The 144,179-nt window shown below is 34.8% G+C and overlaps 7 protein-coding genes, 1 long non-coding RNA gene, 1 other non-coding gene and 1 pseudogene across 13 annotated transcripts; 8 read left to right on the forward strand and 2 right to left on the reverse strand.

The window, feature by feature from the left end:
- Nucleotides 1–8,283: 8,283 nt before the first annotated feature.
- On the forward strand, nt 8,284–9,329 carry LOC112032002 (hevamine-A). The gene has a single exon (XM_024064708.2). The coding sequence runs from the start codon at nt 8,308–8,310 to the stop codon at nt 9,199–9,201; it is 894 nt and encodes a 297-aa protein (XP_023920476.1). The 5' UTR covers nt 8,284–8,307; the 3' UTR covers nt 9,202–9,329.
- Nucleotides 9,330–18,813: 9,484 nt separating this feature from the next.
- On the forward strand, nt 18,814–19,443 carry LOC112032021 (acidic endochitinase-like; annotated as a pseudogene).
- Nucleotides 19,444–21,891: 2,448 nt separating this feature from the next.
- Nucleotides 21,892–28,637, reverse strand: LOC112032029 (plastidial pyruvate kinase 2). The gene is made up of 12 exons (XM_024064730.2): nt 28,194–28,637; nt 27,810–28,097; nt 26,908–27,073; nt 25,478–25,612; nt 25,228–25,338; nt 25,032–25,120; nt 24,757–24,819; nt 24,443–24,618; nt 23,883–23,985; nt 23,602–23,750; nt 22,986–23,094; nt 21,892–22,224 (listed from the first exon to the last, which is right to left on the reverse strand). Exons 1-12 carry the CDS (start codon nt 28,401–28,403, stop codon nt 22,117–22,119), a joined length of 1,707 nt encoding a protein of 568 aa, XP_023920498.1. The 5' UTR covers nt 28,404–28,637; the 3' UTR covers nt 21,892–22,116.
- A 16,937-nt stretch (nt 28,638–45,574) lies between these two features.
- On the forward strand, nt 45,575–47,119 carry LOC112015399 (receptor-like protein EIX2). Its single transcript, XM_024047804.1, has one exon. It carries the CDS (start codon nt 45,575–45,577, stop codon nt 47,117–47,119), a length of 1,545 nt encoding a protein of 514 aa, XP_023903572.1.
- A 902-nt stretch (nt 47,120–48,021) lies between these two features.
- LOC112032005 (uncharacterized) lies at nt 48,022–49,246 on the forward strand. The gene is made up of 2 exons (XR_010625931.1): nt 48,022–48,343; nt 48,701–49,246. It is a non-coding gene; the product is annotated as an uncharacterized LOC112032005 (transcript).
- A 7,420-nt stretch (nt 49,247–56,666) lies between these two features.
- LOC112015400 (uncharacterized) lies at nt 56,667–101,699 on the forward strand. Of its 4 annotated transcripts, none has more exons than XM_065765865.1 (20): nt 56,667–56,989; nt 57,503–57,655; nt 57,742–57,901; nt 58,840–59,158; nt 59,539–59,676; nt 59,752–59,944; nt 60,046–60,176; nt 61,052–61,261; nt 62,211–62,377; nt 63,335–63,413; nt 64,252–64,782; nt 65,617–65,987; nt 66,447–66,551; nt 66,753–66,980; nt 67,190–67,258; nt 67,419–67,646; nt 68,509–68,616; nt 69,903–70,019; nt 74,149–74,232; nt 101,277–101,699. In XM_065765865.1, the coding sequence occupies exons 1-20, from the start codon at nt 56,887–56,889 to the stop codon at nt 101,608–101,610; spliced, it is 3,828 nt and encodes a 1,275-aa protein (XP_065621937.1). In that variant the 5' UTR covers nt 56,667–56,886; the 3' UTR covers nt 101,611–101,699. The 4 variants fall into 4 exon arrangements, with proteins under 4 accessions (XP_065621937.1, XP_065621936.1, XP_065621935.1 ...); XM_065765864.1 differs by lacking the exon at nt 101,277–101,699 and adding an exon at nt 75,068–75,370 and having other exon boundaries at nt 56,682–56,989; nt 74,149–74,611; XM_065765863.1 differs by lacking the exon at nt 101,277–101,699 and adding an exon at nt 75,068–75,370 and having other exon boundaries at nt 56,683–56,989; nt 74,149–74,589.
- Nucleotides 93,648–101,350, forward strand: LOC136064293 (uncharacterized). 2 transcript variants are annotated; one of them, XM_065765867.1, is made up of 8 exons: nt 93,648–93,748; nt 96,239–96,466; nt 96,675–96,857; nt 97,069–97,137; nt 97,298–97,525; nt 98,386–98,493; nt 99,798–99,914; nt 101,279–101,350. In XM_065765867.1, the coding sequence occupies exons 1-8, from the start codon at nt 93,657–93,659 to the stop codon at nt 101,280–101,282; spliced, it is 1,029 nt and encodes a 342-aa protein (XP_065621939.1). In that variant the 5' UTR covers nt 93,648–93,656; the 3' UTR covers nt 101,283–101,350. The 2 variants fall into 2 exon arrangements, with proteins under 2 accessions (XP_065621939.1, XP_065621938.1); XM_065765866.1 differs by lacking the exon at nt 101,279–101,350 and adding an exon at nt 100,043–100,225.
- Nucleotides 101,700–123,773: 22,074 nt separating the features above from the next.
- LOC136064289 (uncharacterized) lies at nt 123,774–124,777 on the reverse strand. The gene is made up of 3 exons (XR_010625929.1): nt 124,442–124,777; nt 124,237–124,358; nt 123,774–124,001 (listed from the first exon to the last, which is right to left on the reverse strand). It is a non-coding gene; the product is annotated as an uncharacterized LOC136064289 (long non-coding RNA).
- Nucleotides 124,778–135,724: 10,947 nt separating this feature from the next.
- LOC112035345 (uncharacterized) lies at nt 135,725–136,312 on the forward strand. The gene has a single exon (XM_024068171.1). It carries the CDS (start codon nt 135,725–135,727, stop codon nt 136,310–136,312), a length of 588 nt encoding a protein of 195 aa, XP_023923939.1.
- Nucleotides 136,313–138,313: 2,001 nt separating this feature from the next.
- On the forward strand, nt 138,314–140,320 carry LOC111990881 (putative pentatricopeptide repeat-containing protein At1g12700, mitochondrial). The gene is made up of 2 exons (XM_065765858.1): nt 138,314–138,501; nt 138,602–140,320. Exon 2 carries the CDS (start codon nt 138,717–138,719, stop codon nt 140,193–140,195), a length of 1,479 nt encoding a protein of 492 aa, XP_065621930.1. The 5' UTR covers nt 138,314–138,501; nt 138,602–138,716; the 3' UTR covers nt 140,196–140,320.
- The last annotated feature ends 3,859 nt before the right edge of the window (nt 140,321–144,179 follow it).

The raw sequence follows: 144,179 nt of genomic DNA on the forward strand, positions 1-144,179 counted from the left end.
GTTCATTCCTTGCGTGAATGATCATTGTGGTCACTATTTATAGTGATTGTTCGTTTTTGGTCAAGCCATGCTTTATTGTTTCATTCATTTTTACTTGATCGCATTGTCCTTGCTCCATATGCATTTAAAGTTTTCTGCTTACAATGGTCGTATTGTATTGTTGTTTTCAAGAAATACTTGTTTATATAGTTCAAGAGCTTCACAGATTCTAGAGTTAGGTGTGAGTGAGTTTTGTTCAACTGTTCCTAACTCACATGTTAAGTTTAGAGTTTGTTTTAGGGTTTTGTCATGAAATAGCCAAAGAAGGAGATTGTAAGGTTGAATTTATTCAATCATTTTGTTGGCTTTATTCCGTGCCAAATTTGCTTGTAATTCAGCATTTAGAAACCCTGTATTTAGATGGAAATCATGTAAGGGTAGTGTGTGAGAGAGTGTAAAGAAAAGCTCAAGAGTGTGTACTCAAGAAGGGCCTCGTGACTGGCTCGCGACTAGCAAGCTGCTAGAATGGCACATGTGTGAAGCATGCAAGGGGAGCTGAAGGGTCACGCTAGCTGTTGCACTACAGGACAAAACTTCCAACTGGCCAGGAAGTTAGCTCACGACTCAAACTCGTGACTCATTCCAGTTGCGAGCTTAAGTCGCCAGAATGCCCTGTTTAGTTGTAACTGAGTCTTTGCATTCCATACACGCCCTACTATAAATACCCTTATACCCATGAAATGTATAGAACTTCCAGAGAGAATTTTGAGAGAGAAACCCTAGAGAAAAACAAGATTGACTCATCCACAATCTTCATCCTTTGATTCTCCAAATTCCTCTACTTTGACCATCTCTATTGTTACATCCTTAAGAGGTACATTAGCCAAATTCTTATCTCACCGTACCCATATCTGTGAGAAGGCTTTTTGGTGCTTGGGAAGCAGTTAGAAAGGGATCAATTCATTTTGGTTGATGCAATGGGCTATTGCAAGATCTAGTAAGCTAGAGAAGACAAGATTTGGCGTAACCCTGTTGGAGCAAGAAGCTTGGAGAGTTTAGGTGCACTGGATATATTAGGTTTGGAGGGTTTTTTGCTATTCATGTATACCAACTTTATTCTCTAATGGACTATTGGCTGCTTGGTGGGCGGCTAAAAGATTTTTCGCCGAGGGTTTCAGTTTCTTCTTCGATAACACATCGCTATGTTGTCTTTGTATTTGCATCTCTCTTCCTATAATCTTTGCCTTTTAATTACTGCTGTGGTTTCGATTAATTTCAGTTTAGATTATTTTACCAACTCTGTTCTAGCTTATTTTCATATTCTGCACATATATTGTTTAAGAATACGCTTGTATTGGTAATTTATAAATTAGAGGTCTAAACATTCATAGGTGTTTTACACACTAATTGAACATTCACATAAATTACCCATTACTTATAATTTGTGAATTTTGGCTTTTTCAAGTGCGCACACACGCACACACGCACGCACGCGCACACACACATATATATTTGAGATAGTTTCAACTTATGGCGTTAACTCTTAATAATAGCTCTTTCTTATTAGATCAAAGCACTAATTAGTTTTTGGTATAGATGAAGATTGAACCCTAGATTTCTAACTAGAACTCATATCTTTTTCGAGTATATATATTATGGTAATTGCTAGGGGCATAAAGTAGAAGTACATAGGGCATAAAAAATTGTGAAATACTTGGAGATTGTTATTTTAAATGTAATCCAATGACTAAAGTAAACCTTTATAATTTAGTAGGAAATATACTTCAAATGATATCAAAATTTCAAGTATATTCGTTATTATCTTCTTAATTAAACTAGTATGTAACCCCGTGCTACCGCACGGGACTGGTTAATTGTAATGATGCTATTGGCTAATTTTTTTGTTTTTGTTTTTTTGGGTTTATCATACGGATGATAGAATTAAATCAAACAATAAAAAATATATATTGCATTTTATTATTTAAGTAATGCTATTGGTCTTTTTTTTTTTTTTGGTTTATCATACATAGGATAGCATTAGATAAAACAACGAATAAAAAAAAGAGAATATTGCATTTTATTATTTAAGTGATGCTACAGTGAAAAAAAGAAGAAGAGAATATTGCATTTTATTATTTAAAATATATAAAGGGACATTAAAAAATAAAAACTGATAATTAAGCTTGGAAGCTTCTTAGAGGTGCCAATGAAGCGCTAATGTATAAGAGTGTGAAGTAAGGAAGAGTGAGATTGAACATTGTATTTGAACCCGGTCTTATTCTGAGAAATCCGTAAAGAGGAGGAGAGGGTAGTGTGTGGATCTAGTTGGTAGAGGTTGAGAGAGGAGGAGACATGGGATGACAATATGGAATTAGGAGGAGATGATGTTTTACTTTTATAGTCTTTCTCGTTGGACTCCTTGGTTCTGGTTGTGGGATTAGAAGAGCTACAGACTCTATTGAGATCATCCATAAAAGTGTACAGGTGAGATATTCTTGCTTAGGCCAATGAGTATTATCATTGTGGTTTTTTTGGCTTCTGTGTTAAATGTTAATGCATCATTAATTTGGGCACAAAAATTAGAAAATTTAGATAAGATACATGACACAAAATTGGAGTCCAATTTATAATCTCCATAAAAGTGTACAGGTAAAATGTTCTTGCTTATGCTAATTAGCATTATCATTGTGGTTTTCTTGGCTCTCGTGTTAAATGTTAATACATCATTTATTTGGGCACAAAAATTAGAAAATTTAGATAAGATACATGACACAAAATTGGAGTCAAATTTATAATCTAATTAGATTTTTTTTTTTTTTTTAGTTTTGGTTAGGACAAGTGGCGCAAAATTGAGAATCCAATTGAAATCTATTTGGATTTTCTCTCTGCTTCACCTATTATTATATATATAGATATATAGATATGTTAGGGTTCTAGACTCCAGTTTTCGCAGATTTAATAAAATTTTAAGAAAATAATTAATTAGATTAATTATGACCTTGATTAGAATGATGACCTAATAATTATTTGAAGGCGAAAAGCCACTTTTAGTCCCTACAGTTTCAGGCGATTCCCATTTTAGTCCCTACATTTTATTTTTACCGCTTTTAGTCCCTATCTTGAAAAACACTTCCTGTTTTGGTCCCTGCCGTTACATCAGAGACGGAAAAAACTGACGTGACAAACGGCAGGAATAAATAATAATAAATTAATGTCCACATGGCCTAAATTAATAATAAAAAATGCCACGTCAGTGTCTAAATTAAAAAAATTAATTTATTAATTTTAACTAATTAAAAAAAATTAAAAACTAAATCAAAAACTAAAAATATCATGAATTTAAACCCAGAAATTAAAAAAAAGAAAAAAGAAAAAAAGAACAAGCTGGACAAGATTGAACTAAGAAGATTAATAATAATCGATTAATTGCATGAATATTCAATAATTCTTATTTCCTCCCCACATTTTTCAATCAACCAATCAAACATCCATATCCAATTAAAACTCCTCAAGCACCATATAAACCCAACAGAATGAAAATAACATACAATTTGATCAGATCAAAACAATAATCATAATCGAATAACAAAGAGAGAGAGAAAAAAAAAAAAAAAAGGATCACTTTCTCAACATCATAAAGGTACATACAACCACAACCCCATATCATGAAAAAAATTGAAAATTGACAGACACCTAGTTGTTTTTACACGCTGAAAATCAAGGCAATAACCAAAAAAACACCCAGATCAAGAAAGAAGCATCAAAGTATAGGCATGGCTTTTTATCTATTTAGAAAAATAGAAAGGTAGATCCACCATTAACGTTAAAGGTTGGAAAGAAGGAAATTAAAATAGTTGAATGAAATTTCAAGTTAGAATCTCGTACTCTTGGGAATGTTGAAGACGATTCTGTGAGTCTCTTTTGGTTTTGCTGGCTCTGCAAAAATGAGAGCTCGTTAGCTACAGGACTCTCCTAGCGTGTGCTATATATTGCTATAATGTTTTTTCAATTTTTCCAAATGTTCTTTCAGATTTGTCCCCCCTTCTCCATTTCTCTCCTTTTTCTTTTTCCTTTTTTTTTTTTGTTCTATGCCTATACTACCGCAAGACGGGCATGGATCTCGCTCTCTGCAGCTTCGTGCGACCAACACAATTGCGGCAAGGGCCACGAGGCAGTGGAGGGCTGGGGTTGGGTTTGGATTGAAGTCTGAGACGGGGTCTGGGGCTGGGCCTAGATCTGGGCTGTGGGCGGAGCGGGCAGAGGGGGTGGGAGAGGGAAAGGGAGAGGCACGGCGGTGGGTGGGCTGGAAGGGATTGGCGGTGGGGTGGTGGCCTTGGTCTCGACAGGAGAAGAGGAAGAAGCAGCAGCAGCCATGACATTTGTTTAGTGATTGTGGGTAAAGAAGAAGAAGATCTCGCCCAACAACCCAGATCTTTCATCTTCTTCTTAATTCAATCTTGTCCAGCTCGTTCTTTTTTTTTTTTTTTTTTAATAATTTCTGGGTTTAAATTCATGATATTTTTAGTTTTTGATTGTTTTTAATTTTTTTAATTTAGACACTGACGTGGCATTTTTTTTATTAATTTAGGCACGTGGACATTAATTTTTATTATTTATTCCTGCCTTTGCCACGTAGCTTTTTTCCGTCTCTGATGTAACGGCAGGAACCAAAACAGGAAGGTTTTCAGGATAGGGACTAAAAGCGTAAAAATAAAATGTAGGGACTAAAATGGGAATCGCTGAAATGTAGACTAAAAGTGGCTTTTTGCAAAAATAAATCCATCATTTTGAATAATTATTCAAAAATCTGACAGCAACCACCACTTGATAACTTTGTAATCCTATATATATATATATATATACACAGTAGTCAAAATTTCTGTATTTCATTCACTTTTTATGGCTCTGTGGTTTTTTTTTTCATCATCACTGGCCCACTTGAAAATTGGTGATTGAGGTGTTATTGTAAGGCCCACTTAAAATTCATGACGGACAAGGAACTAAACAAGAACGAGGGGAATCCATCGAAGTCCTTCGTTTGTTGTTTGTCAGGTTGGGTTGCGAGTTGCTGTGAGACCAATCCTACCTAACCCAACCCAATATCACACTTACAAAGAGATAGGGAGGGGTGTCACTTAAAGATGAAGAATCATTTCTGGTACACAAAATGGCCCATATCTCAGCCTAATACCCGATTAGACTAGGCAAACTCAATGCTATATTAACCCCTAGGCCCAAAAGAGACCAGGAACCAAAGGTGCGCAAGTAAGCGTGGGTAATTGACGGGTCCATAAGTGAATTGAGTTGTTTAAGAATAACTCGACTTTGATTAAGATAAAGCTTGTTTATATTTGCCTGTCTAGCAAGCAACTCAATATCATGTCTAGGTTTAGACTCAACTCAACTATTAAACAGGTCAAACCTAAACATAATAATATATTTATAAAAAAAATTGTGAACATGTAGGCTCAATTTAGCTAATAATGTTATATTTAATATGTATATTTATCTTCCTTTCAAAAAAAAATGTATATTTATCTAAAAATATAGTTATATTTTAATTGAATTATTCCGGCCTCACATTGGGTAATATCATGTTAGGTCAAAATTGTAGAAAAATTTAGTAAAGATAACATATCCAAGAAAGCAAATTGATAAGGATGAAATAATTTGGTTGATTGTGATGAGGTTTTGGGTTTTTGTTGTTGTTGTTGTTGTTGTTGAAGGCTAATGAGGTTTTGGGTTTGCGTAACGAGATATGCATTATTAGATTAACCTAAGCTTGATGGAAGGATCCTCCCCACGAATTATGGCACAAAAATTGAAACTACATGCCTTGTGCACGAACTTAATTTTATTTATACATTTATTAAGCATTCAACAAAGAATGATAATAGAACTCATCCAAAAACAAAAAAAAAAACAAAAAATGATAATAGAATAAAGGACCAACTACGTTACATACAATGCAACAAAAGGAAAAAGGGAAGTATCTATCGAATACAAATGGCTGGCATGATCAAAGATAATTTTGGGTCCTTTTAAAAAAATATTGAGAAAGCGCTTGAAAATAATTTTTTTTAAGAGATAAAAAAATAAAAGATTAACTCTTGATTGGATCTTACAAATATAAATGCTTGTGAGGTATGAGGAAAATTAGGAGGAGGGGAGGGGGGAGGGACAGAGGCCGAGGTTTAAGTCTCTATAAATGAGCTTCACATACTTACACTTAAATTAAATTATAATAGAATTTTATATCAGACAAAAAAAAAAAAAAAAAAGGCTTATCCATGTGTCCTTTTGTAGGGTCAATGCAATGGTGAATCTGTACTTTTTTTTTTTTTTTTTTTTTTGATAATTCAATAGTAAAAAGAGAAGATATTTGAACCCTAAGCATCATGTTGAATATGTCACAACGTGCCAACAAACTTACAAAGCTCTTGTCTCGAACCAATGTTATGTAATAACGTAGCCATCAATAAATTTTAATTAACTAGAACTATATATAATTCAAGCTGCTACATTAATATCTTTTTTTATTCTAAATAATTATTTAAGTCTAAAGCCAAATTTATGCCTTCAAAAAATTAAGAAATTATCACTGCGCTCCTTGGTGTGATGGTCACTCCATAATATAATATACTTGTTGGAATATTGGAGGAGAGGGAGGAGAAAAGTCGAAGTTCAAGTATTCTAGAAAAGATTTCACAATATATTACTTAGATTAAACTAAAGTAGAGTTATATCAGTCAAAAAAAATTTTATACATGTTCCTTTTGTAGGTCAATGCAGTGGTGGATCCTTGACCATTTATTTATTTGTTTTTATTTATTTTTATTTTTTATAATTCAATAGTAAGAGAGAAGATTTGATCTCTAAGCTTATGTTGAAAACGTCAAAGGGTCAACAAACCTACAAAGCACTTGTAGAGATATGCATTATTAGTTTAACCTAAGCTTGATCGAAGGAGCCTCCCCATGAATTATGGTGCAAAAATGGATCCTGGACCATTTATTTATTTATTTTGATAATTCAATAGTTAGGAGAGGAGATTTGATCCCTAAGCATCATGTTGAAAATGCAGAAGGTGCCAACAAACCAACAAAGCTCTTGTCCCAAACCAATATTATGTAATAATTTAGTGATAAGGAAATTTTAATTAACTAATCGCTAATCCGTGTGATGCACGGAAAACTTTTAGATCAAATGTTAAAATGTTCTAGTTTAAATATTGTTATAATTTCAACTATTTGAAAGCTGAATAGTTACGTTTGGGATTTTTGGGTAGATGAGAGATTGGATTGGAGTGAGAGAGAAGGAAGGCGGCAATTGACGCTTAAGGTTTTACCGTGTGTTGAGTTTTCAAAAATTTGGACTCAGGTTCTTCAAAATAAATAGTAAAGATGGTTTTACAAATATAAAATCAGAATTTTGTTTCTTTTTATTTAAATAATGCTGAAAATTTGAGTGAGTATTAACGGTTTTGACCTTGGCAGGAGTTTATATTTGTTGAAATTTTGTTATAGAATTTTAGTTGAAGTAGAATTTTCAAGTTCTTGAAACATATATCTAATAGAGTTTTACTTAAAATAAAGAGAAATAATAAATATATAAGATATAAAACTTAAAAAAAAAAATCTAAAAAAAAAAATAGTGGTGACATGGAAAATTGTAGTAGTTTCAGAGGTTTCGGTTTTTATATATATATATATATATATTAGAACTATATATAATTCAGGCTGAGGAAATAATATACTCTTAATTTGCTAATAATTATCCATGATTTAAGTCTAAAAGCCCAAAATTTACGCTTTCAAAAAAATTAAGAAATTTTCAATGCGCTCCTTTGGTGTGATAGTCACTCCACAAATATAATTGCTTGTGAAATATGAGAAGGGGGATAAAGGTCGGGATTCAAGTTTCTAGAAATGAACTTCACAAGTATAAACTTAAATTAAACTAGAGCAGGTTAAAATATCAAGAAAAAAAATTGCTTATACATGTCTCCTTTTGTAGGTTCAATGTAACGATGGATCCTAGACCATCTATTTATTTGTTTTTTTTTAATTTATTATTTGATAATTCAATAGTTAAGAGAGAAAATATTTGATCCCTAAGCTTTATGTTGAAAACGTCAGAAGGGGTCAACAAACCTACAACTTTTAACTGAGACAGTGTACAGCCCTATTTTACTAAGTTTTGTATTAAAACTGAAACTATTGATCAAGTTTCCAAACTTAACTCTGAAATTTGAATTCTATAAAAGGAGCCTCTTATTGTCTTATGAAACCACATGAGACACAAGATTTTAGATTGAGACAAGCGGAAATGGCTAGAAATCTTCAACTTACACCTTTAGTCTTTTCCCTCTTATTCCTTATGACCCTAATCAAAACCTCTAATGCTGGTAGCATCGCTACCTACTGGGGTCTAAGTGTCAGTGAGGGAAACCTGTCAACTACCTGTGGCACTGGAATATATGCCTATGTAAACTTAGCCTTCCTAAACGTATTTGGCAATGGCCAAACCCCAGAAATCAACCTTAATGGTCATTGCAACCCAGCATCCAATGGGTGCACCTTTCTTAGTGAAGATATAAAGTTTTGCCAAAAATTTGGAGTTAAGGTCATGCTCTCAATTGGAGGTCTAGTTGGAAACTACTTTCTAGCTTCTCCCAATGATGCAGAAAATGTAGCAACATATTTATGGAACAATTTCTTGGGTGGCAACTCGTCTTCGCGTCCATTTGGGGATGCCATATTGGATGGCATAGACTTTGACATTCAGACTGGTTCAACACAATATTGGCAAGACCTAGCAAAGAACTTAAAGAGTCATTCCAATGTGTACTTATCCACGTCTCCACAATGTCCATTTCCTGATAACTTCATTGGTACTGCACTTAACAAAAATCTTTTTGACTATCTTTGGGTTCAATTCTATAACAATCCTCAATGCCAATATGATTTCAGTAACAGTAACACCACTAATCTTATAAGTTCTTGGAACCGATGGAGTAGCTCATTAAAGGTTGGGAAATTATTTTTAGGCATACCTGCGGCTCCTCAGGCTGCTGTAAGTGGATACGTTCCATCTGAAGTGTTGAATGCTGAAATTCTTCCTTTGTTTAGGAAGTCACCAAATTATGGAGGTGTGATGCTTTGGAATAGGTATTATGATGAGTTAACTCGATTTTTTGCCACCATTCTTGAAAGTGTATGATGAATTATGCTTTGGTTAGTTTGAGAATGATAATAAATTGGGTATCTTTATTACCAATTTAAGATTATGTACAATTGGTTATTACCCTCCAAAGAGAAAATAAATCACTATAATGATGATTGTGTTCTTTTTTTTTTCTTTTTTTTTTCTTTTTCTTATTTTTATTATTTTTATTAATTTTTTGTATTTTGGCCCAAAGTCAAAGTAATTTTTTGCATGCACATGGATGGAAACAAAGATAAAGTCCAGGGACAATATTATTTTTATTTAAAGTGATGGTTGTAGTTCCTTCATCAATTAAGAGGAGTGTCTGAAAGTACTAAATATGTCTCTACCCAAAAATTTTACACAATAGTGAATATTCTTTTCATTTTATTGTTTGACAGTATAGATGTGGATGTGGTCGAATAGCCACGGAGGGGAAAATAAATAAAATAAATTGGAAATTTTAAGCTAGTAAGGATTAATTATTTGGAATGATTCGATCTATATGTAGATTTGAATGTTGAGCTTGACTTTCTTGGCTTGGACTATTTTTTCAGTCACGGTGTTGTGATTTCATGTATGCCTTTTTTTTTCCTTTTTTTTTTTTTTTTTTTTTTGTAAAACAAGCACAAAGTACGGATGTGGTTGGGTATTTCCTTCAATTTGATACGTGCCCATCTGAAAACTTGGAACATTGTCAAGATCATAGTGGATATTGGATACTATATAGTACGTAGATGGAAATGGTGAATATTCTCTATTGTTTTTTTTTTCCCCCATAAAATAAGTTAGAGAGAATAAACTTTGAATTTTCAGATTCAAAAAGCCTAGCTATCAGTGAAATCTAGCACCCACACACAAGAGGAGATACGGGACCAAACATATGGCCATTAAGACACATGTTACGTCTAGTGCACAAGAGCATTTGATGTAAGCCAAACCCAAAGGTTATTATATAATATATATCCTATTTAAATATATGGATTGTTCCCAGGTTGAAGTTCTGACCCTGAAAGCCAGATGCACAACAACCCATCTATGTTTGGGTTTCAAAGAGAAACGCATTGAAGTTTGAACTTTATTATTCTATCGTACTATTTAATCCTGATCTTTGTTAGCTAAATTTGAGCAGACCAGTACATCTACGTTACCGCCCAAGTCAAAGGGTGCAAGTGAATCCACTTGTAAAAACCTTTACCTGTTGCAAAGCTAAGACATTTGAAAATGTTTTTCAGCATCTTCTGATAATTGCATGTAGATAGGAGTACACACTCCTGACTCCTTGATACAATGCCAGCCTCTGTTGTATAGTTTATTAGTTTTCCTGCATGGCCATCAAAGTTATGTGATCAACTACACTGTTAGATTTACATTCCTTGGCTTTTCTCCAAACTCTTAATTAACTCATCAAGCAGACAATAGACCTCATTCATGAACTTCCGACTCAACGATATTTAAACAAAATGTAAATTAATAGCAATAAACTCTCAAAAAGTAGCTGATCTCAGGGATTTAATTTGGTTTTCAAAGCTCCAGGTTAATTTTGGATTGCAGTAATTAATCCAGACACTAACGAACTTAGCAGTTCTATATTTCCAGCCACACGGTCAAAACTAAGACAAGACAGGACATTTATTATGCCAAATTTTGCATCACAATGACCAGCTAATTAAGAGTCTTTCAAGTGTAGAATTTATGCCTAAAGAAAAATCTAATAGAGACAGAAAAATCTACTAAAAGACTCAGATTCGTCCATCTATAAGAGGTGGAGCCGTGTAGGGGTCAAGCTATTGAAATTGAAATAATACAGTTTGACAAGGTGTACAGCTCAACGCTATCAGGGACAGTGTCTTTATTAGTGCTACATTAAGAACTTTTTTCTATATTAAGCACATTATTCCTATTAAGTCCTCCTTAAGTTTCATGTATATTACCACAACTGCCTTCATGTTAAGTTACATTTCACTTAATTTTGTATATATAATAATTCGATAGTTATAAGTTACAACATGACTACAAAGGATTAGTGCTTCTTTAAGATTAAGACTAGAATTGCATACAGGACGCTGTTAAACTTTTGGTATTTTATTCACTGTTCATGACCCTGTGGGTTTTTCTTTTCTACATCAACGGCCCACTTAAAAATTGGTGATTGGGGTGTTATTATAAGGCCCGCTTAAAATTTATGATGGACAAGAAACTAAACAAGAACAAGGAGAAATGAATAATCCATCTAAGTCCACTTGTTTTTTATTTTTATTTTTTGGGAACCCATTAAAGATAAAGAATCATTTCTAGTGCACAGAATAACTCATGTCTCAGCCTAATTCCCAATGGGACTAGGCTAACCCAACGCTATATTTAGGGGAGTCTACAGGTCGGTTTGGGTTAAGTTTGTGGTCAACTTGGACTCAATCCAATCACTTTAGGTAAGGAAGAATAGAACCTGCTGCCGCCATCAACCTTGAAGGAACGGTGGATTTGAGAGATACAGATCAACCCACCCAGGTTGACCTAGAACTTGGGAAGGCCAGAAAGACTTTTATCAATCAGCATTGCTAGTCATCTGCCCAAGATTTGATTCCAAATGAATATTTGGTAAGTATGTTATAATTGAATCATTCTGGCCTCACATTGAGTAATCATGTTGGGTCAATACTGTAGATAAATTGATAAGGATGAAACAACTTGGTTGATTGTGATGAGGTTTTGGCGTTGAGTACCGAGAGATGCACTATTGGTTTAGTCAAACCTAAGCTTTGATCAAAGGAGCCTCCCCATGAAGTATGGCGCAAAAGTTGAAACTCCATGCCTTGTGCACGAATTAATTTTTATATATTTATTTATTTAACTATTCAATAATAAAGAATCATAATTAGAATAAAGAAGCACAAATGGCCGGCATGATTAAAGATAATTATTGAGAGAGAGCGAGAGAGCTTGTAAATGATTATTTTTAAATATAAAATAAAAAGTCTAACTCTGGATCTTGCAAATTAACTAATTATTGTAGTACCTGGTGTGCTGATTCCATCATTTTGTAGGGTCAGGTCAATGCAATGGTGGATCCTGGACTACCTATTTATTTTTTTTATTTTTTAATATTTGTTAATTTAATAAGTTAGAGAGAAGAGATTTGAACCTTAAGCATTGTGTTTGAAACGTTAGAAAATTTCAGCTAACTTATAAAACTCTTGGCCCGAACCAATGTTATGTAATAATATAATGATCAAGAAATTTTAATTAATAGAATGATATATAATTCAGGCTGCAGCATTAATATCCATATTTTTTTTCCCGTAATAATTATTCATCATTGAAGTCTAAAAGCGCAAAGCTTAAACCTCCAAAAAATTAAGAAATTGCTTGTACATGTTGTGTCCTTTATTTTCTTCTTGTTTAATTCTTGTTGTCCATCTCCTTCTCAAAAAAATAAATTAATAAAAAATAATTCTTGTTGTCCATGAGAGGGACTATTGAATCCATATGGCCTAAGAGCGAAAACGGATCCCTTTCTCAATCACATACTCTTCAACCAAAATTTCAAAGAGAATATATAGGACTTAATTCATTACAATTCACAGATCTCTGGTATCAGCAGTATGCCATTAAGAGATATATTAAATTATTTGTATCCAATGGCAATGGTAACATGCCCATGGAAAATTCTTAGGTGCTTCGGAACACGGAGAAATATTATATACTTCATTTTCTCACATTCATAGTAGACCCTACTATAAATTTAATAAGTAGACTCTATCATAAATATGAGATGAATGAGCACCATTTTCATGCTTCAAGAGTACCTAAGATTTACTCCATGCCCATGCCTTTTTTAATAAATTAAACTGATTTTTTTTAAGAAGAATAATTAATTTCAGTTTTAATTATAGCTCCCAATAGAGCATTTCACCTTCTTGGAGCAAGNTATTTCCTTCAATTTGATACGTGCCCATCTGAAAACTTGGAACATTGTCAAGATCATAGTGGATATTGGATACTATATAGTACGTAGATGGAAATGGTGAATATTCTCTATTGTTTTTTTTTTCCCATAAAATAAGTTAGAGAGAATAAACTTTGAATTTTCAGATTCAAAAAGCCTAGCTATCAGTGAAATCTAGCACCCACACACAAGAGGAGATACGGGACCAAACATATGGCCATTAAGACACATGTTACGTCTAGTGCACAAGAGCATTTGATGTAAGCCAAACCCAAAGGTTATTATATAATATATATCCTATTTAAATATATGGATTGTTCCCAGGTTGAAGTTCTGACCCTGAAAGCCAGATGCACAACAACCCATCTATGTTTGGGTTTCAAAGAGAAACGCATTGAAGTTTGAACTTTATTATTCTATCGTACTATTTAATCCTGATCTTTGTTAGCTAAATTTGAGCAGACCAGTACATCTACGTTACCGCCCAAGTCAAAGGGTGCAAGTGAATCCACTTGTAAAAACCTTTACCTGTTGCAAAGCTAAGACATTTGAAAATGTTTTTCAGCATCTTCTGATAATTGCATGTAGATAGGAGTACACACTCCTGACTCCTTGATACAATGCCAGCCTCTGTTGTATAGTTTATTAGTTTTCCTGCATGGCCATCAAAGTTATGTGATCAACTACACTGTTAGATTTACATTCCTTGGCTTTTCTCCAAACTCTTAATTAACTCATCAAGCAGACAATAGACCTCATTCATGAACTTCCGACTCAACGATATTTAAACAAAATGTAAATTAATAGCAATAAACTCTCAAAAAGTAGCTGATCTTTTTTTTTTTTTTTTTTTTTTTTTTGTGTTTTGGCCCAAAGTCAATGCATTTTTGTGCAATGGGAATAACGACTAAGTCCATATTTTAAGGGACAACATTATTTTATTTGAAGTAGTGGTTGTAGCTTCACATAATAAGGTTATGATATTGGCAACTTGGAAGCTTCCTTTTTACTTTCTGTTTTTTTTTTTTTAATTTTGGTTGGTTCGGGGTTGAAGGTTTCTTTGGTGTAAGTAACAATTGGGGTGCAAAATGTTTAACCTTTCAAAATTGTGACATATTCACGGACGTGTGCAACCTTTTGTACTAATTCAAATCTTAATTTGTTTTCTTATTTCATAGTTGTAGATCCAAAAGAGAGGTCTTCATTTCTGCGGCTCCACTAGGTAGTGCCATAAAAAGTATTTCTTTGATTATGTTTAGGTGCAATCTACAACAAATAATTCATTATAGGAACAATAATGCTGCAAATCTTTTAAGGTCTTGAAACCAATGGACACTAATTTCAGTCGAAGATAAGTAGAAATTTTTGGGGATTCCTGCAGGCTGCTGCTCTTGATGGTACTGGCACGGCTATATACCGCCAGATGAACTAAAGGTTTAGGTTCTGCTAAGTGCTAACTATGGAAGGATCGATCATGCTATGAAATACACGGTTTGACAAAGCGTGTGTAGTTCAACTATTAAGGACAATATCGGTACCGCCATATTATGCACAATATGATCTATATAATAAGACATTCAATTTTGATATTCCTATAGTATAAGACATCTACTTAAAAAAATATATAATTTATAAATATCTAAAATCAGAAGCGTGGTGTTTATTGTTGCTAACTTGTTGTGCACCCAGTGGCAACTCCAGGAAATTTTTTGAAAGTGGTCATTAAGAAACTTAAATTATACAAAATCAAATAAAAAAGAAAACTTCATATATTGGCGACCAAAAAAAAAAAAAAAAAATACGCACAGACAAACACATAAAGTCTTACAATTTCCTTCTACGAATTTTCTTATTTTAAAATCGTTACATGATAGTCTCATTATTAATATTGCAAGTTACATCTCTTTCAAAATTTTAATCAAATAAAATTTTTCTTGAACTTTTTCTTTTTGTTTGTAAAGACGTAATATATTATTAAGGAAACCAAAGTATAAGGACAAACTTAGTTGTAGCCTAATGCTACAACTCTCATTAAACAAATTAACATTGTAACATATTTTGAAAATTTAACTGTTGAATTGCATGTTCTTTATGTGCTTAAAGGACATGTCAAATTTTATGCTAATCGGATATTATTTACTATTCAATCCATAAACTTATTTTTTATGTATAATTTTTTACTACAAAAACTCAAAATTTAAACATATGATTGATGACATAGTTATTAATTTTTAATCTTCTTAAAATTTTGCAATTATGGAGGATATAAAAAGAAAATGTAATTAAATGGTGGATTTGTCAAAATTCACATCTAATTAAAAAAATTAAATAAAGTTGTAGCAAATTTTGTCCAAATTTTAATTATGTTGGGCCTAAAAAAAATTAGGGTGGTCACAAAATTTTTTAAAATAAAAAAAAATTATAAATTTTTAAAATTTATACATAATAATTTTTATTTTTTTGAGGTCAGGGTGGTCTAGTGACCATCCTGGACTCTATGTGGAGCCGCCCATGTACGCTTCTATTAAGCAACATCAATTTAGCATTTCAGTTCACCTTGGTCTTTTTCGGTCTACTTTGGTCTATTTGGCCCATTTACTCTATTTCGGTCTAGTTCAGTCCATTTTGTCTATTTCGATCAATTCCACTTCATTGATGTTTTGGGAGGAAAGGTCTGTGCAGAAAAATGAGCCATTTCATTGATGTTTATAGGGTAAGTCCAAGAGAATAATGTTTATGTTATAGGGATTTATTCATTTGGATATCTGATATTAAAATTGTTGTTTTCTCGGGGGGATTAAAATTAAACATTGCCAAAGCCTATGTAACAGAGGATGATTGCTTTTCCTCTGAAACAGGTGTGGCACGTGTGCTGAAGTGACAGACAACTTGTTAAGAAGTTGAACGAAATTCATGACCTTTTGGAATCAACTGGGCATCTCTAAAAAATATTTTGACTCTTGAATGACTTGAATGATATGAGTGTCTAAATAATATTTTTAAAATGATATATACAAGAGCATTTAAAACACAGAAGGGCCTAATTTTCAATGGAAATACTCGGGAGGTGCGCTTGTTGATCTAGAGAGTAATATAAACCCAAACTCTCAAGTTCAATTAATCACACTATCAGTTCATGAGCTTTCTGAGATGTCTCGTGGTAGGGAATGGATCATCCTAACTAAAGACTGGGACTTTACTAAAGACTTGGTCAACTTAATGAGCAATATCTAAAAATTGTACATAAATTTTGAAAGTGCTACATAAAATAATTTGACGATCAATATTCAATAATTCTTATTAAAAAAATAGATATTTCATAATTTATTTACTCTATGTTTGAATGGAAGGAGATGAAGGGGGAGGAGAGGGAAGGTGGGGTAGATGGCACTTCTAATATGCTCAACATAAATATTTGGTACAATATTTTTTTTGTAAAGATCTTCTTTTTGGAGAAAATATAATAATATAAAAGATAAATTACAAATTGCACCCCTAAAGTTTAGAGGTGTTTGGATTTTATATCCTGAAATTTCAAACTTTGGATTTTAACCCCTGAAATTTGAGGTGTTCGGATTTTACATCTTAAAGTTTCAAACTTTGTATTTACCCCCTAAAGTTAGGGAATGTTTGGATTTCACACTCCCAAATTCTAAAACAGTAGAGTGTAAAATCCAAACACTCTCAAATTTTATGGGGTAAAATCCAATCACCCCTAAAATATAAGGGGTAAAATCCAAATTCTAAAATGTCAATGTAAAATCCAGACACTCCCAAACATGAGGGTGTAAAATTCAAATTCAAAAACTTCAAGGTGTAAAATCCAATCACTCTCAAACTTTAGGGGTATAATTTGCAATTTACCTAATATAAATGATAATGAGTTAATATGGCTGTACCAACGGATATATACGTGTCCGTAAAAAAGAAGAGGGACATGAACTGATGAAAGCTTTACAGAGTTACTTTCATTGCCACAACTCACAAGTAAATCTCCTTATAAGTCTTTTTAACCATACGGTATACGCACTCTCTCCTACCATATTTGAAAATTTTGGTATATATAATACAATACAGTTGCTGTCTTTTAGAGCAACTTCTCTTCTCAGCAGTTGTTCCATATTTTCTTTCTTTCTCTTCTCTTCAGCAGCCGCAATAAGTGTCTCCCTTTCTCTTTCTCAGTTTACTGTAACTGTAGATTTGTAATTACTATAATGTAATGAAGGATTTAGCTTCAGTAATATTATAGAAATGATAGGACGTGATGCATGACTAACACTCATTTCACAGCTAAGGCAACAAAACTATGGTTTGCATGTAGTCCTTCTAAGGTATCAATTGCTTTGCAATTCACGGTAAAATTAAAATAACAAACAAACAAGGAAAAAACTAACAACTAATCATAAGGCAATACACAAGCTCTCTCTCTACCTTCTTTGGAAAATCAAAGTTGCTAGTGTCTAAACAATTTATAATATGGATTTTGCACCCAAAAAAAAAAAAAAAAGAACCAAGAGATTTTGCAGTAGGATTATATATGATGTCAAAACTTGGCTTCCAAGAGATCACTTGCCAGTGCCACATTGATGCAAATATCAATTGACACGCTTTGAGACCCAACAAATAATATTGGAATAATTGCTCAAGAAAACAAAAATTTAGATTTTGACAAAACCCCGAGCCAACATTTATAAGTGAAATGCGAACCGAAAGTATAAATAACAAACCTTGATCCAATGATTATAATTGAATCACGAACCTAAAGTATAAAGTTTGAACGTCACAAAGAAAAATCCCTGATAAGTTCACAGTTCTTGAAGAACCAAAAAAAGAGCAAAACCTCACCTTTTTTTATTTTTATTCAATAATCCTCTATTACAACGAGTGCATGCTACTTATAAAACATGATTAAAAATAGAAAATATAAAAAACGTACTAAATAATAAAACTCTATATAAAAGTTGATTTGGTTTGAAATTAGTAAATCCAAAATACGAACATAGCTAAAAAAACGTTTTAAATAATAAAAGCCTAAAATTAAGGTAGATTTGATCTGAAATTAGAAGCTCTAGAATAGGAAAAATGTCTATTAACTAATATAGAGCTGGAAAGCCAATTAGCCATTAATCCACGCCATAAATCACACCAAATTAAACCAGATCAGCCCTCAATAGCTTGGATTAAATTTATTACGCCTTCATCTTCTTTTAGGCCAAGCTTGGAATGTCCTACGTTAGAATCAGCTCAAATCTCTTGAATCAGCCCATTAAGTACTTCTTTGATCTTCTTGGATCTTGCTCTAATAATAGGCCTATCTAGAACATGAAATGGATTCTTGAATGCTTATTGATTCTCATCACACATAAAAGATCTTATCCATAAAAATATTTAAAATTATAATTTTTTATATTTTAACATTTAGTAAACTACAAAAAATTGAATTAAATGGTAAACACACATCAAATTAACATGAAATGTACTTCAAATACCAAAACAGTAGGGGCATAATATATTATTTAGTAAAATGTTTTGAAATTTTGAAGCAAAACATGTCGTTGTCAAATTTTAAAAATGAGGTACGTATATCCTGATTCCTGAATCCTATAAAATGGAGCAACCCCCCATAGCATGGCAGCAACAAAAACCAAAGACATTTCCATATTGATAACTAGCAAAATTAAATGGCTAAAATTCCTCTGACTACAGCTCTACTCCTTCCTCTCCTCATCCTAGTCTTCATCAGAACCTCTCAAGCTGGTGGCATTGCCGTTTACTGGGGTCAGAGTGGCTATGAAGGAACTATAACTGAAACCTGTGCCACTGGAAAATATTCCCATGTAATCATATCTTTTCTGAACCATTTTGGCAATGGTCGAACTCCAGAAATCAGCCTCTTGCAGGTCATTGTAACCCAGCTTCCAATGGGTGCACCATGGTTAGCCCTTGCATAAGATATTGCCAAAGCCGAGGAATTAAGGTGATACTCTCAATTGGAGGTGGCATTGGAAGCTAGTCTCTAGCTTCTTCAATGGATGCCAAAAATGTAGCTGATTATGTATGGAACAATTTCTTCGATGGACAGTCACCTTCACGTCCACTAGGTGATGCAATATTAGGTGGCATAGATTTTGACATAGAGCGTGGCTCAACACTTCATTGGGATGATCTTGCTAGGTACCGAAAGGCATATAGTCAGTCAGGAAGAGTTGTGCACTTAAGTGCAGCTCCTCAATGTCCATTTCCCGATAGTTTTTATGGACTTATGTAATGAGTAATGACTTGTTATAAATCTTTTTACTGTTTGATGTTATATTGAGGTTTAAGAATTAAAAGTTAAGACTAAATGTTTTGTATTATTTGATATTTAGTTATTGACTTGTAAAACTTCTTATTGTGTGATGTTAAATTGATGTTATATTGATGTTTAAGACTTAAGAGTTAAGACTAAATTATTTGTATTATTTGATATTTAGTTATTCATTTATTTGAATTGAAAATTTTATGTATGGAACAATTTCTTCGATGGACAGTCACCTTCACGTCCACTAGGTGATGCAATATTAGGTGGCATAGATTTTGACATAGAGCTTGGCTCAACACTTCATTGGGATGATCTTGCTACATTTATTTGAATTGAAAATTTTATGTATGGAACAATTTCTTCGATGGACAGTCACCTTCACGTCCACTAGGTGATGCAATATTAGGTGGCATAGATTTTGACATAGAGCTTGGCTCAACACTTCATTGGGATGATCTTGCTGGGTACCTAAAGGCATATAGTCAGTCAGGAAGAGTTGTGCACTTAAGTGCAGCTCCTCAATGTCCATTTCCTGATAGTTTTTATGGACTTATGTAATGAGTAATGACTTGTTATAAATCTTTTTACTGTTTGATGTTATATTGAGGTTTAAGCCTTAAAAGTTAAGACTAAATGTTTTGTATTATTTGATATTTAGTTATTGACTTGTAAAACTTCTTATTGTGTGATGTTAAATTGATGTTATATTGATGTTTAAGACTTAAGAGTTAAGACTAAATTATTTGTATTATTTGATATTTAGTTATTCATTTATTTGAATTGAAAATTTTATGTATGGAACAATTTCTTCGATGGACAGTCACCTTCACGTCCACTAGGTGATGCAATATTAGGTGGCATAGATTTTGACATAGAGCTTGGCTCAACACTTCATTGGGATGATCTTGCTGGGTACCTAAAGGCATATAGTCAGTCAGGAAGAGTTGTGCACTTAAGTGCAGCTCCTCAATGTCCATTTCCTGATAGTTTTTATGGACTTATGTAATGAGTAATGACTTGTTATAAATCTTTTTACTGTTTGATGTTATATTGAGGTTTAAGCCTTAAAAGTTAAGACTAAATGTTTTGTATTATTTGATATTTAGTTATTGACTTGTAAAACTTCTTATTGTGTGATGTTAAATTGATGTTATATTGATGTTTAAGACTTAAGAGTTAAGACTAAATTATTTGTATTATTTGATATTTAGTTATTCATTTATTTGAATTGAAAATTTTATGTATGGAACAATTTCTTCGATGGACAGTCACCTTCACGTCCACTAGGTGATGCAATATTAGGTGGCATAGATTTTGACATAGAGCTTGGCTCAACACTTCATTGGGATGATCTTGCTAGGTACCTAAAGGCATATAGTCAGTCAGGAAGAGTTGTGCACTTAAGTGCAGCTCCTCAGTGTCCATTTCCTGATAGTTTTTATGGACTTATGTAATGAGTAATGACTTGTTATAAATCTTTTTACTGTTTGATGTTATATTGAGGTTTAAGACTTAAAGTTAAGACTAAATATTTTGTATTATTTGATATTTAGTTATTGACTTGTAAAACTTCTTATTGCGTGATGTTAAATTGATGTTATATTGATGGTTAAGACTTAAGAGTTAAGACTAAATTATTTGTATTATTTGATATTTAGTTATTCATTTATTTGAATTGAAAATTTTATGTTGTACTAGAATACGTATAAATTAATTTTTGGGAACCTCGAAACACTCTAAAACGGTACACCGAAATCAACCAGTACTAAAATATTTCATTCCACTTGACAAACAGAAACGGGTCCAATATGGTATTCATAACATTGACTTGTACGACACTATAGATGTGGATGTGGTCGGATAGCCATGAAGGGGAAAAAAAAAATTAATAATTGGGATTTAAGCTAGTACAGATTAATTATTTGGCATGATTCTATACATAAATTTGAATGTTGAGCTTGACTTTCTTGGCTTGGACTATTTTTTCGGTCACGGTGTTGTGATTTCATGTATGCCTTTTATTTTTTCTGGAAAACAAGCACAAAGAATCAAAGATGTGGATGTGGTTGGATATTTCCTTCAGTTTGATACGTGCCCGTATGAAAACTTGAAACATTGTTATAATCATAGTGGATATTGGATGCCTTATAGTATGCACATGGAAATGGAGAATATACTCTATTTGCCATATAGTATGTACATGGAAATGGAGAATATATTGTTTTTTTTTTCCTAGAAAATAAGCTAGAGATAATATTCTTTATTTGAACCGGAACAAAACGAAAATTCAAGAAAATATATATTAAATATTAGTTTATTAAAAACAATCTGGTTTTTATGCCATTGCATGATTGATTGACATTAGTGATCGAATTTTATATCATCTGGTTTCTATAGTGATTGTATTGTGATTAATATTTTGTATGAGCAACAAATTGTGTTATGTACTGTGTTGGTGTTTAACAAGATAAAACGGCAACCTCTATAGATTTCTGAACATATATCAGGAAATTTAAAAAGCAGTATTCTACCAAAAACAAAACAGAACAATGCACCAAAGAGAAGCAAGTGGAACCATGAAATACACATAAATAATAATGCAAGCAAAATTCACGTCAATCCATCAGAGGGAAACCCCAGAACAGATTCGAGTGCCCTGACAGTTCAAAATAATCACAGGCATCTACGCTTTCCGGACCTGGATATTGTGGGTAGATTGGAACCGCCAGATGGGTTGTCTTCCACTCTGGAGAAGTGCTACCTCTTCTCCTTCCTTCACCATCCCTTGCTTCTGTACATGAAAACCAAAAAAGTATATTACAATGATGAAGATGTGATCATATGAAACCTATTTAATTTGAATTTTCGGATCCAGAAAATCTAGCTGTCCGTGAAATCTAGCACTCTATGGCAAGAACACTGGTTGAATTATGGATAGCAATTCATCACCTTACGGGCTTACACAATTCAACAAGCTCTGATTTCCAAGAAAACTATAAAGATTGCGTAAGGATAGTCCACTTAAGGTTGGGAGTGCCAAACCTCCAGTTGTCTTTTATAGAGATATACCCTCTAAATTGAAATGTCATTCATCAGTCCAAATGGACAGCATGGTCAGTCATAAAGTATACCATGTAAGATACATGGAAACGCAAAAGCACAAATGTCACAGGGCAAGAGATATTGGGCCCATGTTGAAGGTTGTTGGGGTAAGGCTTCCATCCAATGCTCCTATGCACAAGACGAGATACGGGACCAACACATGGCCATTTAGGACACATGTTGCGTCCAGTGCACAGGAGATTTGATGCAAGCCAAACCCAAAGGTTATTATATGGATTGTTCCCATGTTGAAGTTCTGACCCTGAAAGCCAGATGCACCACAACCCATCTATGTTTGGGTTTCAAAGAGAAACACATTGAAGTTTGAACTTATAATTCTATTGTATTATTTAATCCTGATCTTTGTTAGCTAAATTTGAGCAGACCAGTACATCTTCATTACTGCCCAAGTCAAATGATGCAAGTGAATTCACTTGTGAAAACCTTTACCCGTAATAAAGCTAAGGCATTTGAAAATGTCTCTTCAGCATCTTCTGAGAATTGCATGTAGATAGGACAGACTCCTTGATACACTGCCAGCCTCTGTTGAATAGTCTTCCTGCATGGCCATCAAAGTTATGTGATCAGCCACATTATTAGATTTACATTCCTTGGCTTTTCTCCAAACTCTCAATTAACTCATCAAGCAAACAATAGACCTCATTCATGAACTTCCAACTCAACGATATTTAAACAAAATGTAAATTAATAGAAATACACTCTCAAAACTAGCTGATCTCAGGAAAATAATTTGGTTTTCCAAGCTCCAGATTAATTTTGGATTTCAGTAATTAATCCAGACACTAACGAACTTAGCAGTTCTATATTTTCAGCCATACAGTCAACTAATACAAGATAGAACATTTACTGTGCCATATTTTGCATCACAATGACCAGCTAAGAGTCTGTCAAAAGTAGACTTATGCCTAAAGAAAAATCTAATAGAGACAGAAAATATGCCTGCAGCATGATGAGGTCCAATATGCAATACTGTATCATAACCTCCCATGTAAACAGCATCCTCATTGCATAACAGTTTTGGGACTTAAGGATAGAAGAAACTCACTCATTTGTAAAAGCAAAAATAGTGCCAGAAGGCCGATAGTGGCTCAGTAGAGTAGCCATGAAACCAGTTCTGGTGAAGACAACAATTGAGGTTCCAAGAGTGTTAGACATCATGGTTGCATGGTAAGCAAACATTTCACTCATATGATTCTACACGCAACAAAAAAACTTCCAGTCAGTATTCAGTGTTAAAAATCAAATGGGTTTTTTTTCGGAGGGGGGAGGCGGTGCACATAGAGACTCCATGAAACATCAAAATATATGAAATTTGCATCAAATAACCTTGAAGGCTTGACCAAGATTAGCTGGCATTTCACCGCCTGATATTGTAGCCTCAGTCCGTAATGCAACTGTGTGCATGACTTTCACAGCTTTCAAAGGGAACCTGCATGGCAGTGAAATCAGGTCATTTGAGTGCATTAAGGTGTAAAAGTTTACACATAAATAATCCATATTATTTAAGCCCATAGTGGCTTGTAAGCAATATGGATGTTACTTGCTCTATTGCAACCTGAGCAACGCCACTGAAACACAAATCTGCAGTGACCAAAATTTGACAGCAAGGAACCAAACCATTCAATCTTAGGTATTTTTCCAGGGACATCAAATCTCTCTGTACCCACCAAGGATTGATCAGAAGTAAATAAATACTTCTCATTGTGCATGATGCTTACACCCAAAAAAAAAAAATCTCCAATCACATCCAAAGTAACAGACTAGTGTCTAACTGTATAAAGCTAGTGTAATTGGGTACCACTTTCTCTGTTTTTAATTAAATTAATTACTTATCCAAAAAAAAAATCCGAAGTAACAGACTACAAAGTCAAAGAGAAGTAGCTTACTTTCCATGAGCAGTTTCACCAGAAAGCATGACTGCATCAGCACCCTCTCGGACAGCAATGGCAATGTCTGATACCTCTGCTCTGGTTGGTGTTGGGTGTACAATCATGCTTTCCAGCATATTTGTTGCCACAATAACAGCCTTCCCCATGCTACGGCAGATCCTGATTATCTCTTCCTGCAATTTGTATTGAAATGTTCTGAATGTCAAAGAGTAACTCAACTTGACCTCTTAAAAGTTCCTATAAAAGGCCACCAAAACAGGCAATGACATCCCTTTTGTTGCTATTCTATTAAAACTTAAAATGTAAAATACCTGCAGAAGTGGAACCTCCTCAATAGGGAGCTCTGCACCAAGGTCTCCCCTTGCAACCATTGCCTGGAATAGGAAGAGCATGTGTTACTTCAAGCAGGTGCCAGGTAGTACACAAGAAAGGCAAGAATCCAGATTTTTTATTTTTTTATTGATAAGTAAGAAGCCAGATTTAGATCAATATTAAAGAAAACTGGTAAAATTCTAGGTCTAAATGATAACTGTCCATCAAATGGAGCAGCAACTAGAAGATAAAATGCAAGGATTAGGGAGATCACCCCATCAGATGCTGTGATAATGGAATGCAAATTTGGGATAGAGTCTGCACTTTCAATTTTGACAATGACATGTATATCTGCACCACAGCCTGCCATAGAAAATGGAAAAATTATATTATAATTGGTACTCCAGGGAAGACTAACAAGCATGTTCAAATTTCATTTTTAAATTAAGGTATTTTGTCTCTATGTTTACTTTGCAGATAATTCTTCAATTCATGAACTACTTGTGCGTCTTTAACAAAGGAGACGGCATAAAAATCAACTTTGTTGTCCACTCCGAATTTGATATCATCCCAATCCTTCTCTGCAACAAACCAATATAAACATTTATGTCCATTTGGAAAATGAAAAAATTTCAGTAACTGCTCACCTAGAGAGAGAGAGAGAGAGGAAAAGGCAAATCAGTAGGATAGTACAGAGGGCATAAAGATCCAAGGTCTAACCAGTGATGGAAGGTAGTGTTGCACTCTTTCCTCGAACGTTTAAGTGACGCCTAGACTTGAGCTCTCCTCCATCAACGACTACACATTTCACTGAATCTTCTGTCTTGGATTTCACCATCAATGACATCATACCACCTATAGCATAGATCAAGAGTCAGCCGTGCAGTGCATATGTCATAAAAGGAAATGTTACATCATTCCTAATTCTAATCTGATATACAGAGAACAGAGCTTGCCTCTATAATCACACTTGCAATCCAAAGACAATCATCTCTCAACAGAATCTACAGTTAGCTTAAAATCTGTGGTTCTTAAAGGCTCTGAAGAGTCTGAACTGGTGGAAACAGGAACTAATTTGAACTTGTTATGATAATTCATCTCAAGTGCTTCAAGAGAATTCCATGGGCAGAAACCCTTACACAATACTAAAGCTGATAAACCCTTATAAAAGTTTTACAGGTTCTAAAATCTTAAACAAAGTGTGAAATCTCAGCATACGACATAAGCCTCTTTTTACCCAATTCAAATGCTCTCGGTCACAAATTCTTAAAAATCTTTAAAAGCAGAGCCCACTGGACTGATATCAACAAATTACATGTTTATCAACAGCGTGAGAGACATGGTACATGGTGGCTCATATTCCATTCAGTAGTTAATGATATTTTTCTGTCACACAACAATATAATAAACATTTCTAAAAGCATATTGACTTCATATTTGGGAATATAACATAACTTTCACAGTGATATTCACAGGCATGCACACATACAATAGCCTGATCTCGGTACTCAGAAAATTTGGTAAGTGACAGAACATGCGGAAGGGTTTGGAGAGGTTTCAACTCCCTCTAACCCCTCATTTTTAATTCCCCCAAATTGGAGAGATTTGGAGGGAGAGTAAAGTAGATAAATTATTGTCTAAGTAAATTCTCTAATTTATCCTTTCTAAATTAATCATAGACCAATGTTGCAAGTCTATATTCAAATAGGGGTAAATTTGTCTATTTTAATCATTTCCTCTCCTCTCTATCCAAATTTTTAAAACATCCAAACAAGGGGAAGGGTTAATTACTCCCTTCCCCCTTGCTAATTTTAAAAACATCCAAACAAGGTGGAGGGGAACCATTCACCTCTACTCTCCCCTCCACTACTCTCCTCCCCTTTACTCCCCTCTACTCTTCTCCCTCTCTAAACTTCCAAACAGGCCATTACAGACAAGGATTTTTTCAACCTCATCCTGTAGCGAAAAAAAAAATTCAATAAATATCCTTTAGTAAATATTAAAATATATGACATCCTAGTATTTGAAAAAAAAATGATAGAACTTTAAGCATGAATGGTAATCTCTCCTTTAAGTGATACTTTAATCAATGACCATGGTCTAGATGATAGAAACGTCCTTGTTTAATAGAAAGGACAAGTATAGCATACCATCAACAAGAAGCATGTCATTCTCTTCTACATCGTTAACAAAATCATCATAGTTCACGCTAACACAATCCGCTGAGCCAACCCCTCTCCGAATTGTAAAGGTGAATTCTTGCCCGCTTGTCAACATGATTGGTTGGGGCAGGTCCCCACTCCTAACTTCAGGGCCCTGATGACAACCAATAATACATAAACAAAGACATTAAACCAACCCAAATATAATATTAATAATCAATACATAGTTACACATGGAAATATGTAACTATTATCTGAAATAGCATGTTAAAATTTTGTTCTTTATAATACCCTTGTGACAAGAATGTCAATAAGTCTTTTGACACAAAAAATTTTACACTTTCACAAATCCTGAGATTCCAAGATTGCACTTTGTGAATGGTGTACAATAAAAGTCGCGTCAACGATATACCCATGTGAAAGTAATGTTGCACCAATCACAACTAGCCACCTCAACAAGTTGTGAAAAATTTTAAAAAAAATTGCAATCTTTTTTGTGTCCCCAGCATTGCTCTATGAAAACAGCCTCTCCTTTACACTTTACCCAATGAAACCATTCAGTTAATATACAGTTATCAGTTTCTTATCCAAGTAATGCCAAACCCACTTATGCAAAATGGTGTACTAACTTAACATAAAAGCGAAAAATACAAAACGAATACACGACTAGCACTTTGTGAATGGTGTACAATAAAAGCCATGTTAGTGATGTACCCATGTGAAAGTAATGTTGCACCAATCACAACTAGTCACCTCAACATTCAGTTAATATGCAATTGTCAGTTTTTATCCAAGAAATGCCAAAACCCACTTATGCAAAATGGTGTACTAACTAAACATAAAAACCCGAAAACACGAAACGAATACACAACGATTAAAAACTTGCTTGCCTTGGTGTCAAGCATGATAGCAATGACATTGTCTTTGCTTTGCGCGTTGTACTCCTTAACCAAGTCTATGACTCTCTGATGAGACGCGTGGTCCCCGTGCGACATGTTCATCCTCGCAACATTCATTCCAGCCTCAGCGAGCTTCCATATCATCTCCCTCGTGTTCGTCGAAGGCCCGATCGTGCAAACGATCTTCGTCTTCCGCCTCACTATCGGCTTCGACCACATCGACCCCACCGGATTGTCGAGCAGTTCCTGAACATCTACGTGCTCAAATTGCTCCACTCTCTAATCAAACAAAATCGTGAAGAAATATTCAAAATTCGCAACTTCCAATAATTCAATAACACGGTGAGTAGTAGTAGTAGTAGTAGTAACACAGACCTTTGGTACATCTTCGGGTGAGACGGGAATGAGCTCGGGCTCGGCACGTGCGGATCTCATTGCCACAATGCGAGAGGCGGTGGTGGTGGTGTTATTCTCACGTGGGAAGAAGACTCTGGAGGCGAGAGTTGAAGGATTGTGCTGTGGGGATCTAGAGTTAGGGCAGAGTAAGGCGGTTTGAATCGATCGGGTGGCGACGACTTGAGCCATTGTTGCAGAGAGAGAGAGAAGAAAGGAATTGGAGATTTTCAGAGAGAGAGAGAGAGAGAGAGAGAGAGAGTTTTGAACAGAACGGGAGTGATGTGTATTTTGGAGGTTGGAGTTGGAGATATCTATGGTTGTTGAATTTTTGGCGGAGGAATTGAGGAGAGACAGAGAGAGAGCGCTTTGGTTGTATCGAAGAGATAGAGAAATGAATAGCGTTTTTTTGTAAAGTTTTAATTTCAATTCAAGCGCATTTGGATTTGTGGGTTTTAGCAGGGGAAAGAAAATGGGAGTGTGCGTGTGAATTTGGGGTTTAGAGGTTTTAACTTTGACCTCTAGAAGGAATAAATGCGACGTCGTTTAAGTATTTTGGGATTTAGGTTGTGATGAATTTGCCTATTTTGAAGTGGATGTTCATGTGGTTCCGAATTCAATTTTCTATTATTGAATTTGATGGATTATAAAAGAATCAAATCCAAATGAATATTTTTTTTTTCTCCTCGTTAATGTGCGGGAATTTAAAAAATTAAATTTTTTTTTCCTTTTGGGAGCTTAAAAATATTAATTATAATTGTGTATTTTTGTTTGCGTATAGTATATAGTTTTAGTTTTATTATTATAATGTTTGTCATTTATTTAATGAATTGAATTGAATTGTTAAATCTAAAATTTGACTAAACCTCACTTTTAGTCCTTTAACAGTGGAGTAATTTTCTATCGTTCAAGTATAAAAAATTAAAAAATTAAAAAATTAAAAAAAAAAAAAAGGACAATGGGGTAATTTTAATTTAGTTTATATATATTTAATCTAACCACTTTTTTTCTTTACTATTAATTATGTCAATTTCATCTATAATTGTATTAACCAAGTCAATTTCAATGAATAGAATTAAATTGATTTCAAAAAATTCAACAGTAATTGGCTTGATTTTGAAGTTGAGAGATGAAATTGATTCAAAAGTCAAGCCCACCCTAAACCCTGAGCACTTTTGTGCATGAGAAGATGTCAATTGAGGTTTTTTTTTTTTTTTTTTTTTTAATAGTTTGATAGTTATAACGGGAAAGGGGTGCCCTCAATATATGTCATATACATACTAGGAAGTATCAACCACTTAAGTTACAAGACTTTTAACAAATTGACACACACACACATATATAATTTGGTAATTACAATGGAGATAAGAGATTTTAATCTTAGAAGTCTCCATTAGAAATACCAGGAGATGCTAACTAATTGAGCTACAAGGCTCTTGGTATATAATAGAATTTCAATTTATGATGTTCGCTCATAATAATTGTTTTTTATCATTAAACCAAGATATCAATAGGTTTGGGTCTACTAGTATGTAAAAAGGATTATTAACATCATAGTTTGACCCTAAAATTTTGTAATAAAAAAAATGAACCTCATATAATTTTTTTAAAATAAAAAAACTGAATCTAAACAATCGGTTTGGGTCTTCTACAATGCAGATATGATAAAGGTTATAGTAGACGCAACTACATAGAGGATTATTCCACTCGTGATTCCTCCAATTTCCTTTTTTTTCTTTTGCTAGATAATCCCATTAGTTGATACTCACATAAAGATGATGACATTGGGGATTAAAAATAGCAATTTGTCATAGAATTTAACTTTGACTGTGTTAGCTTTGTTGGGTCACCAGCTGCGCAATTCTCTACCAAATAATAAATTTGAACCTTGATGAGATGAAAGGGAGAATATATAAGAGTGAGATTTTGGATTTATCACGGAATCGTATTATGGGATCATTGTCTAATTTTGTGATATTTTCATCCTTAAAGAAATATATATAAAAAAAATATAAAAAAATAAACCGTAGTATTTATTGTTGCTACCATCTTCTGAGTCACATTAATTTAACATACCTATTTGGTCCATTATGGTCCAGTTTGGTTTGCTCGGTCCAATTGGTACATTTTGGTTCATTTGATCTACTTCGGTCCATCTTCGTCCAATTCGGTCCTCTCAATCCATTTCGATCCATTTAGTATACTTTGGCTAATTCGGCCAATTTGGTCTATTTCGGTTTACTTCGGTCAATTTCAGTCCACTTGGTCCTTTAGGTCCATTTCAGTCCATTTAGTCCACTTAGGTCTAGTTCGGTCCATTTAGTCCATTTCGGTCTACTTTGGTCAATTAGGACTATTTCGGTCCATTTAGTCTACTTCATTCCATTCAATCCACTTCAGTCTACTTCGATGATGCTTTAAAATGAGAGATTTGTGTAAAAAGAGGAGATGATTCATTGAGAATTATTCTTTTCAATGTAATGTTGGTAATTTTTTTTTTATAAAATTACATTTTTTTAATGTAATTAAAGTTTTTTTATTTTTTTTTTCTAATATAAGTAATTGATTTATTTATATATTTCTCTTTAGGTTTTTCAAGATGTATAGATGATGAATCATTTGTAAGGAGTACTAAAACAAATTACAATCATACATTACATTATTTATATACAAAATATCTCGCCTTATATAATAATTGAATGTAAATGTATTATGTTTCTTTAAAAAAATTACAAAATTTAAAAAAAAAATTAAATAACAAATATAGATAACTTTTCTTTTTTAAAAGAACAAATATAGATAATTTAATGTAGAAAATAATTAAATCATTTTAAGAATGGTTTGAATCTAGAACTTATAAGTTTCATCTATTATTTTAATTTTTCACTTAACAAAAAAAATGGTTAATTTTTTTCACCTAACTAACTGACTGTATTAAATCTAAAACCAGCTAATTGAGTTCAAACACGTGACTGGCATGCTATTTACTAGGCCAAAATGGCACAAAAGTACTGTTTACCAAAATATATATCAATCTACTACTGTTTTGGAAATATGTAAAAATCTACCACTTTTTGGGTACTCGAAGTTCCATGAACTCGAGATCCATGGAAAAATTTTCTAGCAAATTTGAAGTCTATTTTTTCAAAGAACTCGAGTTCATGGAACTTAAGTACCATGGAAAACTCGAGTACCCAAAAAGTGGTAGATCCTTACATATTTCTGAAATTGTGATAGATTGATATATATTTCGGTAAACAGTGATATTTGGCCATTTTGGCCCTATTTGCCAACTAAACTTATACGGTACAAAAGCTCCAAGTCATATACACTAAGAGCAAACAATAGGCTACTATCATTTACGTTCAGTCTTCTTCGTAGGCTGCTTCATCTTATTTTCTTTTTTTCGTTTTCTTTTTTTTCTCTTTTTTTTTGGTAAACTTTAATATATTACTTGAAAAGAAACTAATAGGCCAAGGCATCTTCCTCACAAACAACAGCCAAACTAGCTAGAAGATTGCCTGGTACAAAACTGAGAGAGCCTAAACAATCTAGTGTGTACTTTGCTATTACATGGGCAGCAACATTTCCACTTCTATTAATCCAAAGAAAAGGGATACTTACAGATTACCCACCTGTGGTTTAGTCCGAATTTAACTTACTCACTCGTGTTTTCATTTTTGACACTTTACCCACCCGTGGTTCATTCCTTTTATGCTCCGTAACCCACCTCTAATTTTTCTGTTACTCTAACAAGTTTCATAAAAAAAATCAAATAAGAAATCAGATCAAACACTCCTCTCCTACGCTTGCTCACCCACCTGAGATCTTAGATGCTACAATGGCACCCACTTGATTTATTAGTCCAAGAATCATCTGGGTTTTCATCGTGCAAGGAAACCGAGGAAGAAGGAGACCTATAGATTCTAGGTTTTGAGCCTTACTAACCTATTCATGTTTGGGAACACTTTCGGTCTTAATCCATTTGTGTTTCTCTCTATTGGGTGGGCTTCAGATCAACGTGGGGTCGTGGTGCTATGGGTGGACTTGGGTTCGTGGGGCCGTGGGTAGCAACTCGTTGTGGCTCTTGGGATTGATGGATAGAAAAGCGACGGAGATAGGAGCATGGTGTTGGACAAAGACGGAGGCAAGATCAACTACGACAAGCTCATCGATAAGTTTGGCTATTAAAGGCTTGACCCTTCCCTCATTATTCGCGTCGAGCTTCTCACCTCCCATAGCGCCCACATCTTCCTCCACCGCAGCGTTTTCTTTGCCCACCTATACCTCTACCTCCCAATGCTAACTCACTCTAATAATATATGTATTGAGGGTAAATTGGAATTTGATGGTCGGATTTTTTCCACAATTTACAAAGATTTCAATGATATATTGGATGGATGGACGAAAGAGAGAGAGGGGGAAGATAGAGAGAGGATGAGATTTGTGGAGCGGTTGATTTGAGTTTAATTTTTCTTGGTTTGAGAAGTCCCTAAAATATATGTCTGGATATGAAATTGGGGTTTCAAATATATGCCTGGGTTTGAATTCATTTGTTCTTAAGTTCCATTAAAGTTCAAAGTTTTTTTTTTTTTTTTCCTTCCAACAGAGAAGTTGAAACTGTGATTTTTCTCTCTCTGCATGTTATTTTTCAATGTGTTGCTAGCAATTTGTGACTCTTTTTTGTGGGCTTAATTTTGAAGCCAATCTGGTATAAAACGTGGGATTAAATGTTGTGCTATATTTTTCTTCTTCTTTGTTTATTTGATTTAGGGATTGGGTTTCTTTTGGTTGTTGGGGTTTGAAAAATGGGATTTGAGGCATGGTTAGTGATGGATCGATGGGTTTGGATGTGTGTGGGTGTGTTGATGTTTGTATTTTGACTTGGGTTTTGGAGTTGTATTTTGATAGATCTGTGGTTTGTACTTTGATGGTATTGCTTGATTTGATTTGTATTAGTTTTCTTGGTGTATGTTCTTCATGTTTTTGAATTGTGAGTTTTTTTTTTTTTTTTTATTGTTTTGGGAGGAGAGAGACATAAAATGGGTGTAAAAAGACTTATTTACCCCTCTTTTTTAACAGAGGTGGGTAACAGAGAGAGACTAAACGAAAGTAACCTCAGATGGATAAAGTGTCAAAAATAAAACCATAGGAGGAAAAGGACTTAGCCAATAGACTAATGTTGAAGACCTTAGTAGAGATAGCCCACACGGGGTTGCCTGAACCATCCAAGATGGCATCGATGCTAATTTTTGAGTTGCTTTACACAGTAATATGCCTCCAGTTTTCTCCATAAGCTAGGTGCAGTGCCCAGAGGATTGCTTCAGTTTTAGCAAGAAGGGGGGAACATGTGAATTCTTCTTATTTTCTTCTTTCAATCTCTAATTAAATCATTGCTCTTTAACCTGTGAATTCTTAATACTCTGATAAAGAGCACATGATGGGCTAGTGAAAAATGCATATATTTGCTTTTAACTCAAATCAAATAAGCTATAACCCTTTACACACAAGCGCTAACCCTTTAAGTTTGTGAGTATATAAACTATCTGTTAGTCTCTGCGTGTGTTTCAATTTGGGGTTTAAAGGTTTAACTTTAACCTCTGAAGGAATAAATGCGACGTCGTTTAAGTATTTGGGATTTAGGTTGTGAATGTGATTGCCTATTTTGAAGTGGATGTCATGTAGTTCCAAATTCAATTTCAATTATTAAATTTGATTGAGTATAAAAATTAAAAAAAATTAAAAAATCAAATCCAAATGAATATGTTTTTTTTTTCTCTCTCTAATGCGAAGGAGTTTAAAGAGTGATTTTTTTTTTGGAGTTAAAAAGAAAATTTATTATAATTGTGTGTGTAAATATACTATTTTGGTTCTTAAACATTATCAAAAGTTTATTTTTCATTTCTAAACTTTGAAAAAGTTTTTTGTTTTTCATCCTTAAACTTTATAGACATTTTTTTTTCAATAGTTTAGAGACAAAAATAGGAATGGAAAAAAAAGAAGGTTTTTTTTAATAGTTTAGGGATGAAAGAAGAACTTTTTTAAAGTTTAAGGACAAAAGTAAAACATTTTCAATAGTTTAGGGATGAAAAAACAAACTTTTCTATAGTTTAGGGACAAAAAAAGAATTTACTAAAGTTTAAGGACAAAAACAAACTTTTTGTAAAATTTAAGGACCAAAATAATATTTTACCGTTATTATAATGTTTGTCATTTATTTAATACATTGAGTTGAATTGTTGAATCTAAAATTTAACTAAATCTCACTTTTTAGTCCTTTTAACAATGGGGTCATTTTCGTATTAAAAAAAACAATGGAGTCATTTTTTGTCATTCAAATTAAAAAAATATAAAAAAAAGAAGAAGAAGAACAATGGGATAATTTTGATTTAGTTCATATATATATATATATATATATATTATTGAGTCAATTTTATTATTATTATTATTTATTATGTCAATTTCATCTATTATAAAATATAAAAATTAAATGGATTAATTATATTATTAATTGAAAAATATATGTTAGTACTTAGTAGAACTCATACAAAAATACAATTTGAAATTTTGCATCTAAAGAAAGAGAAAGAATAGACTTTCAATATTTAAAAAAAAAAAGTAATATTCAAATGTATAAAAAACCATAATTTACTTATCCTCAAAATGCATTGAACCGGAAACTCTCTTTCTTTATATTAATTAATTTAGTAATATTAATTACTTATCACCTTAACTAAGACATAACATTTGGCTTGTCTTTTGGGCTTCGGGACCGTACTGTCAGGGCCGGCTCAATAGGTGATGTAATTGATGTAATCACCTAAGGCCCCCAGATAAAAGAAAGCCCCACTTGAAAAAAAAAATTATATATATATATATATATAATATTTATCTATATATTTTAATTAAAAAAATTTAAGCTCTTTTATTGATCAATAAAATGCATTAAAAAGGCTCCGTTGTATCCTAAAATGCAAAAGATTAAAAATGAAAAAAATAAAAATAGTCAAACTTCAGCTAACAAAATTAAATTTTAGGAGATAAATTTATTAACCCATTCTTGAAATATGCTAAAATCAAATTTAATACCAGACAAATTCATTAATAATATAATGTAATTGTCTTAAAATATGCTAAAATAGAGATTATAAATTTAAAAAGTAAAAGAAAAACCTTTCATCTCTCTATCTCTCTATCTCTCTGCCTCACTGCCTCTCCATCTATATTCTTACGGTCTTACCTTTCTTTTCTTCATCTTCATCTTGATTCTCGGGCCCCGTTTGGTATAATAGTTTAGCAATATGTTTTTAGTTTTTAAACAACATTATACGTATTTTTATACATTTTTTNTGTATAAACCAAGTCAATTTTTTTGGAAAACTTGTTGATTTCATAAATTTTGATAGAGTTTGTTGTTTGGAAGTAGCTTGGATTTTGGAGGATATTGAGCTTATTTGTGAAAGTTTTGTTGATATATCATTTGTTAATGTTCCTATACATCAATAAAACATCATAATTATTAAACTAAACAAGAACAAACTTAAAAATAAACTTTTCTATAGTTTAGGGACAAAAAAGGAATTTACTAAAATTTATGGACAAAAAACGAACTTTTGGTAAAGTTTAGGGACCAAAATATTATTTTACCGTTATTATAATGTTTGTCATTTATTTAATACATTGAGTTGAGTTGTTGAGTCTAAAATTTAACTAAACCCCACATTTTAGTCCTTTTAACAATGTTGTTATTTTCGTATTAAAAAAACCAATGGGGTCATTTTCTGTCGTTCAAATAAAAAAATAAAAAAGAAGAAGAAGAACAATGGGATAATTTTGATTTAGTTCATATATATATATATATATTATTGAGTCAAAAAAAAAATTTGTCAATTTCATCTATTATTGTATAAACCAAGTCATTTTTTTGTGTGGAAAACTTGTTGATTTCATAAATTCTGATAGAGTTTATTGTTTAGAAGTAGCTTGGATTTTAAAGGATATTGACCTTAGAGTTTATTGTTTAGAAGTAGCTTGGATTTTAGAGGATATTGACCTTATTTGTGAAAGTTTTGTTAATATAGGTTATATAGCATTTGTTAATGTTCCTATACATCGAGAAAATATCATAATTATTAAACTAAACAAGAACAAACTTAAAAATAAACTTTTCTATAGTTTAGGGACAAAAAAAGGAATTTATTAAAGTTTATGAACGAAAAATGAACTTTTGGTAAAGTTTAAGGACCAAAATAATATTTTACCATTATTATAATGTCTGTCATTTATTCAATACATTGAGTTGAATTGGTGAATCTAAAATTTAACTAAACCCCACTTTTTTGTCCTTTTAACCATGTCATCATTTTCTATCGTTCAAATAAATTAAAAAAAAAAAAAGGAACAACAACAACAACAATGGTATAATTTTGATTTAGTTTATATATATATAGAGGGAGAGAGAGAGAGAGAGAGAGAGAGAGAGAGAGAGAGATTTTTTATTATTATTTATGTGAGGGATAAGGGGGTCAGGCCCAAGTTAATGGGCCGAATACCCAGGAGAGGACGGTTTCACATCCGAAGAGAAAGATGCGGAGAATGCAGGGCCCAGAGTGAAGTGGAATCCTCCTGTAGCGAATCATCGCTGTCCGAGGAGGATATCTCCAGTCCGAGGAGGACATCACCTGCCCGAGGAAGATGTTTTACTTTGATATGATATCGGAGACTAACTGAGTAGGGAAAAGCCTAATTGATTGTCCGAAGACTCCACCTGAACAAGATAAGCTCAAAACATATTCAGGAACGATAAGGATGAGGAAATATCTGAGGGAAAGGCTGCTGCCACCATATTCAATGCATTGCAACAGCTTTTCTGGCCGCATTTATGTGGAGAAGACCACTGAATAGTGCTTCCTAACTTACCGCCACTCACACAGAGATGAAAAGAAGCTGCCTGACGTGACAGGTACTTGAGCAAGTTCATGGATGGGAAGCACGTGGACGGTAAAGATGAGGGTGAGAGTGGCTATATAATAGAAGGAGAGGGTTTGAAACAAACCATGGAATGTATGGAAACTGATGAATGAATAGTTGAAAGAGTGATAATCATTTGTTATTAATCCCTTGCCAACTCTAGTTCTTTGACTCATACTCTACAAATTAATTGTCCTTGGGTTTACGTAAAGAAATTGAACCCTACAATTTATTATGTCAATTTCATCTAATATTGTATAAACCAAGTCAGTTTTTTTGGAAAACTTCTTGATTTCATAAATTCTGATATAGTTTATTGTTAAGAAATAGCTTGGATTTGAAAGGATATTGAGTTTATTTGTGAAAGTTTTGTTAATATGTCATTGGTTAATGTTCCTATACATGAAGAAAACATCATAATTATTAAACTAAACAAGAACAAACTTAAAAAAAAATATAACAAGAGATTTATGTGATTCTTAACTAGCGATGAAATACGTTTTTAGAAAATATAGAGGCCAAAAATAAACTTTCCCTAGCTAGGATTTGGATTTGAGACATAAGGTGAGTATTTATATGAATAAACTAGGGTTTTTCCAGGCCTTTTAGATTCTTTTGAACGTTCCTAAAGGTCTAGGAGGCGGCCCAACCCAAAGATAAAAAATTTGGAACCCTAAATATGAAAATCTTGGAGGGGGGGGGGTACATGCACTTAAACAACAGTTTTCAGTTTTTAAACAACATTGCTCTACACAATTTTTCACCCACACATTTCCAAAAAAATACAAACAATGTTGTTTAAACAACATTACTAAATGGGCCCTATGTTTCTGGAACTGTGGGTGCATGTGTGCCCTTGAGATGTGTATGCGTGCTTGCCGAAACCCTAATTCCTGACAAAACTAATGGTCTGACCTCAAATGGCCATAACTCTCTTATTTCACTTGAAAAAAAAAATTATATATATATATATATATAATATTTATCTATATATTTTAATTAAAAAAATTTAAGCTCTTTTATTGATCAATAAAATGCATTAAAAAGGCTCCGTTGTATCCTAAAATGCAAAAGATTAAAAATGAAAAAAATAAAAATAGTCAAACTTCAGCTAACAAAATTAAATTTTAGGAGATAAATTTATTAACCCATTCTTGAAATATGCTAAAATCAAATTTAATACCAGACAAATTCATTAATAATATAATGTAATTGTCTTAAAATATGCTAAAATAGAGATTATAAATTTAAAAAGTAAAAGAAAAACCTTTCATCTCTCTATCTCTCTATCTCTCTGCCTCACTGCCTCTCCATCTATATTCTTACGGTCTTACCTTTCTTTTCTTCATCTTCATCTTGATTCTCGGGCCCCGTTTGGTATAATAGTTTAGCAATATGTTTTTAGTTTTTAAACAACATTATACGTATTTTTATACATTTTTTCACCTACACATATTTCAAAAAAATATAAACAACATTATTAGAATAACGTTACCAAACGGCATCTATTTCCATAAACTCAGTTAGTCAATCTAGCTTAAAATTTATCTTTGTTAATTCCAGCGTTCCAATCTGCTAGTCACCAGAGGTATTCTTCTTCAGTTCTTGTTGGTGCAATCACAATAATAATGGAAATAACACAACGAGAAACTGAATAATACTTCTGAATTTTATTACTTTAAAGAGAGAAATTACACAACACTATTTGGACTGAGGCGCGACACTCGCTCTCTTTAAGGAGATTCAAGCCCTTGGTTGACTAATCTTTGTAACCAGTGCAGACTTTCTCTGACTTGTCTCCCCCAGGATACAATAGCCCAACAAATGTTGTATGGCTAGAACAGCTTCTGCATAAAGTGTTCAAGCCCAAAGCTCCACTAGAAGAACATCTTTCTTTGGCCCGAAATCTCTCAAGTATTTAGGAATATTATTGAATTCACTCTCTCACACAATACTCTTTACTTTTAACTATTTCTCTTCTTTCACTCTTGATATGAAATTAGTCCATAGCATAGCCATATATATAGTCTTCCAACCCTTCACATAACCTACATGTTATTTATTAATTTAGAAAACTTCTCTTAATTTCTTTAATCTAACTTACATACAAGTAACTCTTTCTTTACCAAATTATAACTCATCTCTTTATTCATCTTTAGTTATTTTGAGTTTCAACATATTTAATTCAAAATGTACTAACAGTTCTTCCCTTCTTTCTCTTTGTCTTTCCGAAAATGAAGACTCAGAGTTTAGTGAAAATAGCCAAATACCATGTTTTGGCAAAATTTGTGTAAACTAGTACTGTTTCGAAAATATTTAGTAATCTACTACTTTTTAGTCCTCAAGTTTCATAAAATTGAGTTCTAAATAGTACTTGGTAGTGGTGCTTAATAGTACTCGAGCTTCACAAAGTCGAGTATCTTGTTTTTCTTTTTCTTTTTTCCTACTTTTTGTATCTTACTAACTTCCTAACAAGGTTTAAGGCTGGCACCAAGGTTGTCAAAATCGGGATCCTACATAGGATCGTGGGAGGGAGGTAGGATCGTGGATCATAGGATCGGATCGTGGATCGTAAGATCTTACATATTTTCATATTTTAAGTAAAAAACCTATTGATAGTGACTTTGTATGATATATAATCACTTAAAATATGAACCCATCCATTAAAAAAAAAGTGCATCGTAAAATGTAATTTGCATGCACTACATCATTCTTATATCATTCTAACGAAACAAAATATATTTAACTTTTGACATAATATATCTAAAAAGTTCAGTACATGTTTAATTAGCAACTAAATACCAAAATATTATCTACACATATGGAAGATGTTTTCCAAATTCTAAGTTCCAAATCCAAAATAAGTTAGGCTAGTTAGCATATAAAAACTATCTAACTACAAATTTACAATATGTAATCCAAAAGAGAGTTCTCAATCTAAGGTAAACTAGCTAATTATAAATATAAAATTCAAAAGAGAATTCACATTCTAATATAATTCTACACGATCCTACCATTTTTGCGATCCTGCTACGATTTTAAACTTTTTGGTGAGGTGAGATCGTAAAATCGTGCGATTTGATGATCTGGATCGTGATTTTGACAACCATGGCTAGCACTGCTGCTTAATTTCTTGAAGATCCATCCTAGACCCATCTTCTTCTATACGGTCTTCTTTTCTTTTCTTTTCTTTTCTTTTTCCTTTTTTTTTTCTTTTTCTGCCACCTGCTACCATTAATTTTCTTTTGAAATGAGTACAACACCACATGTGATATTTGAGAACTTGTCAAGCCTCAAGCCTAGTCTATTTGACCTTTCCTATTCACCCAAATCCACACTTTGGTAACTTGTGTAGAACCGAACCCAAAAGCCTAAAAATCAAGCAGCTTGAGACGTAAAGTAGTGTAAAGGAAAATCAATCAGAGTCAAAGCATTATCTTCGTGCATGCAGATTGGCTGAGCGAGCTAGCATAGCATAGCAGCAACAAAGCAATAGTAGTAGCAGAGAAAGCAGTACTGTAGACTCATTCATGTGAGTAATTCTTAGGTACTCCCGGATTACGAAAAATGGTGCTCCCTCCTCTCACATTCATGGTGGGGTCCGCTTATTAAATTCATGGTAGAGTCCACCATGAATGTGAGAGGAGAGAGCACTATTTCACTATACTCCAGGACTACCTAAGAATTTTCCCATTCATATATAAATACATTTGAAAAATTCTTAGATACTCTTAAAATACGAAAAAATAATACTCCCTTCTTTTATATTTATAGTGAGTTTTACTATAAATATAATAAATAAACCTCATCATAAATGTGAAGGAGAAAAAACACCATTAGCCGTGCTTAGAATTACCTAAGAAGCACTCTACACATTTTTGCTCAGTCCTCTCAATTCTCAAACTTCAAAGCAAACCCAAAACGCATACCCAATCCTTTATTACTCCATCCGTATCTAACATGTGAATGCCAGACCAAATTCAATTTTGAACCCAAAAAAAACATACAGTCAAAGAGAGAGACGAAAAAAGGTTGATTTTGACCCATGAAAGCCATCCACCATTAAAGAATGCCAGAGTACTAGCTCATGACTTCTTTTTTTTTTTTTTCCACACAATGTGAATAACCCATACCGAATCCTTTATTACTCCAGCAGTATCTAACATGTGAACGCCAGGCCAAATTCAATTTTGAACCCCAAAAATCATACAGTCAAAGAGAGAGAGGAAAAAAGCTTGACTTTGATTTTTGACAAAGCTATCCACTATTAAAGAATGACAGGGTACTGGCTCATGACTTTTTTTATTATATTATTTTGGTTAAAATAAAAAAATTAATCTTTTAAGTTTCAAAAGTGTTTCAAAATTTAGGTCCTCCACTCACTTCTGTTAATGCTCTACCGTTTAGTGTTTTTTTTTTTTTTTCTTCCTCAGTTTTTTATATTAAAAAATGCAGAAAATTAATTTAAATAAATAAATAAAAATGAGACGAAGAAGAAACTGGGCTCAGTGAAGAACTTTGTTCCCCTAGCCACTCTCTCAAGGTTGGACCCAAGGAGCTCATCTCCAAGATTCGTTCATGGCCAACCACCAAGGTCAACCGGTCTCTGCTCCTCACCGGTCACTGCCGACTATCCTTGATTGGCGGTGGTTGTCTTTCTCTTAACTCGGTTCGAATAGGCCGGTCTTCCTCTCTCTACGTTTTCTCATCAAACCCTCATTGGAGTTCCAACCCACGGCTGGGCTATGGTGTTATGAAGGCCTTATCTCCTCGGATGAAGAGTGTTCCTCATTCAGGGCCTCGGGCCCAATAAGTTGGGCTGGGTTTTTCTCCCCCCACAGTTCTGAATTTGTATATTAAAATTTTGGGTCCGTTTGGATGCCATTTTTGGTTGCGTAGATACTGCTCTATCAGATGCAGCCGAATATAAAAGAAACAAGTGCCTCCTACAGACTTGAATGGTTATTCCACTGTTAAACATTTTATGAACAAAAAAAAAATATGAAGACTGCATAATAAAGGAAAGCAATGGTCTCCATATAAAACAAGCAAAGAAATTTTTTGTTGTTTGTGTGTTGTGAATCTCGTGATCAATCTAAAGGAATTTTTTGTTGTTTGTGTGATGGGTTTGTGGAGTGTTATGGGGATTTTTTTATAAAATAATTACAAAACCCAAACAATATTATTAGTTAGACAACGTTTTAAACATATTGCATTTTTAACAATTCGACTTTAGAGGAGTCGATTTTACTGTTCATATCACCAATTTTTTTTGCCACGTAAATAAAGAAATCGAGTCCTTTATAGTCAGGTTTTATGCATAGAAATCGACTTCAGCGGAGTCGTCTTCAATACGAAGAAAACGACTCCACTGGAGTCGTTTTCTTTGTATTGAAGACGACTCCGCTGAAGTCGATTTTACTGTGTAAAAATTCAAAAATTCAAAGAAACATCACGTGCCGGCCTGAAAAAAAACCTCACAACCTTCAAATCCAAAACGGAGTCATACCCACTGATCCGATCCGATCACCTGAAGCTTTCGCCGGAGTTTAGTCAAAATCGGCGCCTGGGTTCGTTGGGGTTTGGTGAAATCAGCGCCTGGGTTGGTCGGCGCTCGTCGGCGTCTGCTTGCTCGTCGGCGCTCGTCGGTTCGTTTGCTGGGTTCTTCTGGGTTCGTCGCGCCTGGGTTCGTCGGCGCTCGTCGGTTCGTTTGCTGGGTTCGTCGGCGCTCGTCGGTTCGTTTGCTGGGTTCGTCGGCGCTCGTCGGTTCGTTTGCTGGGTTCGTCGGCGCTCTTCGGCGCCTGGGTTCGTCGGCGCTCTTCGGTGTTGCTCGTCGTTGCTCGTCTGCTTGCTCGTGCTCGTCGGCGCTTGCTGGGTTCTTCTGTGACAACTGAAGCAACTGAAGCTTAAGTGTTTCAGCTGGGTTTATGGACAAATCGACTTCAGTGGGGTCGACTACAATACAAAGAAAACGACTCCGCTGGAGTCGTTTTCTTTGTATTGTAGTCGACCCCCTGAAGTCGATTTCTGTGTATACAAAATGACAATAACGGACTCGATTTCTTGATTTACGTGGCACAAAAACAGGCGATATGAACAGTAAAATCGACTCCTCTGAAGTCGAATTGTTAGAAATGCAATTTGTTTAAAACGTTGCCTAATTAATAATATTGTTTGAGTTTTGTAGTTATTTTATAAAAAAATCCGTGTTATGGGAAATCTTAATTTTTTTAAAAAGAATTTTAATTAGTTTTCTGCACTTTTTAATATAAAAAACTGAAGGAAAAAAGAAAGAAAAAAAAAGCACTCAACGGTAGAGTATTAACAGAATTGAGTGGAAGACCTGAATTGAAACACTTTAAAATTCAAAGGACTGAATTTATTGAAACTAAAATTAGAGAACTAAAATAATAAAGTGTGAAATTTAGAGAATCAGATTTTTTTTTTTTTTTTTACTTTCAAAAAATAAATTTGCATTTTAACTTTTTTTTTTTTTTTCGCACAATGTGAATAACCCATACCCAATCCTTTATTACTCCACCAGTATCTAACACGTGAATGCCAGACCAAATTCAAATTTGAACCCAAAAAAAAAACATACAGTCAGAGAGAGAGAGAGTCGAAAAGAGCTTGATTTTGACCCATGAAAGCTATCCACCATTAAAGAATGACAGAGTAGAGTACTAGCTCATGACTTTTTTTTTTCACACAATGTGAATATCTGAACCCAGTTCTTCTTCTTCTTCTTTTTTTAATAAATTAAAAAACCCCATTATTTAAATTTCCCAAAATAGAAATAAAATATTAATTTTTTTATATGAAAAGAAAAAAAAAAACCCTAAACAACTAAATTAAAAAACGCTAACATTAACATTAACATAAAATTTAAACAAAGAAGTTAATCCAGTGGGTGAAGTGTAAAAAGAAGCTGCAGGTTTTTAGGCTCTTAGGTTCGATTCAACACAAGTTACCAAAGTGTGGATTTGGGTAAATAGAAAATGTCAAATAGACTAGGCGTGAGGTGATAAGTTCTCTAATATCACATGTGGTGTCGTCCTCGTTTCAAAAGAAAATTAATGGTAGCAGGTGGCAAAAAAAAAAAAAAAAAAGGGAAAAACAAGAAAAGAAAAGAAGACCGTATAGAAGAAGATGGGTCTAGGATGGATTTTCAGGAAATTCTGCGGTAGTGCCAGCTTTAAACCTTATTAGGAAGTCAGTAAGATACAAAAAGTTGGAAAAAGAAAAGAAAAATAATGTATTCGATTTTGTGAAGTTGGAGTACTATAAAAGAGTACTCAATTTTTGTGATATTGAATACTATATTACTTTTTTAATTACTCAAATTTTAGTACTTGATTGGGGACTCATTAGAGAACACGAGTACTAAAAAGTGATATATTGCTAAATATTTTCGAAACAGTATTAGTTTACCACAAATTTTACCAAAACGTGATATTTGGTTATTTTAGAGTCAAGTCTTCTATTTATTTAACTTAAATTATATATTTTTTTAGTTTGTTTTACACTTTCACTGCACAATTGTTTGACGGGTGTCCCATCATGGGACGTGTTTTTTGCTATAATATCTTTTCTGCCCTTCTTTGGACCCTTTTCTACTATGATAATTGATAGAACACGGTTTTTTGCTAGGATGATAGGAGTAGTGGAGTACTGGACGGTTTCTCACTTTTTTTGATAGGAGTACAGCCCACAGTTATAATTTACACGGTTTCTCACTTTTTTTTTTTTTTTTATCTGACATTTTATCTATTATTATAAATTATTATACCAATTAATAATTTAATGTATATCATTTTAACCCATTTGTATTATTGTGACACTAATTTATTAAACTATGTATTAAATTAATTTTTATTTGCGCAAATTTAAATTTTAAAGTGGTCATGACTTTAGAAAAATTACAATAACCAAATTCTATTGTTCTATACTTTAAATTTTATTTTTAGTTAAATTATCATTTTTAATTATAAATTGTGTTTTATTTATTTATAAATACAAAAACTTAATTAATAATTTTGCATCTCAAAAAATAAAAAAAAAATTCAATATACATACACATATATATATATATATATATTATTTGATTAATATTTAATATTTGATTAATATTTGAGCCGGCCCTGCGTACTGTGTCTGCATGTGTGTTTTATCTTGCATTCTTTCGGTCTATCGGGCAAGAGTGTTTCTCATTAAACGAAAGGTTATATAAATGTGGTTGATGGTAGGGGTTTGAGAACATAAAAAAGACACCACTTTCTCTGTGTTGTCCTCATCCTGATCTTCTTCATATCAATTGTGATCTGTTGGTCATGGGTGGAAGGTCCTTTAAGCTTCCTCATGCATTTTTTACGCTTCTCGTTTTAGTGCACTCGATGAGATTAGCCCTTGGCGGATTCATTCCAGGGGTTGGAGATGCTAACAACATCAGCTGCCCAGAAGGTGAGAGACAAGCGCTGCTCGAGTTCAAAAAAGGAATCAGTGATCCCTACGGCTGGCTATCTTTTTGGGGGAGCGAAGAAGAAAAAAAGAATTGCTGCAACTGGCCAGGAATTCGCTGCAGCAACCAAACAGGCCGTGTAATTCAGCTTCAGCTTGGTTTTGATTATTTGGGAGGTATGATTAGTCCTTCACTACTGGAGTTGCCTTATTTGACTTATTTGGATCTCAGTAACAATGATTTTAATCATAGCTATATCCCAGAGTTCATTGGTTCTCTAAGTAACTTAGAACACCTTGATCTCTCTTCGTCCAATCTTAGTGGGCCAATTCCATATCAACTTGGAAACCTTTCACGCTTGCAATACCTTGATCTCTCTTCGTCCAATCTTAGTGGGCCAATTCCACATCAGCTTGGAAACCTTTCACGCTTGCAATATCTTCATCTTGGAGATAATAATTTGACAGAATCTGAAAATCTTGAATGGTTGTCTCATATGTCTTCAATAGAATATCTTTACCTAAGTTTTACAAATCTTAGTGTTGCCAATGATTGGCTTGAAGTTGTGAGTAGTCTCCCTAATTTAAAAAACTTGGATATGTCGGCCTGTAATCTTCGTCTTTCATCTTTTTCCCAATTCAATCATTCAAAATCTTTTACTTCTCTTGAAAGTCTGCAACTCCGTGATAATGAAATTAATGACATTCCAAAATTCTCTGGGGATATATGTACTTTATGTGAATTGGGTTTGTCAGGGAACAATCTCAATGGACAACTCATTGAGCATATCAATGATTTGTCTGGATGTGCAAAAGACTCACTAGAGGTTTTGGAATTAGCAAGGAACCAATTATGGGGATCATTGCCTGATTTTGCATTGTTTCCATCATTAAAAGGGATTTATCTTTCGTCCAACAAATTAAATGGGACCATGCCAAAAACCATTGGAAACCTTCATAATCTGGAGCATTTGGATGTTTCGTTGAATTATTTGCAGGATGTCATCTCTGAAGCACATTTCTCAAATCTTTCCAGATTATTGTCATTGGACTTATCTGGTAATTCTCTTACTCTTGAATTTGACTTCAATTGGGTTCCCCCTTTCCAATTGGATAAACTATATTTGAGATCTTGCAAGTTAGGGCCTAGATTTCCAAATTGGATCCGAACCCAAAGGAATGTTACCATCCTTGACATCTCCAATGCTCAAATTTCTGATACCGTTCCAGCAGAGTGGTTTGCGAACTTGCCTCCTAAATTAGTTAGTTTAAATATTTCTAGCAACCAAATACATGGACAGCTACCTAATGTGTCGACAATGAGTTTGAGTGAACTAAGATTTGATTTGAGTGCTAACCGTTTAGAGGGTCCACTACCACTTTTTTCAACTGATGTCAGCTCCTTGAATCTCTCCAAAAATCGCTTTCGGGGCCATTTTCACCTCTTTGTAAAATCAATGATGGGCATTTGGGTTTTCTAGACCTATCTGATAACCTATTATCTGGGCAACTTCCTAATTGTTTTATGGATTGGCCGAATCTACTTATCTTGAATTTGGCAAACAACAATTTCTCTGGTGAACTTCCAAGCTCTTTCGGCTTCTTGTCGATGCTCCAGATATTGAGTCTACATAATAACACTTTCTCTGGAGATTTTCCTAATTCCTTGAAAATTTGTAGCGACTTGAGAGTTATGGACTTGGGAAACAATAGATTCTCTGAAAAAATACCAGCGTGGATTGCAGAAGACCTACCGCAATTGATTGTTCTTATCCTACGCTCCAATAAGTTTAGTGGAAGCATACCATGGGATATATGTAAGTTGAAATATTTGAGAATCTTGGACCTCTCTTTAAATGACATCTCAGGAACTATACCACAGTGCCTCAATAATTTCACTGCCATGGCTGACAAAGCTGACTCTTCGACTGATCTTTTTGAGGGTTTTTATTCGGTCTTTAAAGAACATAATAATTACAGGTATATTGGAGATTACGTTGATAGCGCAATGGTTGCATGGAAAGGAAGGGAGTACAAGTTTGGCAAAAATCTTGGATTGCTAAAGATCATTGACCTTTCAAGCAACAACTTGATAGGAAAACTTCCTACTGAAATCACTAGCCTTTTGGGGTTAGTTGTACTGAACGTATCCAAAAACAACTTAATTGGAGAAATTCCGCAAACTATTGGTCAGTTGAAGCAGTTAGAATCATTTGATATGTCAAGGAATCGGTTTTCAGGTGAAATCCCATCTAGTATGTCAGAATTACAGTTTTTGAGCTACCTAGTCCTATCATACAACAACTTATCTGGGAAAATTCCTACAAGCACTCAACTCCAAAGCTTTAATGCAAATGATTTTATTGGAAACCAGACACTTTGTGGGCCTCCACTGACACAAAAGTGTCCAGGTGAAGAAACACCAAACCAAAGTTTACCAACTGAGAATGGCAGTACTGAAGATGACGAGGACAATAGAGATGAATTCAAGAAATGGTTTTATGTTGGAGCAGGAATTGGATTTGCTGTAGGTTTTTGGGGCATATGCAGTTCTTTGATTCTAAAGCGGTCATGGAGACATGCTTATTTCTTATTATTGGACAACATGAAGGATTGGCTATACGTAACAATGGCGGTGAACAAGGCAAGATTTTGGAGGATGTTTCAGAGGCAGGAGTAACCACTTTTAATGTGAGGTTAACAAAGTAAGTCATCTATAGCTCTTTTTCACATGATTTTAGATATATTTTGTTGTTGTTGAGTAATTCTTAGGTACTTCAGAGCATGGAGAATTGTGTTCCATTATCTCACATTCATGATTGGGTCCATTCATTAAATTCATGATAAGATCCATCAAGAATGTGAGAAGAGAGAGCACTATTTTTCTGTGCTTCAAGAGTACTTAAGAATTTTCTATTTCTGCCACTCTGCGGCAATTTATTTCGGTCTTGTTCATTAATTTGTTTTTTATTTTATTCTTTACTTTTTTTCACATTTTTTTTATTTGCTACACATGCTAAGAATCATTACTAATTCTTTTCATATTTCAAATTACATATCAGGGAGTAGCAGAGATTGCCACTGAAGGCGATACATTTAACCTGGATGCTAAATTTCACTTAGCAATTGCATGAAGTTGAAGAGGCTCTATCTAGTGCCTTTACTCTAATGGTTTTCTTTTACCTTGGTGTTAATGTCTGTCTACTGCAGCTGCACACGTATACATGAGTGTCAGGACTCGTTTGTAATATTTGTGTGGGTGTGGTCTAGATGATTTATTTTATTGCCTTTTCTCTCATCACCATCATTGTCAGCTTCAATAATGTAAATTTACAAACAGATCATGTGTAATTTTAATTTAGTTGAAGTGTACTTGTACCTTCGATTGTGATGTTATTGGTGGTTATTAGCCATGTGGCCCCTCTTTCGGGGGCATTTAGACATTGTTGAATGGATATGCGTGTTAGTTGAAGAATCTCGTGAGTCAAGAGTATGCTTTCTTTAACCCAGTTCATGTTAGGAGGTGGCTCATGAAAAATGACTCCTCTTTTCTCTAAGATCAATTCATAATAGCTGCATGGTAGGAACGGTTCATTCTCATTTTGTCACCTTCTCTTTCAGCAATTTTTTACTACTTTGTAATTTAATTAGATACTTGGTGATAAACCTTTTTTTTTTTTTTTCTTGGAAGTTGTTTAAAAGTTAAAATTGATGATTCTGATTGCACAATTGAGGCAAATAAACACGTTGCACTGCTAAATTCTTTTAGCTACAAACTTTGCATGCTTCTATAGTTACAAGAATGACGTTCTTTCTGACATTTTACTTGCAATGTTCCACAAATTCATCAAACTTATTTACAAATGGCCAACAGTTGTATAATTTGTAAACATTTTTTTTTTTAATACATAGATGTTGACATTCTACTGCGGTACATTAATGGTTTGTTTGGAAGTTTAGAGAGGAAGGAGAGTAGAGGAGAGTAGAGGGGAGGAGAGTAGATGAGAATGATTCGCCTCCACCTTATTTGGATGTTTTTAAAATTAGTAAGGGGGAAGGGCTAAAGGGAGTAATTAGCCCTTCCCCTTATGTAATTTTGTTAATATAATAAGGGTAAATTAGGTAATTTACTTGGTCAATAGTTTATGTACTCTACTCCCCCTCCAAATCTTTCCAATTTGGGGGAATTAAAATTGGGGGGCTAGAGGGAGTCCAAACCCCTCCAAACTCCTCCAAACCCCTCCCCCTCATTCTTTAAAAACTTCAAAACAAGGTAATTACATTACTCTCCCTCCCTCTACTCTACTCCCCCTCCTTTTTTAAACATCCAAACATAACATAAAGTTGAATGTAATCAAATGGTTAAGTTCATATCATCTGCACGGTGAGGAAGAAAAAGATCGAGATAGCGGAGTTTTGTCTGCTGTCAAGATTCATACTACATCTACAACAAAAACAGAACAAAAAAAGTTATTGTGAGAAAACTAAGATTAAAAAGAGGAGAAAAAGTCGGTAGAAAGAATAACAAAGAAAAAGACAACATAAAATGATAAAAGTGAAGATAAAAGATGAGAAGAAATTCAAAAATAAGAAGGGTAAAAATCGAAGAGTTAGAGAAGTTGTGTGAATGAGAAAATACAAAATAAAAGGGAAATGAGGCGGTGGTAATGGTATGAAATTGAAATGCCAAAATAGAGGCAAAGAAAGAAGTGGGGGTAGGTAGGAATATTTAAGTGGCGTTTGAAAACGCAGACGCTTTTTTTTTTTTTTTTTTAACCAGTGCATTAAGGCTAATGCACATTATTTTTTGTGTGAATAATAACTTGAAAATTATTTTTTTTATTGATTTTAGTTTTCAGTAAAATAAGTGGTATCTAAATACACCCTTAATGAAATGTTATGTTTCACTTTTCTATTAGTTGATGGACTTTTTATATGTTTTTTCTATTCAATGTGTGTTGTCCTTGATGTGCCTTGTTTGCATGCAATACAAGTTATATTTAACTATTTATACCATTACTTGATTAAATATATAAATTGTGGGGTCGAAAAATTTAGCATCCCAGTGGCCCACTTTATACCAAGCCCAAGGCCTATGTCGAGGAGAAGGAAGCCTAGTACCCTCGCCGAGGACAACCATGTCCTTGGTCAAGCAAGACCATGGGAAGAGGAAGACCAAGTACGACGCTTTAGTTGTGGAAGAATGGCCGAGGAGCAAAACCAAGATTGAATTGTCACTTCCACATTAAATGCGCACGACTAATGTTCCGGCGGCATTAATGGGGAAATGACTCCTAAGCAGTGCTGCCTCGGTTGCTACAACTCACTGGGAGCTTTGGTAATGTGGCTAATGGGACGGGTTGTCAGAAGGAGGAGTAGATGATCAACAAGTGAAGGAAAGGGATCGTTGGAGGAGGACTATATAAGGAGAAGAAATGGATTAAAGAGGGGGACCTTCTCTCTTGGGAGAAAAAGGACGACCGTTGAGCTCCTCGGACCTAGCCACTCACTCAATAGAGGCAGCCCCTCGAATAGCAAAAGGGTAGTACATTCTCTCAGCTCTCCTAAGCTCAGACGAGGCCTCAACCCCAACTTGGTTGAGGACCTCATTCCGAGTTTGAGAGCAGTAGTGCCTACATACCTCAGGGACTTGAACCTTGAGGGCAACCTCGGTTTTAGCCACACCCTCAGTAAAGGCCTCCTATTCCGCTTGCTCTTTGGAGCTCTCAGCATCTGTCCTCGCAAACTTGGCCAATTCTTTAGCCCTCAAGGCCTCGTCCCTGGCGTACTCGGCAACACCTTTGACCCACTCAGCCTCAGCCAGTTTCTTCTTCAAGTCGGCGATATGCTCCCTGGCGACCTGCAGCTGACCTTCAACCTCTTGCAAGCGCCCCGTCTGGTCCTTAGTCTGTTTTTTAGCATCGATTAAGCCAGATTTCGCGCTGTCTCTAGCCTTCGTCATCTTTGCCAGGCCCTCTCTCGCCTTCTTGAGATCGGCCTCAGATTTCTTAAGAGTGTTTGCGGCATCCAAGTACTTGTCGCGCTCCTGGTCCAGGGCTCTACCCTGGCTATCGGTCTCCTCTTCCAGCCTAAAAGTAGCCTGGACAGCCTGCCAATCAAAACAAGTACACCATAAGTTAGGTACTAAGGAATAAAATTCAAACAATGGCACAAGTATCAGAAGTATTACCATACCCAGATACCTCTTGAGGTTACGGGCAACTTCTTGCCTCCTTATGCCCCCCAGCTCGGCCATGTCAGTGGGGAGAAGCAAGGACCTCTCTAGGGCATCGGCTACGCGAGCCCCCTTGCCCCCACGAAAGTCCCTGAGGGTGGCATCATCCATCAAAGGCTTCCCATGAAGCATAGCGGCAAGCAGCTAGGCCTAGGGCTCGGACTACTGAATGACCTCTTTTTCCTTGTCCTAGCCACCAATCCTCAGCTGTTTGGAAGGCCAGCAGGCTTCATCTTCCTCTTAAGAAGAACGAGATCTCCCCTCATCCACCGAGTTTTTACCCTTGGAAGGCCTCTTCCTCTTCGGATTGGTGGACTCGGGCTGAGGGTCCAAGATCGGCAGAGTGCAAGATGGCTTAGTTTGCGCAGGCAAAGACTTAGGTGGGGGAGGGGGAAGCTTGGGTGGAGGAGGAGAAAGCTGGGATTATGACTTCCCCGGTGTATCCTTCCCCGGTTGGCCCTCAAGTAGGTCAAGCAGGCTGGTTTGCGGTTGTTTCTTGAAACCCATCTCGGCCTAGGTACTAGCCCTTGGAGACAAAAGGTCTGCTTCAGACAAGTGGGGATCACCCAAGTCACCAGAGGGATCCTCGGATAGATGGACTTGGTCGAATGCACCAAATTCGTCCTCGGACAAACCCAGATCAACTACTTCTCCCTCAGCCTCCACAGCTTGGTAGGACGAGGAAGAGCCTACCAACAGGACGCCCTTAGGAATGGAAGATCCTTTAGAAAATGAGACCCCGTTCTCCACCACAGTGATTTAGCAAAGCCTAGGGTCCTTGGCTCTGATCACGTATCTGGGAGTCGAGAAAGACTTCTGAATCGGTCTGTATCCAAGAATCTTGTGAGCGGCTCTAACTTGATTGTCAGCCTCGTTCATAAAGATCTCTACCCTGAGTACAGTTTCCAAGTCTTCCTTGTTGACTAAGCTGAAGTGCCGTTCAAAGGCGTGTGGATTTACAAAGGAAAAAGCTAGTCCTTGTTAACAACCAAGCAATGCAAACAGTAAAAACATAGTAGATCAACCTTCCCCTATTCCAAGTACCCTACCTGGCTCTCCCTCTACCGTCGAGTAGTGAAGGCCGTCGTGCCACTCCCCTGACACTATGAGAAAATCATTATTCAACCCCTTGCTAGACTCGGGGAGACACTAGATGAGCCTATCTCTATCATCCCTCGTCTTCATGTAGTAGGACTTACCCGTAAGGTGCTGGAGATTGTAGCACCAATTCACGGCGTGATGAGTTAACCTCAGCCCCTTCTTCTTGTTCAAGGCATCCACGCAACCCAGGATCCTAAATATGTTAGTGGCACACTAGGTAGGGGTTAATCGGAAATGCCTAAGACAACCCCTTATCACTGACCCCATAGGGATCCTTATACCACTTTCAAGGAAGGCGATTATGAGAATCACTACCTCACCAACCTCCCTCCTGATATACCAATCCCCCTCCTTGCAGTACCTAAGACCCATGTTACCGAGTATCCTGTAAGTGGCGATGAACTCCTCCATCGCCTCCTCAGACCCAACCAACTTCTTAAACCTACCCATCCTGAAGAGCGGCTAAGAGACTCGAGGAAGGGTGAAAAAGAGAGAGGAATAGAGGAAGAGGAAAATTAGAAAAGGAAAAGCATAAGATAGAGTAAGAAGAAAACTTACAGAAACAAGGGAAAGCATTCAGAACAGGCTTTTTAGGCTGTGAAGAGACGCGAATTGGGTTGGAAACTTGACCGAATTTAGGTCGTGTGCACAAGAAACCTTGAATGCAGAAGTGAAAAGGCAAACCGGTTCAAATGGGTATTTAGCCCCTCACCAAAGACAGCTGTGCAAGCCTTCCAGCCCATAATGGTGAAAAATCCACACCGTTGGATTACTATCACACCATTGAACATGGGGAGTATGGAGCCGCCAAAATTTAATACGGACACGTATCGCATATTGAAGCGCCAGAAATGTGCGTTAGACAGGTGAAAAGACTTCAAGTGTTAACTTGGGACCATACTAGATAAGCTATGGTATAGGCCCGAGGATATCAAAATCCTCCTCCCCGTCCAAGGAGCCGGACAACAGGATTTTGAGGGGCTATTGTGGAGCCAGAGAATTTAGCAACCCAGTGGCCCACTTTATACCAAGCCCAAGGCTTATACCGAGGAGGAGGAAGCCCAGTACCCTCGCCGAGGACAACCATGTCCTCGGCCAAGCAAGACCATGGGAGGAGGAAGACCAAGTACGACGCATCAGCCGTGGAAGAATGGCCGAGGAGCAAAACCAGGATTGAACTGTCATTTCCACATTAAATGCACACGACTAATGTTCCGACAGCATTAATGGGGAAATTACCCCTGAGCAGTGCTGCCTCGATTGCCGCAACTCACTGAGAGCTTTGGTAATGCGGCTGATGGGACGGGTTGTCAGAAGGAGGCGTGGATGATCAACAAGTGGAGGAAAGGGATCGTTGGAGAAGGACTATATAAGGAGAAGAAATGGATTAAAGAGGGGGACCTTCTCTCTTGGGAGAAAAAGGACGATCGTCGAGCTCCTTGGACCTAGCTAAGGACGGACTTTTGAGGATAATTTCTATAGGCCTGCGTTCGACGGTGGCGAACCCTGCCTTGGACGTTGTCCACTTGTTAGGGCCTAGTTCTTGAACCAATTCTCTACAAATTCATTGTATTGGGCTAGCTGGGCTTAAGTCCACTCACTCAACAATAGGAGTACTCAAACTCAGTCCCTACATAAACATTAATCACTGATATTTTTTTTAAAAAATTAGCAATTTAGCATTTTATTTTATAAATTTATATACAGTTAAAGAACAAACAATGCCGAGCCAAGAGCGCCCTCATTCTTATCTAATTATTATAAAAATAAAATGATGGATGTAAGAATCCACGTACAACCATATCCCTTAAGTCGCAAGTTACTTTTTACCACATTGTTTTAAACAAAGTTTTACCATAACAGGTTGTTGTAACTAGTATGTAATTGATTCTATTATGGAATCATATAAATAACCAAATAATTACATATGAAAAATACATTTAATTGAATTATTTTAGTCAAAATTTTTTATTTGTTCTAATTTATTATATTTATTTTATATTTTAAGTAATTATTAAATTAATTATAACGACATCACGGTTCGGCCTCAATTTGACTTCCAAAATCTTGAACTTTTCCTTAAATGGTTCATTGAACAATCCAAATCTAAAAAACATGCTACCCATCAAAATTGAATTGGATCTCTGCATACTTAGATTAATTAAATTATTTGGTAATTTTGAATTAATTAAAACCAATGAAGGTCTAAACAACCTTTCAATCACAAACAGCTGTTGGGTGCACTGTACCATGGTCTAGCCCACTTGTAATAGACATGCTCATTTAATGAGCTTGTCTTTCATGTTTCTTAACTTTTCTTCATTATGTACAAAAGTCAGCATGAGTTATTGAGGTTGGTTGGCTTAGGCTTGTTGGACACGCTGAGGAGAAGAAGAGAAAAGAAATTAAAGGGCTGATGCATTAAGGCCATTCGGCCAATGAGAGCTGAAGAAAGAGATTTTGGTTGAAGCAAAGTCAAATTAAGTGGCTTGCATTTATTGTGATTTGATGTGAAGAGTGTGGAAGGAAGGAAGGAAGAAAAGGTGAAAGAAATTAAAGGGAAAGGCCATTCGGCCATTTGGGGTAGAGTGAAAGAGTGAAGTTCCAGAATGTGAGGACTGGTGCAATTTTGAAGAATTGCGCGAGTGAGAGCAAGCAAAAGAGTGAGAAAAATAGAGAGAGTAAGAAAAAACAATAAGAAAGAGAGCAGTGAGTGTAAAAAAAAAAGAGATTTTTTTTTTTTTTTTTTCTCAAGTTGTATCTTTAAGTGTTGTAATTTCTATTTAATACAATGAAATTATTTGGAGTTTGTCTCGTATTTTTTCCCTTTAAGGAAAAAGGATTTCCACATAAATTTTTGTGTTCTTGTGCGGTTATGCTTCCGCTGTGTTTGCTAAAATTTATTCACAATTATATAGAATTTTTTCCCAATAACAACACATCATATCATAAAGCAATGTACACTAGATTAGATGAAAAAGTTAGAAACTGATGGAGATCACCTTCGAAGAAAAAGCCACTATGGAAATAACGTACCCCAACTAAGGCAATTCACTATATATGACAATTCTAAACAAAACCTTTGTTATGTAAACTCTACAACATAGTAGACAACTCAATGTAATAGGGTTAAGTGGTTAACCAAAAAAAGAAAAAAACAGAAAAAGTGATAGCTAACACAGTTTACATATAAGACGTGATGGAATGGAAGGTTTAGCGCATGTTTGTTTGTATTGTTTAACAATTGTTTCCGTTGTTTAAATAACATAACACGTGTTTTCACAATACTTTTTCACCTTTATGTATTAAAAAAAAAAAAAAACGTTATTAAATTACCAAACAGGCCCTTAAATGCTACACTATTTTGTTTTTAAATTTTAATTTTTTTTAATAATAAAAAATTTAAGTTTTAAATTTAACATTTTGAAAGCTTTAACTTTAGATAAAAAATAGTGAAAAATTTACTATTTAGAAAGAGTTTAAAATAAAAAATAAAAGTAATTAAAATTCTCCTTTTACTCCCAAAAAACCAAAAGAGTGAAGATTGAAGAAGTTTCCTTGTAAAATTTGGCAAAATCAAAGTCTGGATCTGGGCTCTGCCAAAATTGGCAAAAAAAAAAAAAAATCATAGTGTGGCTATGCCACATCATCGGATGGGAAGGATGCAAGAGCCACCTGTTACACACGAAGCACTGAATCATCTCCCTTCCACGCAGAGTAACCCTTAGAAAAAGCGCGGGAAAATTATCGTCCCCATTTTCGCGCCACAAAAAGCCCTAATTACAAATCCATCTCTCTCTCTCTCTCTCTCTCTCACTCTCAGAAGTCAGATCAGAGAGATCATCTCACACCAAAAAAACCCCCTCATTTCTCACTCTCCGTAAAAACCCTAAAAAACCAACCAATCTATTCATGGACACCGAGGGCTTATCGTTAATCTGCGCGGGTCTCGGCATCTCCGAAGAAGACGACAATGGCAATCGGATCGGCTACTCCAAGGGCCAGTACTGTCTAGGTACACCTCAAAAATTCAAAATTTTTTTTTTTGGAAGCTCTTATCCTTTACTTTTTGTCTTTTCAAGTTCAATTCAAACAAGCTGAATGATAGCATTGGGTATTGTTTTCAATTCATTTTAGTTTCAGCAATCGAATTTTCGTTTCCCAAAATTTTAAACTTGTCATTGATTTTCAGGAAAAGATTTATTTTTGTAAATAATCCAAAATCAGATTTTTTTTGGGGTTATATAACCTAAATGATCAAGTTTACAGTTTCTCCAATTATTTAATTGTTGGGTTTTTTGTTTTATATTGTAAATTGGGTTATAGAAATTGATAAGCTTGCCTATAGTTAAAATAAGAATATGGTTTTAGGTTCAGTTGAGAAGTGGGTTTTGTTTTCTAAGGTCCCAGGTAATGAAAATCACAAGAATTGGGATTTAATTTATTTAATTGGCTATATATTTTTTTTCTCAACAAGTAAATGGGGATTTGATACTGACAATTGCTATAATTCTCAAATTTCTGTCAGATAATTTGAAAGATTTACTGAGGTTTTTGAGGCGTGACGATCCACATACACGGGATGTGTTCAAGCAAGTCTGTAAATGGAACATTGTGTCGAAAGATCTGATTCCTATTATAGAACACTGTCAAGATGATCGTAACTTGGTTCTGAATGCAGGCAGGTTTTCTTATCTCTCTAATATTTATTGTGAAAGAGAGCTAAAGGATGAGTTTTTATTATTATTGTTGTCATTTGTTTGACAGTGAAGGTTTTGGTGTTCCTTACTATGCCTATTGAGCCTACATCAAAAGATATTTCACAACAGCTAGAGTATCTGTGGGGGTTGAAGTCGTCAGTTACGTGTAGTGACATTGTCGCTGTGATAGTCTCACTTCTGGAAAGCCCATTGGAGAATTTGGAAAGGTGAGTAACGATTACACATAAGTGGAATCCTTGAGTTTCTATCATTTGATCCAGGTTGCATTTTTGTTGAACTGGAACCAAGACAAGATTTTTGCAGTAAAGGCTGGTATTTTTCATTTTTCTTTGAAAATTTTCTAGTGTGCTTGTTCAGATAGAAATTATTGCCTCTTTGTCTGAGCTAATGGTTTGTTAAACTTTTAGAGTTCTTATTATTTTTCATGCTTTACATACACTTCTGTCCCCCCCACCCCCTTCTTTAATATAAAAGCAAAAGTAAAAAAATAAAAATAAATGCTTCATGTGCACTACCTTAAAGAGAGTAGGACTTGGTGGTTTTACTTTTTATTTCTCAAAAATAGTACTTACTAAATAGTTAAAATTAAAAGAATGTGATTTAGAGTGCAATGATGGGGCTAAAAATGACAGAGTACAAAGATACAAAAATTCTTAAATGTAAGAAAGTGAAAAAAAAAAAGTAGGAGTGATGGACAAAGCCTTAGTCCCAAACAAATATAGTGATTAGGGAGTTGAGGCAGTTGTAATAATTAGGCAAAATGGACTTTAATATTTTAAAGGATCCTCTGAGCATGCACTCCAATTTTTACTAATGAGTGTTGGCTGTATCTTAAATATATGAGCCTAATAAGTTTACATGTATATTTAAGAATTATCTGTTAGTCAGTGTTATTTTATTTTTGCTGCATCTAGAGATGCCAGTTGTTTATACATTTTAAAAATCTCTAAATGTCATTACCATCCCTGGATTATTGTTATCTTCACATTGGTTTTAAGTGCTCTGTAACTGTTTGAATTATCATTTTGATTTCTTTTATAAGGTGGACTAATCCCAAAAAAAAAAAAAAATCATTTTAATTATCATTTTGTGACTACTGCCTACTTTCTATGTATTTGGTTTTATGACTAATTGTGTCATGCAGCGAAACATTCACAGAGGATGACTGGAAATTGGTGCAGCTTGTACTTTCTTTATTTCGAAATGTTCTAGCTATTCAAGAAGTCCCGTTACAGCAAAAGGCAGGGGGATGTGCCAGTCAATTTTTATCTTTGAGAGAGAGATTTTTGGAACTTCTATTCCGTGAAAATGTAATGGACTTAATTATAGTTATAACTCAGCATGTTGGTGGTTCATATGGCTATTTTCGTCAAGACAATTTACTTTTATTAGAGATTTTCCATTACATCTTTATGGGTCAAGAGCCAGAGTTAACCGCCAAAGCACATCTGAAGGGTTTTAAGGTTTGTTTCCTTTCATCTATTTCCACCGTCTTTTATGGTAACAAGATCAAGCTGGCTAAAAAAATGAAAGGGTAGATTGAAGGGGATGAAGTAGACAGGATAAATAGAAGGGGATAAAATAAAGCTTGTAACCTCTGATGTGAAATACTGAAACTACATTGACACCGTCACAGGCATAAATATTGTTTGCCAGAATGACTACAACTCATCAGATACGAATTGGATTAGTTATAATTGTCCTTCTCTTCAAGTTTATGGCTATTGAACTCCCTAGTGCTGTTTATTGATGCCATCTTTTATCTGTTTTATAGTTGCTTAATGGCATATATATATGTGTGTGTGTGTGTGGTAGTCTGATAATTCATGTTCAATTTTCTTAGGTGGATGTAGACACTGAAGATTCTCTTAGTAGTCTCGAGTCCATTATGAAAGAGGAAGAAGAGAAAAGAAGACTTTCCAGATTACGCAATATGAGTCGTCATTCACAGTTTATTGGGACATTTACTCGGGTTACCATGGTATGAAGTTCTGTTGCTGATGCTAGCAAGTGTTGTCATTGAAAGCTTTAGTAACATTGGTAGTTTTTACTACAGGATGGTTCTAAGGCAGTGTTAAAGGGAAATCCAAACTCTGCATCTCAAGATACCCTGCTTAAACCTCACAAGATTCCTCGGGGTCCTGTAAAAAGGATTGCATGGGACATTGGAAGATTACCTCCAACCAAGGATAAAATTTTGAAGTTGCTTTATGATTTTGTGAGCCAGTTTCTATCGGGAGGTTACAATGGCAAGTGTTTTTGGAAATAAATGTCTTTTTTAGGTTAAGTTTTGCTTCTTACAGCATTGTAATTTTATTACACATCTTAATGCAATCCAATTTTTTACCAGTTTTGATGCAGTCTATTCGTGAGGATATTGAAAAGGAACATCATGCAATTCAGAAAAACGATGTAATTGTTTTCTTTCAGGTTGCTCAGTTTGTTACCTCTTTTCAACATCACAAGTTTTTGAATTCTGAGGTGAGACATGAATTCTGGCAAGTTAACCTATGTATCTGTTTTCATATCCTTGCACATAACTCAGTTTCTATAACCTATCCCTTCTTAAATCCTATTTAATTGTATTCAATAATCCTTTAACAACATATCTAGAGCACTACTTTACTGTTGAATTTCTAAAGATCCTCTAAGATGACTAATGCTTGAAAACCCAAAAAAAGGTAAAGAAAAGAAGTTGATGAATTTACACTTTCATTTCTCTCTTGTTTATATTTTTTTTCAAACAATAGAATACGAATAGATTTGAAAGAGATGTGTCGCACTTTTTTTTCCTTGAATCCCTAATCATGATCAGAAGAAAATAAATCACATTGCTCTTATCATATAGGCATTGGCAAGGTTTCTGGAATAGTGCAAACTTCTGGTTGTATCCTGTTTTTGAGCTTTGGGAATATGTATTGATGGAATTTCTTAACCAGGAAATTTGGTCCATTTGAGGACTTTCATTGTTCCAATCGATTTTTCCAAATATTTTTACAACAAGTGTTACTGTAGATGTTTCATGTACAAAGGGTTAAATACAATTTTGGATTGAAAGCCAAAACATGCAATTTTAATCTTTGGTTTTTGCATGCCGTAAGACTGCGTCCCAAGTTCTGTTTCTTGATGTCTAGTTTTTATATATATTGCCAATAGTCCTGTAGCTCAATTGGCTGGCACCTCTTAGTGTTTCCAAATGAGATATTGAGGGTTCAAATCCCTCCCCCAATTATCAAATTGTAAAAAAAAAAAAGTTGACATATCTCTTGTTGCTTAATCATAATTATCTTTGATTTGCATTCTGTTTTTCTATAGAAAATGTTTAGCTGGTCACCTTGTTTTCCTGTGTCTAACAGCCAAATGTGGGAGTAGCTAATTTTGAAGACTTTGATAAAGATGCTGATAGCACAATTTTTAGAGGTGATATATGTGGACCAATTGCTGAATCCATGAATGAGTCAATGTTCCAACTAGTCATTCTAAAGTGGCGTAATGCATTTGATGGGTTAAAGGAAACAAATGATTACAAGTTTCTCTCTGCTGCTGGTTCTCTTATGAAAAACATGGTAATTGTTAATCCAACTCAGAGTTCTGTTACTTATCCAGAAAAACTTCTGTTACATTGGCTTTGCTAGCCTGACAATATATGCTTCAGTAGTTATGGCCCCCCCCATAAACCTTCCCCAGATGATGGTTGTTTGTATAAAGAAGGTTTTTGTAGCTCAGTTTATTTTTACATGACAAAAGGTTTGATTTTTGTGACATGGGGTAGAGTAAATCAATGCATAATCTATGCAAATAAATTAATTGGAGAATACATTCACTTTGGAATAAAGGTTTGTCTTTCCCATGTTTGGAATTGGATTCTGTAATTTTGAAGTTTTGTCTAAATGATGAAATTTTCTATAGCAGCCAAAATTTCAAATATGGAAACCTTTCCTGAGAAAGATTCATAGAAATGACTGAAGGAGTGCAATGAAATTGGGTTTTTATTATTAATATTATTATTTTTAATTTTTTTTTAATTTGTAATATCAAGAATACAAATTTTGGGAGTAGTCAAAGTTGTTTAATTCACTGAAGGTCAGACAAACAATCTGTAGATAACATATATGGTGTCACCCTAATCCAGTTTTGTCCTCAGGATACATATATAATATTCTATCTACTCTAGTCCTCCTCCTATCCGGGTATCCAATTGGGTTCTATACAGCAATAGACACTCTTTAAGTTATTCACACATTTCTTATTGTAAAAATAGCGTATAATGTCTATATATTATAAGGTGGAATTTTTTTGTTGGTTTGCAAATTGCTGTTTGCAAGATGTAGCACTTGGTAATTGGGACACTGCCTTACAATTCATACATAGTAGAACACACTACAAATTTCCTTTGCACTTTAGAATCCACATTAAAATGTAAATCCAAACTGACCTTGTTGTGATACTTCTCTATAAGTTAGTGATATTGAGTAACCTTGTGAGGTCCTTCCTAACTGGTTTTCCTGCTTGCAGATTAGCATGCTAGATTTGATGCTTAAGTTGTTGCCAGACGATGCTAAGGAGCTTTACACAGCTCGCATTCTTCTTTACAAGTTATTTTATGATCAGACTGATCAAGGGATGACTCAGTTCCTCTTGAATTTGATCAAAACGTTTGACACTCACAAACAACCAAAGAGGTTTTCCCCTTTCACACTAACAACCCAAAATGATTGATTTGTTTATCTTTCATATCCTGTTCTAGTATTTCAGTACCAGAAAATTGAAGTGGGCAGGTTGATGGGTGGATAGGATTTTTTCCCTCTTGCTTTTAGGGTTTCATATTTCAATTATTTATTATAATCTTTAGAGAGGGGAGATGGATTCAGGCTTCTGCCAGGTATTAGCCCATGCTAATGGATCATCAGGCAACACTTGTGATTGGCTTCTGGGTCTTCCTCCACTTGTTAAATTTGGGAGGAAAATACCTTGCTAGATTTTATTTATGCTTCTCATTTTCTTTTTTAAGTTTTGGGTGGGAGAAATGACTCCCTCAGTTATATGCCTTCATTTATATTGGTCGGATACGTAGATGCTTTCTAAAATTTTCTATTATAGGTAGTATATTTGATTGACTGTATGCTAGATAAGTACTCTTTTGTATTTTCCAGTTTTTACATGTTAGAAAAATTACGATTTTACTAATATTAAAGGAAGTTTCTCTCACTAATTCTTTTGTTCTTAGAAATGTTTCTCTATAATCAAGCTTCCAGTTTGAAATTTGATTTTATGCATATGAGTTGCATTTGTTTGTGTCTGTTCTCATTTTCACTTAAATCTGGACATCTCAATTTATGTATGTATGTTAGTTATGTGACTTCTATTTCTTCCTGAAATTAAACCTACCTGCATAAATTATACCAGAATAACAATGTGTATGCAACCATGAATGTACCTACCCCTTCCCCCAATAGCCTCACTGGCCTCTATAGGTACTTATGCAAGACCACTTGCACATGCTTATATCATCTATTCACTATGGAAAAGTGTAATTCTTTTTTGAATATATTGGTGCCATAGCTGACCCCAAATTTTGGGAATAAGGATTTGTTGTTACTGTTGTGTTGGCGCCATATTTATGATACTCTTCTTCTCAGTGATCTCGCAGATATGGTAGAAATGATGCATAAAGTTGTGCAGCTCATGGAGAACCTTCAAGCACGTGGAACTTTGAGGGTGTGTTATGCTTTTGTTTGTGCCTTAATGGGTTCAATTTAGATGGAAAATCTGTTTTTTTTTTTCTTTGATATTTTTTGGTCTTAGAGATCTATCCTGACAAAAAATGACCCTCTTTTTTTATTTGTTAGCTAGTCAATCACATTTTCTTTAATTTCCATTGTTTATTTAATTACTAGCAAAAGTGCAATACATGCATACATTGAAATTTCTATAATTTGTTCCTCAAGTTAACTCATGTCTGCCATGGATTGAAAATTTTATAATTTTGTTCCACAAAGTTGATAAACCTATTCCAAAAACAATAATGTAACAGACTTACAAAGTGAACTCATTCCCCTTATCATTTTTCTAACAGACTTATCTTAATGATAATCAGTATATGTCATATGCATTCCAATTGCCTACACGGGGTGTTTTTTTCCTCATTTAACTTATATTTGTTATCAGTAAAAGTTGATTTGTATTTTCCTGGTTTGTTTTTTGCGCTGATGGAAATTAGTGCATTTTCTTTTTATATTTAGTGAATTGTCACGTAATTCTACGCAATGCTTCTCCCATGCATTTGTACTCTTCTATGAAAATTGGGATTTCTTCCGACTCTCTGTTCTTTAATCTGTTTGAATTTCTGCATGCATCTTTTGGCTTGAAAACTTTCCTTGTGAGAAACATGCATCCATTTTTTTCCATTTGCAATCTCTAGGAAAAAATACTTCTCTATTAACATCTTTGATTTTCTTTTTAATTAATGAGGTTATGTATTATCAATGTTCTGTTTATCAGTCTAAGGAAGCCTTTGTTGTGGGGATCTCTGTTAAAACCGTTTCTCCTTTTTTAGGTTTCTAGAAAATCAAGGAGAAAGAGAAAGAACAAATCATCGAGTGACAAGGAAGCAGGAAACGTACAGAGTGATCATGTCACTGTTCAGAATGAGATTGGCATCTCTAATAGTGAGCAATCAGCAGATATGACCATAGCACAGAAGGGAAGTCTAACTAACACAAATTCTGATGGGAAAGAGAACATCATGTTCTCTGCTCAGGCCGATGAACCTGATATATCCATGTCGGAGACAGGGAACCTTAAAAGCAGTGTGCCACATATGGATAATGAAAGTGCTGATCAGGCTAATGATGATCCTTGTTATGGCACAGGTGATTCTTCTGATGATGAGCAGCTAAATGCAACTGATGAAGTTGATTTTAAGGTGTCAACTTTGATATCTACTTTTGCAAACAACAACATTATTCATAAATTATGTTGGTTACTAAAGTTTTATAAGAGCAATTCTGCCACTACAAATCACTACATAATTTGCATGTTGCGGAGGATTACTGATGACTTGGAGCTCTCTCCAATGCTGTATCAGGTAAAACTTCATGATTTACTTACTTTTCAGAAGAAAAGGAAAAAGCATGGATGTTCTATTTTTCAAAAGACAATAACTTAGATTTCATAGGACCATTAAGTACTGTGCAATTAAAGCTTAATTGCTCCCTGTTAAAATCACCTATGCCAACTCTACCCTTTGTAATGCTTATTATAGATATTTTACCCCAACAATATGACGAGAAGTGATAACTTCTTAAAAAATTGAAGCAAAACTTTACCCCATCATAAAATTAAAATATAAAATAGTTATAGACAAGAAGAATTAGTTTCTTTGTTAATAAGAAAATGTGAAGTAAATCATCCCAACAGATATGATGAACCTGGCTTATTTTAGAGTAAAAATTTTCCTTATCTCTACTTGTGAGTTTTTATTCTTATCTAAAAACTCAAGGTCTTAGGTAAAATAAAAAATTCAAATAATGTCCAAATTTAATAATTTTCATTAGTAGATTAAAAATAACTTTTCCAAGAACAATCTTTTTTTAAATATATTTGATAATTTTATATATATATATATATATATAGCATGTGTTTAGATCTTAGGGATAAACATACAAAAAACTTCATAAAAAATAAATGGTTAATGTTGCATTGACCACTTTGTAAAAGTAGTTCAACTTCTTTAGGAAGAAGTTGTTGATAAAAATAAATATCTAAAAGTAAGGTTTATTAATCTGGTGAAATATATTAGGATTTATCTTCTCAAGGAAAACTAGGACGTCCATATTCCCCCCCCCCCCCCCCAAAAAAAAATTATCCAATTATTTATGAATTTGTATCTTATTTGCTTCTTATGCACATATTTTGGCAGTTATCAATCCTGATCACATTCCATAGTATCCTATTTGAGCAGAAGTCATGTCCATCAAAAGATTATGCAAACATTGTTGATTTCTTGACAAGTTTTGTCAGAAGGATGCTAAGAAAAATGAAAATTCAACCCATTCTTTTTGTGGAAATTCTCTTTTGGAAGACGCGCAAAGAAAGCCATTACATTAATGCTGAATATATGTTGCATGAGATTGGCTCTTTGAAGAAAGACAGTAGAAACTGGGAAAATATTCCAGAGGATGCAGAACTCGGTTCATCACAGGCCAAAGGATGGACTGGTAGAAGCATTGCAGATGCACTTGGTGAAGATGAAGCTGATGTTGTGATCTCTCATGAGCAAGGATATCAGAAGTAAGAATTTTTTTGGAAACTTGAGTATTTGTTTAGTCTTTATCTTTTTCTTGACCTTTTCATTTTTCTGTTTCTTACACTGCATATATACAATGATGCCAAACCAAGTTATTCTAGAATCAATTCTTCTACGTCCACACACTTTGCCACAACTTTTATTACAACTTGCATGTGTTAACCTGTGATTGGATCATGTCACTTACACATGGGTCCACCACTGGTACTTGGTAAAAAGAAATTCAATCACCACTTAACATGTGCAAGTTGTGAAACAGCGTGTGGCAAAGTATGTCCCTAGAATCTCAAACCATCCATTTATAGTCTTGTTCAGAGATGCTATTTTGTACTTCTAATTTATTGAAGTTCCTCTTCATTTAAGAAAAAAAAGTTTATCTTGATTGAAAGTGTAAAAGGTATACATTTACATTAAAAACTCCTTGGTGCATTTGGTTGTTGCAGTAGGGGGCAGTCCATAGAACATGAATCTGAAAGGGATCCTAGGAGAAAGAAAAGAATTTCTCTCGATGGTGAACTGGAGAGAAAAATTAAGGATCTCTATGAGAAGTAAGTGTGCTTTAATTTAGCTGTTTTATTTCTTACAAATGTTGTTCCTAAAACAGCACTTAGATTATTGTAATTATACCTGATTCTATTTGAAGCATGCAAAACGATTGATGTGTATTATTGATTGTGTATTGTTTCATTTTTCTTCTGATTTCTAAACTTTTTGCTCAAGTATTTTCTGAAAAAATGTGGCCTTTTTAGATTCAAAGATGATCGGCATTGTAGTCGTCTTATTGCTGAAGTTCTAGAACCTGATGGTAAAGTTTCACCAGCACAAATTTCTAATAAGCTTAGACAGCTAGGACTGAAAGTTGCACCAAGGAAGAAGATGCGCTATGATGATGACCATGATAGAGATGGAAAAGCGGTGGAAAAAGTTAGTAACCTCCATAACTCAGATGATATGGAGGGAAGTTTATTGAGGCCTTTGTAAGTACTATAAGAAATTTGTACTTTATGAATGTTATAGATAATATGTGCCTTGTATAAGATTGTATTCTAAAGCAGTGGCTGATAATGCAAAGCATTATCCACATAAAAGCTTCTAGTGTTATGTTTTTAGTCTGAAATCTTTGTTTGTTCATTTTCCCTTCTATTTTGGAAAATTCTCTGATACCTCCCTTACTATATTTCTATAGGCACAAAAGGAAAAGAGTTTCTGCTTTTAGTGAAGATCAGGAAGATATGATCAGAGCTCTATATGAGAAGTGAGTGTTGCGTAGCTTGGTTTCTGGTTACAATGTTAGATTAAGTCTCCTTTTACATCAAATATGCTAAAAAGTTGATAAAGATGTGATGGAATATGTTATTTTGTTATTATTTGAATTTTTAAATAAAAAAAGTTTGGGCTTTGCTTGATCCTCACAGATTCAAAGAGCATAAGAGGTGTAGCTACATGATTGCAAATGCATTGGATGCAGATAATAAATTCACAGCTGTTCAAGTTTCTCATAAGCTTAAGCAACTTGGTTTACGAGTTCCTCAACAGAAGAAGTTTGAAGCCAACATGCTTATAAAAAATGAGAATTCTAATAGTTTGTTCACAGACAAAGCACATGACCCTGACGATGAAACATTGTTATCGTTATTGAATAGGTAATATTATATTCATAGGCAGTATCCTGTGCTATTCATATTTGGATTTTGTTGCTCTTCTTAGATTGAAACATTAGGGTTTCTTGATGTGCACCCCTGTATACTTATCCCAGTTATTAAAATCACTCTTTTTGGTATTAAGTTCAGTAAGTATTCCAAACAGTTCCGTACATTCCTTTTAATGGGTTTGGTGGCATGAGTCAAGCTTTAATTTTGGGGAACCCAATCAATGTGAGGTTGTGAATAGGTGGGATACTCATTTGAGAAGTATGTTGCTTTGTCATGTTCTTGACTTAGCTTAGTCATCATTTAGTTATTGTAGGTTGCTTTCACATTTCTTTTAACTTCTCCACTATGTTTGCTATTATAATTCTTAATATGAAATTGGGCATTTTCACATTCCATTGACACAAGTTGTTATTTTCTTGCTTAACATCTCAAGATGTTTTTACAATTTTGTTTTGTTTCTTGTGGTTGTAGTTTCAAGTCTGTAATTCTGTTGATCTTTGAATCGATCTTTTTATCATACTGCTCGTCCATCCAGGCATCATCATTTATCTCCACATTTCTGAACCTTCCTCTTTGTTTTTTTTCATTTATATGTTTATTTTTTAAAATTTCCCATCAGTCAAACCATAGGGCATGGCTGGTTTAATGTCAGATATTTGGTTTTCTCTTACTGATGGACATGTGCAATTGCCAAAATCATCCCTTCATTATATTTGTATTTTCTCTGACTTTTTCCCTACATATATGAATTTTCATTTTCATTTTTCGAAGTTCAGATGAATTTGACATCTCTTGTCAAATATTGCTGGATTTCCTGATGCTACTGATCTATATATATATTAAAAAACTGTAGGCGCAAAAAGGAGAATGAGAGGCTATTTGGTGAGCAATTACCAGAACAAGTTGAAGGATTATTGCCCGAAGATGATTCGGATGATGAACTCCTAAGCTCTGTTCTTAAGTAAATCTCTCTCTCTCTCTCTCTCTCTCTCTCATCACAAAGAATAAATATTTATAGTTGTTGGAGCTTGATTGTGTATATATTATATTGGGTATTTATATCTGGAAGCTGTTACCTTTCCTTATAATGGACTCATATCTGGGAATCATTGTTTATTTGAAAGGAATCTATGAACTGTATTTGAAATATTCAGTGTTTTTCCTTAAAAATGGCATAGTTGTTATCTCCACTTTTGTTTAAATTTTGCTTGGTAAGCAAAAGCAGAACTGCCTGTCATATTGTTTCTTATTCTCTTATCTTTCATAGTTTAAAGTTTATTTATTTTTATGACTGGTACTTACCCAAATAATGATAAATTTCACTTTTGTTTATTAGATTTGCATATATGGTGTCAAATATATTTCTGAAAATCAAGAATTCTCTTGCCTAGTCCACTGTAGAACCAAGAAAAAAATTCCAACTAATCTGCTTCGTTATTTGTTTACATCTACAATGTCTCTTGGCTTTAATATTACATTGATTTTTCTGGTCCGTAGCACTGCTGCTATTTGTGGCCATCAACATGAACCTTGCACTGCCAGTTCCATTGTCTCATCCATATTTATGATTAATTCTTTTAAACTTATATTGTCAATTTTATGCATGGAGCCTATGTTAGTGGTTTCATTGTTTGTCCTATCATAAAACTTTTTCTTGGAATTGTCCTTAGCCTGGGAACAGCTCTTCTTATATGTAAATGGTACACAATTTTTTGAATATATGCATGGTATCTATGTTATTGGATCCATCATTTGCCTTTTTCCCGTGGACTGGGAACAAGTCTCATGTATTTGAAAATGGGACACATTAATTGGACCGAGACTCAAGTTGATATCAGGTGATGATATTAGTAATATCTGCATAGCACACGATGCCTTAATTATGCTGCATCACGTTGATTGGAATTCTGTTACTTTTGAATGATCTAAAAGTTCCTTTGCATTATGTAGAAAACATTGGAAATCATAATGGAATCCTTCATTGTATTATAACTGTTTAAATGCTAAATAGCTGCAGCACTCTAAACATGTCATTAATTTTCATAATTTTATACCTGTATCCTTTGTGGTTTCCTTTTTGAAGATAGTACTGTTTGGAACATAATTATCTATATATTCATTTACTCCGTAACTCTAAATTAGAGTATCCGTGTGTTTAATCTAATCATATCACTGAGTGGCAACAACTTTTCCTGTTATGTTTTCTTTCTGTCCTTTGTTTATAATTAATTAATCTATTGGATACAGGAAAACTAGAAGGCCGCATCCTCAGTCAAAGGATGAGAAGCTCACAGCCATCTCAATTCAGGGAACAAAAATTCAAAATGATCCTGGAAATAGACCTACTGAAGTTGTCAAAATACAGTATGTTGCTCATCCTCCCCGATTCATCTTGCTAGTTACTACATTATTCAATTTATTCTACAATCCATAGAATGCTGAATATTCAGGTTGAACTTGAATTGTTAATCTCACTTTTTTCCATTTCCAAGTAGTTACTCCTACAATTGAACATGTTGGAAACGAGGGAGATTGATGTTGTTGAATGTTTAGTGGATCTATTTAGTTGTGATGCTGATGTACTATGTTTGAAGTATTTGCACACTTCGAGATGAATGACAAATTGATAATAGGCTTAAAGTCTAGAAAATACTTCCTAGTCCTTTGGAAATTGTTATATATTTTCTTGTGCTGAAATGGCATCATTATCATTTTCAGTTTTGCAGAAACCTTTTTTGGCATCTGTTATGCCCACTTCTCTGGGATGCCTGGATGTAAATAACTTTCAATTGACCTATTTTTCTTGATGGGTAAATAGTAAGTTTACTGCCAAAAATAAAAAATAAAATCAAGACACACGACAAAGCTCTCAAACATGCTTCTTCAGGACATCCCCTAAAGCACCCAAAGAAACAAGTCTTACAACTGGAGGGGCATTGGAACCTGGGCTAGAAAGTACGTTACACGTTGCAAGAGGCTAGGAAACAATTAACCAAAGGCACAAAAGTGACTAACGAGAAAAACAAATAAAAGAGAAGAAAACATCACAACCTGAGAACTCAGGCTTCAAACAAACCATGAGTGACCTCCCAGACCAAATGTGGCTCTTATGAGCATATCAAACAAACTCGATTAAGGAGGACCTTTGAAAACTTTTTCAATCCAATTCTTGTTGGAACTTGACTTCATATTTCAAGTGGAAAAGGAATAGCACTGACGTAGGACAACCAGAACAAAACTAAAACAACGGAAAAATAAAAGATATAACCTAGAAGTCAGCATCTAGGCCTTGCTTGGAGTCAGCACCAAGCGGGGAAACCACTAGGAGTTAGCACTTAGGGTAAGCCTGGAGTCAGCACCAGACCAAGGAAAGACCAATCGGCTAATTTTTTTATTCATCAAAATATCAACTATCTCCTTAAGGAGTACAATAGGTTGCTTATAGAGGATTGCTAAACCCTAATTCTAATTGGCTAGGAAACCCTAATTGCCTTATTACAAAAATAACCTTACTTCCCAAATTAAAATACTAATAGCCCAAAAAACTACCAGGACCTAAAACATAAAAATACAATTGACTTGTAAATATAAATAATATTAAATAATAATTTTCTTGCTTCTCCCGCATCATTCTTCTTTGGTTGGAGAAAACTCGACCTTGAGTTTTAAAGCATTGAAGGATTAGGATGCTGACAAATAACACTTGCTTCAAATTTGAAATCACCTTAGGGAGCATAGGGAAAAGAAAAACCTTGAATTCTACCACATCAAACTCATTTGGAATAACAAAATCAAGGTGTGGAATCAGTATAATCTCTTCTTGAACCATAGGAAGCACTGTGGTTTTAACTTCTTTGACTTCACCAAGATGTAGATCTTCAAGGACTGTGGAGGGTTGATCAGAAGTACGTTCAACAACTTCAACTTTCACATCATGTGCACCCTCTAACATAATACTCTCTTTAGGCACCATCTCTTCACCTTGCTGCTCTTCAATAGATTCATTTCCTTGCATGCATGTTAAAGCAACACTTGTCGAGGCATGTACGTTTGTGTCAACAATAGGCTTTGATGTTACTGGAGGATTCTCCACGACCAAGATATTATCATCAATGTTGTCTTCTATTGGGGCAGCAATAAGTTCATTGTGATCTAGTATCCTTGGTTTTCCAATTGAATCAGTTTGAGTCTTCTTTTGCTTCATTTGAGCAATCCTATCTTGAACATTTTTCATAAGCTCCTTTAATTCCTTTATAGATAATTTCTTGATAGATTGTTCAAAAGTGCGTTGAGAACATGAAATGGGATGAGGATGAGGATTCATTGTATTTGCTTCAACTTGAAAAGTACCATACTGAGATTGGGGTAGATACTTAGCTCGATAGTATGGTGACAAATACTCATCACAAAGCTTTTCTTTCATATCTTCCCACACGCTAATGGCAGGTTCATAATTCATATAGTGGAAATATTCAAGCTTCTCCTAAAACATTTGTGCTCCACCTCTTAACTTCAACTTAGCATACCTAACCTTTTTGTTATCTGCCCAATTTGCTTGCTCAAAGAATTGCTCCATCCCATTCATCCAGTTGACAAAATCTCGTGGATAAGTATCATCACCATCAAAATAAGGTGCTTCAGATATTACCATAGCTCACCTTGTCAGCGGTCAACTTACTGCACTTGATAGTCACGGACTTGGCTCCTCAATTGAGTGGGTCTAAGTGGACAAAATGGATTTGTGAAAAAAAAAAAAAAAAAAAAAAAAAACCCCATATGTGCAATGGGCTGGCAGCAACAACACTTTATTTCTTTTCCTCCCTCATTTTATTTTATTTTTTTATTATTATTTTTTTGTTTGTGTGTGTGTGTGAAATACAATAAAGAAATAACTACAATTTAAAACTAAAGACTGCGAATTCCAAACATTAAAAGCATCGAAGCTGAAGAAACTAGAAGCATAGAAACTAAAAGAGAAAAGAAGCGGCGGAGCAATCACGAAGTGGCACTAGGTCAACGGCGGAGAGGCGGTATGGGTTCACCGGCGTTCATGGTCAGCGGTGCTCGATGGTGCAAATCAGAGCTCGCGCATCAGATCGTGGTGATAGAACCGGCGAAGCATGAAGCGGCATGGTGAGAGCAGTGTTGATGGCAAGTTGGCATAGGTGGTTCTCGCGGCGCGAATCTAGTATTGACATCGGCGGCTCTTGTGGGCTTCAAACTCCTTTGTTTCTAGTCTGGTGGCTGGTGGTTGTTGGGTTCTGCGGCGGTGGGTGTTGGTTTTATGGGTTTTGGCAGCTGGTGAGTGAGGGGTCTTGCATGGGTCTCTTCTTCTTCTTCTTTTCTTTTTTTTTTTTTTTTTTTTTTTTTGGTGATTTTTTCTAGTTCTGGATTGACTGCGGGATGTTTCAGACAGATCGATGTTTGCTCTAATACCAAAACTGGCGCAGGACAACCAGAATAACACTAAAACAATGGAAAAATAAAATATATAATCTAAGAGTCAGCACCTAGGCTTTGCTTGGAGTAAGCACCAAGCGGGGAAACCACTAGGAGTCAGGACCTAAGGTAGACCTGGAGTCAGCACCAGACCAAGAAAAGACCAAATGACCATTTTTTTTTATTCATCAAAATATCAACTATCTCCTCAAGGAGTACAATAAGTTGCTTATAAAGGATTGCTAAACCCTAGTTTTAATTAGCTAGGAAACCCTAATTGCCTTATTACAAAAATAACCTTGCTTCCCAAATTAAAATACTAATAGCCCAATAAACTACTAGGACCTAAAATATAAAAATACAATTAACTTGCAAACATAAATAATATTAAATAATAATTTTCTTGCTTCTCCCGCATCCAGCACTCTTCCAAAATTTTTGTAAGACTAGCAAAAGCTTTCTACTTTGTCAATTTTCGAGTATATATCCATTGAAAGGACTAATTCGATGGAGGAGATGGAGGAAATAAAGCGAACAAAAAAAGTGATATAAAGTTGGGTCATTTGAGCCTCTTAAATTTTTATTTTGATTTAATCATGAGTTTCAGACAGTTTACTTCAAAGACTTGCAGGAATTATGCCAAATTAAATTCTCAAGGCCTCATGAGATACAGGAGACTCTGGGTCCAAAACTCCTAGTTTGCCTCTTGGGGCCACTCCCAATAGATTCCTCCCTATAATTTTCTAGTATGTGGGATTAGTCAAGTGCTCGAAGAGCTTTGGACACCCATGTTAGCAGTATTACTTAGAATTTTACAAATTGATATCCTTATTAAGCTGTTATGTTTGGAAAGCAGGGTTGTGTTTATCAAGCTGGCTTCTTTTCAAAGGGAATTTGTACTAATAAAGAATAACCTCTGTTATTTACTTGATGTTGGTTGCATTAAGTTATGGTTTGTGAAGAAAAGTATAGCTTCAGCTTAGCTTCTTGTTTGTTCAAATATTCTGATAATATTTATTAACTTGAACATAGAACTAATCTTATGTATTTTCAGGGATGTTAACAACCAGTGCAGTAAGGCGGAACCTGCAGGAGTCGATGTGAATGTTTCTTTTAATTATGGCAGTCTGAATGGTACTGCCGAAGCTGAAGTGACAAGCATTGGCAGTGGAAGTTTGTTGAACGTTGCACCTGTGAATCATTTAGATAATTTGTCACAACAAGAAGTTGATATTTCAGCAGCTTTTGGGGATGCAGTGGCCCCCAGTTCATTTCCACAGAGTAATCTAATAAGAAGGATTGGCAGTGGAAATCGTTTGGATGTTGCACCGGTGAACGATTTAGATAATTTGTCAGATCAGGTAGTGGATGAGGAATTGGAAGATGCAATTGATGAATTAGCTCCTAGTGCGTCTCCAAAGAGTAATGTAATGAGAAGGAAGTTGAGAATGGTACTTGATCTTGAGGATGACGACTGAGATGGAAGCGTGGCCAGGTTCCTCTCATTCTTAAAACTTGTACAGTTTCTCTAAACTTCTGCCATATCTGTCTTATTGGATATTGGAAATCAACTTTTCAATTACCTATGATCCCAACCTATTCTAATTTTTTCGATTCCAGCCAGAATAATTTTAAATTAGTAGAATCCCATATTTTATCTGTTTGTGCATTTTTCTTTTCTTTTTAGGACCATAATCAGTTTATATATCTTGAAGATATCTTATTCTCTCTGATAAAAAAAAAAAATATATATATATATATATATATATCTTTATCTCACTATAATCACTCCAGCGGAAAAATTTCTTTTAAATTTGCGGATCTCAACTTCTTTGAAATATAAATAGAGGCGGGTTATTGTTGACCCACTTTAAATTTTATAGAATATATTGTTTAGAGTTATCTGTAATCTCAATTTCTACATTTCGTGAAAGGATTTTGTAATTTATTTATTTATTTATTTATTTGTCCAGGTGAAGAGTGCATTCCCTTAGAACTGAAACTGAATTTTGTTGTAAGATTTTTGTAGTGTAGAAGAGTGGATGGAGAAAAGATTTTGTAGATTGATCATTTGATGAAGTTTTCGCACTTCGGGATGTGATTTGTCCATGTTATCACATGCATTCCGTCTTGCGTCTATTTTCTAAGGAGTAATGATTATCACTCATTATTGAATATAATCCGTATACTAATCATTTTACGTTTTAAATGTGGACATCACATGTAAAATTGTGGACCTAATGTATATGGAGTGTATAGCATTGAGTTTGCGAGAACATTATTGTTCTTTATTTGAATTAGGTAGCATTGATCGAGGTGGAGTGTCATGGCAAAATGACATTGGTGTAAATTGATGAGGTGGGTGAGGGTATTAAGGTTTCTAAGGAAAAATTATCAGATACTCGATGATATGGTGTTTTCTCATCTCCCGTTCATGGTGAACTTCATCATGAATTTAATTAGTGGGATTTATAATGAATGTAAGAGGAGGAAGCACAATTTCATCGTACTTTAAGAGTACTTAATAATTACTTGTTTCCAATGCCTTTGAGTACGATATACTGGGAGAAAGTAGAGCAAATTTGACAATGTCAAAATCTAACTTTGCCAATAGCCTTCTACTTCCAACTATTGAATTACAAACCAAAAAAAAAAAAAAAAATCCAACTTCATTTCAAAAAAGAAAAGAAAAAAAAAGCCCTCTCTTCTTGGTAGCAGTTAACCATTTGGAGAGTTTTTATTTTTTATTTTTTTATTTTATAATAAAATATTTATTTATTTATTTATATAAATATTTATTAATTTTTACAATAATTGATGAGAGGATTTGAACCCTAGTTATTTAGAAAATGTCAAGAATTGAGCGGACCTTATTTTGACTTTTCAATCAAGACTCAAAAGTTATAACAAAAAGAAAAGTTGCCATTAATACTAAAATAATGACATTAATTTTTTCTTTTTCTCATAAAACAATAAACTAAGAAGACTAAGTTCTTAGTGAAATCTAAATGTAACTTGTATGAACAAGATTACTCAAAGTTATAGAATATAAGGAAAGTAACTTATTGGCATAAACACCTTACAAAGCCCTGCAACCTATTGAAATCTATTAAGGACTACAATTACAAGAGAATAAACTCTCTTTCATCATGAACCAATACGTAGAAAGATCCATAGAAGGATCTTTTCGATTAGTAATCAAGTTTATGGCAATGATTGAGTCAAATTCAATAATAATATGTTTATGGCCCAAGTCCCATATGCCCTATGGAGCGAATGACGAATCGGAATAGCCCATAATTTTTCACAGTTTGTTGGTGGGGGGGGGGGGGGGGGGGGGGGAGGGAACACATGATAAGTTGTGATTGGTAAAACATAAAGTGGAACACAAAATATGATACAGAGGATTTGTATTTGATGTAGCTACACTTGAAAATATATATATAGCTACCAATCTTTCTTCTAAAAGTCTCCCTTACCACACTAGCTGTTCCCAACATATATAATCGAATGTCAAGCAAAGTTTAGGTATGGTTTCGACCATGTGATTGCATGACATGACAGATGGAACAAAGAAGATTTTATCTTCCCACAAGTATAATTAAATTAAACTATGTCACTCATTGATTCATAAAACTACATGGTTGAAATAAATTAACCTAAGATATCACAATTAAAATTTAGAAAATGTTAAAGTTACCATCAATTGTACAATGCTGATAATTTCATACGTCGTCCAAGTATTTGTAACCAGAAACATTGCACCATTTAGTGGCAGTAGTAGTACTTTCTACTAACCAATAAATTACAATGCTCTAGCAATTAATTTGAATGCTAACCATTTAGCTAGAGGGTCCACGACCACTTTTTCCCACAAATCTCTCTATATTGAACCTCTCCAAAAATCGATTTTCCTAGTCAGTTCTGTTTGTTTGTTAATATTAATGGTGGGTTGTTGAAATGCCTAGACCTATCAGACAACCTATTATCCAAACGACTTGCTAATTGTTTTATGCATTAGCCTAACCTAGCTATTTTGAGTTTGCTGGCAACGATTTCTATGGGGAAGTTCCAAGCTCTTCGGGTTCACTGTCTGAGCTTGAAATGTTGGATCTGCTTATTACTTACCTTTGCCTTTGAGAAATTTCAGTTCCTTGATGATTATAGAACAAGGAGAGAAAAGATTCTTTGGAAAAGTACCAGTATGGTTTGGGAAGGTCTGCCATAGTTAATTGCTCTAATCCTACGTTCCAATAAGTCCTATGGAAGCATACCATTGAATTTGTGCTTTCTCTGAAAGATTTACAATTTTGGACCTTTTTTCAAATAACATATGGGAGAGAGCACAGCATGCTTTTTCAAGGTTAGACTAGGGATATCCCCTCAATTTTAAAATTGGTTTGTTATTTATTCCCTTTCCATCAAGGAGTATCACATATAGTTAATTTTCAACTATCAGTTCATCAAAAAAGTCTATTTACCAAATTCTGTTTATAAATAAACTACTTAGTGGATAGTTCTTTATCTATCATTCTCATTATCATATAAAAAACATAAAACTAAATATGTAATAATTAAATAATTAGGATAAAGTCTATATAGACAGCATTAAGTCTTTTAATGAAAAAAAAAAAATTACAATTCAACTAAAGAATCCCTAAGCAAGCCCTAGCAAAAAGTATGGAGGGAAATAATATTACTAGGTGTATATTTTTAACCATCACAAATAATACACTTTTTGTGAGGAAGTTCTATTGTCCCTAGCAAAAAGTATGGAGGGAAAAATTTCCCTCCAAAAGTTTTGATATTTTAATGATTATTTGCAAAGGTCAATCTCAATCCTCACAAATAATTATTATTAGTGAGGGCATTTTATTAACCCTCACAATAATATCCTTTTCACGAAGGATTTTCATTGCCCCTTGCAAATAATTTGACGAAAACTTTTATCTCCAAAAAAAAGTTTATATTTTAATGATTATTTATGTTGGGGCTTCTGAGAGCTTAAGTAATTGCGGGGGGGAAAAAATTAGAGTTGTTGCACTAAATGTTTTAGTTGCACTTACTCCCTTGTTGATCCTTGATAAGGGGAATTTTTAATTGAAAAAATAAAATTTGATCTCCAAAGACCCGTCAGCTCTATTATGCATACTGAAGGTAGTAAGCTGAAGGGTAAGCTGAAGATAGTAAGCTGAAGGTAGTAAGCTGAAGGGTAAGCTGAAGATAGTAAGCTGAAGGTAGTAAGCTGAAGATAGTAAGCTGAAGGTAATAAGCTGAAGGGTAAGCTGAAGATAGTAAGCTGAAGGTAGTAAGCTGAAGGGTAAGCTGAAGGCAGTAAGCTGAAGATAATAAAGCTGACGACCCTAAAGCTGACGACCTTAAAGCTGACGACCCTAAAGCTGACGACCTTAACGAGGTCGTAGGCAAAGCTGACGACCCTAACGAGGTCGAAGGCAAAGCTGACGACCCTAAAGCTGACGACCTTAACGAGGTCGTAGGCAAAGCTGACGACCCTAAAGCTGACGACCCTAGCGAGGTCGAAGGCAAAGCTGACGACCCTAAAGCTGACGACCCTAACGAGGTTGAAGGCAAAGCTGACGACCCTAAAGCTGACGACCTTAACGAGGTCGTAGGCAAAGCTGACGACCCTAACGAGGTCATTTCTTTTCTATGCTTGGATTTAGTGAAATTATTGTTCTATCTTGATCTCTCAAACAACCAGCTATTTGGAGCCCTCCCTGATTGTTTCATGCAATGGCAAGCAGTAATAGTTCTAAATTTGGCCAGTAATAATTTTTTTGGAGAAATTCCCAGGTCTTTGGGCTCTTTGATAGAACTTAGGGTACTAGATTTGAGCAACAATAGCTTCTTGGGAAAATTACCAGGGTCATTACGAAATTGCGCAATGTTGTCATTTTTAAATCTGAGAGACAATTCATTTTCGGGAAAACTTCCAGCTTGCATGGGAGAAAGCTTGTTGTCTTTGGTCATTCTTAATCTTCACTCCAATAAGTTTCATGGATGCATACCACTACAACTATGCCGGTTAGCACATAGTCAATTCCTCGACTTGTCTCAAAACAACATTTCTGGAAATATTCCTCGATGCCTTTATAATTTGACTGCCATGGCTTTTAAAAATTCAAATAATAAGCCAACTAATATAGCTGATTTAGTATATTTGGATGGCACTCAAGTTACATTTCTAAATGGGGGTCGGGTCAATTATATTTTCAATACAAATGTTAGTTGGAAAGGACACTCTTACATCTATGGAAGGAATTTTGGACAGATAAGCAGTATCGATCTCTCAAGTAATAAATTAACTGGAGAAATTCCAGTAGAGATTTTCAACCTTATAGAGTTGAAAACATTGAACTTAGCAGGAAACACTGAACTTAGCAGGAAACACATTGACAGGATTAATTCCTCAAGAAATTGATAATTTGGAATAGATAGAATCCTTAGATTTGTTAAGAAATCAACTTTTTGGTTCAATTCCAGCTAGCATTGGTGATTTGCATTTTTTGAGTTTCTTGAACTTGTCATATAACAAATTGTCATGAAGAATTCCAACAGGCCCTCAAATCCAGATTGCTAACCCTTTTGGATTGGTAATCTTGCACTCTGTGGTCCTCCACTTACACTGAAGTGTCCAGGAGATGTGGAACCAAATGCTGAGTCAACTAAAGGTGGCAATACAAACTATCAAGAAGATGAAGATGAATTTTGGAAATGTCTTTATATGGGCATGGGACTTGGATTCATGGTAGTTTTTTGGGGAGTTTGTGGCTTTTTAACGTTGAACTGTTCTTGGAGACATCTATATTTCCGGTTGTTGAGCAACTTGAATGATTGGTTCTACCTGACAATGATACTGAATATTGCAAGATTGCAAAGGATGCTTCAGACCTAATAAGGCAACTGCTCTGTCACTAAAGGTTCGAGAAGATTTTTCGATTTAGATATTTCTCTAATTATTTCTTTTCTTGAATTGGTTTTAATTTTTCAAACTAATATTTGTTATTTTACCTTGTGTAGGTCTCGACAATAAGAAAAAAAATACTTTATCCAAGGTTACGTGTGTGACATGCCTATGATTTTACATGCTTTCTTATGTTCATGGATCCACATCCACGCTATGGTGGAAGCTTAATTTGGATTACACTTGATCTTAAAATTCTAGTAAAATGAGATTGTGTAATTGTTTTTAAAATAGTTTGTGTGGCAGGACTTGAAATTGCTTTGTTCATGGTATTTATGTTTTTGTTGGGCCCATATTAAACTTAGGGTTCGTTTGGATACAACTTATTGTTGCTGAAAATACTGTAGCAAAATAATTTTTAAATGTATGAATAGTGTCGTGCGACCCATTTTTAATATTTTTTTAATGCGTAAACAGTGCATGAACAGTGTGTGAATAGTGCATGCACTGTTCATGCACAGTGCTTTTTGTCTCTCAAAGTCCAACAATGCGGGCCAAAAAAAAAAAAAAGAAAAAAAAAAGGAGAAAACGCAAGGCAGAAACGCAACGCAACTTTTAGCTGTATCCAAACCAATACTTAATTATCATTGATATTATCTCCTATGGATGGGATTTTGAAAGTTTCTCTCTCTCTCTCTCTCTCTCTCTCTCTCTCTTTAATATTTCGAATATGGGTTGTATATTCTACTTTTCTTTTCTTTTCTTATTTATTTTTTCCAAGTTTTTTTTTCCAGGTTTTTTTAGTTGTAATCCTTTCAGGCCAGCTACCACAGTGATTTTTGTTTTCTTTGAATACCTAGCATTAGCATTATGAAGTCGCTTTAAGGCCCATTTAGATTGAGAGGAGAGGGAGAGGGAGTGGAGAGGAGTAGAGTAGAGTTGACTAAAAATATGCTAATTTTAAACCAATTATATTCTACTATACTCTACTCCTCCTTAATTCAAACGGACCTTAGTTTCTCTTTGTTCTCAATGTCACTAGAAATAAAAAAAAAGTGTCCTGAAAAAATCAGGGATGGGAAGTTTGACTTCATTAGTCACAAGAGATGGTGAAAGCAAGAGAGTTTAAATTCACTAAGCTAAGGATCATGGTAAAAATCACTCTTTTATATACTCTAATAAAATATATTAGATTTATTTTATAAAACAATAAAGACTAACAGGACTAGGTTCTAAGTGAAATCTAGTGCCATTAAATCACAGGAAGCAGAGTAATACATGATTATTCTAAGTTCCAATGCAAAAAAATAAATATCGATTCCTATGTAATCTAAACAGTGAACAGATAGATGGGTTAATTACTTTATAGTTTATACAGTAAAATTGATCGAAGCCAAAGTAAATATTGTAAACACCAAATAAAATGAGGACTATGCCTTAAGGATCAAAATAAATGAAATTTGTATAAACAAGATTAATCAAAGTCATAGATTATAAAGAAAGTAACTTATTGGCATAAACACCTTCCAAAGTCCTACAAACTAACGAAATCTACTAAGGATTACAATTGGATACCATATATTTGTCATCTTGCAAATTGGGTCCTGATTTCCCAAAATGGTTGAAATCAAAGAAGGCTCACCAACCTTGATATCTCCGGTACCAGAATTTCAGATACCGTCCCTTTGTGGTTTTGGGACCGACCTTCTGATTTATTCTATTTAAATCTTTGCTGCAACCAAATTAAGGGCAAGTTACCAAATCTATCAATTAAATTTTTAGCGATTCCTGCTTTTGCCTTTGATTTGAGCTCAAACAATTATGAGGGCCTACTGCCACTAGTTTCTTCTAATATATAAACATTAAATCTCTAAAACAATAAATTTTTGGGACTAAATTCTTATCTATGCACGGCTGTGGTGAGATCATTGAGTTGCCTTTATCTCTCAAACAACAGGCTATTTGGAGGCCTCCCCAATTGTTTAATGCAGTGGCTATTTGTGCAAGATTATGTGTGTGATGTGCCTATGATTTTACATGCTTTTCTTATGTTCATGTTCATGGATCCACATCCATGCTACGGTGGAAGCTTAATTTGGATTACTCTTCATCTTAAAATTCTAGTAGAATGAGATTGTGTGTTTTCTTTTTCTTTTTCTTTTTTGAAATCAGTTTCTGCGTGGCAGGACTTGGAGTTGCTTTCACTAAATTTCTTGTACTAAAATCCATAAATAACCAAGTATCTTCAGAATATATTTTAATTAATTGTGCCCCAATATTAAACTTAATAATCACCCAAGGATGGCATTTCAAAAGTTTTTTTTTTTTTTTTTTGGTTGAATATTTCGAATATGGATTGTACATTCTACTTTTTAATTAATTTTTTTTTTTATAAAGTTTTTCTTCCAATTTTCAAGTTGTAATCTTTTAGTCTTTAGCCAACTAGCACAGTGTTGGTCCATTCTTTAGGCTAGCACCAAGTTAGGCCAGATCTTCAGATTTTCAAGTTGTAATCCAATTACTTAAGTATTTATCTGCATTTTAGTAATATACATTAAAAATATATTACTGCAACATCTTTTTTTTTTCTTGAGAGAGAGTTTTAACCTATGGCGTCAGCTCTTGATAATAGCTCTTTAATTATCATCAAACTAAAATACTAATCAGTTTTTTGTGTAAGCGAGAATTGAAGAGAAATCCAAGTCCTACAAGTTGTGATTGGTAGAACATATATAAAGTGAAACATAAAGTGGAGCACAAAATGTAATACAGAGGATTTGTATTCGATGTAGCTGCACTTGAAAATATAAATATAGCTACCAATCTTTCTTCTAAAAGTCTCCCTTACCACACTAGCTGTTCCCAACATATATAATTGAATGTCAAGCAAAGTTTAGGTATGATTTCAACCATGTTATTGCTTGATATGACAGATGGAATGAAGAAGATTTTATCTTCCCACAAGTATAATTAAATTAAACTATGTAACTCATTGATTCATAAAACTACATGGTTGAAATTAATTAACCTATGATATCACAATTAAATTTAGAAAATGTTAAAGTTACTATCAATTGTACTATGCAAGTTTTACAAATGCGACAACGGATGTTAAAATAATCAATCGAAAGTGAAAAAAAAAAAAAAGATACAAAAGAAGAAGAAGAAGAAGAAGAAGAAGAATTGGGGGCAAAGGCAGCATAGCAAGAAGTCCAACATTTCTGCAAACAAATTATTTGACTCCTTTTGGGCTGTCTCTCACCAATTAAGAAAAAGTTCTACATGCCCACATTACTGCTTTCTCAATTTGTAAATGTGATTCACACAAAATGAAGGTGAAAATAACCAAATACCACATTTTTACAAAGTTTGTGGCAATCTAGCATTGTTTCAGTAATATTTAGCAATCTACCACTTTTTTTGTACTCGAGCTTCATAAAATTGAATTCTAAGTAGTACTCAAGTTCAATGAACTTGAGTTTCTAGTGAGTTTGCCAGCATGGCACTGGCTAAGCTGGATTTTGCACATTAAAAAATGCCACCTGGTACTTGATGGTCTCAGACTCGAGTACTGTGTGGACTAAACTAGATTTCCCAGGACTCGGGTACTGTGTAATTTTACATACACAGTACCTGAGTTCCTCAAACGTGAGTTTGGATTGGGTTTTGTAGTCCACTATACTCGAGTTCAATGAACTCGGGTTTGGCTCGGTTACTTACTCCATCAAACTTGAGTTCATAGAACTTGAGTACTATGTAAATTTTTTCAATCTCACTCGGTCCAACTCTCAATTTCCCTCTTGCTCTCACACTCTCCCTCTCCGTCTCAGTTTTTAATCTCACTCACTCACTCACTAGCCCATTTAGCTTGAGGGTCCATGGCCACTTTTTCCCACTAATCTCTCTATATTGAACCTCTCCAAAAATCGATTTTCCTAGTCAATTTTGTTTGTTTGTAATATTAAGGGTAAGTTGCAAATTGCACCCCTAAAGTTTGGGGGTGATTGGATTTTACACATTGAAGTTTTAGAATTTAGATTTTACCTCCTGAAGTTTGGGGTGTTTGGATTTTACACCTTGACATTTCAGAATTTGGATTTTAACCCCTAAAGTTTGTGAGTGTCTGGATTTTAGACACAAAAATTATGAAATTTTAGGGTGTAAAATCTAAATACCCCACAACTTTAGAGGCTAAAATCCAAACGCCCCTAAAATGTAAGAGCTAAAATCCAAATTCTAAAACGTCAGACTGTAAAATCTGAAAGCTCAGATTTGTGTAAATACACAAGAGATTGTTTAGACCCCCAAATTAAAATGACGACTAGATAGCTTTTATTTTAACTTATACTAAGTGCGGGACAAGAGTCAAGAAGTGCAAATAACCGTTGTCACTACCCTAAGCCATATTTATCCATTATCAATGATAAAAGGAAAGCTTAAGAGTAAGAAAGAGAGATGCAAACACAAGATAACGCCGAGACGTGTTGTCGAAGACAAAACAGAAGAACTTGGTAAAAAAGCTCTCCGCGACCCTCCAAATCGAAATCAATCCACTAGAGATTAAACTTGGAGTGCATGAATAACAAAATATCCTCCAAGCCTAGTCTACCCCATGTACTTGAGCCCTCCAATCTCCTGCTACCAACTGACTTCTCGGAGCCTTGTCTTCTCTACCTTTCCAGATCCCGCAATTTAACCTGATTGCATTTGCCAATGAATGGCTCCTTCTAATGCTTTCCAACAGCACCAAATTCTCACTTTACACTTAGAATGGGTGTGGTAAGTGTTTGGGCTAGCAACCTCTCAAGGATATAGAGATAGAGAGGTAGGAGTTGAGGAAAACCACAAGGAAATGTGTAGATGATTGTGGGTATAACAATCTCTAACTCTCAATTGTATTTTCTAGGGTTTTCTCCCTAAAAAGCACTCCTTACAATTTGTGGGTAATGATGGTATATATAGTGTGTGTAAAGACTTGGTAAACCAAATCATAACTTTTTTGCCAAACAGAGAGTTTCACGAGTACTTCATGGGATGGCTTTTAACGCGAGACACTCGCGAAAATCTCCAGCCTAGCATGACTCTTCATCTTCCAGTTATGTTCTTTACACGAGGCTCTTTCACGGGTCAGCTTCTCGCGAGACACTCGCGAAAACCACTTGTTCATTCTTTGGAGCTTGAGTCTTCACACTCATCCCTTACAATTAGAAACCCACATACATACAGGGAAAAATGGTTGAAGAAATTACAATAAAATTTGGCATGGAATTAAAGCCAACACAAAATAGTTGTAAATCACAACTTTACAAAATCCAAACTCCCCTAAACATTAGAGGTAGGGGTGTCCAGCCAGACCCGAAACCCGACCAACTCGCCCAATCTAGCTAACCCAGCCCGAAAACCGTTCGACCCGACGTCGGCGACGATCGGCAGCGGGTCTTCGCCTAGAAAACCCGAGACCGGCGGGTCGGTTGACGGATTTGAACATGAAAAACCGATTTTCAACTAACCCGACCGGAAAACACATTAGAATTTCAATTCTCCGCCGATTAGAGTGGGTAGCCGGCCTCATTTTATCCGATCTGTCGAGATCCAGTGAGATCTCTTCGAGATCCGCCAAGATCTCGTCGAGATCTTGCCCGATCTCTTCGACTTACATTGAGAATCGGCCTGATCTCATTGAGATCTCGCCGGATCTCTTCGAGATCTGGCCTGATCTCGTTGAGATCCGGCCTAATCTCATTGAGATCTGCCAAGATCTCTTTGAGATCCAGTCAGATCTAGCAAAAACCAGATATTTTGGCAACACCGATGATGATTTTTGCAAAATCCGGCGATGATTCACACAGTTTGAAACCGACCGATACCCGACCAGAAACCGATGACATCCAACCACTCGATCCGCTACCTCCGGCGGGTCAGCAGCGGGTCCACATTTAGGAGACTCGAAGTGATCAGGTCGGTTCTGGGTTGGGCACAAACTTGACCCGGACCGACCCGTGGACAGCCCTGATTAGTGGGTAAAATCCAAATTTTAAAATTTCAGGGTGTAAAATCCAATCACCCTTAAACTTTAGGGGTGTAATTTGCAATTTATCCTAATATTAATGGTGGGTTATTAAAATGCCTAGACCTATCAGATAACTTATTATCCAAATGACTTGACAATTGTTTTATGCATTAGCCTAACCTAGTTATTTTTAGTTTGCTGGCAACAATTTCTATGGGGAAGTTCTAAGCTCTTTGGGTTCATTGTCTGAGCTCAAAATGTTGGATCTGCATATTGCTTACCTTTGCCTTTGAGAAATTTTAGTTCCTTGATGATTATAGAACAAGGAGAGAAAAGATTCTTTGGAAAAGTACCAGTATATATGTAACACCCCAAAATTTTGACACCAAGTTAATAATTATACATAAATTATATGGAGGTTTACAATTAAATGGATTAAATTGAATTGGGCCTAAGATATTAAAAATAAGATAAATATTATGAAATATGAAGTCCAAGTGAAGTTGCATAAGTAAATATATGGGTCTTGATAACCCTAGCATTTTACCTTTTAAGTTACACGTGTAAGTACATAAGAAGTTCCTTTTGTTTTCAGCCGCAACACACGATTGAGCTGTCTCCTTTCTTCTCTACGGCTGTGCACAAGTATTTCAGGTATGGTTGCCTTGCTCAAATTTTAGAAAGGTGAAAGATTTATAGAGTGGGAATTATTCTATGGCTAATAATTGTCCTCACATGGGTCCGTGCATTTGTTCTTTTGGTACCAAGTAAAACAACTGTCATTGGGTTCATAAAATCTAAAACTATCATCTATATTGATGGGAAAGCCGACTAGGATGATTACAATATTATAATAGGAATTGTATATATAGCCATATGGTCCTCTAGGCTTCGAAATTGAATTGACCGAACTATAGTATATGGCTAGAAATCGTCCCACGTTTTCAGGGAGGAATTTTGCTTGAAATTGCTTTAGTTTCTAATAGGACAAAAGGCATGACTTCATAAAATCTACCCTAGCAATATATTAAAGGAAAAAGGAAATTCTAAGCTTAAGTTCTGATCTCAACAACCCTCACGTAGCCTTATATCATGGGAAAGGATGTCCTATGGTTATTATTATATTAGGCTAGGAGTGATGGATATAGCTACATGACAAGAAGGGATGTGAATTGTAGATTGATGAGATTTCCCTTATTCAGCCATTTTGAAGTCTTGAATATCCATGATTATATCAATGGAAAAATCTGATTAGGCAGCAGTATTTTTAAGTCCAAAAATCTTATCAAAGCTGAAAGTGTATTGGATAGTTAAGTGAATAAATAGAGGATTTTGGATATATCAATATTGTCTAGGATAAAACCACTTAAGTGTGAAAATAGATTTTTAAGTGGGAAATTGTGTATTGATGAACCTATTTTTTTGGTGTTGTTAGGTTCTAATTCTACTGAATTGTTGTTGTAAGGTTGAATTTTATCAACCATCTTGTTGGCTTTATTTCATGCCAATTTGCTTGTAATTTAGCACTTAGTAGTTAGTAACCCCGTATTTAGGTGGGATTCATGTAAGGGTAGTGTGTGTGAGAGAGTGTGAAGAATTGCTTAACAAGGTGCAAAGAAGCAGGGACTCGTGGCTAGGACTCGCGACTGACTCGCGACTGACTCGCGGCTTGCAAGCCGCCAACTGCTGCACACGTGAGAAGCATGCAGGGAGGTGAAAGGTCACGCCAGCTGTCACACTACAGGACAAAAGTTCCAAGCTGGCTAGGCCATTAGCTCGCGACTTAGACTAGTCGCGAGGCCAAGCCGCCAACTCACCATGTTTGGAAAAAACTGACTCTTCATATTCCAAACACACACCACTATATATAGACCCTTATACCCATGAAATGTAGAGAGCTTCTAGAGAGAATTTTGAGAGAGAAACCCTAGAGAAAAACAAGATTGCCTCATCCCTAATCTTCACTAAGAGATTCTTCAAATTTCTCTACTCTCTTCTTCTCTATTGATACATCCTTGAGAGGTTATTGACCAAATCTTTTTCTCATCACACCCACGTCTGTGAGAAGGTATTTTGGTGCTAAGGGAAGCAGTTTGGAAGGAACCAATAGTTATTGGTTGATGCTATGGGTAATAGCGGAATCCGATAAGCTAGAAAAGAAAAAGGTTCGGCGCAATCTCGTTGGAGCAGGAAGCTTGGAGGGCTTAGGTACCTGGGTAGATTAGGCTTAGAGGGTCTATTGCTGTTCATGTATCCCAACTACATTTTCTAGTGGATTATTGACCGCTTGGAGGGTGGTGGAGAGGTTTTACGCCGAGGGCTTCGGCTTCCTCTTCGATAACACATCACGTGTTGTCCTTGTGTTTGCATCTCTCTTCCCTTATCTTTGCCTTTTATTTTCTGCTGTGGATGTGATTAGAATTGGCTTAGATTGTTTATCAATTCTGTGATTGGCTTATGTTCATGTTTCGCACATTAATTGTATGATAATAAGCTTGAATTGATAATTTGTAATTTGGGGTCTAAACATTCAAGGGTGTTTTACACACATATTGAACATTCAGTTGTGATTCAAGGGAGGTTGATTTCCTTTATTTTTACAACTAAGAGGTAAGTGGTGTTTACTAATTTTGGGGGTTTTTCCAAAACAGTGTTGATTATTATTCTATTTTATATCAAAGAAATATGTTGATATTCTATATATAAATTGATATTTTATGAATGCTTGATGTGCACATTGACTATTCGTTTGATAAAAAACTTGTGGGACAACCTAAATTTATTTAAACTTGTATATGTGAATATATCCTTATATTTTTAAGAATTATGAATTGATTATTTTTGTGAACATCTTGAATGGATTATTTTTGTGAGCATCTTGAAATGTGATTTGAAAACCTATGGCAAGTCATGATTAAAAGCTCAGTATTGGATTTAGTCCTTAACAAGGGACAATCATACTGCAGCTAGTCCTTAGCAAGGGGCGGTCCCAGAAAAGGGGACCATGCACATTTGATAGCTCCTTAACAAGGGAGTGTACTATTGATGATCCAAAAAGGAAGTTCCTTAGCAAGGGTGTGCACCTTTAGGTTCCAAAGGAACCATCCTTAAGAAAGGAGATGAAAAGGAGGTTCCAGTCCCAAAAAGGGGACAACACAACCTTGTCAACAGGGCGTAAACGTTGACCACGAGAAAAGTTTAGGAAATTGTTTATTATATGATGATATTGATATATGTATTATGATGGCTCACAATATAAAGATATTTTCTTTTTATATATGAAATATTTGATGATGAAATATTGATGAGTTATAAGTTATGAAATTTTTGTAAAAATTATTTATTTGAAAGGCTTGTTCCCACACCCCAATGTTAGTGAATTCCACTTATTGAGTTATCTTAGCCCCTTTATTTCCCCTTATAGATACATTAGAAGGATTTATTGGAGTAAAGATTCTTGGGAGATAGCAGTTACAAACTATTTTGTGGAACTGAGGATTTTATTATTATTTTTATGGTATTAAACATTGTATTGGAGAATTATTTTGAGGATGTTTTATCTTTGGTGAATTAGGAAAAGGCCTCTACACATTAAAGGGAGGTCATTCCTTATAAACACATTCCCATGTGCTTCCCTAGGCGATGTGGGATTCCATAGAATGGAAGACCCCCCTTTTTGGGTCACTATAATACGGGTTCTAAAGCAGACAATATCTACATAGTTGGGGTGGGGTTGTTACAGATGGACCATCTGTAACGAGTTATAGATGCCCACCCCACTTGTGTAGATATTGTCCACTTTGGGGCCTCATACCCCTCACGGTTTTGTCCTCCCCCAAAGCACACAGTAGTGGGGGAAAAGGGCCTCTACTAGCAACTTGGGCCAACCTGTCCAACAGTCGGGCAGGAGCTTCATCCAAAGGATCAGTTCGTGTCACCCTAGGACGTTCATTATTTCTCACGTCTTGAGTGACTTTAGCCTCAGTATCAACCCTTACTTTGGCTGGCCTTCACAAATTAACAATAGGTTCCTCGCTATTGGAATTAGCTACTCTCTTCTTTTTGGGTGGCATGATACCTAGTTAACAAAGAAATCAAGAAATATAGATGGTGCAACAATTATTATTACTAAACATAAGAAGTAACATTGCTAAGATTATTCTAAATTTCTCATCAAACATAACCTAAATACCAAATGCTTTGACAAAAATCAAGATCATAGCCTAGTTTCAAGTGTCTATAAAATCAAAACCTAGTTTTCAAGTGTCTACAGAATCATAACCTGGCTCTGATACCATCTGTAACGATCCTGCCCTAACTGTGTAGATATTGTCCGCTTTGAGACCCATACCCCTCACGGTTTTGTTCTCCCCCAAAGCACACAACAGTGGGGGAAAAGGCCTCTACACATTAAAGGGAGTTCATTCCTTATAAACACATTCTCATGTGCTTCCCTAGGCGATGTGGGATTTCATGGAATGCAAGAGCCCTCTTTTTGGGGTCATTACATAATTGTTCCAATCCTACGTTCCAATAAGTCCTATGGAAGCATACCATTGCATTTGTGCTTTCTCTGAAAGATTTAAAAATTTTGGACCTCTCTTCAAATAACATTTGGGAGAGCACAATAGGCTTTTTCAAGGTTAGACTAGGGATCCCCTCAATTTTAAAATTGGTTTGTTATTTATTCCCTTTCCATCAAGGAGTATCACATATAGTTAATTTTCAACTATCAGTTCATCAAAAAAGTCTATTTACCAAATTCAATTTATAAATAAACTCCTAAGAGGATAGGTCTTTATCTATCATTCTCATTATCATATAAAAAACATACAACTAAATATGTAATAATTAAATAATTAGGACAAACTCTATATAGATAGCATTAAGTCTTTTAATGAAAAAAAAAAAAAAAAAACTTACAATTCAACTAAAGAATCCCTAAGCAAGCCCTTTAGGGCTATCACTTTATCCCAATGTCCACACATTCACCACTTGCTACAGCCCAACTCATAATCACAAAACTGCCAAATCGTCAAAAAAGGTAAATCCCGGTTCTTCTGTTTGTCTAATTTGATTGATGCTTTTGTAGCAAAATGGTGTTACATGTGCCCTTTTGTTAGTCGATTAGTTTTTATGAACACAACAAAATTTCATAGCAAGCTAATGTGTTAATCTATTATATGTTAAAATAAAATTATATTAGAATGCATCACAACTCAAAACAAAAGTGTTGTGGAGATGTTGTGAAATTTTATTGTGCCCCTATACTTTTTTTTTTTCTTTTTTGGAGAAACAAACACACACACACACAGAGGGGAGAGGGAAAGAGGTTCTAACACAAAGGCACACCACAACTCCATTCAAAAGCTATATTAACTTTTAAGGGAGGGTGGGCCAAGTTATACTACACACAACACACTCTCTTAAGCAATATGGGACAGTTACCCGTTCTTTTTTTCTTTTTGAGAAACAAACACACACACACAGGGGAGAGGGAAATAGGTTCTTTTCTTTAGTTTTAGTATGCCTTAACTATTAGCATCTGTATAACATTGATTCTAAACGTAATCTTATCATTGATTGAGACTAAAATCATGGACATAAAATTATGGACAACATAATTGTCCATGATTTGTGCTAAAAAAAAAAAAAATTGTCCATTATTTTGGTCTCAGTCAAGATCCTTTGTCCCTGTTAGGTGAGAAATTATAAGGTCCACATGGTGGACAAGTGACGTGGTTCACCATTCCACTAAAATATTCACATTTGTTTAAAATTGTTGAGTTAGAATTTTTTTTTTTTTAAAATAGAAGCTGATTACTGACTTAGCAATTTTAAACAAGTGAGAATCTTTTAGTGGAATAGTAGATAAGTGATGTGGTCCACTAGAGGACTGTATAATTTCTCCTGTTAGGTCAACTATTTAAGTCTACATATTCAAGGCACATGTATGTTCACATGTAAAGAAAATTGCATTTTGTATACTATTTTTTATATTTCACATTATGCTCCATCAATCAATCATGATAAAGGAAAATTAGCAACCGAAGAGAAACACAACTTTCAACTTTGGGTTCAACATTTTCCTTTCAAATTTTTTTTTTCTATACGGTCTCCCTTGCCTTTTTTCTTCTTTTCTTTTTGATCCCTTGCCTACTTTTATCTTTTGCATCCAAATGCAAATTTTCCAAGTGCTTTTGCTTGCGTGGGGAGTAGTTTAAACGGTAAAAGTGTCATTTTTTTGTTTCTTAGAGCATTCGCATCAGCTCTTGTAAATTCTATGTCTATTTTACATGAAAAAACCTATTTTTTCTATTTTACACGACCACTTTTACAATACACCCACATCAGTTTACCTATTTTCCACATTTATTCAATAAAATATTCCCTATTTTACAATTTTTTTTATTATTACTCCCTCACTGCCCCTCTCTCTCACAGACCCACTGCCACCATCACCACCATCATCAGCAACAAAAAGCCATTAACCCACACAAATCAACCAAAATCAACATCAGATCAACAGCCACCATCATCACCGCCCAGCCACCATCACCACCCACACAGATCAACCAAAATTAAAGAAAAAGCAACATCAAATCAACCCCAATCTCCACCTAAAATCAAAGAAAAAATCATTGATCGATCATCGTCGCCATCGACCTCGCCACGCTCATCGACCATCGACCATCGATCGACCTCGCCGCGATCAACCTCGCCATGCTCATCGCCGCCATCGATCATCGCTGCCATCGATCATCGCTGCCATCGATCATCGCCGCCATCGATCATCGATCATCACCGCCACGTTGTGACCCACAGCGCCGATCTCGCCACGCTGTGAACTCCGGTGGCATGCTGTGAACTCCGGTGGCATGCTTTGAACGAGAGAGTGAGAGATGTGAGATAGGTAGAGAGAACTGAGGATGAAAGTTGTGGAGAGAAAGAGAGGGCAGTGTCTGAGATAGATAGAGAGGGAGCTGAGTGGCAGTGAGAGAGAGAGAGAGAAAAAACTATTAAAAAAATAAATACATGAGCTACAGTACCCGTGTAAATTTACACGGGTACTGTAGCTCGTTTATAGTTTTACACATATTTGAATGATTTTAAAAGAGCTAATGTAAAGGGTTTTTTGGTGCAAAATGTGTAAAAGTGATCAAAATGTGTATTTTACATATTTATAAAAGACCTGATGCGAATGCTCTTAAACTGCATATTTACAATGATGCCAAACCAAGTTATTCGTGAATCAATTCTTCTACAACCACACACTTTGCTACAACTTTTATCACAATTTGCATCTGTTAACTTGTGATTGGATCATGTCACTTACACATGGGTCCACCCTTGGTACTTGATAAAAAGTAATCCAATCACCACTTAACAAGTGCAAGTTGTGAAAAAGTTTGGTAAAGTATGTCCCTTACCTTCTAGAATCTCAAAACCATCCATTTATAGTCTTGTTCAGAGATGCTATTTTGTACTTCTAATTTATTGAAGTTCCTCTTCATTGATTCTTTTAAGGGGAAAAAAAATAAAGTTTATCTTGATTGAAAGTGTAAAAGGTATATATTTACATTAAAAACTCCTTGGTGCATTTGGTTGTTGTAGTAGGGGACAGTCCATGGAACATGAATCTGAAAGGGATCCTAGAAGAAAGAAAAGACTTTCTCTCGATGGCGAAATGGAGAGAAAAATTAAGGATCTCTATGAGAAGTAAGTGCTTTAATTTAGCTGTTTTATTTCTTACAAATGTTCCTAAAACAGCACTACGATTATTGTAATTATACCTGATACTATTTGAAGCATACGAAACGTTTGATGGGTTTTATCGATTGTGTATTGTTTCATTTTTCTTCTGATTTCTAAACTTTTTGCTCAAGTCTTTTCTGAACAAATGTGGCCTTTTTAGATTCAAAGATGATCAGCATTGTAGTCGTCTTATTGCTGAAGTTCTAGAACCTGATGGTAAAGTTTCACCAGCACAAATTTCTAATAAGCTTAGACAGCCAGGACTGAAAGTTGCACCAAGGAAAAAGATGCGCTATGATGATGACCATGATGGAGATGGAAAAGCGGTGGAAAAAGTTAGTAATCTCCACAACTCAGATGATATGGAGGGAAGTTTATTGAGGCCTTTTTAAGTACTATAAGAAATTTGTACTTTATGAATGTTATAGATAATATTTGCGTTGTATAAGATTGTATTCTAAAGCAGTGGCTGATAATGCAAAGCATTATCCACATAAAAGCTTCTAGTGTTATGTTTTTAGTCTGAAATCTTTGTTTATTCATTTTCCCTTCTATATTTTGGAAAAGTCTCTGATACCTCCCTTACTATATTTCTGTAGGCACAATATTAGATTAAGTCTCCTTTTACATCAAATATACTAAAAAGTTGATAAAGATGTGATGGAATATGTTATTTTGTTATTATTTGAATTTTTATATAAAAAAAGTTTGGGCTTTGCTTGATCCTCACAGATTCAAAGAGCATAAGAGGTGTAGCTACATGATTGCAAATGCATTGGATGCAGATAATAAATTCACAGCTGTTCAAGTTTCTCATAAGCTTAAGCAACTTGGTTTACGAGTTCCTCAACAGAAGAAGTTTGAAGCCAAAATGCCTATAAAAAATGAGAATTCTAATAGTTTGTTCACAGACAAAGCACATGACCTTGACGATGAAACATTGTTATCGTTATTGAATAGGTAATATTATATTCATAGGCAGTTTCCTCAATCCTGTGCTATTCATATTTGGATTTTGTTGCTCTTCTTAGATTGAAACATTAGGGTTTCTTGATGTGCACCCCTGTATACTTATCCCAGTAATTAAATTCATTCTTTTTGGTATTAAGTTCAGTAAGTATTCCAAACAGTTCCGTACATTCCTTTTAATGGGTTTGGTGGCATGAGTCAAGCTTTAATTTTGGGGAACCCTATCAATGTGAGGTTGTGAATAGGTGGGATACTCATTTGAGAAGTATGTTGCTTTGTCATGTTCTTGACTTAGTTTAGTCATCATTTAGTTATTGTAGGTAGCCACATTTCTTTTAACTTCTCCACTATGTTTGGTATTATAATCCTTAATATGAAATTGGGCATTTTCAAATTCCATTGACACAAGTTGTTATTTTCTTGCTTAACATCTCAAGATGTTTTTACAATTTTGTTTTGTTTCTTGTGGTTGTAGTTTCAAGTCTGTAATTCTGTTGATCTTTGAATCGGTCTTTTTATCAAACTGCTCATCCATCCAGGCATCATCATTTATCTCCACATTTCTGAACCTTCCTCTTTGTCTTTTTCATTTATATGTTTATTTTTTAAAATTTCCCATCAGTCAAACCATAGGGCATGGCTGTTTTAATGTCAGATATTTGGTTTTCTCTTACTGATGGACGTGCAATTGCCAAAATCATCCCTTTATTATATTTGTATTTTCTCTGACTTTTTCCCTACGTATATGAATTTTCATTTTCATTTTTCCAAGCTCAGATGAATTTGACATCTCTTGTCAAATATTGCTGGATTTCCTGATGTTACTGATCTCTCTCTCTCTCTCTCTCTCTCTCTCTCTCTCTCTCTCTCTCTATATATATATATATATATATATATTAAAAAACTGTAGGCAATTAAGCAAGCTTTGCATCCTCTTTGAGATGGCTGATCATTTGATGTATTTTCTGCATGATTGGTGAGAGCATTTATAGTGATAAAGAGTCACTTCGAAAATTGTGAGCATTTATAATAGTGATTTAGTCTAGGCTGGAAGTATGCTAAGATATAGTTGTGTAAAGAAGAAAAGAGAAGGGAATTGAAAAGGGCAGGCAATTGAAGGGTCAGAAATTCTGAATAGCCAATTGAATTGATGGGAGGCAGTTGAAAGGTTTGAAATTCTGAATGGCTAATTGAATTGATGAGAGAGAGAGAGAGAGAGAGAGAGAGAGAGAGAGGACTACTGTTAAATGATAAGGTGTAAAGATGGCTAAGTTATCAAAGAAGGGCGCCACTTGGCAAGACCTAATGCTCTCTTGCACGAGGTCTCTGTTTTTATATATATATTGATTGATTGATGATTATACCTGATACTATTTGAAGCATACGAAACGTTTGATGGGTATTGTCGATTGTGTATTGTTTCATTTTCTTCTGATTTCTAAACTTTTTGCTCAAGTATTTTCTGAAAAAATGTGGCCTTTTTAGATTCAAAGATGATCGGCATTGTAGTCGTCTTATTGCTGAAGTTCTAGAACCTGATGGTAAAGTTTCACCAGCACAAATTTCTAATAAGCTTAGACAGCTAGGACTGAAAGTTGCAGCAAGGAAAAAGATGCGCTATGATGATGACCATGATGGAGATGGAAAAGCGGTGAAAAAAGTTAGTAATAACCATAACTCAGATGATATGAAGGGAAGTTTATTGAGGCCTTTGTAAGTACTATAAGAAATTTGTACTTTATGAATGTTATAGATAATATGTGCGTTGTATAAGATTGTATTCTAAAGCGGTGGCTGATAATGCAAAGCATTATCCACATAGCTTCTAGTGTTATGTTTTTAGTCTGAAATCTTTGTTTATTCATTTTCCCTTCTATTTTTTGGAAAAGTCCCTGATACCTCCCTTACTATATTTCTATAGGGACAAAAGGAAAAGAGTTTCTGCTGCACAAATTTCTAATAAGCTTAGACAGCTAGGACTGAAAGTTGCACCAAGGAAAAAGATGCGCTATGATGATGACCATGATGGAGATGGAAAAGCGGTGAAAAAAGTTAGTAATCTCCATAACTCAGATGATATGGAGGGAAGTTTATTGAGGCCTTTGTAAGTACTATAAGAAATTTGTACTTTATGAATGTTATAGATAATATGTGCGTTGTATAAGATTGTATTCTAAAGCAGTGGCTGATAATGCAAAGCATTATCCACATAAAAGCTTCTAGTGTTATGTTTTTAGTCTGAAATCTTTGTTTATTCATTTTCCCTTCTATTTTTTGGAAAAGTCTCTGATAAGTCCCTTACTATATTTCTATAGGCACAAAAGGAAAAGAGTTTCTTCTTTTAGTGAAGATCAGGAAGATATGATCAGAGCTCTATATGAGAAGTGAGTGTTGCGTAGCTTGGATTCTAGTTACAATATTAGATTAAGTCTCCTTTTACATCAAATATGCTAAAAAGTTGATAAAGATGTGATGGAATATGTTATTTTGTTATTATTTGAATTTTTAAATAAAAAAAGTTTGGGCTTTGCTTGATCCTCACAGATTCAAAGAGCATAAGAGGTGTAGCTACATGATTGCAAATGCATTGGATGCAGATAATAAATTCACAGCTGTTCAAGTTTCTCATAAGCTTAAGCAACTTGGTTTACGAGTTCCTCAACAGAAGAAGTTTGAAGCCAACATGCTTATAAAAAATGAGAATTCTAATAGTTTGTTCACAGACAAAGCACATGACCCTGATGATGAAACATTGTTATCGTTATTGAATAGGTAATAATATATTCATAGGCAGTATCCTGTGCTATTCATATTTGGATTTTGTTGCTCTTCTTAGATTGAAACATTAGGGTTTCTTGATGTGCACCCCTGTATACTTATCCCAGTTATTAAAATCACTCTTTTTGGTATTAAGTTCAGTAAGTATTCCAAACAGTTCCGTACATTCCTTTTAATGGGTTTGGTGGCATGAGTCAAGCTTTAATTTTGGGAACCCAATCAATGTGAGGTTGTGAATAGGTGGGATACTCATTTGAGAAGTATGTTGCTTTGTCATGTTCTTGACTTAGCTTAGTCATCATTTAGTTATTGCAGGTTGCTTTCACATTTCTTTTAACTTCTCCACTATGTTTGGTATTATAATTCTTAATATGAAATTGGGCATTTTCACATTCCATTGACGCAAGTTGTTATTTTCTTGCTTAACATCTCAAGATGCTTTTACAATTTTGTTTTGTTTCTTGTGGTAGTAGTTTCAAGTCTGTAATTCTGTTGATCTTTGAATCGATCTTTTTATCATACTGCTCATCCATCCAGGCATCATCATTTATCTCCACATTTCTGAACCTTCCTCTTTGTCTTTTTCATTTATATGTTTATTTTTTAAAATTTCCCATCAGTCAAACCATAGGCATGGCTGGTTTGTCAGATATTTGGTTTTCTCTTACTGATGGACATGTGCAATTGCCAAAATCATCCCTTCATTATATTTGTATTTTCTCTGACTTTTTCCATACATATATGAATTTTCATTTTCATTTTTCCAAGTTCAGACGAATTTGAAATCTCTTGTCAAATATTGCTGGATTTCCTGATGCTACTGATCTATATATATATATATTAAAAAACTGTAGGCGCAAAAAGGAGAATGAGAGGCTATTTGGTGAGCAATTACCAGAACAAGTTGAAGGATTATTGCCCGAAGATGATTCGGATGATGAACTCCTAAGCTCTGTTCTTAAGTAAATCTTTGTCTCTCTCTCATCACAAAGAATAAATATTTATAGTTGTTGGAGCTTGATTGTGTATATATTATATTGGGTATTTATATCTGGAAGCTGTTACCTTTCCTTATAATGGACTCATATCTGGGAATCATTGTTTATTTGAAAGGAATCTATGAACTGTATTTGAAATATTCAGTGTTTTTCCTTAAAAATGGCATAGTTGTTATCTCCACTTTTGTTTAAATTTTGCTTGGTAAGCAAAAGCAGAACTGCCTGTCATATTGTTTCTTATTCTCTTATCTTTCATAGTTTAAAGTTTATTTATTTTTATGACTGGTACTTACCCAAATAATGATAAATTTCACTTTTGTTTATTAAATTTGCATATATGGTGTCAAATATATTTCTGAAAATCAAGAATTCTCTTGCCTAGTCCCACTGTAGAACCAAGAAAAAAATTCCAACTAATCTGCTTCGTTATTTGTTTACATCTACGATGTCTCTTGGCTTTAATATTACATTGATTTTTGTGGTCCGTAGCACTGCTGCTATTTGTGGCCATCAACATGAACCTTGCACTGCCAGTTCCATTGTCTCATCCATATTTATGATGAATTCTTTTAAACTTATATTATCAATTTTATGCATGGAGTCTATGTTAGTGGTTTCATTGTTTGTCCTATCATAAAACTTTTTCTTGGAATTGTCCTTAGCCTGGGAACAGCTCTTCTTATATGTAAATGGTACACAATTTTTTGAATATATGCATGGTATCTATGTTATTGGATCCATCATTTGCCTTTTTCCCGTGGACTGGGAACAAGTCTCATGTATTCGAAAATGGGACGCATTAATTGGACTGAGACTCAAGTTGATATCAGGTGATGATATTAGTAATATCTGCATAGCACAACTTTTTTTTTTGAGAATGTATCTGCATAGCACAACTTAATTATGCTGCATCACGTTGATTGGAATTCTGTTACTTTTGAATGATCTAAAAGTTCCTTTGCATTATGTAGAAAACATTGGAAATCATAATAGAATCCTTCATTGTATTATAACTGTTTAAATGCTAAATAGCTGCAGCACTCTAAACATGTCATTAATTTTCATAATTTTATACCTGTATCCTTTGTGGTTTCCTTTTTGAAGATAGTACTGTTTGGAACATAATTATCTATATATTCATTTACTCCGTAACTCTAAATTAGAGTATCCATGTGTTAAATCTAATCATATCACTGAGTGGCAACAACTTTTCCTGTTATGTTTTCTTTCTGTCCTTTGTTTATAATTAATTAATCTATTGGATACAGGAAAACTAGAAGGCCGCTTCCTCAGTCAAAGGATGAGAAGCTCACAGCCATCTCAATTCAGGGAACAAAAATTCAAAATGATCCTGGAAATAGACCTTCTGAAGTTGTCAAAATACAGTATGTTGCTCATCCTCCACGATTCTTGCTAGTTACTACATTATTCAATTTATTCTACAATCCATATAATGCTGAATATTCAGGTTGAACTTGAAATGTTAATCTCACTTTTTTCCATTTCCAAGTAGTTACTCCTACAATTGAACATGTTGGAAACGAGGGAGATTGATGCTGTTGAATGTTTAGTGGATCTATTTAGTTGTGATGCTGATGTACTATGTTTGAAGTATTTGCATACTTTGAGATGAATGACAAATTGATAATAGGCTTAAAGTCTAGAAAATACTTCCTAGTCCTTTGGAAATTGTTATATATTTTCTTGTGCTGAAATGGCATCATTATCATTTTCAATTTTGCAGAAACCTTTTTTGGCATCTGTTATGCCCACTTCTCTGGGATGCCTGGATGTAAATAACTTTCAATTGACCCATTTTTCTTGATGAGTAAATAGTAAGTTTACTGCCAAAAATAAAAAATAAAATCAAGACACATGACAAAGCCCTCAAACATGCTTCTTCAGGACATCCCCTAAAGCACCCAAAGAAACGAGTCTTACAACTGGAGAGACATTGGAACCTAGCCTAGAAAGGACCTTACACGGTGCAAGAGGCTAGGAAACAATTAACCAAAGGCACAAAAGTGACTAACAAGAAAAACAAATAAAAGAGAAGAAAACATGACAACCTGAGAACTCAGGCTACAAACAAACCATGAGTGACCTTCCGGACCAAATGTGGCTCTTATGAGCGTATCAAACAAACTCGAAGAAGGTGGACTTTTAAAAACTTTGTAAATCCCATTCTTGTTGGAGCTTGACTGCATATTTCAGGTGGAAAAGGAATATCACTCTTCCAAAGTTGTTGAAAGACTAGCAAAAGCTTTCTGCTATGTCAATTTTAGAGTATATATCTATTGAAAGGACTAATTCGATGGAGGAAATAAAGTGAACAAAAAAGGTGATATAAAGTTGGGTCATTTGAGCCTCTTAGATTTTTATTTGGATTTAATCATGAGTTTCAGACAGTTTACTACAAAGACTTGCAGGAATTATGCCAAATTAAATTCTCAAGGCCTCATGAGATACATGAGACTCTGGGTTCAAAACTCCTAGTTTGCATCTTGGGGCCTCTCCCAATAGATTCCTCCCTATAATTATCTAGTATGTGGGATTAGTCAAGTGCTCGAAGTACTTTGGACACCCGTGTTAGCAGTGTTACTTAGAATTTTACAAATTGATATCCTTTTTAAGCTGTTATGTTTGGAAAGCAGGGTTGTGTTTATCATGCTGGCTTCTTTTCAAAGGGAATTTGTACTAATAAAGAATAACCTCTGTTATTTACTTGATGTTGGTTGCACTGCTGAAGCTGAAGTGACTAGCATTGGCAGTGGAAGTTTGTTGAATGTTGCACCTGTGAACCATATAGATAATTTGTCACAACAAGAAGTTGATATTTCGGCAGCTTTTGGGGATGCAGTGGCTCCCAGTTCATTTCCACAGAGTAATCTAATAAGAAGGATTGGCAGTGGAAATCGTTTGGATGTTGCACCTGTGAACGGTTTAGATAATTTGTCAGATCAGGTAGTGGATGAGGAATTGGAAAATGCAATTGATGAATTAGCTCCTAGTGCATCTCCAAAGAGTAATGTAATGAGAAGGAAGTTGAGAATGGTGCTTGATCTTGGGGATGGCGACTGAGATGGAAACGTGGCCAGGTTCCTCTCATTCTTAAAACTTGTACAGTTTCTCTAAACTTATGTCATATCTGTCTAATTGGATATTGGAAATCAACTTTTCAATTACCTATGATCCCAACTTATTCTAATTTTTTCGATTTCAGCCAGAATAATTTTAAATTAGTAGAATCCCATATTTATCTGTTTGTGTATTTTTCTTTTCTTTTTAGGACCATAATCAGTTTATATATCTGAAAGATATCTTATTCTCACTGATAAATTAAAAAAAAAAAATTATATATCTTTATCTCACTTAATCACTCCAGCGGAAAAATTTCTTATAAGTTTGCGGATCTCAACTTCTTTGAAATATAAATGGGGGCGGGGTGATTGTTGACCCACTTTAAATTTTATAGAATATATTGTTTAGAGTTATCTGTAATCTCAATTTCTACATTTCGTGAAAAGATTTTGTAATTTATTTATTTTTTTATTGATTTGTCCAGGTGAAAGAGTGCATTGTTGGTAAATCTGGTTTCGTACCTCATATAAAACACATAGCGGAAGCAACAAACATAGATCTATATCATTTATGATTGATAACATGCACTATGTAAATTTCAGAATTTAAGAACCAGATAGCATACCTTGGTGTAGTGAAATTCAAAACAAAATATTATAAGTACTTGGGAACACTTTTAATATTTACTCCAATTCCACTTTACGCTCAATAAGTGTGGTCTCTCAATCAGTTTCCAAGAGAGAATAATCGAGTGGCTTCACTCACATATACACACCATTTCACAATGATGTCTTTCTTAAAATAAAATTCTGTATGTTTATCCCTTTATAACTAACTGATTATCTAATTGGGTTGGCATATTGGGTTTTTTCAAGTGGGCTTTAGTGTGTAGCTTGGAGTGGAACCAAAAGGGACCAATAAGATACTAGCTTCAATGAGCCTTGGGTTTTTCTGTCAACTTTTGACAAGTTCAAAGTTATCATTAATTATATTTAATATCATTATATAAATATAATTTCACTCTAGGTTTTAATAATAAATTATACCTCAAGACTTTATTATACATGCAATCATTTCATAAAAATATTCGTAGTAATACAAAGTCATGAATGAAGATTGCCACTTTGTAGATTATTACATCTTAATCCTTGAGTACCCCGTTTAATTCTTTAAAATTATTCATCATATATTTATGAAATCTAATTTCATAAATATATACTTTAGTAATTTCTTACCAAAGTGGTTAGGCCTAACTCTGTGAATAATTGAACTCATTAAACTTATCTCAAGGGACTATTTTATATTTCCGTTAAGAGATTATGAATTCCATTTTGAGAATATATGTTCCATCAATACCAAATGTGGCTACTCAACATACTGAGATTTTGACTATTACTTTAGATCTCACTCCTGATATATCAAAGAAACCTACACTCCATGATCAGGTCCATTATTCTCTTAGGATTAAGAGTTCATATAAATAGAAGTCGTGAGATTTATTATTCTTTTGATAGTTGTTAAGAGAATAATAAATCTCACAGCGGTTCAGTTTAATATGTCTTAACTCTTAAAACATATCAACTAGAAGTCTCCACTTCCATGATCAAGACAAATTATTTTAGTTGATATGTTATAGTCTTTACAAATAAAATGTCCAATTTCATCACCGACTACGAACTAAAATTATGAGTTTACAAAGAATTTGTGATTTATATCTTCTATGACTTTTCACATAAATCACATACTATGCATCTCATGGACTATATGATAATATCCGAATATTCATGTTACCATTATTTTAGATAATAATAAAACAATTTTATTAATCACAATATTAAGTCATACATAATGTCATATATAATAATGTACATAGCATCATACAATAGGATTTAAAGGCACTAATCCTAACATGCATTCCCTTAGAACTAAAACTGAATTTTGTTGTAAGATTTTTCGAGTGTAGAAGAGTGGATGGAGTAAAGATTTTGTAGATTGATCATTTGATGAAGTTTTCGCACTTCAGGATGTGATTTGTCCATGTTATCACATGCATTCCGTCTTGCGTCTATTTTCTAAGGAGTAATGATTATCACTCATTATTGTATATAATCTGTATACTAATCATTTTACGTTTTAAGTGTGGACATCACATGTGAAATTGTGGACCTAATGTATATGGAGTGTAAAGCATTGAGTTTGCGAGAACATTATTGTTCTCTATTTGAATTAGGTAGCATTAGTGTCATGGCAAAATGACATTGGTGTAAATTGATAAGGTGGGTGGGGGTATTAAGGTTTCTAAGGGAAAATTATCAAATACTTTTAAAGTACGATGATATGGTGTTTCCTCATCTCATGTTCATGGTGGACCTCATCATGAATTTAATTAGTGGGATTTATTATGAATGCGAAAGGAGGGAGCACCATGTTATCATACTCTAGGAGTACCTAATAATTACTTATTCCCAATGCTTTTGACTACGATATACTAGAGAAAAGTAGAGCAAATTTGACAATATCAAAATCTAACTTTGCCAAGAGCCTTCTCCTACTTCCAACTATTGAATTACAAACCAAAAAAAAAAAAAAAAAAAAAAATCCAACTTAAAAATATTTATTTATTTTATTTTTATATAAATATTTATTAATTTTTACAATAATTGATGAGGGGATTCAAACCCTAGTTATTTAGAAAATGTCAAGAATTGAGCGGACCTTATTTTGACTTTTAAATCAAGACTCAAAAGTTATAACAAAAAGAAAAATTACCATTAATACTGAAATAATGACTTTAATTTTTTCTTCTTCTCATAAAACAATAAACTAAGAAAACTAAGTTCTTAGTGAAATCTAATGCCATTAAATCACAGGAATCTAAGTAATTCAATATTATTCTAAGTTTCATTACAAACAAGAAATATTATATACACTTAATAAAATAATGACGACATTAATTTTTTTTTTTTTCATAAAGACTAAGAAGACTAAGTTCTTAGTGAAATCTAAATGTAACTTGTATAAACAAGATTAATCAAAGTTATAGAATATAAGGAAAGTAACTTATTGGCCATAAACACCTTGTTAGGTTCTAAAGATTTAGGAATTTATGTATTTAGAACTCTAATTTGTATTGTTGGCAAACCATGATCAAAACAGGTTGTTTAGTTTTGTTTAGGCTTGCTCAAAGTTGTATCTTTCATGTAAAGTTGGAATCGAGAGGCTGCAGATGCATTGGTGCATTTTGGCTTGGCTCGATCGATCGAAAGAAAAACTCGATCGATCGAATCTTGGGCAGAATGTTTTTTTGCAGATTTTTCCAACTCAGCCCTACCTCATTAAACGTTTAGGGTTTTATGTTTTTGCCCTAGGTATATAAGGCAAAACCCTAGCCACGTTTTTAAGAGTTGCTCTGAGTGTATTGTTACTCATACTTTGCTATTTGTGTGAATCTCTTGTGAGATCATTGATGAGTTTTCCTTCACATAAACTTAGGGTTTTCAAGATAGAGATTATTTCAACATCTTGATGATTAACTTGATTGCTGCCATTGGAGCTTAAAGAATAACAAGCGTGGGTGCTTGTAGCTGATTGGAGAATCCAAGAAAGAATGAGTCCGTGAATTCGGAGCTTGCACGTGGTCGTGTCAGTAAGTTCTACTGGTGGATAGCATTAGGAAGTCAAGCGGGGAGCTTGTAAGTCCTTTTGTATGAACTTTGATTCTTTCAGATAGTGGATTCAGGTTTACCTTGAGGATAGCTAGGTCAAATCCTCCCCAGGTTTTTACAGTGTGGTTTCCTAGGTCATCATATCTTGTGTTATTTATTTTCCCGCTGCTTTATACTCTTGATATGATTGTTTGATTATGATAACTTAGATTTGAATAATTTGACTAAGTTAAACACTTGACTAATTAACTAGGTTAATTTAGTTGGGTTAAGGGGTCTAAAAACTGTTTAAGTGGTATCAGAGCAGGTAGCTCTCTTGTTGTAGATCTTTTGATCTCTGAGCTGATCCTTGACCCCCTGTTGTCATGGATTTTTGAAAAATCTTTTTGCTTATATATCAACTTGTCTACTTGTTGTCTTTGCCTCTTGTTGTTTTTGTTAAATCTTTCCTTGAGTATCTTGGTATAATCATATGTGATAAGAATTATGTTTGTTATACTGCTTTAACCGCCTTAAAGGCAAGTGATTCTTGTCTTTGGTATTTGGATAGTGGTTGTTCTAGGCATATGACAGGAAACAAAGGTTTATTCAAAACACTCTTTGAAGGAAAGATTGGGACAATCACTTTTGGAGATGGAAGCAAATCTGTGATTAGAGGCATTAGAACTATAGATATTCCAGGATTGCCAATGTTTGAAGATGTTTGGTATATGTTGATGGACTGAAGGCAAATTTACTCAGCATAAGCTAGATTTGCGACAAAGGATTTAATGGTCTTTTCACCAAGTATGAATGTGAGATACTTGATGGAGGAGGTGACTGTATGTGTGTTGGTATAAGGACAGCTGACAACTGTTATGGCATAACACCAAGTGTAAACAACAAGTGCTTTAGTGCAAAGATTGATCAAGTTGATTTGTGGCATCAACGGTTGGGACATGCCAGTCATAAGCAATTAGAGATGATTTTCATATGTGAGGCAGTTATCGGTTTACCTAAGTTTGAGAAGATAGATAAGTGCATTTGTGGACCATGTCAGATAGGTAAACAAGTGAAATCTAAGCATTCGTCTGTAACTAGTGTTCAAACTTCAAGACCTTTAGAGCTATTGCACATTGATCTCATGGATCCTGCCAAAGTTCAGAGTTTGGGTGGAAAGAAGAATATTCTAGTTGTTGTGGATGACTTTACTAGATATACTTGGGTTGTGCTTTTGAAAGATAAAGCTGAGGCTCCTGAGAAGATGATACATCTGTGCAACAAATTGCAAGTTGAGAAAGATACTGTGATAGCCAGAATCAGAAGTGATCATGGAAGAGAATTTGAGAACACCAAGTTGGCTACTTTCTGCAATGATCAAGGCACTCATCAAGAGTTCTCTTCGCCCAAGACACCTCAACAGAATGGGATTGTGGAAAGGAAAAACAGGGTTGTTCAAGAGATGGCACGGGTTATGCTACACAACAAAAAGTTGCCAAAATCCTTCTGGGGAGAAGCTGTCAACACTGCTTGCCATACAGACCTGACTCCAAAAAAACTCCCTATGAACTCTGGAAAGGGAAGAAGCCTGTTGTCAAATATTTCAAGATATTTGGCAGTGACTGCTACATTCTACGTGATAGAGAGAACCTAGAAAGGTTTGATGCAAAAAGTGATAAAGGATACTTTCTAGGATATTCTTCCACTAGTAGAGCTTATAGAGTGTACAATTTGAGTACCAAAACAGTCATGGAATCTTCAAATGTTGTGATAAATGATGAAGTGTGTTCAAAAACACTTTCAGAAAGCACTGCTCCTGCTCAAGATAAGTCTCTAGAAGTTGATAATTCACTTCTTGGCTGAGTATGTGGTGAAACATAGTGAGGAAGAGCTGTTGTTGTTGAATGATACAGTTTCAGTACCATTAATTTCAGAACCATCCACTCCGGTTCGTGACACCCAACAGGTACAAAGTGAGCTCAGTCCTCCATCTGAACAGAAAGGTACCTCCACATCTCTAGTTAAAGGTCCATCCTCTAGAGTGAGATTGAATCATCCTTCCACAAATATATTGGGTAGTTTGAATGATAAATCAAAAACTTTGAATGTGATCATTCACTCATGCTATTTGTCCCAATTTGAACCAAAAAAGGTGGATGAAGCACTTCAAGATGCTGATTGGGTAAATTCCATGCATGAAGAACTTCATCAATTCATTCAGAATGATGTGTGAGAATTGGTTCCTAGACCAAAGAGTGTAAATGTGATTGAAACCAAATGGATTTTTAAGAACAAGTCAGATGAACATGGCATTGTGATCAGAAACAAATCAAAACTTGTTGCTCAAGGATACACGTAAGTGGAAGAAATTGATTTTGATGAGACTTTTGCACCAGTAGCAAGGTTAGAATCCATCCGGATACTATTAGCCATAACAAGTCATCAAAACTTCAAGTTGTATCAAATGGATGTCAACAGTGCTTTCTTGAATGGGATGCTACAAGAAGAGGTATATGTTGAACAACCTAAAGGCTTTGTTGATCCTTACAGACCGGATGATGTCTACATATTGAAGAGAGCCCTCTATGGGTTGAAACAAACTCTTAGAGCTTGGTATGACAGACTGACTGCATATCTCACTAAGCATGGATTCAAAAGGGGATTTGCAGATACAACTCTCTTCATAAGAAAGGATAAGACTGGTTTTGTTGTAACTCAAATTTATATTGATGACATTATTTTTGGTGCTACTAATGATTCTCTTGCTCATTCTTTTGTAGATGAAATGAAGGCGATGTTTGAAATGAGCATGGTTGGTGAACTGACTTACTTTTTGAGATTGCAGGTAAAGCAAATGGAGTCAGGAATCTACATCAATCAAGCTAAATATGCTAGAAATCTAGTCAAAAGATTTGGACTGGACAAGGCTGCTCATGCTAGAACACCAATGGTTGCTAATACAAAATTAAAAATTGGTCCATCAGGTGAGTCTGTTGATGTTACTTTGTATAGAAGCATGATGAGATGTCTTTTGTACTTGACTGCTAGTCGGCCTGATATCTCTTTTAGTGTTAGTGTTTGCTCTAGATTTCAGTCTAATCCTAAGGTTTCTCATTTAAATGCTGTTGAGAGAATTATAAAATATGTGAGTGGAATCTGTGATTATGGATTATTTTATAGCAAAGAGTCTAATTTGTCTCTTGCTGGCTTTTCTGGTTTTGATTGGGCTGGGAATGCTGATGACAAAAAAAGCACCACTGGGGGGGTGTTTTTATGTAGGAGCCAATCTTGTGGCTTGGATGAGTAAGAAGCAAAATTCTGTTTCTTTATCCACTGTTGAGGCAGAATATATTGCTGTTGGGAGTTGTTCTTCTCAGCTCCTTTGGATGAAAAAGCTTTTGAGTGATTATAGGATTCCTCAAGACACCATGGTTGTCTATTGCGATAATTCTAGTGCTATAGATATATCTAAGAATCTTGTTCAGCACTCTAAGACCAAACACATTGAACTTAGGTATCACTTTATTAGGGACTTGGTTGAAAAGAAAATTGTTGTTCTTGAGTATATCCCTACTGATCGTCAAAACACTGACATCTTCACCAAACCGTTTGATGGAAGTAAGTTTGAGACACTTCGTCAAGTAATTGGTGTGCTTTGGTGTCCCTAGTCTCTTTTGGCTTTCTTGGTCCTTGTACTTCATTACTCATTTCTTTGTGACCATTATTCTTTGGTTTTTGTGTTTTTGTGTTTTTTTTCTAGGACTTGCATTGCATAACATTCATGCATTTCATTCTAGGATTTATTTGTGTTTTCTCTTTAAAAAAAAAAAAAAAAAAAAAGGGAAAGGGGGAAAGCAAATTGTGTTTTGCACTATTTTTCTTGGTTTTTGAAAACAAGGTTGGTTAATTTATTTACACAGAACATGTACTTGTACCTTGTTTAGCTTTGATGAGCTTATTTATTGCACCTTACTAGTTGAAGTTTTGTAGTGCATGTTGTGTGGAAAAGATGTTTATGGTGTTTATCACTTTGTCTTAATCTTGAAGTCACATGTTATTTGACTGTTGGACTTGATCTTTTTGAGAAAAGCATAAATAACCATTCCACCACTGTTCACTAGCCAATCATGAGCACCTTAGTGCATATCATAAGATTTTGTACTCGAGAAAGTGTAGCACATGCACAAAAAGAACATAAGGTGTAGCCTCGGTTAATTGCTTAATACTTAAAATTGGTGTGTACTATTAGGCTTGATGCCAATTTACATAATTAAAACTGGTGTGTATTATTAGGCTTGATGCCAATTCACATAATTATGAGGCAAAATTCAAGAAACTTACATGATTGCAAGCTTATGTTCTAGGAGATGTGGGAGTTATATGATGTAACTTTTTAGGTAATGGTCTCTTTTGAATTCTATGTGATGAATTTTGTAGACTTTGTGATTGATTGCTATTCACATATTACCTTACTTGTATCTCAAGCTTTTGTTAGTTGCACACACTACACAAGTTACTCTTTGCTAAACTGTTAAGAATGGCGTGAATGGATTTGTTTTTATTCAACTGGGTTTTGTGGTTGGCTGGTCCTCCAAAAGGAAAAGAGAAAAAGAAAAGAAAGAGAAAAGAATAGAGAAAGAGATCAGAGAAAGAGAAAGCAAATTTGGAACATTCTTCTTATTTCTTTATTCTCTACAGCTTTTTTCTTTAATACCCCTTTGACTAATGCCTTCCCCTCTAACCCGTGTCTGGTACCTTTCCACTAACCCTTACTCCACTAAACCCAATTCCTAACAAATTCCTAACTAACTGAGTTGCCACCCTGTCACAGCTTGCTCATTACAATACCAACAATTACAACAACACTATACAATGCTTAATCGACTAATACACTTGCACAATTGTTTACATTCATGCTACAAAATATCCCACAAATATCCCATTCAATCATACCACAAAATATCCATAACAATACCTTCCCCTTTAAAACACCTTGCCCACAAGGTGAGGATACTGGTGTTGCAGCAGATACAAGTCTTCCCAGGTGGCATCATCCACACTTTCCCCTTGCCATTGCACCAGGACTTGAGTAATAGTTTTGCTTCTCAAATTATGAGTTCTAGTCTTCAAAACAGCTACTGGTTCAGGACTCAAACTGCCATTTGCATCTACAGAAGGTAATGAAGGTACAACAGCCACATACTTGCCCAACTTCTCTTTAAGACAAGAAACATGGAATGTAGGGTGGATTCTAGACTCAGGTGGTAGAGCCAACTTGTAAGATACTTTGCCCACCCTATGCAGAACTTGAAAAGGTCCATAATATCTAGGCGCTAGCTTGCCCAGATGCTTTTGCTTCATGGATTTCTGCTTGTACGGCAGCAACTTGAGGTAGACCCAATCTCCTACAGCAAATTCCCTTTCAGTCCTATGCTTATCAGCATTCACCTTCATCCTTTCCTGAGCTGCTACCAAATTCTGTTTCAACAAAGCCAGAAGCTGCTGTCTATTCCTTAATTGCACATCAACACTATCAACTTTAGTGGTACCTGGAATATAATCCAGTAGCTTGGGAGGAGGGTAACCAAATAAGGCCTCAAAAGGGGTTAACTTGGTAGAGGTATGAAAATTGGTATTGAACCAAAATTCAGCCAATGGTAGCCACTCCACCCAAGTCTGAGGTCTATCAGCTGCAAATGCTCTCAAATAATGTTCTAAACTCTTGTTAACTACTTCAGTTTGTCCATCTGTCTGAGGGTGATAGGCTGAGGACATCGCCAATTGTACCCCTTGTAACCTCATCAACTCTTGCCAAAAATGAGAGGTGAACACCGGATCCCTATCACTTACAATTGTAGCGGGCATACCATGCAATTTTAACACGTGTTGCAAGTAGAGATTAGCCACCTTGGCAGCTGTATAAGGGTGAGATAAGGGAACAAAATGGACAAACTTGGTAAGTCTATCCACTACCACTAGAACTACATCTTTGGATTGAGACTTAGGAAGGCCTTCGACAAAATCCATGCTAACATCAAGCCAAGGTTTGTCAAGTATAGGTAGGGGTTGTAACAGTCCAGCCACATGACAAGTTTCATACTTGAGTCTTTGGCATACATCACATTCCCTAACATGCTTCTTCACATCAGATCTCAACCCAGGCCAATAAAAGTCTCTTTGCACCCTATGTAAGGTTTTGAGAAATTGTGAATGCCCCCCTAAAGGGCTGTCATGGACTTGCTGCAGTACAACAGCCTTCAAAGCATCACAAGACCCAAGAAAAATCTTACCTTTATACAACAACAACCCATTCTGCACAGCATACCCTTTTGGAACCTCATTTCCCAACTGAAAAGCGTGTAAAATATCTTGTACCTGCTGGTCAGAAGTATAACTGGCCTTCAAATCAGTCAACCAAGCTGGAGAGGAAAATGAAATCATGCACAAGACTCCTTTATGAACTTCTGACACTTCCACAGGATTACAATCATCAAAATCAACCTTCCTAGACAATGCATCAGCCACTAAATTGTCTTTTCCCTTCTTGTACTCAACAACAAAAACATAGCCTAGCAATTTAGCAAACCATTTCTGCTAGGCTGGTGTGCCAATTTTCTGCTCCAACAAGTACTTCAAACTCTGTTGGTCAGTTTTAACAATAAAAGGCCTGCCCACTAGATAAGCTCTCAACCTCTTGACAGCAGTAACTACAGCTAGCAGCTCTTTCTCATATGTTGACAAGGCCAAGTTTTTACCTTTAAGGGCCTGACTGTGGTAAGCTATTGGCCTGCCATGTTGCATTAGGACTGCACCAATCCCTCTTCCACACGCATCACACTCCACCATAAATGGATGATCAAAGTTTGGCAAAGCTAACACTAGAGGATTGACCATAGCCTCTTTAAGTTTATGAAAAGCTAACTCAGCCTCATTAGACCAACCAAAGGAATCTTTTTTTTAATAAGGCTGTCAAGGGAGCTGCAATTTGGCCATAACCCTTGACAAACTTCCTATAATACCCAGTTAGCCCCAAAAACCCTCTCAAGGACTTAATATCCTTAGGAATAGGCCATTGCTGCATTGCAACAACCTTCCTAGGGTTTGTATGAACCCCTTTAGCAGTAATAACATGTCCCAAATACTCTACCTCCTTACAAGCAAACATGCACTTTGACTTTTTAGCATACAACTTGTTAGTAGCTAAAATCTCCAAAACCTTTCTTAAATGGATAACATGCTCAGCCAAGGACTTGCTATAGACTAATATGTCATCAAAGAACACTAATACAAATTGTCTAAGGAAAGGTTTGAATACCTGGTTCATCAATGATTGGAAGGTTGAGGGAGCATTGGTTAGACCAAATGGCATTACCAAAAACTCATAGTGGCCCTCATGTGTTCTAAAAGCTGTTTTGGGTATGTCTTCTTCCCTCATTCTGATTTGATGATATCCAGACCTCAAGTCCAACTTAGAGAAAATGACAGCTCCACTCAATTCATCCAACAACTCATCAATAATCGGAATTGGAAATTTATCCTTGACAGTTATATTATTAAGTGCTATATAATCAATGCACAACCTCCATGATCCATCAGCTTTCCTTACTAACAAAACCGGAGAGGCAAAGGGGCTGCTGCTGTTCCTAATTGATCCCACAGACAACAATTCTTGCACAATCTTCTCAATTTCATTTTTCTGATAAAAGGGATACCTATAGGGTCTTTGGCACACAGGTTGAGCCCCTTCTTTAAGAACAATGGGATGCTCATGACCCCTAAGAGGAGGTAACCCTGTAGGAGTCTCAAAAACATACTCAAACTCTTGTAATAGTAAGTTCACTTCAGCAGGTAACCTATTCTCTGATACAATAGCTTCCACACCAGTAATTTGTAACAGCAGTCCCCTCTTCACAGATGCCTTAAAAAACTGCTTACCATCCACAAAGCCCAAGGAAGGAGTTAACCCTTGAAGTAGTACCTTATGATCCTCATAGCAGAAACCCATAGTTAAGAGTCTAAAATTCCATTGAATCTCACCTAAAGTGCTTAACCATTGGGTGCCCAATACTGCATCACAGCCCCCTAATGCTAAAACATGGAATTGAATGCAAAACTTCACTCCCTGAATGCACACTGGCACATTACTACAAAAACCTTGAGACTTAACCACACTACCATTGGCTACCTTAACCTCCAAAACCTTAGAAACATCTACCCTTAACTGCAACCCAGAAATCAAAGAAGCATCTACAAAATTATGGGTACTGCCAGTGTCTATTAGAATTACCAACCCATTCCCATTAACCTTACCCCTCACCCTCATAGTACCAGGTGTAGGGGTTCCTGTGAGTGCATACAGGGTAATCTCAACCTCCTCTTCCTGACTAACAGGCTTAGTATCAACCTCACTTCCCACTTCATCCTCAAATTCAGTGATATGTACCCCAGACTGCACCCCACAAGCTAAATCAATTCCCTCTAACAAAAATAGTTTAGCATTCTTACATTTATGCCCAACCCCCCACTTCTCATCACAATTATAGCAAAGCCCCCTTTTCCTTCTTTCATCCATTTGAGCAGGGGTTAATCTCTTAATTGGTATCTTAGATTTAGCTTCTATTACTACATTATTCTTTGGTAAGCTCAAGATAGAACTTTTACCTGTTTCTTGTTGAAATCTTGAACTCTTCTTGCAACTGAGCACATATTCCTCCTGAATCTTGGCCAACCCAAATGCTTCATTCAAAGTGTTTGGATTCAGCATCCTTACTGGAAGTCGGATTTCATCCTTCAAACCACTGAGGAAACAGCTAAGTTTGTGTAAGGGAGACAGCCCCTTAATCCTGTTAGACACAGCTTCAAACTCTGCCTTGTACACTGCCACTGTTGAAGACTGTCTCAGCCTTGTTAACACTTCCATTGGATCATCATAAGCAGTTGACCCAAACCTCACGTGTAAAGCCTGCACCAATGAATCCCAATCCGTGAACACACCGGTCTCTTCAGCTTCTTGGAACCAAATCAAAGCTTCCAATTCCATGTGGAACGAAGCAATTAGCAACTTCTCTGTGATTGGGGTTTGATAATAGCCAAAATACTGATTGGCTTTATAGACCCAACTGGCTGGATCATCACCTGAAAAGCGTGGGAATTCCAATTTCACCGATCTTGCAAATGACAAAGTTGAAGAATTTTGATTCACTGGACCCGTTCTTTGAGGAGAATGTGAATTGCTATCCTGAGAACTCAGCTTCTGTAGAATGATATTGAGGTTTTGATTCATTTCATTCAAGGTCCTGGTATGGATTCCTTGAATCTTTTGGATTTCTTGGATTTCTCTGTTGTGATGGTCCGATGTGGTACGCAGCGACGCAAGGGCTTCATTCACCACGTTCATGGCAGCGGCACGAGTTTCAGTCATGGTGAAGCAGGAACAAGGCTCTAATACCAAATGTTAAGAATGGCATGAATGGATTTGTTTTTATTCAACTGGGTTTTGTGGTCGGCTGGTCCTCCAAAAGGAAAAGAGAAAAAGAAAAGAAAGAGAAAAGAATAGAGAAAGAGATCAGAGAAAGAGAAAGAATATTTGGAACATTCTTCTTATTTCTTTATTCTCTACAGCTTTTTTCTTTAATACCCCTTTGACTAATGCCTTCCCCTCTAACCCGTGTCTGGTACCTTTCCACTAACCCTTACTCCACTATACCCAATTCCTAACAAATTCCTAACTAACTGAGTTGCCACCCTGTCACAGCTTGCTCATTACAATACCAACAATTACAACAACACTATACAATGCTTAACCGACTAATACACTTGCACAATTGTTTACATTCATGCTACAAAATATCCCACAAATATCCCATTCAATCATACCACAAAATATCCATAACATAAACACTATAGATGGTATTGTGTGTGTTTTTGGTCTGACCAACCAAGTTTAAAAATACCTTGAGTATTATGCAAAACATTTGTTTGCTTGAGAATTTAAAGGGAGAAAGGTTGAATTTTTCTTTGAAAAATTGGGATTAAAACTTGGGTTTTTGAAAAAACATTTCATCTCATATTCATGCATTTTGTTCTTCAATTTTAATGCTTTGAGAGTCGTGCCCAAAATGTGTTTATTCTTTTTCAAAACTGTTCTTTTTCTAAAAAAAATTTATGCGCCTCTGTCTAATTCGATTGATCCATTCTGTTTTTCGATCGATCGAAAATGTGCTTAAATTCTTTTTAAAAGTCTCGGATTGATTCGATCGATCGAATGTAATTTTCGGTCAATCGAATATCGCGAATCAGGTTTTTGAAAACACTGTTCTTGACTTATTCAACTCACCTTTTCAAAAAGTTTTCAAAACTTTCTTTCTCTCTCCAACTCGACAAGGCTAAAATCTAAATTTTTTGTCATTTTCTTCCAGATCCTTTGCAATGTTTTTGTCTTCAAGGGCCGGTATGTCTATTTTACCCCTTCTTTTTCTTCTATTTTCAAGTTTCATGCATTTTTCATGCATTATTCTTTGGGGATTTCGGACTATGCATAGATTGAGATTTTTGTTTAATCAAGCTTTATTTTGTGAAATTGATCAATGGGTTTTGTTGCTATATGGATATATTCATGATCTATGATGGTTAATCTGATCAATTTGGAGTTTTGTGAAAAAGTGAAAATTCTAGGGTTTGAAATTGATCCGATTTGGGGATTTTGTTCAATTGGGTTTAATTGATAAATTGGCTTGTTGTTTTGATGAAATTGGTCATTCTAATCTATTTTCAACCCTGTGTGATGATCAATTTATCAATTTGTCTCAAAACATTCAAGTGGTTTTTCAAATTTATAGGGTTTTTGTTAGAAACTATATGCTCAAGCCAATTTTGTGTAAAACTTAATTTGAACATTGTTTATTGCATTAATACATGCATCATGACATTGTAATTGTTCATGCATCATATAGATTTTTATTCTATATTTTTTGTACTAACTTACAGTCTACCCTTGGTTTTGTTTTGTTTTGTTTTTTTTTTTTTGTTTTTTTTTGTTTTGTTTTGTTTTGTTTTGTTTTGTTTTGTTTGTTTGTTTGTTTGTTTGTTTGTTTTTTTTTTTTTTTTATTTTTTTTTTTGGGTGTTCTTTTGGTTCTTTCTTGTGTCTTTGTCCTTTCCTTAGCACTATGCCTAGGAAGACTAGAGCTCGTAGGTCTGTTCCCTCACCTACTCCTTCCCTTCCTTCTTTTGACCGAGATAAGTTTTCAAGTGAGAAAAACTAAGAGATTTATGATAAGCTGAACCTTAGGAGAAAAATTTGGTTTGAGTGTTCTGTTATCTTAGATGAGCTTGATCCTACTATTAAGGCAAACTTTGAGCGTCGGGGCTGGTTACCCTTGGTGGATATTTCTGATCCCTCCACCTGCTACCTTGATTAGAGAGTTCTTTTCGAACATCTCTATTCGCTTCTATGATTCCAACACTTTGGTGAAGAGTTGGATACAAGGCGTAGAGTACACCATTACTCCTACGGTAGTGGCTGATGCTCTAAGGGTACCTTTGGTCCAGCACCCAGTCTACCCTTATGATGAGTCTCCTTTGTTGAGTGATGTCATGTCTTACATCACTGGGTCTTCTATCTAGTAGGGTTCTGATCCTAGGATCACCACTACTAAGCTTTCTAAGTTACATTATCTCTTCTTTAGGATAGCGTGTCACTCTTTTTGGCCCATTTCTCATCTTCACACCATTCCTCTCGAGCGGTATGTCTTTTTGTATGCTTTTGTCACTGATGCTCCTATCAGTTTTCCCCATTTGTTTCTTCGTTCTTTAAACGAAGTTTATAGGAGTTCGTCTTCTTTTTATGCTCTTGTCCATCCTATCTTTATTCATAGGATTTTGCTTTATCTAGGTCTAGATGGTTTCCCTTCTTCTGAGACTGTTCATGTTATTGCTCCCATAGGTGCGTCTTTTCTTAGACAGAGGGCTGCTCACCTTCGAGTTGGCTCTAAACACCCTAGGTCTGAGCCTTCTGGTACCGCACCTCCTCCCTCTTTTTCTACAGGTCCTGCTGGTGAGGACGTTGATGATCCTGTTGGTGCTGCTGCTGCTGCTGATGTTCCTCCACCTTCATCGGATGACTTTGATGTACGTCATACCTTGGAGACTGTCATGACCGTTCAGGTGGCTCATAGTCAGATTTTGGTGGACTTACTTGATGAGATACGTGCATTGTGAGTTGATTTGGCGCATCTACATTCACCCTCACCACCTCTTTTCGATGATGGCTTGTGATCGTCCTTTGGCATTTCGTCACAAAAAGGGGGAGTGGAGTTTTGACACCTTGTAGAGGAGTTTTTGTTGTTAGGGGGAGATTTTTTTTTTTGTTTTTGTTTTTGTTTTGAGGAGCTAGTGGAGATTTTAGATTGTATCTAGGTGATTCTCTTTGTATATTATTTTTTGGGGCTATTCATGATAGGGGGAGATACAATTATTTTGATATGGATGATTCTTGTTGTTTATGATTCACTGCTTATTGATTTATATTTATGAGATTATTCATTGATATATGTCTTTATTATGTGTTGTATAAATCTTGACAAGAATGTTTTATTTTTGTTGTATCTAACTTAAGGGGATAGTTAGTTTACATATATGTTGATTTATTGTTTTCTGTCACACATGCGTTTATGCATTTGTTGAGTGTTTCAAGAATATACAGGTTGATTCAATTGAGCTGCTATCTACACTTGCAACTGATGGATAGTAGTTAGGATTGAATTTTTAGTATTTCTGAGCATTATTTATGTAAAGGGCTTTTACTTGTAAACTTTGAGCTTAGTGTTTGTGTTTTGTCACGGATTGCCAAATGGGGAGTTTGTTAGGTTCTAAAGATTTAGGAATTTATGTATTTAGAACTCTAATTTGTATTGTTGGCAAATCATGATCAAAACAGGTTGTTTATTCTTGTTTAGGCTTGCTCAAAGTTGTGTCTTTCATGTAAAGTTGGAATCGAGAGGCTGCAGATGCATTGGTGCATTTCAGCCTGGCTCGATCGATCGAAAGAAAGACTCGATCGATTGAATCTCAGGCAAAATGTTTTTCTGCAGATTTTTCCAACTCAGCCCTACCTCATTAAACGTTTAGAGGCTGTTTGGCTTCAAAAATTTCATCACTCAATTTCCGTCACTCATCACTCATCACTCATCACTCATTCATCACCCATCACTTAAAATATAACACTTGTTTGGCACCATCACTCAATTTTCATCACTCAATATTTTTCACACTATTTGTGGGTCCCATACCTGTCACTTAGTCAGAGCAAAACTGTTTTGTGGGCCCCACCATTTTCTCTTTTCTCATTTCCCCTCCTTCACCCCTGTTTCTCTCCCAAAACACAAACCCGAACCCAGCTTCAACCACAATAACAAAAACAACAGCAGCAACAACAACAACAACAACAACAACAAAAACAACAACACCAGCAACAACAACAACAACAGCACCAGCAACAACAACAATAACAACAACAACAATAACAACAACAATAACAACAACAACAACCACACCAGCAACAACAACAACAACAACACCAGCAAATTCCACCTCCACCTCAGTCGGCGACGACGACGAGGAGCTGATACAGAACTGATACGGCGACGGTCTTTGTCCACGGTCCACGGTCTTCGTCCATCAATCGATGCGAGATCTTTGTCCACGGTCTTGGCTGGGACACCACATCAAAACCCCAACCGCCGTGTTCAAGGAATAGGTATTTTGAAACCCATTCATGTGGGTATTCTGAAACCCCAAATCCAAATCCAAACCCATCCTTACTCGATCATGGAGTGTAGCTTCAGACCAAAAAATTCTGTGATGAAGAACCAAAAAAAAAAAAAAAAAAAAAAAAAAAAAGAAACCCAAAAACCTAAACTGAAAGCAGAAGAAAAAAAAAAAAAGGAAGAACTGAAGATCGAATCCAGTGAAAGAAGAAGAAGAAAAGAAAAGAAAAAACAAAAAAGAAACCCAGAAACCTGAACTGAAAGAAGAAGGAAAAAGAAAGAAAGAAAGGAGGAACAATGGAGATGAGAGAGCTCTGCCAACCGAAGAGAGAAATGTGAGATGAAAGAGATGAAGAGAGCCGTTGAGGATAGCACACGTGAATGCCTCTGACTGTGGGACCGGGTGTGTCATATTATTTACAAGTTTGCCATTGAAAACAAAGAATTGAAAACTGAAAACAGCCAAAAGTTGTTTTCAGTTTCCACAACTCATAACTCAAAAAGTAGATAATTGAGTATTGGAAACAGAGTTATGAAAATAAAGAAATTGTGCAGGCAAACGAGTATTTTGCTATGGGTCCCACCATTTTTGAGAATTGAGTTATGAAAACAGAGAATTGAGTCATGAAAACTAGTGAACCAAATAGCCTCTCAGGGTTTTATGTTTTTGCCCTAGGTATATAAGGCAAAACCCTAACCAAGTTTTTGAGAGTTGCTTTGAGTGTATTGTTACTTATACTTTGCTGTTTGTGTGAATCTCTTGTGAGATCATTGAGAAGGTTTCCTTCACATAAACTTAGGGTTTTCAAGATAGAGATTATTTCAACATCTTGATGATGAACTCGGTTGCTGCCATTGGAGCTTAAAGAATAACAAGCGTGTGTGCTTGTAGCTGATTGGAGAATCCAAGAAAGAAGGAGTTCGTGGATTCGGAGCTTGCATGTGGTCGTGTCAGTAAGTTCTACTGGTGGGTAGCATTAGGAAGTCAAGCGGGGAGCTTGTAAGTCCTTTTGTATGAACTTCGATTCTTTCAGATAGTAGATTCAAGTTTACCTTGAAGATAGCTAGGTCCCAGGTTTTTACCGTGTGGTTTCCTAGGTCATCATATCTTGTGTTATTTATTTTTCTACTGCTTTATACTCTTGATATAATTGTTTGATTGTGATAACCTAGATTTGAATAATCTGACTAAGTTAAACACTTGGCTAATTAACTAGGTTAATCTGGTTGGGTTAAGGGGTCTAAAAACCGTTCACACCTTACAAAGCCCTTCAAACTATTGAAATCTATTAAGGACTACAATTACAAGAGAATAAACTCTATTTCATCATGAACCAATACGTAGAAAGATCCATAGGTGGATCTTTTCAATTAGTAATCAAGTTTATGGCAATGATTGTGTCAAATTCAATAATAATATGTTTATGGCCCAAATACCACATGCCCATAATTTTGCATAGTTTGTTGGTGTATATATCGATATGGAGGGGAAATCCGAATAACCATCTCCCCTTATCTGCTATTATCAATGTTTAATTTCACATAATTTAGCCAATTTGCAATCCCTTAAAACATACAATATTGTAGTCTCTTTTTGGTGGCACTAAAGGCAAATCTTCTCATTGGGATTGGCATTTTAATAGATAAACCCTAGGGTGGGAAGACAGTCGTGGCAACTTTTCCTAAGAAAGCATTTAAGGTTGTGATTTGCCCTCTTCTTTCTTTTAATAAATTTATTTAGGGTAACACTAATTTTTCAATGTGATTTTGCATGAAAGCCCTATCTAGTGTCTCTAGACTAATTCTTTTACTTGGTGTCAATATTACGAGTTGTTTACAAATCCTCAGTACTATTTTTTTTTTTTTTGTTCCACTAATCACAACTTGCCATGTATTTGTTTAATTTTCCTTATAAAATAACCGAAGTTTAAAATGGAAAAAATAAAATAAAATAAACACATGACAAGTTATGATTAGTAGAACATAAAGTAAAACACAAAATGTAGTATAGAGGATTTGTATTCGATGTAACTGCACTTGAAAATATAAATATAGCTACCAATCTTTCTTCTAAAAGTCTCTCTTACCACACTAGCTGTTCCCAACATATATAATCGAATGTCAAGCAAAGTTTAGGTATGATTTCAACCATGTGATTGCATGACATGACAGATGGAATGAAGAAGATTTTATCTTCCCACAAGTATAATTAAATTAAACAATGTAACTCATTACTACATGGTTGAAATAAATTAACCTAAGATTTCACAATTAAAATTTAGAAAATGTTAAAAGTTACTACAATTGTATTATGCAAGTTTTACAAATGCGACAACGGATGTTGAAATAATCAGCCGAAAGATATTAAAAAAAAATAGAGAAAAAAGAAAAAAGAAGAAGAAGTGGGGGCAAAGGCAGCATAGCAGGAAGTCCAACATTTCTGCCGACAAATTAATGACTCCTTTCGGGCTGTCTCTCACCAATTAAGCAAAAGTTCTACACGCCCACGTTTCTGCTTTCTCAATTTGCAAATGTGATTCACACAAGTTCTACACAACCACTTTTTACCACAAATCTCTCTATATTGAACCTCTCCAAAAATCGATTTTCCTAGTCAATTTTGTTTGTTTGTAATATTAATGGTGGGTTGTTGAAATGCCTAGACCTATTACATATCCTATTATCCAAACGACTTGCTATTTTTTTTATGCATTAGCCTAACCTAGCTATTTTGAGTTTGCTAGCAACAATTTCTATGGGGAAGTTCCAAGTTCTTTGGGTTCACTGTCTGAGCTCGAAATGTTGGATCTGCCTATTACTTACCTTTGCCTTTGAGAAATTTCAGTTCCTTGATGATTAGAGAACTAGGAGAGAAGATTCTTTGGAAAAGTACCAGTATGGTTTGGGAAGATCTGCCATAGTTAATTGTTCTAATCCTACCTTCCAATAATTCCTATGGAAGCATACCATTAAATTTGAGCTTTGTCTGAAAGATTTACAAATTTTGGACCTCTCTTCAAATAACATATGGGAGAGCACAACAGGCTTTTCAAGGTTATACTAGGGATCCCCTCAATTTTAAAATTGGTTTGTTATTTATTCCCTTTCCATCAAGGAGTATCACATACAGTTAATTTTCAACTATCAGTTCAACTATCATTCTCATTATCAAATAAAAAACATAAAACTAAATATGTAATAATTAAATAATTAGGATAAACTCTATATAGACAACATTAAGTCTTTTAATGAAAAAAAAAAAAAAAAAGAAATCTTACAATTCAACTAAAGAATCCCATATGCTCCATCAATCAATCATGATAAAGGAAAATTGGCAACCGAAGAGAAACACAACTTTCAACTTTGGGTTCAACATTTTCCTTTCAATTTTTTTTTTTCCATACGGTCTCCCTTTCCTTTTTTCTTCCTTTCTTTTTGATCCCTTGGCTACTTTTATCTTTTGCGTCCAAATGCAAATTTTCCAAGTGTTGTCGCTTGGGTGGGGAGTAATTTAAACGGTAGAAGTGTCAAACAAGTCAAGAAAAACTTTGCAGAACTTGCTAATAAAACACTAGTTAATTTCAACTTTCGGTTCAACTTTTTCCCCTTTTTCCTTTTATATCCCTACTTTCATCTCTCATGCCCAACTTGTCCAAATGATGTCGCCTGGGATTTTCAATTTATTTTAATAAATAAAACTATTCACCTCATGATATCGGGATTCTTGGTGGGGACTGGGAGTGGCCAAATTGGCCCAATACCATTAATTTTTGAAGTATTTTGCATGAAGACACTGTTTCGGAAATAATCAGCAATCTACCACCTTTTTAAGTACTCGAGTTTGGTGAACTCGAGTACTACATTTTCCACTTCCACCGTGGCACAATGACATGGCAAGATTTTAAATATTGTGCTTCGTACTCGAGCTTGGTGAGCTCGAGTACTGTATTACTGAGGTACTCGAGCTCACCAAGCTCGAGTACTGTATTTCTATGGTACCTGAGTTTACGAAACTCGAGTACCTACTACCACATTTCATTATTACCCACCTACTCACAACTTCGTACTAGCTCCAACCGTCGTAATAAATGTATGGTTAATGGTACTCGAGTTCTTTGAGCTCGAGTACCGTTAAACAAATATCACCAGTCAACATTATTACTTCCATTCAGTACTTGCATTCAGTTCCGAGTCACAGACCTCTTTCCAACTCCATGTGCGAGTGAGATCTTTCCAGCATAAATTTTCTTGTTTGGTCACCATCTGCAATTCTTTGAGCTGTGTCATTGTCTCCATCAACCAACGTTCAACCCTCTTGTGACTAGTAGATAGAGGTATTGTTAAATGCTTAGTTTTTTGATATTTCTGCATGGGTTAAATGAGTTCAATGCTTAGTTTTTTGATATTTCTGCATGGGTTAAATGACTTCAATGCTTAGTTTTTAGATTGTTTTCGTATGAGATTTTTATGCATGAGTTTCATGTAATGAGTTTTGCAATATTAACTGTGTACAACATTTGATACATACATGGTTCTATATATGTAGTGGAAATTTAACTGTGTAATGAGTTTGGCCATTTTCACCTCAAAATGAGTATTAAATTTAATTACATAATATAATAGTAGAAATGTCAACTGAAACATCTTTTTATTATTACCACCTAGTCACACATCCAGATGGGNACTTATTTAATAGGAAAAGATGAGGCAGTTGCCCTTAGTTCCTACAAATAAAACAAATGCACTCAATTTGCATGGAGTAAGAAAATGTAAATATTAAGTATTCTAAATGGCACAATGGATTTTGCACAGCCACCTTGCCTAAGCCAAGACAAAGTATTCAAATTAAAAACTTTCACCCTTGACCATAACACTGTTTGCCTTATAAATAATTTGCTTTATACAAATGAAAATCCGAAATGAACATAAATCAAGTATTCCACTGCAATGAACATCATCAACTTCTTCAACAAATTTTAACACCTTCAAAACAAAAGCAACCAAATTTTTAACAGTTATCACCTTTAAATTAAAAAAAAAAAACAAAAAAAACAAAATTTTTAACAATTATCAAGGACAAACCATATATATAACCCAAAGAAACAAAGCAAAAATCATTTTTTTTTTTTTTTTTTTTTAACATGTACATAGATCTGCCAGTGCACCCAACCCAAATTTGCTTTATCTACACAAAATCCTCCGCTCTAAGAACACTCACCTGCAAAGAGCCCCACAATATCGAAAAAACCCTTTCCGTTATTTCTCTGCCTTTTCCGCTTCTTCTCTAAAGTGGGTTTGTAGATGTCTTCGATCGTGCCCAGCTTTTCCTCACCATTCAACCTTAATCAAAACCAATAACCCAACCTCAATCAAAACCAATAACCCAAAAAAAAAAAAAAACCAGTTTTTGTTGTTTAAAATACCTGTATTGGTAGTGGTTCCGACGGTATATGACAGTGGCAGAAGGCTGGACTGAAGGTGGGTGATGGTTTGACATGGTTGCGGTTTGACACTCTGACGGCTCCTCTCTCAGTCTCTCTCTATCTGTCTCTGGCCGCTGGGTTCAGATTTACATTCTCTCTCTATGGCTATTTTATTTCTAACAGAGAAACGGTTGACTGTGCCATTTACAGAGAGGGAGAGAGAGAGAGAAGCGTATAGAGAAAGAGATAAAGAAAGAAGTGTTTGGCAAACTAACTTCCACAGATCTAGAACGTTGTGTTTGTAAATGTAGTTAGTGTGTTATTTTTTAGAGAGAACTTAACAGGCAAAGCCAGATTCAGATCTGGTGCAATACCTAATGCAATAGTAATACACAATTGAGACTATTGAATAAAAAAAGTTAAAAAGTTAAAGTAAAAAAATGAAAGTGGTAAAAATTAGTGTGAGTAGATGTAGTGTAATTGGAGTCCAAATCTTCTGTCCCACTTTTCCTGCTCCACTCTATACTCCACCAATAAATACTTACCACATGTTCACTTAATTAATTAAATATTATCATTATTAACTTATTAATCTTACAGTTATTAATTAATAGTATCACGTGGCAAGTATTTATTGGTGGAGTATAGAGTGGAGCAGGAAAAGTGGGACAGAAGATTTGGACTCGTGTAATTGTACCCAATGCAATACCCTAGATATTGCACCAGATCCAAATCCGGCAAAGCCGAAAAATACAATTGTTCAATGTCAAAAGTGAAAGGACACTTGTTTCTTCAAAAAAAAAAAAAGACACAACTTTTCATCTTTTTAAAATGTATACATAACAATAATTTGCGTAGCCACATGACGCAATGAGACGCAGTCAATAAAAAGTCAAATGTTTCAGCTATTAGTTATTACTAACTGCTAACCCGTGCAATGCACGGGATAGTTAAATAAAAAGATAAGAGGTTGATTTGCCCATCAAGAAAAAGCTAAAAGAAAAAAAAAAAAAAAAAAAAACCATTAAAGACAATGGGAAAACTATTTTAAAAAAATTGCAACTGTTATATGTTTACCTAGTTCAAAGCTAGAATCCAAATTCAATTTTGCAACAATAAAAACATACAACTTATTAATTGTAAATCAACCTAACTACACAAATCTAATTTTCACTCTAATGTATTTTGCAAATCATGCACCTAAAAACACTCATTGTGTCAAGAATTTCAATAAACACTATTGCCGCTTTTATCTTTGTTCTAGACATTTAATTTACACAAAAGCCAATAGCGCAATCAGCTATCATGGTTGCTCAATACTATGACAAGCTTGACCTCTTCTCTTTCCTTTAAATCTGCATGTCCAAAGCGATTTCAACTTTTCAAGTAAAAATTACATTTACACAAAATCTAAGCAACCTAACTCAGCTTACACCTTATAATCTTACAACTGTAGCTTCTTGCTCATTAAAAGGTCGTACTCAACGCACAAATCTTCTGCTCATTAAAATGCATAATATGTGTAGGTTTTCCTTTCGTAGTTGTGTTCTCTTAGTTTGCCCAAAAAAAAAAAAAAAAGACCTTTCTTGGATTTCAACATCTTATAACATTGCACATCATCAAACAACATCTGTATGAGATGATGTTATTTCAACGAAGTGAACAAATCTGATACAAAACCAATGCATAAAACTCTAAATAGAATTACAATTCAACCGAGCATTAATAATTGCATGNATATATATATATATATATATATATAGATATATAGATATATATAACTTACCAATCAATAGCTTTTGGGTGTGAGTTCCTCCAAGAAAAAGAAGTGATATATAGGGAGCAAACTTTAAAACCCAAATGGCATTGGTTTGAAATACAAAAATGTTCCCAAAGTCAAAGCTAATCTACAAAAATCTATAAAACCCAATCAAACACATTAGATTACTATAAAATTTGGAACACATTTCACATTCAAAAACAATTCTGGTAAGAAGGACTTTAACTTGCCTAACCTGGTGTGCTTTAGTTTAAAGTTCTCATTGACAAACTTCACACCAGATATTGAAACCCCACCTCTGGCATCACCAAGAGTAAAATCACCTACTTGGATCATAAAGGGAATAATTCTTTTTTTTTTTTTTTTTGATAAGTAGTTGGGAATAATTCTGTTGGATGTGCTCCCTTTGTAGAGGCTTCCCACTCTTCTCAATTCCTTTCCCCACTATTATGAGAGGGCTTATCAAATTTGTAACCAAAAAAATAAAAGGCTACTGGCCATGGTAATAAACTCAAATCATAAAATGGCACAATGAAGGGAGAAAAAATCCAAAATAGAGAAGTAAATTTCATCTAATTAAAGATATAAGCAGGGATTAAAAGTTACTTGGCTCTACCCATGCAAGAGCTTAAGAGCTTCCTTCACCAAAAAAGAAAAATATAAAAGTCAGTAACTTCCTTTAATAAGGAGAGAGATAATTGGGATGTGTATAAGACATTGGCTTCTAATTTACTTGGGAATCATACTTATAGTTTTAGGAATTGTATTACCAAAGAGTTCTTTAATCTTAGGTTTTTTTCACTTAGTCTTTAATTTGAGTTTTTATGCCACTAAAGTCTCTCTCTCTCTCTCTCTCTCTCTAAGGTTAGAGTGCTTATGTTAGCGATTTTTTAGGGGGGGTAAATAGTAAACACCTAAGCCATCATCTACTCCTAGTGTCCAGGCCACATTTGATCCCAAATGCATAAACCTTTCGCTCACATTCTTTAAAAATCCCGAAAGTTTTTTTTTTTTTTTTGAGAAACCTAATCCGCTCATTAAACAGTAAAAGTTCCAACTTAACTTATTTTATAATTTGTTATGCTTCAACAAAATACAATATTTTTTGCTTCAAATTTATTTCTACTAAGGTGACCCCACTATTTGGACACTTAAGGTAAAGAGCACTGAGCACATAAACTTGTGGAGTATATATTCCACTTCAAAAGTTCTTATGTGATCATTTAATATCAAAAAGTCTACCAAATAATTTAATCAAAACCAAATCTAACCCAAATACCAAAATCAAAATCAATCCAACTAAAATACCCAAACCTAAATCATACATATTAACAAAAAAAAAAAACCTTTATTGGTAGTGGCAAATTTTTTGGTTATGGGTTCTATAATGAGTAATTGGAAACTTTATAGTTGGCATGCTTTTCATAATTAAGAATAACCCACCAAATTGTTCAAACAAATTTTCAAAGGAAGAAAGCATAATTAACAAATAATAAAGGCGCAGACAATAACATTTAGCATCTCTATAAAATTATTTTTTGATTTCTCAGGTTTCTTTCTTGACTGTTCAAACTACCAACCCATAGTAAAATATTTACTGATTAAGCAACCAATTAAAAAATGTAGCAAATGCAAACAATAACTCAATTGAGCCCCCAATATGATGTGAGAAAATAAAGATCCAAAGCTTCAAATTAGCAAACTATGATGTGTGGAAATAAAGAAGTGAAAGAATGGAAGTCATATTAAAAAAATATAATATGGTCACTCAATTTAGTGCCACTAATCTCCAATTCTCTCACAGTACATTTATCAAAAAACTGATAGGCATTTTCGACTAACATTGATCTTTTTAAAGAAAGGAAAATAACCTCCAAAAACTTTATATGCTTTCTCACCAAAGCATCTCTAATGATGCCAACACAAAGTGTGCAGAAAATTATGAAAGGATTAAATGATTATAAACCAACTGAAGAAGAATGATCCATATAGGCTAAGAACCACAATAATACAGCAGGAAAAATGTCCAGATATAGTGGGGATATTGCAAGTAGAAGAACAAAGACAAAGGCAAACACAAAACTCAAATGATATGATCCATACAGGCTAAGAATTGCAATAATTCTCTGCATTGGAGTGGTAAAGGTTGGGCATGAGAAAATCAATTCCTAGCTATAAATAATTATAGATAAAACATGTTTAGAACAATATTTTAGAAGAATCCAGCCACAAGAAATTACAAACGGCTACACATATAATTCCTATGTCATTATTTGTTGTTGAAAATGTAACTTGATCTAAAATATATTTTAAAATAAGTAAGATTGCAAGACTAAGTAATTTCTACTTGGACATACTAGCAATATTTCAAGACCAAAGAAGATATTGCCGTTCATCTCTTTGAAGGCTTATAAGATGCAAAGATAAAGTGCATATAGTGAGGCTAAACTGTCTACAATACAAAAATAAATATGAACATAGTTAGGCTACAATAGCTAGGTTGCTCCACATCAAACACGTGGTGAGGGAAACTATCTAAACAAAAGCTAATTGTAAAATCACATTCAAACAAAACATACATACACATGCATTTACGTTACCAATCTCAGCATGTAATACAAAGTTTGAAGAGTATCAACCCAGACCCACAAACAAAAAGTAAATGTAGGGTATATTTTTGTGGCCTAAGCCCAAAAGGTTTGGATTATGAGCCCAATAAACCCAGAACAATGAATTTGTAGAGAATTGGTGGAAGAACTAGGCTGATTGTGGACTAAGCAATAGTTAACTATGGTGCTAAGAGAGAACTGATAAAAAAAAAATAAAAAAAAACACTTCACAGTCTTTCAATTTGATGTCCGAAGAGGAATATTATTCAATGAAAAATCAATACAGCTCTCCCAAAAGTCCACTTCTTTGCTAGAAGCTCTTTCTTTATATAGCATCCTCTCTCATCATCTTCATCGTCCACTTGTTCTTCATCTAAGTGTTCACTTGAGTATGTGTCACGTCAGATTTCTTCCTTAGCTTTCTGTGAGTGGTGGTAGCTGGATTGACACTGTTTAGGGGCCTTTTCCACATTAATGCGGCCAGAAAAGCAGATGCGGTGCATTTAATATGGTGGTGGGAGCTTTTCCTTTTAGATATTTCTCCATTCTTCTTATCTCCAGGCATGTCCAAAGCTTATCCAAATTGCTAAAGTCATTAGTAAGCTCATTCGAACCCCTCAGATATTTGTTTGACCAAGAATGTTTACAACCGAGGAGAATGATCTCTTCGGAACGTTGGTGTTCTCTTCGGACGGATCTTTTTCACTCCCAGGTATCTTTCTTTTATGCGGAATACTCCTCAATAATTTTCGCCTCTTCGGACACACAATAACCTTCACATAGGGCATTGAGCTCAATACATAAGCTTGAGTTTCTACCCCCCACAGTAAATGATTTCTGTGTTCTATCCTCAGTTAATAGGTTGAGTCAAAATAATAAACAAATAGATAACATATCTTTCCAATTTCAATGCCTTAAAAACAAAGATTTACGAAGCAACTAACTAAATTTGAATGCTTGAAACAACTGAAACTAAAACTCTTTTCAATTCTTAATGCATCCGTTTGGCTGCATTGAACTAAAAAAAAAATTAACATTGACTCAAAATTCAATAGAATTCACCCCTTCACATCATAATCAATAATTGTTCAACAGCTATAGTTTTACATGTAACTAATTATTTATATAGATTTCTGTCAACTGTGTTTCTTTTGTAAAATAACTCCAAAACTAATCATAAATTAATCTAAAAAACCAAATCTTGTTGGAATTTGAACATATAGCACAAATTAATCAACCATTTATTAACAAAAGAATAAATTAAGAACCGAACAATTAAGGGGAAAATTCATAAAAACTTACCTTTCAAAATTTTTGGTACTTGTTCTAATGCAATGCCTCAATCACTATAATCCGTGAACGCTGTAGCCTATGTATCGCAATTGCAAGGAAAAATTAAAATTTATTTTAATCTTTTAATAAAAAGCACTCAAATCACATAAATAAAAAGGCATGCATGTTGATTTTAAACAGATACCCAAAATGAATGCAACCCAAATTAGACAAAAACAAAAACAATTCTAATCCAATTTCTTTAGGCAAAACCCAATATAACCCAAGTACCAAAAAAAGAAAAAAGAAAAAAAAGAACCAATTCTAAACTGAATTCCAACGGTTTAACGGTGGTGGGAGGCTGTGCTGACAGTGGAGGCGGCCCACAGATAGGAGACGAGCCTAACGACGTCGGAGCAGGATTTGAGATAGTATCCTGCTCTCTTCTGGCTATGACACTCGTACATATGTACCACGTCAAGCCAAGTAAGTCCTAATCCTAGATGAAGGTTCAAAGTGTCAATTGCTTCTAAGATCCTAAAGACATTAGGTGCGCACTGATCAGAAGAAAGCCTGTGGTTACGAAGATAATTTTGGGTAATAGAACCCATGAGGAGAGTCATTCCTCCTTCTATGAAGGCTATCATATGGATTACGACTTCTCCCTCTCTTCGATTGATTAATATCTTTTCTGGGGGACAATACCTCAGGTTTACCCCCTGTGGTATGTCGTAGGTCTCCTTAAATTCCTCTATTAAGGCAGGACTATCGACAAGATATTGAAATCTACCAATTTTTGGTTAACTAAAGAAAGACGCAGAACAATAACTGGGAGATAAGAGTTTGAAGGCCGAGAACCTTGGCCGAGAAGAGGATGAAGGGTTTGGAGATGTTGAAACTTACGCAAACTAAATCGGAGAATGATATTTGAACTCACAAAAAGATTCTTATAGACTCTGGGAAGAACTAGGATTAATGATTGGAAGAGCTTGGTGGATTCGAGTGCTTGAGTTCGCTGGATAATCTGAGAATTGCTAAGTAAAGAAGAAATAACCTCTTTTGAGGCTTTATATATGGGGACAGATGAAAAGGTAGGAGTCATCCCGCCCAAATTCTGAGGAAGAGCATCAACCGTTGGATCAACAGTCCACCGCTGGATACAAGGGACAAAATGCCGCCTGGAGTAATTAATAATGCTTTGGGAATACTGAAACGACAGCGGCAATGATGAAACGCCTAAATCTATGCTTGTACACGTGTGAGCTCAGATATTTTTGTGCTTTAAACTGTCATTTCGTAAACAAATCAAAATCTTATTTTTTCTCCTCGGATACGAGGGAAAAATTAAAATTTTGAGAGGCTATTGTGGGGGTAAAAGCCCAACATTGTGTATTGAGTCTGGGGCCTCATTCTTGGGTTAAGGTATGTCCGAAGAGAAGAAAATTATTGGGAAGGATTTTACATGGGAGATATACCTGGAAATGATTGTGGAGTATAGTCCGAAGAGATCATCAGTCGGCCGAAGAGCGTATTCTCCTCGGATATAGAGAGTCTCGATCAAACAAGTACCTGAGAGGTTCAAGTGATCTTCCTAGCAAATCCAATGATGAAGATAAGCTTTGGGCATGTCTAGAGATGATAAGAACAGAGAAATATCTAAAGGAAAAAGCTGCTACCACCGTATTTAATGCACTGCAGCAACTTTTTTGACCACATTTATGTGGAGAAGACCCCTGAACAGTGTAACTTCAACTACCAACACTCCTGAAGAACTAAAGAAGATATCTGATATGACATATACTCAAGTGATTGCTTAGATGAAGAACAAGTGTACGATGAAGATGGTTTACAAGAAAGCAATATAAACGATAAAGGTCTCTAAAGAAGGGGATTGGAAAAAAGATAATGAAAGGTGGAGAAAGACTTTACTGTAGCTTTAAGAATTGTAATCACTGTTCAATCAATAATATACCTCTTCGGACGTCAATTTGTTTAGCTTTTACGTGTGTTTTTACGTTGGTTCATTCCTGGATATCATAATTAACCGTTACTAAATTCACAATTAACTTAGCTCTTTCACACATTCTCTACAAATTCATTGTTTTAGGCTTGGGCTACAAATCCTAACCTTACAAGTAGGTTTTACGTAAGGTAGTGGCTTTTTTTTTTTTTTTTTTTTGGAACAAGTAATTTTGTATTTTTTTTTTTATAAAGATAGTTGAAGTATTTGAATTCAAATAGATGACAAATACAGATAGGAATTAGACATTTGAATATAAATGGTGGTGAGAATAATAGTTTTTTTTTTCTTTTTATACGTGAGATAGTATTACTATTTTAACCTCTCTTTTTTTGCTTTCTTTTTGTTAGGAAAAAAAAAAAAAAAACTAAAGGGCATGTAATTTTAGAATTTGTATGAGAATATTTTGGTATGCCAAAAATTGATGACGAAATAGGAAATCCTCTTATTAATAGCAGGGCTTTTGGAGGCGTAAGGCGAAATCTTCAAATAAGGCTTTTATGTTATTACTTAAATAATATTTATATAATAGTTTTTTTTAAAATCTATTCTTTTTACATTTTAATATATATATTTTTTTTAGAAAATGCTAAAGTTATAACGAATTTCACTACTAGCTGGTATTCTAATGAATGTGATCAATAACATGAGGCTTACAAAAAAGCTAGAAATATTATAAAATTTACAACATGAGAATTACAAAGATATATCACCAATCACAAAAGTTTATTAAAAAATGCATTCAATGGTTTGTTGAAGTTCACCATCATATTCATTGTCACATCAAATTATAAAAGTTATATAGATCGCTACACACCTTTAGCGCAATGATCACTTCACAAGTATAAGTGATTGTGGGGTGTAGGGGTAATGGTCGGGGTTCAAGTTTCTAAGAAAGAGGTTCACACACATATACACTTAAATTAGGCTATAGTATAATTTTTATCTTTTATAAAAAAAAATAAAAAATAAAATTATGTAATAAAATTTATAGTATTTTTAACATTTTCTTATTTAAATTACTTGTGATTAGTAACACATCTATTTGTAAGACCTATTTATCTAAATTTGTCTTATGTCTATCTCTAGCATTACTTAGTTCTTTGGGCCTTCTTAATAGTGGAAAAATGTAAACTAAAATTTTTTAATATCTCTCAAAAATATTTATATTAAAAAAAAAATTTACCCCCCCCCCCAAAAAAATTTTGGGGCCTTCTCTATGTAGGGAGACCCTAGGCAATGGCCTAATTGGCCTAGGCCTAGGGCCGGCCCTAATTAATAGTACTAGACTTATCACATGCGTTTTGTGCGTACAATAATGTTTTTATTTATTTATTTATTTGTTTTTTGGTATAGTTTTACAATGCTAAAAGTGATATATAAATAACTATGTATTTTTTTTTTAAAGAAAGAGGTAAGATAATGTGAAATAATGTTTAAAAATGAGATAGAGAATCGTAAGAAGTTGAAACCCAATGGGACCTTTGAATTTATTGATTGGGATAAAAATTGTGATAAGTACAAAAATTTGAGATTTGAACAAAAGAAAGATGATATACGTTAGTATGGATGGATGGGGATTTGTGATAACTGTATAGAATTTGGATAACAAAAATTTTGGAATGTTTTAAAGAATTCAAAAAAAAAAAAATCGATATAAGAATGAATAGTTTTTACTTTTTACGTGAGGTAGTTTCTTTTAGAAGAAGTAATTTATATATATATTTTTTTATATTTTGAAGTATTTGAATTCAAATAAATAACAAATATTGATAGGAATTAGGCATTTGAATACAAATGGGTGGTGAGAATAACAATTTTTTTTTCTTTTTCTTTTTGTACATGAGATAGTATTACTATTTTAATATTTTTTACTTTTTTGTAGGAAAAAAAAATTAAACTAAAGGGTATGTTATTTCAAAATTTGTATGAGGATAATTTAGTAAGCCATAAATTGAAGACGAAATAGGAGAATTCTCTTATTAATAGTGCGTGTATATATATATATATATATATATTAAATATAATATTTTCAAACCAAATGGGATAAATCGGCTTCAAAAAAAAAAAAAAAAAAAAACAAATGGGATGAATCATAGGGCAAAGGTTGCTAAAGTACCAAACTAAACCAAACATTTTCCTAAGATTTAACAATGTTGCTTACAAAAGAGGGGAAGTGGGGGAAGACTCTTTTTATTTATTTATTTTTTTTATTTTAATTTTTGTGGAGAATCAGCAAAAGTTCTAATAGTTAAAAAGTAAATAAAATAAATATAACAAGCTGTTCTAGAGGTCATGATCATGATTCATGAAGAATCAATCACCACTCTAGCTAGCGATGCAACTCATGATTTTCCAATTTCCACTGCCCTTAGTTAATAAAGGCTCTCCAATTTGGTAATTTCCAATGGGAAATTTTATGATTAAGGGTTTGGATTCAATTGATCAACCATGTAATAACATCCCATCAAACTTGCCTAGACCAAGGTTTTCAGACCCGGACTGTTCATTGAACCGTAAAAGGGAGAAGTTCAAGGTTTTGAGGTCGAACCGGGGTCAAACCGTGATGACGTCATAATTAATTTAATAATTAATTAAAGCCTAAATATAGATATTAAATTTATAAAACTAGCAAAATTGACTAATATATCTATATATGTAAGGGAAATTTAATGATTTTCAAGTATGTATTTAATAATTAAATAAGAAAGTTAACAAAATAAAATAATAACTATGAAAACATTAAAATTTATGATTAAATTTTGAAGTAAAGTTGAATATCTTTGAAGGGTTTTAATTATAATTTTTTTTTTATTCCTTGTAAGAGATGGATAATTTAATTAAGTAGAATAAAATTGTGTTAAGTTGTTTTTTTTTTTAAAAAAAAAAAAAATTGCTAAGGGGTTGGACCGCACAGTTCTTACCGGTTCGTGCGGTCCAACCCCGGTTTTAGGGGTTCACAGAATTAACAAAAAGTCTAGTTCTTTAGGCTTAAAAAACCGGTTTTCATCCCGGTTTCCGGTTCTCATGGTCCGACCTCTCGGTCCGGTCCGGTTTTGAGAACCATGGTCTAGACTTGTCATGAGCCTTGTAAGTTGTAACTTACTAGTTGGCACCTCATCCATGCCTCTGACAGTTTAAATCACCCCTCGCCCCTTGTAACTAGGAAAAAAAAAAAAAAAACTCACCTGGACTTATGCAATTAATTCCAAGCAAAGTCAAGTTCATTGTTAGTTAGTATTTATCACATCACATCTGTATATCCTTAATTCTAGTACAATTATAACCATTTCCTTGATTGAGCTCAAATCAAGGACTACCAATATGTCCTTGATTTTAGTCTCAATCAAGGATCCCTTTTCCTACTAGGTCAAGTATTCAAGCCTAAATATTGAGGCCTTCTCATGTATATTCGGTTTTACAGAAATACAGAAAATACACAGGTCAAATACAGCTCTTTCATACTTTGTTTCTTTTTCTCTGTGTGTCCTCATTCATAAGCATTCTTGCTTTTTAGTTTTCTCGTAAGTACAAGAAGCACTACCTTGAATTACTTCAACATGTTCAGGTTAAATTGTATACCAGTATCTATCCTAGCAAAGATGGATACATATAAAATTGAAATACATGGTGAAAAGGTTAAGGCAAGTGTGGTCGATGATCCTGCCATGGTTGGTATTAAGATAGATGAGTTGGAGCCTTGGTTACAAGCTTTAGAAAGTCGTATTGTAGGTCTTGATGTTAAGCTTGACAACGCCAAGTTCGTGTTGGTTCTTTGTGTTGGGACTTGTTGCCTAATCATTCACTCACGCATAGCAGAAGTTCCTCCTGAGGCTCTCAGGGTGCTTATGGCTGATAATACTATTTGCTTTCTGAGTACCAAAATGGCTGACATGAACTTATTTAGTTTAAGATTAAGATGTAGTACAGTTGTTCAACTTGGGTACTTTGCTTCTAAGTGTTTGAAGAAAGCCCACATAAAAGATTATGGATTAGCTGAGTTGGCATGTGAAGTTGGAATGGATATAAAGGAATCAATTAGTGAATGCCCTGACTGGAGTGCTGAATTTTTCACACTAGAACAGATAAAGTATGCAGTGCACGATGCTTATACAACTTATGTCATTGGGAAAAAGCTGTTGAATATGCTCTGGTCTAAACTTCTAAGAACATGTCAACAATGGATTTGACAAAATTGTATGCTATATGGGATTGTGTTTGGTAACTTGGTTTTATGTCAATGGATCTAAATAATGTTTGGTGAAAATATCATTTTGATCCTTATGTTTGGGATCATCTTCAATTTGATCCCTACATTTTAGTAGTAGTCAATTTGGTATTTTTTATTTTTCAACTCATAGGCAATTAATTTGGTCTTTACCCTTAACTCATTAACGAAAAATACTTACGTGGCACACAACTTGTATATTTGGCACACTCAAAGATAAGCATGACTATTAAAATAATAATAAATTTAATTTACATTAAATAGTTTTAGATCAATTTAAAAAAAAAAAAAAAAAGTCACTTTCTGCTCAAAACTTCTCAAATTGTATACCATCTCACCACTATACTCCCCTCTTGCAAGGTCATACTAGTCATATCAACTCTGATGCTCTACTCTCTACCATTATAAATTGCATTTCATCTAGAGTGTTAGATTGGGGATTCTTCAAAATTTCCACCAAGGGTTTCATGATTTTGGTGTATACTAGATTGAGGACTTTTTTTTTTTTTTTTTTTTTGTCAAAATTTATTTTGCCAATCTAAATGATTTTGGTGTATACTAGATTGAGGACTTTTTTTTTTTTTTTTTTTTGTCAAAATTTATTTTGCCAATCTAACCTATAGTTGTTGGGTTTGGGACAAACATGCAAAGCTTGTAAGCTCCAACTATGGTAATAATTTCATAACCAACATGCCTTTGGTCAGAACAAGTGCATGTTCTTTTCCTTATAAAATATAATAACATGTGACTAACCACCAAGCTCGAAGGTTAGTTACATGTTATCCTATTTTATTGTGGTCTAGTGGTCTTGGGTGATGTACAAGATGTGCTGAGTGTGAGGTCCAAGGTTCGAGTCCAAATATGGACTCATTTGGCTTACTTCCCTCAGTAGCTCAAGGTTCATTAATGTCCTTCGTGGGGCTGAGAAGTTATGGCTCACTGTAGTCCCCTACATCCTAGCAGGACCTTGAACCCAGCAAGTAGGGTGCTACTATAATCACACTCAGATAGGATTGTCATGTTTTTGCCCACCTACTCATTGTTTAGTTCATAAAAAAGGATAATATGTAACTAATTCATAATTTTGAGTTTTGACAACTAGTTCATAGGTATTCAATTTTTTTGATCATTATTTATAAGATAAAGTTTAGCTACAAAATTGGTTGTAACTTAAGATTACAATCTTATTCAATATCATTAACATTACTACATATTTTAAAAATATAACCATTGGATTGCATGTTCTTTACGCTCTTAATACACATATCAAAATTTATGCCAATCGGATATTTATTATATAATTTATAAAATTACATTTTATGCATAATTTTAAACTACAAAAACTTGCAATTTAAATAATTTATTGATGATATAACTATTAATTTTTATTTTTAAGAAATTTTACAAGCATGGAAAAAATAAGAAGAAAATGTAATCCAATTGTAAAATTGTCAAAATTTATCTTAAAAAAAAAAAGATATTGAATAATTTTGTAGCCTTAAATTATGGCCAATTTTGTAACTAACTTTATAATTATCTATACTTGTTCAAATCCATTATTCCATCTATTTTTGTTAAAATCATTATTGAAATTAGGCACAAGAGATGCATGCACTCACTCAAGAAAGGTTATTATTATTATTATTATTATTATCAAAATCCTTTTAGTATCAAATTATTCTCAGTGGGCGGCTGAAACAGCCGGGGTGGGGGGGGGGTTGTGAAATTTTTTAAGGGTAAAATAGTGTTTTTGTTATTTGGTGAGGTGTCAAAGATTTAAGCCATTAGATTAAATCTATGGCTGAGAATTTAGGTATTTCTTAATTTTAGCAAGGGGTTGTGAAATTTTTTAAGGGTAAAATAGTGTTTTTGTTATTTGGTGAGGTGTCAAAGCTTTAAGCCATTAGATTAAATCTATGGCTGAGAATTTAGGTACTGGGCTTTGAAACACCGAGTTGGGTGAAACATGAATCATATACCTTCCTTCTCGTCAAAAGAGAAAAAGGGCTCTGAACGAAGTTCGAATTCCTTGCTTCGCTCTCCGATCTGCTACTCCACCACCATAATTTCTCCTTTCGAAGCTAAGCCGAAACCAAACCCGACCCACCCGAGTTGGTGTAGCTGAGACTCTGTGTCGTCATTGTGAAATGGGTAAATCAACATCCTCTCTTCTTTTTATATGCAATCGTTTGATTATTACAGTAAGCCTTCCATTTCGCGCTTTCACTTCTCATTATTGTTCTACTATTAGAGAAAATGCGAAAACCCCATTTCAGAATCGGAATCAGTTGTTGAATTCTGTGAGAGATCACTCCAAATGTGGAACCTTTAAGAATCTTGATCATGCCTTAGGTCTGTTTGATACAATGCTTCACATGCACCCTTTGCCTTCCATTGTCGATTTAACTCAATTGTTGGGTGCGGTTGCAAGAATGAAGCATTACTCTGTAGTCGTTGCTCTAATTAAACGAATGGAATCCTTTGGAATTACTCCCAATGTTTATACTCTCAATGTTTTGATTAATTGCTACTGCTATCTGAACCGGGTCAATTTTGGTTTCTCTATCATAGCAACAATTTTGAAACTTGGATATCAACCAAACTGTATAACTCTAACCACTCTTGTCAAGGGGCTTTGTCTTAGAGGTAACATTGCTGGAGCTGTTAGGCTGGTAGAAGAAATGGAGAATAAAGGGTATGAACCTGATGTGATTACTTGTGGAACAATAGTAAACGGTCTGTGTAAGATTGGCCAGACTGGTGTGGCTATTAGGTTGCTCAGGAAGTTTGAAAAAAGGAATTTTGCACAAAATGTGGTGCTCTACAGCATGATCATTGACAGTTTATGTAAGGACAGATTGGTAACTGAGGCTTTGAACCTTTTTTCTGAAATGATGAGTAAAGGCATTCAGCCAGATGTTGTCACTTACAGTTGCGTAATTCAAGGACTATGCAATTTTGGCCGCTGGAGGGAGGCGTCTACTTTGTTGAATGAGATGGTGCAAAGGAAGGTCATGCCAGATGTACAAACATTTAGCATATTGGTGGACACACTTTGCAAGGAAGGGATGTTGACTGAGGCAAAAGAAATTTTTGATGTGATGATTCAAAGAGGCATTGAGCCTGACAAAGTCACTTACAATTCTTTGATTGATGGTTATTGTTTGCAAAACCAAATGGATGAGGCAGTTAAGGCATTTAATATGATGGTTGAGAAGGGTTTTTCACCTGATATGTTTAGCTATAACATATTGATCAATGGATATTGCAAAAGTAAAAAAATTGATGAGGCAATGCGTTTGTTCCATGAAATGTCCAACAAGGGAATGATTCCTGATGTAGTGAATTACAACACTCTTATTGGTGGGTTTTTTCGAGTGGGGAGAGTCCAAACTGCACTAGAGCTATTCAATACAATGCGAGCTTGTGGCCAACATCCAGATCGCCAGACCCACGCCATCTTGTTAGATGGAGTTTGCAAGAATAGACGAATTGCTGAGGCAGTGGCATTGTTTCAGGAGATGGAAGACAAAATGCTAGACTGTGATATTGTGATTTACACTATAATGGTCAAAGGGTTTTGCAAAGAGGAGCTAATTGATGAAGCGATTGAGCTGCTTGAGAAAATGGAAGGCAATGGTTGTTCACCTAACGAGCACACATATAACACATTAATCCAATGGTTATTGCAACATGGTGACACAACAAAGGCAATGAAATATCTCAAAATGATGGTTGACAAGGGATTTTCAGCAAACGCAACAACTGCTGCCTTGTTTATTGACTTGCTGTCGTCTAATCAAGTAGATGAAAATATTCGAGAGCTGCTTCCAAAGTCTGGGTGAAGGTTATTTAGTTTCTCAAGATCAAAGACAACTTTTATATTTTAACCTATCACTAGTCATTATGTGAGTGGTATATTTGCTTTGAGTAAAATTCTATACTTCTTACGAGATGGTATTTCTTTTCATTTATGTGCCCAAGATTGTTTATTCCTTTTACTGTTCAATCTTTTGTTGCAATTTTCTTGTGCACGCATGTTGTTGCTAAACCTTTTGACTAGCCATTGGGTGTATTATACTGCCCTCTTAGGTGGATACTCAAGAGTCCTAGTTTGAGACTAGATTCATAGATCTTATTTCTTGTACTAGTTAGCTAGACTATGTTCCAACCATTATTCAAAGTTTTCCAATCATAAAAACTAGTATTCCAATTCAAATATAGCCTAAATGTCAAACCTTCAATTGGTATCCTTCTCTCCCCAAACCAGCCCCAAAATTCTTAAATGCTTAGCGATTAGGTTCTGGACCAAATTATATCTTGAATCAGTTTCAATTTTACAAAAGTAATCCAATTGTAATTAGCTGATCAAATTTAGTCTTAAAACACGTCATGGGTGCTTGCAAGTTAAACTATTGTTTTAAAACAACTATGGATTGAGTTGTTAGACCTAGGCAATATCAATCAGTTTAAGATACTTTTTGTTTCACTTTCATATCTTTTAGTTTCCTTTTGTCAAAATGCTAGATGAAGTTTGTGTCAACCCTTACTAATTTTGATTCCTGTCCTGTTTGCACTTACCACTATTTGAGTGTTACTAGGGGTTCTTGAAACTTTATTCATTTGAGGATACATACGATAATAGTTTTAAAGTAAGAATGCCATCATTAGTAATTTTATTTATTTTTATATCATACAGCAGTAGTGAAACAAATAATAATTAGTTTGGCGCTTTGGTTGCTTCATGCCTCCCTCCCTTTGGGATAAAGCCATCTATACAATGGAGAAAATTTATTGTTTTACTTTGTACTGTAATCATATCAACATATTGGCTAATGATTAATGGGACCTACCAATGTTAAAGTGTATGGGAAATCTTGAAGATTTTTTTTTTTTTTTTAAGGTAAGAAAGTCTAGAATTGCCTTGTAGATATGCCAATCTGTCCTTATTCTAGAAAATGATAGTAATAGTATGAACTATGAATTCTTCAGTTATTTCCTCTTCTGTAGACAATTGACTGAGGGAGGTTAAAACCAAACCATGTTTGGGGATAGTATTGAGTGAAAATGGTTAAGGTTGTGGAGGTTCAATAGTTAAAGAGAAATCTATTAATTTGTTTGGAATATTTGTACAAAAGGCACTACTTATTAGATCTGCAAGAAGGAAAAAAAAAATTATACTACGCTTGAGCCTTGTATTTTGGCTTGGAGATCATTATCATAAATATTGTACTTCACCTCCATCCCTACAGCAGTGGAGGAAAACTGACTAATGGGGGTAATGATAATTGTAAGGAATATCTTGATTTTTCATTCATTTTTGCAGGGGAAGTTATAAAACTTGTGGTGTTTCTGGTACAAATCTGATTTTTAGTGAATGCTCATCAATGTTGAGGCTGTCCCAATCTGCTGCATAATTTTGTTTTTGCACTTGCAGGGAAGCCTTTGATAGGCAACAATAATCTATAAAAGGGAAGCTAAATCAAGGCCTTGTGAAATGTATGAGCTGACAAAGTATTTTGTTAGTGTCAGATTGTACATCAAAGAACTCTAATCGCAACTTATCATCTCATAAAGTGAAAAAAGTTTTAAAATTTTTATGAATCTAAAATTTTTGTCATGAAAAAAGTTTGATTTTAAACATATGTGGAGATATCTTTTTTCAACATGCTATATAACTATAGAAGGAACTGTGAATATGTCATTTTGTCACGTAATTTTATTTAGAAAATATCTAAACATGTTTGGAGCGGATCTTTATCGTCAACTTTTCTCTTATAAACACAAACACTGCCTTTGTTTCGCTAGACACAAAATCACAAAAGAGAAACACTAATTTTTACTTGTTACTCATGAGTGGCTGGCATATACTAGTGTGTGTGTGTGTGTGTGTGTGTGTGAGAGAGAGAGAGAGAGAGAGAGAGGGCAAGTGATATACATAACACTTAATGATATCAAAGGTCCATCTATATAAGCACACATGCACATGATGGAGCTGTCTGTTACATATGAGTTTTGATAATAGAACCCTCCCAATATTTAGTGCAGAGACTTTGTTGTTTGTAACAAAAAGTTCCCTTGTTTATAAGTATGTGCCTATCTTTTTTATTAGTGAGGTTTTATATATACAGCTTATGTATGTATTTATGTAAATTTTGTTGATACCAGCTAGTTCTTAGTATAAGTCCTAGTGTCGGTATCACCAATTCTAATTCTTGAACCACATTGCAATTTGTGTGGTTTGCACTCTACAGTAAGAATTTGTGGGGATGTACTATATTTTTTATTGAATTGTCAACAGTACTGGTAGACTAAAGTGGGTTGCTTATCCAGATGTTTAGAAGAATCAAGTTTAAAAATTTATTGGTGAATTTTTTAAAATTTTGGGTTCATGTTGCTAGCTCCCGTTGAATTTCATTAGGCCAACTAGTTGTCCGTGTTTATACAATTCTTTTAGTCTTAGGGACGTGTTGTGACTTGATGAGTTTGATGCCGCCTATGTGAGTGCAATTCTTGGATTTCATAAGCAAGTTCTAGCACAAGTATTCTTTCCTTTGCTTAATTCTGTAATTAGAAAGGGAGGAATGGAAGTAGTGGAAAAAGTTAAAATCAATAGTTGTCAAAGATATCAATGCTTAAGGAAGTACTGGTTTGTTTTGATTTTAATGTGAAATTTTTGTATGTCCATGCTCTTTGTTTTTGCAGGAAGAGCTTAAGAATACTACCATTAAAATGGCTGAACAGAGTAAAGTTCTTAACACCCCTGGGGCAGAGAAACAAACCAAAAGAGAGTTGTTTGATGCGCTAAGGCAGGAACTTGAGTAAGTTTTAGTGTTTTTTGTCCTTTTTTCATTTGTCTTTAGAGGTAGAAATAGCCTCCCAGTTGCACACTAAAGGCATTCACTTACTTTTTGGAAAACTCATAGCTTTTATGTGGTTGTGAAAAGGCTTTGGTCATCTGTTGGACAATTGTCATTATCTTAAGAGTTATCTTAGTAGTATCAAATGTTAAATAGTGACAAGTTTTCAGTACCATGAAATTTCCTTGACTTTGTCAAAAATTAATAAGATGACCAATCCAGTGTAACCAATTTTGATGATTAATGTGGATGGAGATATGAAAATAATGAATGAAACTTGAACGTGGGTTTAGCAATTTTGGGCAGATACCCTCTATGTGGGCTGAATCCATGTGGGTAGATACCCTGTATGTACATACCTTAGGTGGTTCAAAGCTTAAATCAACTCTCTGTTAAACTTTAGTAATGCACATGAGGATAGAGCTTTCTTTGTCCATTGCCACATTTTTTACTCTGAACCTGGGATCTCTAAGTGGATTTGTAAGAACATCTCACATTGCCAGCATGTGTGGTTTGTTACAATGTCATGGTTTAGAAGGGGCTTCCAATGTGTGACAATACTAATTTTATGGCACTTGTGACTACTGAAGCTTCTGTAACTTATAATTTTGTATCGATTTCATACAGAGCTCCAGTGCTGGAGAAAGCTTCTAAATCAGTTTGGAGCTAATTTTGGACAGTAATGGTCTGGGGAAGGAAATTAGTGAGATGGTTGAAAAGGTTTTTCTTGATTGAGTGGCTGGGAACCTCCATTGTTTCCCAGTACTTGATTTCTTGAAAGTAAAGTACCATACAAAAAGAAAAAAATTGAGAATGAAAACTTGACCATACTAATAAAGAAATTGAGAATGAAAAAGAAAAAGGAAAAGGAAAAGAATGGGCTAATGAAAACAAAGAAAAGGAGAATTCTCCCTCTTCATTAAAGAAAAGGAGTTTTAGTGAATTGAATGCAGGAGGTGCATGTGAAGC

Source organism: Quercus suber, unplaced genomic scaffold (assembly GCF_002906115.3).
Source record: "Quercus suber isolate HL8 unplaced genomic scaffold, Cork oak 2.0 scaffold_658, whole genome shotgun sequence".
Classification (NCBI taxonomy): domain Eukaryota; kingdom Viridiplantae; phylum Streptophyta; class Magnoliopsida; order Fagales; family Fagaceae; genus Quercus; species Quercus suber.

Excerpts from the sequence above, each read along its gene's own strand:
- LOC112032002 (XM_024064708.2), top strand. The coding sequence starts at position 8,308 with ATGGCTAGAAATCTTCAACTTACACCTTTAGTCTTTTCCCTCTTATTC.
- LOC112035345 (XM_024068171.1), top strand. The coding sequence starts at position 135,725 with ATGGATACATATAAAATTGAAATACATGGTGAAAAGGTTAAGGCAAGT.
- LOC136064293 (XM_065765866.1), top strand. The coding sequence starts at position 93,657 with ATGGAACATGAATCTGAAAGGGATCCTAGAAGAAAGAAAAGACTTTCT. Across the intron at positions 97,138-97,297 it reads ATCAGAGCTCTATATGAGAA|ATTCAAAGAGCATAAGAGGT; the intron begins GTGAGTGTTGCG and ends TGATCCTCACAG. Across the intron at positions 98,494-99,797 it reads CTCCTAAGCTCTGTTCTTAA|GAAAACTAGAAGGCCGCTTC; the intron begins GTAAATCTTTGT and ends TATTGGATACAG.
- LOC112015399 (XM_024047804.1), top strand. The coding sequence starts at position 45,575 with ATGAGATTAGCCCTTGGCGGATTCATTCCAGGGGTTGGAGATGCTAAC.
- LOC112015400 (XM_065765864.1), top strand. The coding sequence starts at position 56,887 with ATGGACACCGAGGGCTTATCGTTAATCTGCGCGGGTCTCGGCATCTCC. Across the intron at positions 59,945-60,045 it reads TCTATCGGGAGGTTACAATG|TTTTGATGCAGTCTATTCGT; the intron begins GCAAGTGTTTTT and ends ATTTTTTACCAG. Across the intron at positions 68,617-69,902 it reads CTCCTAAGCTCTGTTCTTAA|GAAAACTAGAAGGCCGCATC; the intron begins GTAAATCTCTCT and ends TATTGGATACAG.
- LOC111990881 (XM_065765858.1), top strand. The coding sequence starts at position 138,717 with ATGCTTCACATGCACCCTTTGCCTTCCATTGTCGATTTAACTCAATTG.
- LOC112032029 (XM_024064730.2), bottom strand. The coding sequence starts at position 28,403 with ATGGCTCAAGTCGTCGCCACCCGATCGATTCAAACCGCCTTACTCTGC. Across the intron at positions 27,074-27,809 it reads CTATCATGCTTGACACCAAG|GGCCCTGAAGTTAGGAGTGG; the intron begins GCAAGCAAGTTT and ends GGTTGTCATCAG. Across the intron at positions 25,121-25,227 it reads ATTGAAGAATTATCTGCAAA|GCTGTGGTGCAGATATACAT; the intron begins GTAAACATAGAG and ends TTTCTATGGCAG.